The sequence below is a fragment of the Dromiciops gliroides genome, chromosome 6 (assembly GCF_019393635.1).
Source record: "Dromiciops gliroides isolate mDroGli1 chromosome 6, mDroGli1.pri, whole genome shotgun sequence".
NCBI classification, from domain to species: Eukaryota; Metazoa; Chordata; class Mammalia; order Microbiotheria; family Microbiotheriidae; genus Dromiciops; species Dromiciops gliroides.
Genome location: NC_057866.1, coordinates 51,408,309 through 51,552,487, shown reverse-complemented (window position 1 = coordinate 51,552,487; position 144,179 = coordinate 51,408,309). Strand labels below are relative to the sequence as shown.

Below are 144,179 nucleotides of genomic sequence, written 5' to 3'. Positions count from 1 at the left end.
ACAACAATGAGGGACAAGTTTACAGATGAAGAGGTAGATGAGCTTTATAGAGAACCTCCAGGGCAGGGACTGTCTTTTGCCTTTCTTTGTATCCTCAGAACTTAGCACAGTGCCTGACACATAGTAAGAGCTTCATAAATGCTTATTGACTGACTGATTCCATGAATCTACTGAATCCATAGTTATCTTTTTCTGATCCTTGTAACATTTATATTAAATGTAATCATAAATAAGGTACAGGCATGAACAAGTTTCAGACTTGTCAATGAAAGTCAACCAACCACAGGAACTAGCTAAACTAGAACTGAGCCCAGAGAAACAGAGAAATCTAAGTCGGTCATTTCTAAGCAGAAGTGGGTGGGGACAGTGTAGGCCAATGTGTATCCCCTCTTCCCAGTGTCCTTTCATGGACCATTCGATTAACATTAATTAATGGGTAGAAAGAGCTATCTATTCAGATTTTCTTCTCCAGCCACATAACTCTCCATTGTAGGAAGTTTTGTGTAGGAAGAAATGCCAGTACTGGTATCCATAGGCTTCTGTAGAGTATTGACTTGGTGTGCTGCCCCCCACCCAGGGGAGTACTCCCCTTGGTTCTTGCCCTGAGGGAAAGGTCAATGGGAATGATCCCCCAGGGTGTGTCAGCATACTTGGCTCACTTTCTTCGTTTATAATGTGTTCTAATTAGACAGATACATAGGAGAGTTACACAGGGCAAATGCTGGAAGGAACTGAATCCTGTTCTTGGCTTGCTTCCAACTCCCTATCTCAATCCTGTTCTTTTCATGGTCATAATATTCTAACTCTTTGGAGGCAAGGGCCATATTTCTTCTTCCTTGTTCCTTGATCTAATTCACCTGAAGCTCTGTACACAGCAGGCCCTCAATAAATATAGTTGACTACTATGAACTTCAGTAATTTTTCTTCCTTAACTTTTAAGGGCTGGATCAGTAGATCTGGGAATCATCACCATGAAATGATAATTAATTCCATGGGGACTGATGAGATCACCAAATGAAGTAGTACAGAGGGAGAAGGAAAGAGGACCCAGGACAGAGTAATTTTATCATTTGGCTTTATAAATGTAAGGAGTCATTCAGTCAATAAATATTTATTAAGTGCCTACTATGTGCCAGGCACTGTGCTATGAGTATATAAAGAAAAGCATACTAGATGAGGACTCATGAGTGATAGTACTGGAATCCCTGACCTCTTGGGGTTACCCTAGAACCCTCATGGGAAAGAGCAGTCAACAGGTTTCTGGAGACTTGATCTGCAGGTCAAAGTTAGGACTGGGATGGGGGCAGCTAGGTGGTGCAGTGGATAGAGTACTGGCCCTGGAGTCAGGAGGACCTGATTTCAAATCCGGCCTCAGACAATTAACACTTACTAGCTGTGTAACCCTGGGCAAGTCACTTAACCCCAATTGTCTCACCAAAAAAAAATATTAAGACTGGGAGAGTACCTACAGTACTTTTAGATTATCATACTTTTTAGGAAGATTATAATTTCATTTAGCCTAAGTAACACTTTGAGCCTTCTGTCCAGTGCTCCTACTTTTACTTTCTGAATCCAAGAAGTTTCAACTCTCCTCTACTTAACAGTCTTTCAAATATTCAAAGATACAGTAGATATCCTGACCCCTCTAAGAAGTGATGTGCTGGTAAATATTTAACTGCTGGCTTTCCAGAAAAAAGATATAGTATGTTCAACACACTTAAAAAATTTAATTTGTATTATCAACATTTTCTCCATCAATTCCTCAAGTTTAGGCATGTTTGCCAATTTCCAAGGTTAAAATGCCTACACTGAAAATTGAATAATTGTCTCCCTTGAGCCAGTTTGAACCGGCTTCCATCACACTCTTGCTTCTAAGTCTTCTCTTCTCCAGTATAAAATTCTCTAGTTTCTTCAATGACTCTTCATATCACATGGCCACTGATACTTAAGGAGCTATCAGAGCTTTGTCAAGTAAAAACCTCTCTGGGTCTTAGCTCTTCAACTATAAAATGAAGGTATTTGATTACATGGCCTTTAAGGTTCTTTTTATATCAGATTCTTAATTAGTTTTGACTCCAACTAAACCACTAATGGGCCTATTCCCCAAAGAGACAAAATAAAGTGGAAAAGGAACTATCTATTTATCTATCTATCTACCTATTTATGTTCTTTTTATACAAGTCAAGGACCGGAAACTAAGGGTATCATGAGTAAATTTCAACAAAGGTAGAGGAGGGGCAGCTAGGTGGCGCAGTGGATAAAGCACCGGCCCTGGAGTCAGGAGTACCTGAGTTCAAATCCGGCCTCAGACACTTAACACTTACTAGCTGTGTGACCCTGGGCAAGTCACTTAACCCCAATTGCCTCACTAAAAAAAAAAAAAAAAACAAAGGTAGAGGAGGCCATGTTTTCTCCAAGCAAGATAATATTTTATTAATAGAATAAATAGAATAGACTTGCCAATAGAATAGGTCAATGGCTTGCCTCACTTTAGCTAAAGACCCCAAGATGAAGACTTAACTCATTTTTATGAGGTTAGAACAAAGAATGGAACAGGGTAGATGGGGAAATAACACAACTGGTTATAGGACTGGTGATATTATGGGAATGAGGACAACATGATTGCTTACACAGCTGAGGCATGGGGAACAATATGATTCATTGGAAGTTGGGAATGAAGGGCTAGAAACAACCTGCTCCTTTTCTCCTGTGACTAAGAAATATTTCTAATTTAAGTCCACCTGCAGGGTTAAAGATAGTGGGCCGGACTACTTTGGTTAGCAAACCAGACATTCTTGAAGGATAGCTTGGTAGTGGACAGATACTTGGCCAGATTCCCTGGTTTTCACCTACATGCCTCAAGGATAGTGGATTTCCTTGAGGCAACAAAGAATAGTGATTAGCAGGAGAGCTGCATTTCTAAATTTAACTCATTATAATCCAGCTGAATTTCTGCACTAAGTTTAGAGACCAAGAACCACAATTTAGGTTAGTTGTAGGACAAAAACAATTAACTGTAAATAGGATCAATAAAAATCAATTTAATCTTCTCAGGCGGTATCAATCAGTTGGTGAAAGTCAAAGTAAAATTATGGCATATGCATCTAGTAAATGATGAAATGGACAGTTTCAGAGAAATTAAGAAGATGAAATAAGCCAGGTGAAATAAGCACAAGCAGAACAATTTATATAGCATTATAAAGAAAAAGCCATTTGAAAGACCCCAGAAATATGATCAGAACAATATCTAATCATAATTCTAGAGGACTGATGATGAACCTTGCTACCCATCTTTTGACAGGGAGGTCAAAGAGGGGAGCGGGAATAAGTATTTTTTTAGTGACTACTATGCGCAAGTCACTGTGCATTTACAAATATTATCTCATAAACTCTCACAACAACCTTGCAAGGTAGGCACTGTTATGCTCATTTTATAGTTGGGCAAATGGAAGCAGAGGTGACAGACTCCAGATGCAGAATGAGACTTTTGTGAATATTCTTCGTTTGTTTGTTTGACTATGTATATTTGCAATAAGGATTTTACTTTTTCTCAGTTTGGAAGAACAAAAGGGGATGGGAATAAGGTAGCAAAAAAAGATAGAAGGTCATTGAGGCATTCTTCTTCTTTTTCAATGCAGATATCCTTGAGTGTGATTTTATTATGGAGTAGAAAAGCAATCTGTATGCAATAGGAACCTGCAGTTTTACATAGGATCCTATTTGTATCCTCTATTATATCAATACAAATTCCCATTCCTTTAGGGTCTGTTAAGTTCAGAATAAGCATTCATTTCCTTTTAAAATCTGCATATTGTTATTTTTATTATTTATTTCTGACATTCCTTTCTTTTTAAATTTTGAGTTCCAAATTCTCTCTATCCCTCCCCCACCCACTAAGAAGACAAGCAAAATTAGATCAATTGAATGTAAAACCATGCAAAAAATATTTCCATATTGGCCACATGGAGGGAAAAAAGTACAAAAATAAAGTGAGAAAATTATACTTCCATTTGCACTCAGAGTTCATCAGAGTTCTCTCTCTGGAGGTAGATAGCATTTTGTTTTTATCATCAGTGTTTTGGAGTTGTCTTGGATCTCTGTATTGATCAGAGTAGCCAAGTCTTTCATGGTTGATCATCATTACAGAATTTCTGTTTTTGTACACAATGATTTCTCAGTTCTTCACTTTGTATCAATTCACTTTTTATTTTTATTTTTGGAGATCATTCCAACATAATTAGCTCACACTCACTCCTTTTGCCTATGTAAACTCCTAACTGCCCTAATAATGATCAAATTCTTAGGAACTACATGTATCATCTTTACATATAAGAGTGTAACTTTATTGAGTCTCTTATGATTACTCTTTCATGTTTACTTCTTTATGCTTCTCTTGAGTTTTCTATTTGAATGTCAGATTTGCTATTCAGCTCTGGTCTTTTTTTAAATCAGGAATGCTTGAGAGTCCTCTATTTCATTAAACATTAATTTTCCCCCTGAAGGATTATACTCAGTTTTCCTGGGGTAGGTGATTCTTGGTTGTAATTCTATCACCTTTGTCTTCTGGAATATCATATTCCAAGTCTCAAATCCTTTAGTGTGAAAGCAACTAAATCTTATGTGATCCTGACAGTGGTTCCACAATATTTGACTTGTTTCTTTCTGGTTGCTTGCAGTACTTTCTGCTTGACCTGGGAGCTCTGGAATATAGCTATGTTAAAGGCTAAAATTCTAGCTAGTCTGTCTAAAATATCTAATGAGTGGTCGCCAATAAATTATAAGCTTTAGCAAGAGTTAGACTTTAAGCATTTATTAAGGAGAATAAAAATTTGGTAAAGAGAGAGAGAAAGGCCTACATTCATCTATCTATTAAAGGGAGAGCATGTTTCTAGCTCCCTTCTCCACCAGAGACCCCAGGAAAAAAGCCCCAGTCAGAGCGCCAGGCTCTTCCTTCTTCCCCCCACCAGCAAACATCACTTCCTGATGCCAAAGAAAAGACTCCTGGTCTTGCCCTCAAAGACCTTCACTTCACGGTGAAGCTTTTCTATAGTAAGTCTCCAGTAGGTGGCTTCATTCCAATCATTACAGTTATAATATTCCTGGGAGTTTTCATTTTGAGGTTTTTTTCAGAAGATGATCAGCAGATTCTTTTAATTTCTATTTTACCCTATGCTTCTAGAATATCAGGGTAGTTTTCTTTGATAATTTTTTGAAATATGATATTTAGGCTCTTTTTTTTATCATGGCTTTCAGGTAATGCAATAATTCTTAAATTATCTCTCCTAGATCTCTTTTCTAGGTGAGTTGTTTTTCTGATGAGATATTTCACCTTTTCTTATATATATTTTTTTCATTCTTTTGACTTTGTTTTATTGCTTCTTGATGTCTTATGGAATCATTAGCTTTCACTTGCACAGTTTTAGTTTTTAAGGAATTATTTTCTTCAATGAGTTTTTGTACCTCTTTTTCCATTTGGTCAATTCTACTTTTTTTTTTTTTTTTAGTGAGGCAATTGGGGTTAAGTGACTTGCCCAGGGTCACACAGCTAGTAAGTGTTAAGTGTCTGAGGCCGGATTTGAACCCAGGTACTACTGACTCCAGGGCCAGTGCTCTATCCACTGTGCCACCTAGTTGTCCCCAATTCTACTTTTTAAGGAGTTATTTTCTTCAGTGAATTTTTGTACCTCTTTTAACATTAGGCCAATTTTGTTTTTTAAGGTGTTATTTTTCTTTAGTATTTTTGTGCCTCTTTTACTAAGTTGTTAATTCTATATTTTATAATTGTCTTGGATCACTCTCATTTATTTTCTCAATTTTTTCTCTACTACTCTTAGATCTGTCTTTAACTCTTCCAGGAATTCTTGTTGGGTTTGGGTCCAATTATCATTTTTCTTTGAAACTTTACTTGTAGTTGTTTTTACATTGTTGTCTTCTGAGTTTATGTCTTGGTCTTCCCTGCCACCAAATTAACTTTATGGTCATTTTTTTTGGTGATAGATTTTTATGGTAGCAGGTCCTGGACCTGAGACCCAGCACTGCATATGAGCAATAGAGTTGCCAATCAGTGTCAGCTGCACCCAGTGCCAAAATAGAGTCCCCTGTAATCTCTTTCTGGCCCCCTTACCATTTCTATGCTGAAAGTTCTCAAAGCTGCTGCTATTATTGTACCCACCTCTACGATCCACTGCTGGTACTCCTGCCATGCTCTAGGTTGACTCCCACCCCAATGTCATAGACCTTTCCTGCCAACCTCCTAAGTTGTCTTGGGCTGGGAAAATGTTTCACCCTCATCTTTTATTGGCTTTGCTGTTCCAAAATTTTATTTGAGGAGTTTATTTAAAGTTGTTTGGAGGGGAATATTGTAAGAGATCAGCTGGGTTGCTGTCTATGCTCTGCCATTTTGGCTCTACCTTCAGAATAAGTATTTTATGAAATTAGCTTCTTGTTCTGGAATTATTTATAATAAACATATTGTAACAAAGACACTTTGAAATGCTTGAGGGGGGTATTTATTCTAGTGTATAAAAGGGGGAAGCTATCTTTACTTGGTGGATGGGTCACTGGAGGGCAGGCTATAGTTGCTATTAGTTTGTGCTCCATCTGTGAGTTGGTGATTTCATCAGATCTGAGTTTTAGGAAGATTAAATTGACAGCTGAGTGGAAGATGGAATAGAATGGGGAGAGACTTGAGTCAGGCAAACCAACCAGCAAGTCATTGTGATGGAATGAGCTGATAAACACTGTGAGAGAGGAGAAAAGGAGGCATATAATAGATATGTTACAAAAGTAGAAAAGATTAGACATGAAGACTTATAGGATATAGATGGGATAAGAATAAGAATTTGAGGATGACACCTAGAATGCAAGATTTGGTGATTGAGAGGATAGCAATTCCCTTGGAGGTAACAGGGAAGCCCTAAAGAAACAGAGAAATCCAGGAGTTCTCACTCATGACCATATTGAAATCTATCCATGGTGGCTAGCCTTCCTCCCTGCCTGCCAGACTGTGAGGCAGGAAAGAGGCATAGGAAGGTGAACATGAGGAGGTCAGGACGAGATATATGGGTGATGGTGACAATGGAGAAAGGAAATTGAGCAAGAAGGTTTATAGTCACCTTTGTCACGTGGAGGGGCTGGGAGCAGAACTGACCATGGAGCCAATGAGATGTCCAATCCTAGTTCACAACACCTTCTCTTCCCATCCATCCCTAGAACAGTGTAGCTGTTTTCTATTCACTGTACAATCACTCATTTTCTATGTCCCTTCTGACTTGGTGGGGGAAGAGGTGCTAGAGGAAAGAAAACCTTGTGTCTTCTCTTGGTAGCAGTTAAAGCAGTTGCCATATGGAAACTGTATTTCTTTAATTATTTATTTTTATGCTATTTGAAACTGTTAATAATATCTAGTCCAGGCTGCATGGAGTCAAAAGCAATGGAGAAAAAGTATTTCCTATTTTTAATTCTGTAGCATGAATACATATATGTGTGTATGTTCACATGATACCTTTGGATCTTTCCCTTTTGAACCAATAGGAACAGAGAGACTGATGTGAAAGATGAGCCCAAAATATTCATGTATGAAGTTCCCTCAAGCTTCCTTGGCACTGAGGCTGCTGCTTAGTAGCTGTTTATTGAGGTTTTTTAAGCATGCACATCTCTACAGAGTCCTTCTTTCTGGTGGATTCCCCTGTTCCCACTTAAGATACACCCCCCACACATACACACTGGGAGGAGGGCTTTAGACACAGAATTCAAAGTTTTTGTAATATTTTTGGAAAGTCACGTTTTACAGTTGATGAAAATATGCTAGAATTTACCTTAGTTGAATCACTCCTAGGCACCAAAGATTAGTTCAATTAGACACAAGGAAGAACTTCTTGACTTTAATTAGTGATGATTATGCCAGGGAAAAGCAACTAAGAGAGATATAGAATCTTCAAGCCTGAAAAGCTTTAAGAAATAATCAACAAAAACTGTATTTAGCATCTACCATGTGCAAAGCACTGTGAGATTTTGGTAATACAAAGATTTAAAAAATGTCAATTTCAAGGACTATATGTTCTATTAAGGGAAAATTACATTTACACAAATAAAGACAAGTTAGGATGAGAGCAGAAGTGTGCTAGAGCTAGTCTGTACTTAGTACAGGAGAGCTCATTGTTAAATTTTCAGTGTGAGCACATACCTTGGAAAAGGCTAAATGCTACAAATTAGGGCAAGGTTTATTATTGATTATCTGGGTTTGAGAAAGTGATGGAGAAATGTAACTAATTCAGATTAAACTTAAAAGTATGTTATTTATATATCTCCCCCCCCCAAAAAAAAAGCTTGCTGTTAAACATTTGCCACATCCCTGAATGAGAGCAAACAGATCTAGTCAAAGTGCTCCAGGAAGATTTAAGGCAACTACTATGTTCCAGGCATTATGTTATGTTCTTTCTTTTGGAGAGTTATAGGCCTCTGATGCAGGTGTTATTATTATCCCCATTTTACAGTTGAGAAAATTAAAACAGAGGTTAGAGGTCAGGGTCACACAGTAATTATAGGATGCTGGATTTGAATTCAAGTCTTCTAAGCCCAGTGTTCTACCTAGATGCCCATAAAGAGAGGATCTTCATGAAGGAGATGTCATCTGAGTTGAATCTTGAAGGAAAAGAAAGATTCTGAAAAACTGTGATGAGGAGGAAGCATGCACAAACACACATATATACACATATTAAGGAAAGGGCCAATAGACAGGGGGCAATGACATGTTGGGTTATAGATTCAGAAGTAATGCAGTTTACCTGGAGTAGATAATGTATGAAGGGAAGTAATGTGAAAATTGGAAAGGTAAGTTTAAAGTAGATTGTCAAATGTGAAGTGAAGTTTGTATATATGTTTGTTATAGGCAACAAGGAATCACCAAAAGTTTATGGGCTTGCAAATTAAGAAGACTATTTTGGGATCTGGGTGGAGGGATGAATTGGAGATGGGAGTAACTTGAGGAAGAGAAACCAGTCAGAAGTTACTGAAAAAGTTCAGACAAGAATTCATGAGAATCTGAATTAGAACAAGGAGTGGAGTGGAAAGAAAGTACCTATTCGAGACATGTTCCAGAGGTAGAATAGTTTGGGAATCGTAGATTTAGGAAAAGAAGGTGATAAGTTCAGTTTTGAAAGTGTTATGTCTGAGGTGCAGGCAGGTCATCTAGGTGATGATGTTCATGAAAAAGATGGAGATATGGAACTCGAATTCAGGAGATGGGGAATTGATAGAGAAATTTTGAAGCTATCTCCCTACAACTGACAATTGAGTTGGAAGAACATGGGAGAACATGGAAACCTTGGAGAAATATAAGCACTTAAAAGGTAAGAGGAGGAAGATGAACTAGAAGAGGTCAAGAAAGCATGGTTCAATTGTACACAGTATCAATAACATTATGTGTTGATCAACTGGGATAGACTTGATTCTTCTCAGCAATACAACGGTACAAGATAGTTCCAAAGGACTCATGATGGAAAATGCTCTCCAAATCCAGAAAAAAGAACTGTGGAATCTGGATGCAGATTGAAGCATACTATTTCTATTGTTTTTGTTATTTTTTTTGAGGTTTTTCCTTTTTTGCTCTGATTCTTCTTGCACAGCAAGACTAATGCAGAAATGTGTTTATTGTGATTATACATATATAACCTATATCAGTTTACTTGCTGTCTTGGGGAAGAGGGAGGGAGAAAAAATTTGAAACTAGAAATCTTATAAAAACAAATGTTGAAAACTAAAAAAAGGCATGGTTCAGTATCTAGCAATGCCATGGAAGAGACTAAGAAAGAGTTCCTAGGAGGAAACATCTCTCACTGTCAATTCCTTCAGAAAGGTTAAGATGAGGATTGAGAAACATCATCATATTTAGAAATTGGAGAAGCCAAAAAAACTTCAGTTTTAGAGCCCATCTGAGTGACATAAGGCTCATCTGCTCCACCCTGGTACCTCCACTCTCTTTTTGGAATTAGAAGATCATTGAGTTTGAGCTGGAAGGGATGAATATTCAATTACTAGAAATTTCCATGTCTCCAAAATGAACAGTAGGAAGCAATCATCATTCCACTCACTAGCAATCCCTTGCCTGTGACACAAGAGGTAGAAAACAAATTAGATGGGTCTGCTAGCAACCCCCTATCAAAGATGTATTCAACTGGAACAAAATATTAACAGATTGGTGAAGATGTAGAGAGATTTCGGGGTATAGAGCAAAGGAAATGAGGGAACTTGCTATTAATGGCTTCAATCATCTCAGGAAAGCTGGATGCACATCATCTGCTGAGAAAAGGGGAATAAAGATAGAGTTTGGAGGTGTAAGGAGAGAGGAGGAAGTTTGGAATTGTTGCTATAAGGAGTATGACAGGGAGTCAGAGACAAAGAAAAGGATTGCTGAGCAGAGATAAGGGCCTAGTTGAGATAAAACTGTAAGAATTTGTAGGTCCAAGTGCATATATTTTATGACTTCTCTTGTTCAGCAGCAGCAGAGAAAATAGAAGCAGAGGAGGCACATGGTAGGGATGACCCGACGGCTGAGAATTAGCAGGGCTCAAACAATAGAAAGATGATGGGCATGACATTATCAAATATTAGAATCTTGGGGTTGGAAAAGACCTCAGAGGTCATCTAATACAACTGGTACCTGAATAAAAATCTATTGTTCTCCATATTTGGCAAATGATCAATAATAGCCAAACTTAAAAGATCTTTAGTGGTGTGTGTGTGTGTGTGTGAGAGAGAGAGAGAGAGAGAGAGAGAGAGAGAGAGAGAGAGAGAGAGAGAGAATGACTACCTGCAGGGTCAGCCCATTGTACTTTGAGACAATTGACCTAAGCCTAAATTTGTCTCTTCCTAACTTTTCACTTATTGTCTCTAGTTCTGACATCTGGAGTCAAGATGAAGGGAAGAGAAGAAACATTCACATAGCCTATTTTTTTTTTTACAAAGATCACAATTTATCTTCACAGCAAAGCAGGGAGGAAGGTGTTATTATCCCCATTTTACAGTTAAGGAAACTGAGGTAAACAAATGACTTGTCCATTTTCATATAGTTAATAAGTGTCTGAGGACAGATTTGAATCCAAGTCTTCCTGATTCTTGGACTAGCACTCTATCTAGTGAGCCACCAGCTGCCATTTCTCTTCCATTTGCTGCCCCTTCAGAAACTTGAACACAACTATCATACTACCTCTGTACTCTCTCCCTTGCCCTAGGAGCACTGTAAATGCTTATTCTTTCCCCTTCCACTAGCCCTGCAACCATTTTTCTCTCCAGATTTAACATGCTATTTCCCTCAGCCTCATCTTCTAGTAGTTTTCTAAGATCTTTTTTGTGTCTTGACTCCAAGAAGCTATCTCTCTTACCTATGTGTCATCTGAAAATTTGGTAAGCAAGGCATAGTATGTGCTTTCATTCAAATAATCTTCTCAAATATTTTAAAATATTAGTCCAGGGCCAAGCCTAGATGCCTGCAACATTTAACTTCCGTCCAACATGACATAATGAACATTTGAGTCTACTTATTGAAACAATTCTGAACTCATCTCACTGTACCATTATTAACTCACTTTTCTTCATTCACAAGAATAGCATGAGAGGGACAGAGCCAAGATGGCAGAGAAAAGGCAGGGACCCTCCCGAACTCTCCCAACTCCTCTCCAAATAATAACTAAATAATACTAAAAACAAATTCTGGAGTGGCAGAACCAACAAAAAGACAGGGTGAAACAATTTTTCTGCTGCAGACATCTTTGAAAGTCAGCAGGCAAAGTATGTCATACTTGAGTGAGAGTGGAACACAATCCAGTGTAGGGCTCAGGCTGCATCCCAGCAAATCAGTAGCAGGCCTTGGAGGTGAGCATCAGTGGCTTTTGGAGCTCTCAGGACAAAGATGGTAAAGAGGTAGGACAACTGGTCAGAAGGAAATTATAGGGGTGCCTTTGCTGGCACTAGGTGCATTGCCCACATGAAAATCCAGGTTCCTGTGCCCGATGGTAGTCCCAGGGTAGCACACCATGGCTTATAGCTTCAGAGAAGAGAGGAACCCTGGTCACAGTTTCAGGGTAGAAAAAAGTGCTTGTGGTCACTCACAGACCACAGCATAGGCCAGGAGAACAGTGACCATACATCTTCTTAGACAATACCACCTTGGAAGAACCAAAAACTTACAGGCCTCCAGAATTATCTCTGAGAGCAAGAGCAAGAAAGGCCTGAAACTTGGAACAATGCCCCCTTCACCCCGGAGCAGAGCCCCACTTTTATATAGATTTAAAATTCAAGAAATAGGCAAGAAATATGAATAAATGAAAAAAAACCTGACCATAGGAAGCTACAATGATGACAAGGAAGATCACAACACACTCAGAAGATGATAATAGTCAAAACTGCTATATCCAAAGGCTCAAAGCAAAATATGAATCAATATCAGTTACCAAAAAGAATTTCCTGGAAGGCCTCCAAAAGGACTATAAAAACCAAATGAGAAGTAGGGGGAAATGAGTCAATAGCTTGGTAATGGAGGCACACAAAATACTGAAGAAAACAGCACCTTAAATAACAGAATAGGCCAAATGGGCACAAAAATGCACTGAAGGGAAGAATTCTTAAAAAGCAGAATTGGGCACATGATAAAAAAAAGTGTAAAAATTCACTGAAGAAAAGGACTCCTTAAAAAGTAGAATTGGCTAAATGCAAAAGGATGGTATAAAACCTCACTGAAGAAAATAATTCCTTAAAAATTAGAATTGGGCAAGTGGAAGCTGACTCCATGAGACATCAAAAAACAATAAAACAAAAAGCAAAAGAATAAAAAAATAGAAGAAAAGGTGAAATATCTCATTGGAAAAAAAAAACAACTAACTTGGAAAACAAGTTAGCCATGATCAAAAAAAAAAAAAGATCCCAGACATCTTATTTCAAGAAATTATCAAGGAAAACTCTCTTGATATTCTAGAACCAGAGGGCAAAATAGAATTGAAAGATTCCACTTATTACCTTTTAAAAAAAGATCCCAAAATGCATACTCCCAGGAATATTATAGCCAAATTCCAGAGCTCCCAGGTCAAGGAGAAAATACTGCAAGTAGTCAGGAAAAAATAAGTAAAATATTGTGGAACCATAGTCAGGATTACACCAGATTTAGTAGCTTCTACATTAAAGTATTAGAGGGCTTTGACTATAATATTCCAGAAGGCAAAGGAGATAGGATTACAACCAAGAATCACCTATGTACCAAAACTGTTCATAATCCTTCAGGGGGAAAAGTGTATATTCAATGAAATAGAGGACTTTTAAGCATTACAGATTTAAAAAACAAAAGCACAGCTGAGCAGAAAACATGACTTTCAAATACAAGACTCAAGGGGAGCACAAAAAGGGAAACAGGGAAGAGAAATCATAATTCAATAAGGTTAAACTCTTTACATTCCTACATGGTTAGATGATGCTTGTAACACCCAAGAACTTTTTTTTTTTTTGTAATTAGGGCAGTTACTAGAAGTATATATAGACAGAGGGAATGGGCATGAGTTGAATATGATGGGATGATTATCTAAAAAATAAAGTGAAGGGGTGAGAAAGAGGAATGCACTGGGAGAAGGGGAAAAGGAAAGGTAGAATGGGGTAAATGATCTCACATAAAAGGTGTGAAAGAGTTTTTACAGTGGAGGGGAATGTATCAGAGGTGGTGGAGAGCATTTAAACCTTACTTTCATCAGAATTGTCTCAAAGAGGGAATAACATACACACTCAATTGGGTAAAGAAATGTATCTTATCCAACAGGAAAGTAGGAAGGGAAGGGGATAAGAGAAAAGGAAGGGGCTAATAGAAAGGAGGGCAGATTGGGGGAGATGTTAGTCAGAAGCAAAATATTTTTGAGGAGGGACAGTGAAAGGAAAGAGAGTAGGATAAATGAAGTGAAAAATAGGATGAAGGGAAATACACAGTAATCATAACTGTGAAAAAAATTTTGATGTAAGTTTCTCTGATAAAGGACAAGTTTCTCAAATATATAGAGAATTTATTCAAATTTTAAAAATAAGAACTATTCTCTAATCGATAAATGGTTAAAGATATGAACAGGTGGTTTTCATACAGAGTAATCAGAACTATCTATAATCATTTGGAAAATGTTCTAAATCACTCTTGATTAAGGAAATTCAAATGAAAACAACTTTGAGCTACAGCCTCACATTGTCACATTGACTAATATTACAGAAGAAGAAAATGACAAATGTTGGAGGGGATGTGGGAAAATTAAGACATTATTTGCATTGTCAATGGAGTTGTGAACTGATTCAATCATTTTGGAGAGCAAGTTGGAACTATGCCGAAAGGGTTATAAAACTGCATACCTTTTGATCCAGCAGTACTGCTATTTGATCTGTATCCCCAAAAGATAAAAAATAACAAAAAAATTATAAGGACCTATATGTATACAAATATTTACAGAAACTTTTAGTGATGGCAAAGCATTGGAAATTGATAGGAAGCCCATCAATTGCAAAATGGCTAAATAAATTGTGGTATGTGATTGTGATGGAATACTATTGTACTATGAGAAATGATGAGAAGAATGCTTTCAGAAAAACCTGGAAAGCCTTACATGAACTGATGCAAAGTGAAAAGAGCAGTACAATTATCAATTGTGAATGACTTAGCTATTCCCAGCAATACAATGATCCAAGACAATTACAAAGGACTGATGATGAAAAATGTTATCCTCTTCCAGAGAAATAACCAATGGAGTGTGAATGTAGATCAAAATGTACTTTTTTTGTTTTTGTTTTTGTTTTTGTTTTTGTTTTTGTTTTTGCAGGGCAATGGGGGTTAAGTGACTTGCCCGGGGTCACACAGCTAGTAAGTGTCAAGTGTCTGAGGCCGGATTTGAACTCAGGTACTTCTGAATTCAGGGCCGGTGCTTTATCCACTGCGCCACTTAGCTACCCTGCTGTTGCCTTTATTGTGTCTATTCTTTCCCTCCTTTTAGGTGAAGATGATTTGAGATGCCTACGAACTTGTGAGCTTTGAAAGGTCAAATGAAAATGCTGATAGATATCTAGGATTTGGAGAGCTTATCCACGGTTTGCTGGAAGCAGGATGGTGAGAAGTCAAGTTCTGTTTTGCCTGGTTCAATCCTGTGGTACCAGAGATGCAGATTCATTCACCTGTTGGCTATGCCATTTTTGGAATTAAATCTGCTAGGGTGGATATTACCTACCTACTATACACTACTTCACCTGGTAGGGTGGAATCGTGTTGTCTGAGGGTGCTCTCCCCAGAGGCTGAGGTTCTACAGGGGAGAATAAGCTCCCAAGTATTGCAACCTTTTTATTCTATCTTTGAAGTAGGTGTCCCATTTAAAAGTTAATTTATTTTAGTTCGTTAAATGAAACTAGGTTCCTCTAATCACTGGTGGTTAACCTTGGGAGGAATACAGCAGTATGGGAGCTCAAGCCAATAAAATTAAAGAGACGCCTGAACCCCTAATTAGGGTATCATAGAACTCTGAGTCGAGAAAAACAGCTGGCCTTGCTCTGGGAGAGGGAGTCCAGAGTGTTCACTATAGTATCAAATGCCTTGCTTGACATGTCTACCTATATGTCCCCATGGCACCTCAAATTCAATGTACTCAATTTGGAACCTCTATTTCTCCTTAAAGCCTATCTTTTCTCCAAATTTCCCTATTTTGGTTGAGGGTCCTACTATCTTTGCTGTCATCCAGGTTCATAACCTCGAGTTATCCTGAACCTTCATATTCCTGTATCTAACTAGTTTCCAAGTCTTATTGGTTCTATCTCCTATCCATTCTCTTCTCCTCCATACTACTTCAGGAACTTGGCCCTTCTCACCTGGACTAGTGCAACAGCTTCCTCCTTGGCTTCTCTATTTAGTCTCTTATTTCCAATTCATCTTCCACGTTACTTGCCAAAAATGCCATGACTAAAGCACTTATATGACTAGATCAGTTCTTTACTTAAAAATATTCAATACCTCATCATTGTCTCTAGGATAAAATGCAAATTCCTCAGCCTGACATTTAAAGCCAATCTGGGTCCAATCCAGCTTTTCACTTATTTCACTTGACTTTTTGTTCACTCTTTGTACACGGACATACTCTTTTTTCCAGACAAATGAGACTCTTTACTTATCCTGAAACTCACTAATCCACTGTGGTCTCTGTGATTTCCTGGAAAGCACTCCTTCCTTACATCTCCCAATCTTAAGCTTCACTTCTTAGCTTTTGTGGGCTAAGCTCAAGAGCCCCCTCCATGGGGAAGCCTGTCCAAATCCCTCTAGTTAGTGTTTTCTCTATCTCTCCTCCTATTATATTGTATTTACTTATCTATTTACTTCAGGGCTTCGAAATAATTTTTTTGTGGGCATGTGTGTGTCCTGGACCCCTTAGGCAGTTCAGTGAGGCCTATGGACTCGTTCTCAGAATGATGTCTCTAAAGAATTGAAGGAAATGAAAAACTTCAGTTAGAGGTTAGCAAAAATAAAAATGTCATTTTTTTTTCTAATTCAAGTTCATGGATCCTTTGAAATCTCTCCACAGCTCCCCTGAAAGTCTATGAGCTCCAGGTTAAGAACCCTTGGTATACATATTCTATCATGTGATAGAATAGAAACTCCTTGAGACCACGCATTGTTTTTTAATTCTTTATTTGTTCCTTCAATGATTAAGACTCAATGTTTAGTGCCTTGCACGTGGTAGATACTTTATTTGTTGAATGAATATTTCTTCTTATTCCCCCAACTCTCCCTCCCTACCCCCCCATTCCTAGACTCCATTTTTTTACATGTATCTACCTTCTTAATATACAATGCTACTCAGCCCCGTTTACCTGTTCTAATCCTTTTAATAAAATACTACCTTTTCCAGAGTTGCATTCCAGTCATCATAGACATGTCTGTAAGTCAACAATGTATTTGTTTTGCATGACTTCATTGTTCCCTTATAAAATGGCTGCTGAACTTTAGGAGTTCTTGTGGTTCAATCCAGTTTTATACTTCTAATTTTATGACTCTATGGTTTTATTCTCCTCGAGTAAATTATTCTAATACCTTTCATGAAGAACCCGTGGTTTACCAAAGAAACTAGGTCAACTACAGATTGTTTTTTAACGATGAAATTTTGCAACATTTTGTAATGATGTTGTTCGTAGCTTTCAATTCCAATCTGCATACTGCTCTCTAACCTAAAGAATTAAAGATCTGGAATTGCAGAAAATACAATACTTCCCAGTTTATTTCTCTACAAAGTCATAACAGTGTATATACTGGCAACCTTTTATTGAAAGGTGTGGCTTAATGCCTTGGATTCCCATAATAGGTTATTTATTTGTATGTACAAATGGGAGTTGGCTACTTCCAAGACTTCAGAGGAATTCTAGTTTTGGCCTTTGAAACAAAACACTGTCAAAACTTGTCAGGTAAAACACAATGGAAAAAATCATAATGTACAGCTTATAATTTGAAATGTTGCAATGTAGGAATACTGTCTGAAGGTGAGCGGTTAATCTTGAGAGCCCTTTTGAGTCAAGTTGTGCTCAGCATATAAATATAGGTAGCCTTGAAATAACTGGCTTTTTTTTCTAGTGGGGCAATGAGGTTTAAGTGACTTGCCCAGGGTCACACAGCTAGGTAAGTGTCAGGTGTCTGACACTGGCTTCTAGTTAGCCACGGGAATGACTCTTTAAAAAACCCAGTCCCTAGGATGTTTGGTAAAAGCAGATCCCTCCTTTTATTTCATAATGATACAAAATATATAACAGCTTGCCACTAAAGAAATATTTACAAATATTTTTCTTCCTCCTCAGTACATCTGACATAAGTAACAAATGACATGCCATCACCAACACATTATGGATGAGAAAAAGCAGATTCAGAAGTTCAATGTTCTCATGACAAATAATCTTTGGTAGAGTGGGGGATTTGGTTGAACTACCCCAAGATGGTGTTGGATAGAGAGCTGGGCTTAGAACCCAAAGACTTCAATTCTCCCTCAGGTAAGCTGTGTGGTCCCAGGAGAGTTACCAGGCCTGAGAGGCCAGGCAGCTCTTCAGTCCCCATCAGCTATCATCATGCCCCTGCCCTGGGTGCCTTCTCCTCCCCTCCAACCCCCTTCAGCTTCCTCCATTAGATCTAAGCTCCTAGAGGGGAGGGACTGTCTTTTTATCCCCAGCAGTTTAGCACAGTGCCTCGCACAGAGAATGAGCTTCATAAATGTTTGTTTTCTTGACTTTGCTCAGCTTTTGTTTTTTCATCTGTAAGACAGAAAAAATAATGGTACCTCCCTCATAAGATTGTTGGGACAGTGGGTAGCATAGCAGGTAAGAGGGTAGGGCCCTGGAGTCAGGCAGACCTGAATTCAAGTCCGGTTTCAGACACTTCCTAGCTGTGTGACCCTGGGCAAGTCACTTCACCTTGTTTGCCTCAGTTTCCTCATCTGTAAAATGAGCTGGAGAAGGAAATGGCAAAACACTCAAGAATCTCTGTGGAGGAAACCCCAAATAGGGTCACCAAGAGTTGGACACTACTGAACAATGACAAAAGACTGTAACAAGGATGAAAAGAGTTAATATAGTTAATATAGTTAATATATGTTTTGCAAACTATAAAGTTCTATATGTTAGGTATTATTTGCAAAATTATGATAAATTCTCAACAGTTCTTTTAAGTGAGCATTCATCATCATAACAATAATAATAATAATAATAGTAATGAGAGCTAGCATTTATATAGCACTTCTGTGCCAGGCACTGTGATAAGGGCTTTGTAAATATTATTTACATTAACAAATAATAGAAGCTAAAATATGTATTAAGCTTACTATATAGTATGTGCCAGGCAATGTGCTAAACACTGAAATACAACTACACAAAGAAAAAGTTAATTCTTCCCCTAAAACTGTTCATATTCTAATAAGCAAAGACAAGTAAACAGAAAACTGGAAGTAGAGGGGAGGAGGGATATGGGAGCAGAGGTAGATGTTGGGTAGGAGGTGGTAAAGTCTGGAGAACAAGGTGTGGAATGAGGAAAAAAGGGTGAACTGCGGAGGCAATTCATGAAATGGTAGTCCTTGTTAGGGTCTCATCAATCATAAGAGAAGCCTGCAAGGTAGAACTTTATTCTATTAATAGTAGGGATTATACCTATGATTTCACTGGGATAAGGATGGTCCAGAGGAGGGAAGTCTTTTATCTATGGAGGTAGGCATCTGTAATTCTGTCTTAAAGAACTGTCTAGACTGAGCACTGAGAAGTTAAGTGACATACCCAGGGTCACACATGTAGTAAGTGGCAGAGATGGGACATGAAGCCAGGGCTTCCTTCCCAGCTCTGAAGACAGCTCTGTCTCCACTAGGCTAAGATGCCTCTCTTTTAGGGTCCTGTTGTGCCTACTATTATTCCTAGGCAGTCACCCATCCCAAGGTCTGACCCTGCTTAGCTTCAGAGATCAATAGGGAGTTAGATACGTAATAATATCTGCATTTAAAACTCATTCTATTCCTTGCTTCCCATTTAAGAATTGTAGATTCTAGAGAACCAAAACTATAAGAATATATACTATTTTTATGTGTTTATTTATTCCGTCATATTTTCTCTGTAACTCTCTCCATTTTTACTGAAAACTCTTTAGGACAAGATATGTTTTATTTGGCATTTTAAAAAACCCATACAGTACTACTTTATTTACAATATGCACTTATAACACCCATTACTCCAACTTCATGTCAAACGTGTATCAAGCTCTCATGGTATTAGCTAACCTATGGGAAGCAGAAGGAGCTAAGTCTTTATCAAATACCTATTGTTTTTTTCTTCTAAAACTTGATTTAAAATTTTTAAAAATTCAATTTTATTTTCAGTTCTGAATTCTTTCCCTTCCTCCTGCCCTTCCCTCCACTGAGAAAGCAAGGATATCAAAACCTGTTATAAGTATGTAGACTTCAAGCAAAACAAATCCTCACATTAGCTGTGTTCCCTGCCCCCTCCCCCCCAGAAAAAAAAAAGAGAAGAAAATGTTTCATTCTGTTCTCAGACTCCATCAAATCTCTATCTGGTGGTGGATACAAGTATTTCATTGAGTCCTTTAGAATTGTGTTTGGTCATTTTATTGATCAGAATTCCTAAGTCTTGATTATCTTGGCAATATTGTTATTCCACCAATTGTTCTCCTGGTTCTGCACACTTCACTCTATCAGTTAATACATGTATTCCTAGCTTTTTTCTGAACCTGCTCTTTTCATCATTTCTTAAATGTATCAGTATTCCACCACATTCCTGTACCATTACTTGTCTTGCTATTCCCTGATTGATGTGTACCCTCTCAGTTTCCATATTTTTTTGGCCACCATGAAAATCTACTAATATTTGTATATATGGGTTCTTTTTTCTTTCTTACAGACTTAACTGAATTCAAAAGGTATGGACAGTTTAATATTTTTTGGTGTATAATCATGTCAAATTACTTTTCAAAATGGTTAGACCAGTTCACAGCTCAAAGCATTAAAATACTGGCTTTCCTCCAGCCCCTCCAGCATTTGTCATTTTCCTTTTTTTTTTTTTTTTGTCAATTTAGCTAATCTGATGGGTGGGAGGTGGTACCTTAGAATTGTTTTAATTTTCATGACTCCAATATTATTGATTTGGAATATTTTTCATATGACTACCTTTTTTTTTTTTTTTTTTTTGGTGAGGCAATTGGGGTTAAGTGACTTGCCCAGGGTCCCACAGCTAGTAAGTGTCAAGTGTCTGAGGCCGGATTTGAAGTCAGGTCCTCCTGAATCCAGGGCTGGTGCGCTATCCACTGTGCCACCTAGCTGCCCCTCATATAACCATTGATAGTTTTTATTTCTTCCTCTAAAAAACTGTTTGTTCATATCCTTTGACCATTTATTGATTTGGGAATGGCTCTTCTTAAATGTGACTCAGTTCCCCAGAACTTGTTCTTGATATTGACTGACCTGCTAACTCCACTGATTAATATTCTTGAAATGGAAGTGAGCCAGAATTATCAAAAGCAGTAGAGCATAAATTCTGGAAAGTTTTACCATGTGGGAAAGTCTTCAAGTAAGGTCCTAAGGATAGGGCAAGAGAGACTTCATCTGTTTTCCAAGGACTAGCTTAGTTAAATACTGAGAGGCTTATCACCAGAGTAGGTTGGCCACTTTCCCGATAAATTCATTGGCAATGGTAACCAAAGCCAAATTGAATTAAAAAAGAAATCCATGCTCACTATAACTTCCTCTAAATTAATCTCTCCTGCTCCACTATCTTTGCCAGTCCCTTCCTCCTCCCTTGGACAGATGTTCCTAAGATACTAGGGAGTGATGGACGTGGAAAGCAAGCTGCAGCAGGTGATTAGCCTGGAGGGGGTGGGGGAACTGACTTTCCCTGGCGACAGCACCAATCTTGGCTCGCTCCATCCCTTACACCATGGCTTCTTAAACTTTTTCCACTCGAGACCCCTTTTCGCCAGAGAAATTTTTTACACGACTCCGACTATATAGGTATATAAATAGGCATACGTGACCTTTTACGGTTGCCAAATTTCTCGCGACCCCCACATTCAGTTCCACGATCCCACGTAGGGTCGCGACCCACAGTTTAAGAGACTTTGCCTTCCACTACGTTTGCTATGTGCATCTCAAGTTGGTTGCCAGGCGTACTCTGGAAACCCCCCAGGGGGCGGGGTCTCTAGTGCCTCCACCCCCGGCAGGAGAACATAAGCATCTTGGGGACAGGGTCGGTCTCCGCGCCCCTCGCTCTGTCCTTTTCTCTCTCCCTCCGTCTCGTGCACAGGTGACATTTCAGGTGTGCTCAATTGAACTGCCAGCGCGCACAGGAGCCCGCGGGCAGGGAGGTGGCAGCTGGCCAAGTGGCCAGCCAGGGCCCGTGGGGGTGGTTGGGAGTGTGGGGGGGTCCCCCATTTCGAACCTCCCACGCTCTGGCTCCAGGCTGGCCGTTCCCCAGCAGTTCACAATGATGCCCTGGGCCCCACGTAGGCATTGCCATGGCACCGTGCACACAATGGTGCCCCGCAGCCCACACTCCTCCAAAGTCCCGGTCCAGGGAAGGCCTCGGGCGCCGCCCCGGGGGTATCCTAGTCTTTCGACACCGCCTCCGAAGCCGGGCTCCTCAGCAAGGCCGCAGGGTGGCGGGGGCCCACGGGCCGGGAGGGGCCCCGGCCAATAGCCAGGGCCCGGGTGGGCCCCCAAGCGGTTGGAGGCCGAGACCGTGGGGCACACACCCATTGGCTAGGCAAGCCCCCCGTGGGTCCCGACCCGGGATAAGCCCCCCTGCAGTCCCGCTAGCGAGGCCCCGATTGGCCGCCCGAACCAGTCCCCTCCACCCCCTCCCTTTCTCACCCCCTCCTAACCTGATGGAAACGGGTTGGGGAGGAGGGAGGAAGGAGGAGGAAGAGCGGTCCTGGAGCTAAGGGCTACCGCGCACCAATCAGATCGAGCCGTGGGAACGAGGCGTTCTGCTAGCCAATAGCATTCTGCGGTCCGGGTCGGTGCCGGCTGACGCGAGGCTGGGCTGTAGCCAATGGGAGCGCCGCTGCCTGTCCGCTCTTCAGCAGCCGGTCGGGGGCGGTGGGAAGGGGAGTGAAGAGAGCACGGCGGCGGCGGCCGAAGGAAGCATCGCTGGACTGGGGAGGGGGTGATCGCGGCCTGGTCCCCCCCGGATTTCGGTGAGAGGATGGGAAGGGTCGGGCCGGGGGGACAGCGGCAATGGGAGTGGGAGAAGAGCCCGCCTTCCTCCTCGCATCAGTCCGGGCCCGGCGGCCGGGAAGCCAGGCTGGCTGCGAGGCCCGGCCCCAGGTCGGCCGGGCGGGCGGGGGTCGTGGCTCCGGGGCTTCCCCGGCTTCTCTCTTCGCCCCGGGCCCGGGTGCCGCGAAGCGTCTCTCGGAGTTGCCGCCTCCGAGAGACCCCGAGGGAGGGAAGGGCGAGGCCGGGGAGGGGCCTGGTCGCCCGCGGCCGCGCGCCGGGGAGTAGGGAGAGGGAGGGAGCCCGTACCGTGCCTTGGGGCAGGGTGGTGGAAGGAGAACGGGGCGGGGGCCGAGGGACCGGGCCCTGCCCGGGACCGATGCTCCCGCTGCCTTCCACCGACCGAATCCTCCCCGAGTGTGTGCCCCGGGGCTGGGAGCGCGCAGGTTGTTGGGGGGCAGGGGGGCGGGGGGAGCCGAAGAGGAAGAGGAGGAGGAGGAGGGCTCCTGCCGGAGCCAATGGGACCGCTGCGGGACTGGGGAAGTGAGGGGGCTGGGAGCTCGGGAAGGGGGTCTGCAGGCGGGTGCTCGATAGGCCGGGCTGGGGAGAGGGCGCCTGCTTGAAGGGTGGGGTGGGGTTTGGTGGGAAGAAAGTGTACCTGTTACTGGAAGGAAGTGAGGTAGGAGGGTGGAGATCCCAACAAGAGCAGGTAGTTAGAGATAGTGGCTTGTGCCAGACGGAGCTAAGAGAGGTGGGCATCTGTGGATGGGGAAATTGGTGACCACGTATTGAGGGACCTTTTGTGCGCTCCAAACTTTATCCATCTCGGCCGCTCTGAGGGCTGAGATTCTGTAAACTCCTTAAGGGACTGGGCTGGCACCAAGCACAGTGCGTATTACACCAAAGAGGACCGAGTAGATAGATGCTTGAGTTGAATTGAAAAGCCCTCCTTACAACCCTCTTCCTTCACTTGCTTTTCTTGTCAGTTCAGAAAACAAAACAGAACAACATTTTTATCAAAATCAACAGCAAGATTGGTACTCCATTTTATGAGATAACAGTGAGGAGTCTTCTGAATAACTCATACTTTTTTAATAAAAAGATTTACTATTTGTTGCATCAGGAATGTTAATATTGCAAGAGACTACAACCCCTTGTTAAAGTAGAAAAGCTTCCTTGACTAAGCGATATTATACATGCATCTGTGTGATATATTTGCATGTGTATATATAAACACGCATGTATATACACATATGAATATATTTACATATATATGTACACATACACATGAAAGTGACTGAGAAAGGGTTAAGATGATATATACTTAGGTGTAGATTATGCAGTAAAAAATAAGTAAAATCTCATTTAAAAACTTGACCAGACAATTGAATTGTTTAATTGTTGTGGAACTAATTAAAAAAATACATTGTTTAAAAAGTCACATCCCTGTCTTACAGGGTTCTCATTATAGTGAAGTGACATAAAAAGAATTTTAACCTAGTGTCACAAATATACTTTCCTTTTTCTCTTCCAGGTTTCTTTTTTGTATTGTGTTCTTTACTTGATTCTCACTTGTGACATTACTGTTATCTGAACTGGAACCAAAGAAATTAATTTGTTTTACTGAATGATTAATCTTCACTCTCTTGTTTTGTAAACAGATTAGTACAACCCTGTTATATTCTGGCCTATCAATTAACATGGAAATAGATTTACTTTACAAAACACTTTTTTGAGTGTGATGCTTTACACTGACTCTGGGGACATTTTACTATAGTGCAAACAGAATAAATAAGTTCTGAGAAATCTTGAAGTAAAAAATAAAGAGTGGTTTATAAAGAACTATGATATAGTGGAAAGAGCATTGGATCTGAAGTCAGAGGACCTAGATTCAAATCTCAGCTTTGCTACTTAGTACTGACTGATTATTCTGTCTTGTCAGTTTCTTCCATAAAAAGAGGGATTAGGACTAGTTGACCTCTAATGTCACTTCCAACTCTAAACCTATGACCTTTTGATAATCAAGGAATGCCTACAGGGTGAATTTTGAGGTATATTTTGGTGACATATGCATTATCAAAAGAGACTGGGAGGGTATTCCAAGGGTGATAGGAGAGGAAAATGCCACATGCAAGGCACGGAATTGTGTGGGAACAGAAAAAAATGAGGTTAACATTAGAATGAGAAATTGCTGAAGACCAACACAGGGAGTCTTTGGAGCACAGGAAGAAGTTGAAAACGGTATATGAGTAAGATAACTAGCTTCACATAGTTGAGGAAAACCAGCTATGTGAATGAATATTGAACTTAAATGATAAGTAACTAAGGGCTGGGATACTAACTAGGGGGCTACCTACTTAAAAGATGATAACTTAGACTGAATTTGGTTATGAGGCAAAGGCAAAAAGCACATTCAGAAACATTTGAATCTAGGACACCTAGAGGTTGTTGGTGTCATTGGTGTTGGTGAAATCAAGAGGGTGTTGATAAGCATACTTTTCAGGTGTTGATGTCATGTTGACAGTTTGGACTTATGGGACCATAGAAAATATTACAGATGTAGGTATAGTTGTCATCTTCACAAAGATATAGAAACTGTGGTATTGGTGAGAGAAACAGGAAGTGAATACTTAGGCTGAGTATGTAAGAATTCATATCTGGTAAACAGAAGATCCAGTGAGAGAAATCAAGGAAGCAAAATACTGGGGGAGCAAAGGGTGAGAATTCTGAGGAGGAATTAATCAGCAGGTTAGATCAAAGCTGATCAGTCCCAGAAGTTTGAAAAGTGAAGACGGGCAATCTGATTTAGACAAGAAGAGATCACTGTAATATGAGGGAGCTGGATGGTCAAGCTTTCACAATTAACAGTGAGAAGCAGCGTCTCATTGGTAGATTGTTTGATTGCTGGCTTTCTGGTTAGGGAGACCTGGGCTTGAATCTTTCCTTACTAGCTGTGAAACCATGGATGTACTAATTTGCCTTCTCTGGGTCTCAGTTTCCCTATCTATAAAATGGGGATAATACTACAAGTAGGGCAAATCTCACAGGATTTCTTTGAATGTTCTCCTTTCTTCTTTTCATCCCTCTTGCATCTGATTCTTGATTCTGTAGATTTGCATTGGGAGCACTTGTTAATTTTGGAATATTGAAATTCATAAAGCTACGTTTATGTGTTTGGTCAACTGGAATCCTCAATAATTTTGCCCTACCCCTGAATTTTAAGAGAAAAAGATGACCTCCCCCAAAACCCCCCCCCAAACCCCCCCCCAAAACTAAAAAACCCAAACAAACCTCCAAACCCTTGATGTTAAGGATTTATTCACTAAAGAAACTTTTAAGGGTGTGGCTGTTATATATGCGAAGTACACATTGAGCCCATTGTCCTATACCAGGAATGGAGAACCTCTGTCAGTTGGCTAGATATGACCTTCACCTTAATTTCATTTTAATTCCACAATTCTCCTGTCCATATTGTGAGGTCCTCAAGCACAGTCTTTACCACTGTTTTTTTCATGCTTACCATAGCAGATGCTTAATCAATATTTGATCGTTTAATTTAGCTGTGAGACCAATACCAATCTGTAAAGGTAAAAACAGCACATGGTTATATTCCAGATGGGAAAATGTATCTGTATGTGTATGAGTTGTGATTGTAGAATAGTAAGTTATGTCTCTGTGTGTCACCTAAAGGTCTCTCTGATGCTTTTTTGTTTTACAGGTAGCTATGCCCTACCTTTGTCATATTTTCTTCCCATCTCCCTATTTTCTGTTCCAAGGTATAATTATAAAATTAAAGCATACATTTATTATTGAACTTGTTACAGACTCATATTGTTAATTTGGGGGGGGGCGTGGGGCAATGAGGGTTAAGTGACTTGCCCAAGGTCACACAGCTAGTAAGTGTCAAGTGTCTGATGCAGAATTTGAACTAAGGCCCTCCTGAATCCAGGGCCAGTGCTTTATCCACTGCGCCACCTAGCAGCCCCTCATAATGTTAATTTAAAAAGTTGAGTGCAATGCTTTGTTTTTCATTCTTAAAAGATGTTATTTTTTACTTAGGTGACCCTGGATTTTTATCCTGTGTGGTTCACTTCAATAGGAGAAAAGTTTCTATACACTAGTCCTTCACTTGCAGAAAGAGGGGAGAAGGAAAGGTATTTGGAGGACTGTTAGAGGATAAGGACAGTATACAGATGGTATTTATAACTATGACTTTGGAAGCAGGGCAAAATCTTTTAATCATCAAGTACTAAATAATGCTCAGCATATTATATTTTGGCAAGAAATCTCAGATTTGAAACACAAAGGGTTTTCTACTTTTTCTTGTTAATAAGAGAATTCATTGAACTAGTATAACCTATATGCTGAGCTTTCTGGTTGTCTAGTTTTGTGTGTTAGACAAGGAAGTAATGCTTATATTAAACTAAGCGACTTGGAAATGAATGTCAACAATATCTTCAAAGACATGTATTTCATTTATTCAGTCAGTAAATACTTATTGATCTATCATGTCTAGCACTATCAAGCACTATTTCTGTATATAGGAAGATACAAAAGAAAAGTAAGATGGCCCCTGTCTTCTAAGAACCTACAATATGTTTGGCGAGATGACATACAGGATTATAGATTTAGATATATAGGATTACAGATTTAGATGATAGATTAGAGATTTAGATCTCAGAGCTCACGTAATCCAACCTCCACAATTTACAGATGAAGATAAAGACCTGGTGAAGCAACTTGCGTTTGGTTACATAAGTAGTAAGTGGCTGAGATGGTTGGTATTTGACCATCAGACACAGAACTTATTCTACTCCTTCATACATATTGGAACAGAGGTTAAGGCACAATTCAAAACCATATGTAATAAAGTACACGAATGAGCCTTGGTCTACAGATGAAATCTTATAGGACTTGAACTGTATCCTGAAAGGTGGGTAATAATAGTAGCTCCTATTTAAAATGTAGGGCTTTACACTCAGTACATTTATTAAGCACCTACTATATGCCAGGCACTGTGTTAAGTGCTAAGGGTACAAAAAGAGGCAAAAGACCTGCCCTTGAGGAGCTCACAATTGACTTATATTCTCTCACTTTATCCTTATAATTTTTTGAGTTAGGGACTGTTATTTGCTCCCTTTTCTCTATTGCTCCAATGGGGATAACTGAAAGAGAAAAGTTAAATGACAACCAATTAGTGTGTGATTTTTTTTTTTTTTTACTCCAAATCCAGTATTTTAGGATTTCTATAGAGAGAAGGAAGAGGGAAAGACATTTATTTGGTAGTTTAAAAAAAAAAAAGGTGGTGGTGAGAGTACTTAAAGGTAGGAGAAGAATGGAACAAAATCATAGAATTTGTAATCACACGATTATTTATTTATTTTGGTCCAGAGCTGTGACTTCATCAGTTTCAAAATTCCCAGTGTAGAGACTAACTCTCCTGATGCTGTCGGGCAGCTTATTTGGAACTTGTCAAGGGTTGTCTGGGAGTCAAAGATGTTAAGTGACTTATTCATAGTCACATAGCTAATATGTATCAGTGGTAGGACTTAAGCCCACGGTTTCCTCACTCAAAGGTTAACCTACCATGCCAGCTTGCCTCTCTCTGGTATTGTAGGATCATAAATTTAGAGCCTAAATCTTACTGTAGACATTTCCCATCAGAAATCTTTGACCCTGTGTGAAATATTGCCTAAGTAGTAACAAAGATGTTCTTGGCCTAGTATAAGGTTCGCTTTCATATAAACACTTTTTTAAAGGTGTTTTTAATTACTCTACTACAGATTGTGTCCCTTGAATTTGTGCCTTTTTACAGTATGAATGAATTGGTAGATTATGAACTTTATAGGCCTCAAAAGACTGACACTACAAATGTCTGTAAGTTCATCCTAACTCTAATGATCTCCTCTTATGCTATCAGTTGCTAGTTTTAAGTGATGTGTGTCTAATATGCCTTTGATATTAAAATAGAAATTATTTTTCATTTCTTTTCTCAAAACATTTTTAGAATCATTTTAGAATCAGTGTTAAAACTGGACAGGATCTACGAAATTTGAGGAGGCCTCAAGTAGGGAAATGATTTGTCCAAAGTCATATAATTTAGTCATAAAACTAAGGCCAAAGGCCAGGTCTTCTGCCTCCCCAGGCCAGCACTTCTGCTGCAATACATGGGCTTTTATTTTTGTCTGACAAACTTGATGTTACTGCTGAAGTTTGTGGCTTTTGTGATAGCCTCAGGCATACCAGAAATGTTGGTGTAACAGTAACAAGGGAAATTGTGTTGCATTTAAAGAATTTACTCTGATTTTTATCTAGTTTTGGAGAGGTCTGAAAAAATGTGTATGTGGTATATAGCTTAGCAAAAGCGAGAATTCCTGCCATGTTTTTAGTATAGTACTTAGCTTTTATAAACAAGTTTAATAATTATTAACATAGAGATGATTCAGAAATTAGGAACTATGTTTGTTACGTGTAAGTTTAACTGATCAAAAGTAGTTCTAATCCAGAAATATTAGTCAAACACCTGTTGTGTACAGGTATGCTCTCTGGGGATGGGGTTATAAAGTTAGATCTGACATGGAGCCTTCCTTCGAAGGAACTTTCACTCTAATGGGGAGATGTGCACAAATAACATTGCTGTGAGAGAGGGAAAGAAATGCAAAGAAAAGGTTCAGGCAGAGTGCTATGAGAAGTTTAAGGAGGGTTAGTTGTGGCTGTCTTGCTTTACTTTTAATTTCATTGTTACATATAGGGATTATAGTTTTATTGAACATCTAGAATTAGATATAAAATTGGAGATTCAGTTCAACAAACATTTATTGAATACCTGTTTTCTGTGCACAGTTCTGTGCTGGGACCTTGGAGGGGAGGCAGAGCACTGCCCTTGCCCTCCTGACATTTATAGACTAGAAGGGGTACACAGCAATACCCAAATAGCCATGATACAAAAATAGAATGTAATAAATTCACAAAAAAAGTGTAAAGTGCTATTTGATATCCAAGCAAGGCTGTGGGAGCTCCTAGTGAGGGTGTCAGAAGTGAATGTTTTGGCAGCTGCTTTCACTGAATTAATAGAATAGACTATGGGACCCAACAGCTTTTTTTCCATTTACCATTTTCTATAATTTAACGATAGAACAGATACAAAATTTCATTTTTTTCAGAGAACAGAAAAAGATAATTTCTGCCCGAATTGATTGCTTTAGTTGAGAGTTTTTTTATCCCTGGATTTTGAGATTGTTTAGTTGTTCTTCCTCATAAGAAATTAGATGCTAAGATGCATTCTAGAAGAAATTCCAACAGGTTTCAATAGTCTTTAGACAACATTGATGATCAAAGATGATCAGAGATTTAAGGGGATCTTGTGAACATCTTCAGGGTATTCTGTGGGCTGGTCCAGAATATTAGTCATCTCACATTGTGTGGCTTAATAGAATCAGGACAATAGTAACATGCAATGACTACAGTAATGTAACTGAAAACATAATAAAAAGCATTATGAGTTAAATATAATGATCAGTCTTGGTTCCAGAGAGCACTGATGAAACATATTTCCTCCTCTTAGTATAGAGGTCTTGGACTAGAGGTAGAGAATGTTGCATATGGTGTCTCTTTATTTTTGTTTTACTGATCAGCTTTACTGATAGCTCGATGGTGCAATGGTTAGAGTATTGGGCCTGAAGTCAGGAAGACCTCAGTTCAAATTTGACCTCACACTTAATAGCTTTGTAATCTTGGACAAATCACTTAATCTCTCTTTGCCTCGGTTTCCTCACCTGTAAATTGGGAATCGTTATAGCACTTTCCTCAGAGGCTTGGTGTGAAAATCAAATGCAATAATATTTGTAAAGCACTTGGCATAGAGCCTTGAACATAGTAGGAGCCATATTAATAGTGTTATTATTATTAGAAAAGGTTCTCTTTTTGGAAAGGGTGTATATTGAGGAAGTGATCATGGTGTAAGAATAATTTTTAAAGAAAAAAAGCTTAAACAATTTTTGTGCTATTTAATTGATTCTATGAAATATAACTATAACTATGATAATAACTTGGCATAGATAAGAACCCTACAAAATACTTTTATTTTGCAGTGACAAATGAGAGCTGGTCAGTGAGAAGTTTTACTTAGCTGTAGTGATTCAGAGATTGACCATCAGTGTAACCCACTGTTGTATCGTCCAAAGGTATAACCTTTTATATCCTGAAAAAGCTGCTTATTTTCCATTACCACCATATTTAATTCTATGGAGTGACAGTCTAATTGATAGAAAATGAATCAGTTCAACAAACATTTGTTCAATGCCTGCTTTGTGTAAGGTGAATCATAATTTTTTAAAACTAGGAGAGAGAAACCTTAGAGATAATCTAGTTCGACCCCCAAATTGTATCTATCTATTTTATGTATCAGGTCCTAATTTTTGATCGGTGTCAGAGGGAGGGGGAGGTTTCTCACAAATCTCTGTGACTTATTTTGTCTAAACCCAAGGACTACTGTGGGAACCTCAGAATTCGATTCATATCTCTAACAGATCTCAATTTCTTTGTAAGTGCTCAGGTTATTTTGACATGTATATAAAAGTCTTGGTGTGCTGGTAAATGTTTAACCTCGGGCTCTATGGATTTAAAAAAAAGTATGCAGGACACACTTTTAAGTTTAGTCTGTATTATTAACCTTTCTTCTATTGCTTTCTTAAGTCTAAGCTATGCCAAAACAAACAAAAAATAACCCCCAAAACCTCCAAGCCCTGGAGTCATAGAGCATTTGCAGATTTCAGATGTGGAAATGCTTACACTGACTAAGAGCTCAAGAGTTGGTTTGGTGTTGGCTCCAGCCTAAAAGGACCTGGTTGTTTTTCAGTTTACCTGGTTGGTTCACTGCTGGCTTAACTTAATTTCCCTTTGGAAATTCACACATGATATAGCCTATTGGCCTTTCTGCAGGCCTGAGGGAGGCTGGGCATCTTAGAATAACAGAATCTGAGACATGGAAGGAACATCAGCAGACAGCTATTTTGACCCATATACTAAAGGAGTCCCATTAGACTATGACCTGACATGGTTTACCAACCTTTGCTTGATGATCTTCGGTGAGGGAGAATGTATTAACCTCCAAGGCAGCCCATTAGTTTTTTGGACAGCTCTAATTATTAGGAAAGGAAAGCTAGATGGTGCCGTGGGTAGAATGCTCATCCTCTAGTCAGGAGAACTCAAGTTTTTTTTTTTTCCTCTTTAATCATTTCTCTTTAGTCATTGAATGCATTTAATGAATGGAATTGAAAAGTGTCGTATACTAAACTCCTCAGACAACAAAAGGCATCTATAAACAGCCATAAAATATCCCCTGATACCTCTGTCAGAGAAGGAATTCTAAGCAGTGTAGCCTGTGGATCTGCACCAGGATAGTTTGACTTTCATTCTTATGTTATATTCTAGGAACCCCACACATGTCTTTGTAGTTATAAGCTATTTTGTTGACATTATCTAATTTAATCCTCAGAGCATCCCCATGGGTTAAATAATCTAAGTATTACCATTTCTATTTTATAAATGAAGAAACTTGGGCTTCAAAAAGATAAGTGACTTAAATCAGGAGGACCCAAGTTGAAATTCAGCCTTAGACAGTTACTAGCTGTGTGACCCTGGTCAAGTCACTTAACCCTGCTTGTCTCAGTTTCCTCATCTATAAAATGAGCTGGAAAAAGAAATGGCAAACTACTCTATTATCTTTGTCAAGAAAACTCCAAATGAGGTGATAGTCAGACACAACTGGACAACAATCTTTAGGAAGTTTTTTTCCTGACATCAAACCTAAATTAACCTTTTGCAGCTGCTTCTCATTGCCTCTGGTCCTGTCCTCCGGCCAATTTTTCCAAATGATAACCCTTCAAATACTTGACAGCTAATATGTGACTTCCAAGTGTTCTCCAGACTGGACATTCTCATAGGATCTTCATATGACATGGACTCAGGGCCTTTCACCATCCTGGTTGCCCTCCTCTAGTCACTGGCTCAGTTATCCATGTCCTCCTTAGACTGTGATACTCTGAACTGAACACAATACTTTCCATGAGATCTAATGAGGGCAGGAGACAGTGGGGAGTATCATTTCCCTGGTCCTGAAAGCTTTGCCTTTCTTAATGTATCCCAAGAGTTCATTAGCTTTTTTGGCTGTCATAGCATGCTGCTGGCTCATGTTGAGCTTACAGTTCACTGAAACTGTCAGACATTTTTCAAAACAACTATCCTCTAATAAGACTTTCCCTAAAAAGTTGTCTTTGTGAAGTTGATTATTTCTATATCTAAGTAGTAAGACTACATTTATCCCTATTAAATTTCATCTCATTAGATTCCCAACCTTTTAACCTATTAAGATCTTTTTGGGTCCTATCTCCATCATCAAGTGTTAGCTGTTTTTCTTCTAGCCTTGTTAGCTACAAATCTGATGAGCATGCCCTTTATATTGCTTTTTTTTTCTTTCCTGTTGCCTGTTCTCCTAGAGACTCCAGATCCTTTCCCATCCTTTCATCAAGGCTGACTTGTTTTGTTGGTGTCTCAATTCAGCACCGACTCATAGATAGCCATGCTGCCCAGGAGAGGCCTCATAGATGTGCCTCTCTCTGAGTGTGTGTGGTTGCTTCTCTTGTTTTGTCTCTGTGTCTTTTAAAAAGCCAAACCCAAAGACTTGACTCAGTTGTGGGGACTGACATATCTGAGATACTAACTGGGTGATGCTGCTGCTTTAGTGGAGCTATGATTTTCAGTACCCGAGGTTAAAAGGTCTGTTGCTGGGGGCACTGGGAACTAGGACACCCTTGTCTGGGAGACAGAAAGGAAAAGGGCTTGTCTCCATTGGTGCAGACCTGTTCTGTATAGATGAGGAAGTAAGCCCAGAGAGATTAAATAGCTTGCTTAGAGTCAGGATTTTGGGACAGTTGGGGTTGAGACACGCTTCTGTTTCTGCTCATGGGGTAAGATTACCTTTCTGCCTCTTGACATTTTGGAAAGGGGGAAGATTGACTGCAAAAGTGGAACACTGGTTTGTAGGACCATAGATGTAGATTTAGAAGGAACCTTAAGTCCCTCTGGTCCACCCTTCCCTTTACAGAGAAAGAAATTCAGGCCTGGGGAGGTAAGTGCCCAAGGCCACATATGTAAGAGTCAGAAGTGAGATTTGAGCCAGGGGCCAGAATCAGTGCTCATTTCACTGAGCCAGGAAGTGAGTCTGGATGCTGAGAGTGCTAGAAGGTAGAAAGCAAGGCAGTGATTGGAGGATATGTGAAGTGACTGTGAGAAAGGACAGTGGCCAAAACCATGGTGGCATGACATTTGCCTTGGCTCTCCTTCCCCAATAGGATCACTGTCATGCGTAAGGGGCCTGTGCTTGGCTACAGGATTTATGTTGTGGTTGCCAGGATCACATACAACACATTACAGTATGGATCAAGTGATGACGAGAGCTCTAAAAGCAGATTCAATATAATATGCCTTACTCGAATTGTGGAAAAAGTTCTTTTCAGAAAAGGGAAAGGTTGGGAGAGGGAGAGACTGACTATAAGTAATTTAGTACATGTCAGTAGTTAACAAGGCCTGATAATATTCTTCCAACGCTTAGATCCATTGTTTAGGAGCTTTTTAGTCATTCTTTTTCTTTGGATAAAAAGAAATAAGTCATGGAGTCTTAAGTAGCTCTTGTGTGTGAGATTGCATTATTATTTGCTATGCCATATTTTCCCATACATTTCCCTTTACAGTTAACTTCCTCGTATATACTGCTCTTCCTGTTGTACTAACTCCCCTCCTCAACTAACCATTGCTCTTGAGGTAAGTGTTTCAGGAGCTTTATGTCAGTTGGTTTTTCTGTAGATAGAAAAGTACAGGAATTCAGCCACAGTAGTTAGTTTGTGAAATTACTTAGTGATGTGGGGAGAGAGTTCCTGTGTGGATGAAATTATGGATTGCTTTCAAGTGATTCTTCAAGATATTTTCCTAATGCTTTTTAAATGCTCATTCTGAATATAATTAAAATGCTATTTACACAAAATGGAATGTTTGCATGTTAGGTCAGTCTTGAGGGGTTAAAATTTATTTACTTTTAAACTTTTTTTTCTTTTTAAAAGTTTTATTCATTTTTATATTTTTTGCCACAGGCATTTTGCAAAATAGGATGCTTCCTTTGGGTTTTCCCTTAACAAAGAAAAGCATTTAAGCAAAATCAGCTTGGCAATACTACTTAGTCTGCTGGTGTGTGAGGCACTCCATACCTTCCTAGTCAGAGTCTCTCTGTGTTACATCATAGAGGATTGAAATGTGTTTCTTCATATATTTTCCAGGATCAAATTTGGTCACTGAATTAGATTGAGTTTAGCTTCCTGAACTGTAGTTTTTTGGTTCATATTATTGTATAGGTACATATTGTTTTCTTGGTTTAGCTCTTCCCTTGTTTCTTTGAATTCCTTGTGATCATTTCTTATCTTCTTTCTCATTCCATTCATGTATCAATTTTTGTAGCAATTCCCAACTCATTGGGCAACTACTTTTTTTCCCCTGCTAAAAAACTGCTTCTAAGAAATATTTCATGTTTTCAGGGCTTTTATTTCTGTCTTTGATGTCCTTGAAGTATATGCTCAGTAGTGGGATTGTTAAGGCAAAGGATATGTACAGTTTAATGATTTTTCTTATACAATTCCAAATTGTGTTCAGTTAATTTACACTTATCCTGTTTTTAGTGTATGAGACTTCCCACTACTCCTTCTTTGTTGACTATTTCCATCTTTTAATTCCATTCATAGCTGTTAAAGTTGTATTCCTAAAATAGTGAATCTAACTATGTTACCACATTACTCAACTCAATAATCACTACGATGGCTCTCTTTGATCCATTTTGTTGTTGTTGAGTCATTTTTCAGTCATGTCCTACTCTTCATGACTCCATTTGGGGTTTTCTTGGCAAAGCTGGAGTGGTTTTCCATTTCTTTTTATTTTTTTAGTTCATTTTACAGATGAGGAAACTGAGGCAAGCAGAGTTAAGTGACTTACCTAGGGTCACACAGCTAGTAATAGAATTGTCTGAGGCTGGATTTGAACTCAGGAAGAAAAGTTTTCCTGACTCCAGGTCTGGCACTGCTGTACTTAGCTGCTCTTTGATCTTCAGGGTCACACATATGCCTATGTGGCATTTAAAGCCCTTCCCCACTTGTCTTCAATGCTGTCTTTCCTGATTAAGTTTACATTCCTTCTCTTCACATAATCAGCAGTTTAGGCAGACCGCCTTTGGTGCTTTTTGTCACACACTGTCCTTTTGTCACACAGTCCCATTGTGCAGACTGTCATCCTTTGTACCTGGAATGCAATTCCTTCCTCACTTTTGCTGAGTTCTTAGAAGTCCTAGTTTTCTTCAAAATGTAGCACTAGTGCCATCTTCTGTGGTAGATCTTGCTTGATTCATCCAACTGCTAGGGCCCCTTCGATAACCTGGTGGTTTTTAAAATATATATTGTTTGTATATATGCTTTTATATTCACGTATAGTCGTCACTGACAAAGTGCAGGTAACTGTTTCACTAGCATCTAACATAGTGCCTTTTAGCTCAATAAAATGTTGATTAAGTATTATCTTTGCTTATTTCATAGGTATAATTTGTATTTCTCCATTATAGAATTGAAGTACTTTTCTGTGTAGTTGTTGATAGTTTATATTTCTTTTTTATAAAAGAAGATTATATCATTTGGCCACTTATCTACAGTGACTCTTGATTTTTTTTTGCATTTGTATCAATTCTCTATATGTCTTCAACATCAGACTTTTATCAGATATTTGACAGAAAGCTTCCCCCTCACCATATGACTGTTTCTCTTATTCTAGCTACATTGATTTTATTAGTGCAAAAAAATGTTGATTTTATTTAAATTGACTATTTTTATCTTTTAAATCCTCTATCCCGGTTTTCCTTAACAGTTCTTTCTTAAGTCATTCTTGTCAAAGGTACCTCTTATTCTTAGAGTTAATTTAAAAGGAACTATAGTTTTCAAAGTTCTCTAATTCCTCCCTTCTTCCCCCCTTACCTCCTATTCTTCTTGTCCTTAGAGTGGATGAATTAATTTTTTCCACTTTATTTTAGATGTAAAATAATCAGAGAAGGAAACCTGTGCAAGTAAAAATATGTGCTGCAGAAAGGGTCAAAGAAAATAATGTTGAAATTTTGCATCTTTCCCTAGTGCCTTAGACAGTGTGTTTTAACACATGCATGTTCAAATTATTTTAGTATTATAGATAATCAATTCAGCTGTTTCATACCTTAGAGACTTACTGGGCAAATAAGTCATTTAAGCACTCTATGCCTTAATTTCTCATCTGTGAAATGAAGATAATGAAGGCACTTTCCGAGAATTGTTGTGAAGATCAAATGAATACGTGTGTGTGTGTGTGTGTATATATATGTATATGTATATGTATATGTATATGTATATGTATATGTATATGTATATGTATATGTATATGTATGACTATGAATGTATGTGTGTGTATACACACATATATATATATAAACACTTTGGAATACTGTAAAGCACTATTTAAATGTTAGTTATTATTTTATTATTTATAATTGTATATTATGTATATTATTTTTAGTATTTTAAACATTTTATCAATTTTTCTCTATAGTACTTGGTTATTTCCTTTTGAGCTGCAAAGATGTTTTGGTAGGATCAAGGTAAATAGAAGCAAATTCACCTTATATAGTTTCATTGATGTTATCAGTTTCTGTTTGCGTAACTTCAATTGCAATCTTGATGTTTATTATTACTATAACAATAGATTATGTAGAAATTTTTGACGACATTGATTGTACATATGTAGTATTTATTTAGGATAAAATTAAGTGGAAACCATTTCACTTCAAATTGTATTGGTAAATATTCTCATAGGAGTGTTGGGACTATCTCTTAGACTGAGGATAGAATTATCTGCTTTGAAACCATAGTCTGATAAAAGGTTAATAAGAAATGATAATATTTCTCATAGAATTTATGGATTTTAAGCCATGGGCACATAATTTACTGTTGACTGTAGATTACTTAGAAGAGATAGTGTTAAAGTTTTGATTTTTAAAAATATGACCCCTTTTCTTACTGTTACTGAAAGTTTTTGATGTAGGAATATGAATTCAATGAATAGTTAGAGTCTACTCTTTGCCTTATATTTTAAAAAATTTAAAGCCTTTAAAAAAAATACCAATGTCATTTTCTGTTCTGTTCCTTCCCTCAACCCCTTCCTTGTAACAAAGAAAAATCAGTAAGCAAAAGCAGCTTCTGACAGCAACATCCTGTAGTCATTTCCTATTCATACTCCACTCCCTAGGAGGGGAAAAGTTTTCATCGTCTATCCTGTGGAATCAACCTTATTATCGTTTTTTTTATTAATAGAGAAAATTTATTTACTAACGTTTTGCAGTCTCCATGAAAGTTCTAAATGGAAATAATACTTGAATACTAAGCCTGCAAAGCACAAATTTATACCAGGTTTTGCCAAGCTAGAAAGGTTTTAGGTTATAGGCCAGGGGACGGAGTATATCTGCCATCTGAGGACCAGCCTTTCTTTTTTTTTTTTTTTCTTCTTTTTTTTGTGAGGCAATTGGGGTTAAGTGACTTGCCCAGGGTCACACAGCTATTAAGTGTCAAGTGTCTGAGGCCAGATTTGAACTCAGGTCCTCCTGAATCCAGGGCTGGTGCTCTATCCACTGCGCCACCTAGCTGCCCCTAGGACCAGCCTTTCTAAGAGGAGATGCTTATTGCTAAAACATTCACCAGTAAGTGATGAAGTGTAGTGTGGTAGTAGAGTACACATTTGTCATGTGTTTCAGTTTCTAGCATCTTCAGCTAAATTAGAGACAGTGTGGTAAAGGAGAAAGAATGTTGAATTTGGACTCAGACCGGGGGGCAAATCTTGAGTTTGTTACTTACCTAGCTTTGTGACACTTAACCTTGTCTTTTTCTGTAAAATTGAAGGAGTTGGACTAGATAACATTTAAGATTCTTTTCAGTTCTAAGATCCTAAGAATTTTTTTGACCATAGTAACTCATGAAACAGATAAAAATACAAAATAACCCTTTGTCCTCTTTGTTGCACCCAGTGTTGCAGTGCTTCCACAGTATCTGGGCCAGAGTGACATAAAAGAATCAGATTGGTATCACACAGTACCTCGATGGTCTCTAACCATTTGTTTAAACTGTTGACACTCGAAATATGAGGACTTTATCCAGTGACCAAGCTGATCTATGGAGAGGACTGAACTACATTCATATTGGATATTCTTCTTATAAATAAAATCAAGACATTTTAAAAGTTGCAAATAAATGGGAAGGTGACTGAAAAACTTTTCTCAAAGAGGTTAGTTAAAGAATTGGAACATTTAGTTGCATCATGTATCCAAGTACTACAAAAAAACATTTCATAAGGTACAGGTCATCCTCTCTTGCAATTTTCTTAGTAGAAAACAGACCTGAAGATGGTTGCATTTTTTGGTGCCAACATCTGTTGTAGAGAGTAAAGCAGTAGAGAAATTCTGTGAACAAGTTGTTAAGATCTAGGTCAGCTTATGTCTTGAACACATGCCTTGAATACTAGGTGACTTCAGTGTGAAGGTTGGCACAGGAGAAGACAACTGAAAACTGGAAAGTATGACTGAGGGCCAAAGTCTTGTAGGCTACCCAGTAGTCCCATTCTTATATATCATGATACATTCTTGAAACTGAGAGCCAGAAGGTAGTGGATAGGGTGAGCACTAAACATTTAAAAAACCTGGAATTGACTATATCTTAATAGATAGGAAATTACTTATTACCAATATGGGAGTCTTTAAAGAATCTGCTGTTTAGTTATAGCAAAGGGTTTCTTGACTTTTTTTGCGTATGACCTTTGGCATTCTGGTGAAGCCTGTGGACCTTCTTTCAGAACAATGTTTTTAAATGCATAAAACTAAGGAAACTAACAAAAGAAGCCAATCATATTGAAATATAGTTATCAAAATATTTTTTAAAAAGTTTACGCACCCCAGGCTAAGCATTCTTGGGTCTTTAAAATGCAAGTTCCTTGCCAGTAGGGATTGTTTCAGTTTTTGTATTTGTGATTTCAACACCAAGCACAGAGCAGCCTGACTCTTAAATGTTTTCTAACTAATTGTTAACTGTAAGGTTAAAACCCTAACCAAATTAATGATGAGAAGAATATATGCCATGTACTATCAGAGCTGCTCTAAACTGACCCATATAACAAAATTAACTTTGGAAAAAATAGGCAATCATAACATTTAGAGCTAGAAATGGACTTTAGAAATAAGGTCCAGCAGCATTATCTTGGGCGTGATTAAACTCTGATGTAGAAAAGGGAAGAGAAACCCTTAATTAAGACCGTACAGGTAGCAAGCAACAAAGGACTTGAACCCAGATCCTCTGAATCCAAATCCATTATTTTTATTAACCCTGTGATAAAGGTGAAGACATTGACTCAGCTTATCGCCATTTCTTAGTGAAGTTTAACTGAAGGGAAGTGGTCCTCACAACAAGGCTTCCAAAAGAATCCCCCAAATGACCTCTAGTCAGTAAATATTTACTCCTTTTGCAAAGTGAAGAGATGGTCCATCCAAGGGTAACAGAGATGCTTCATTTGTTGGGAAAACATTGCACATTTCATTTAATTAAATGTTTATTAGGCAGCCTTCTTTTCGCGGCACTGTACTAGTTTCTGGAGATGTAACAAATAAAAAGCCGACAGCCTTTGCCTGTAAGAAGCTTACATTTTATTAGGGTAGGTACAGAAATAAATATAGTAAGAGTTGGGTGTGATTGGGGCAAAGGAGAATTCCAAAGTGCTTTGGGAAAATTTAAAGGGAGAGAAAAAGACTTTTTAATTTGGGGATGGGAGAAGGGGGAACTTAGGGAAGGCTTTCATAGAAAATCTAATCCCTGAGCTCTGTCTTGAGGACGAGAGGGATTTTGAAAGTATTCCAGACATGGGGAGGCTCTGCATAGAGGTATAGATAGGATGCTAATTTGGAGGGGCACCTAGTGCAGTTTGGCTAAAGTGAAACAGGGGAGTAATGACTTAAAAGGCCAGATCCAGGTTGTGAAGGCCTTTATATATCAGATTAAGAAGTTTATTTGAAGGAGAATGATAGATTATGAGTAGCATCATTTCCCAAACATTAGAAAACAGTGCATCAACCTCGGAGCCTTCCTTGGCTGTTCCTTCAGTCCAACTACATAGTCAGTTGCCAAGGTCTTGTGCTTTTACCTCTATGATATCTCTCACAACTGTAGCCTTCTTTCCACCAACCTAATCTGTCGTAATTCCTCTCACCCAGAGTGTTGCAATAACCTTCTGATTAGTCTCCTTGCTCCAAGTGTCACCCCTTTCCAATTTGTCCTCCACATGACTGCCAAATTTATATTTCTGAAGCATAGGTCTGTCCGTGTCCTTCTCTTTCCCAGAATGCTCTAGTGGTTTCCTATTGCCTCTAGGACTACTTATTTGTCCTTATAAGAAATTCAAAATCTAGTGTCAGTCTATCCCTAGGCTTATTGTACATTAGCCTCTCAGGAACTCCATCTTCCAGTCAAATTGACTTACTTGTTCTTCCCTGTACAAAGCTTCCCATCTCTGGTTTCCATGCTTTTACACAAGTGGTTACCATGGTATGAAATAAACTCACTCCCTTCTCATTTCTGCTGCTGAGGATCCCAAGCTTCCTCTAAGACTCTTCTCAAGTGCCACCTCCTATATAGATCTAATATGATAAATCTAGTTGCTAGTGTGTGTCCCACATTCTTCACACCACCCTCTTTCCCCAGTTACTTTTATATTGTATGCTTTTTTTCCCTTTCTTGAGAAGGCAGGGAGTATTTTATATTTATCTTTATATCCCTAGCACTTAGCTTAATGCCCAGTATATAATAGGTGCTTAATAAATGATTATTGAATTGAATACCAGCCACTTAATGAATGAAAGATCATTTTGCTAAGAGTTCAGAAGCTGCATATCCTGAGAATATTTATGGAGAAAGTGTGGAAGATGGTAAACGCTAAAAGAAAAAGATGGGAGAAACAGAACCAGTATGGGTGGTATTAGATGTCTATTTGAGAGCCCTTCCAACTTTGAAAAATTTGTGATAATGCTATTGAGTATTCTTCTTAGCAATGACATAGACTCCACCGTCTTGGTACTAAAAATGTAACTGCAGGAAATGGTAATGGATCTTAAGAAGATGAAATTGGGAACATTAGCTAGATCTTGGCAAAACATAAAATAAATCTTTGCTCCTCGTCACCCAGTTTTAGGCATTCAGGGTTCTATTTTTAATTACTTCCTGAAGAGAATATTTTTCTGAAAGAATGGAAAAGGTAATCATGGGGAGATTACTGCTATTTTTTTAAAAAGTGACTGAGATATCAGTGATTACTAATTCATTTTTTTTTTCCTTGAGCTTTAGAATTTTACCAGGTGAGGCATAGTTTTTACAAGGATAAACAGGATTAAGAAACAGTCACATTAACTATGCGATCACTCTGTGCCCTGATCTTAGGCCATGCAATAGGATGTGACAACTGGGAGATGTCCATGGTATCATTCAAAACAACATTCTAGAGTTAAGTGACTCACTGGTCCGTTCTCTTCTCTCAGCTGTGAATTTTATATCCCAGTGAAAGGCATGGAATTTCCTAGGCTGTGGAGTAGGAGTGAACACCTGATTTAATAGCCATATCCTTCTCATGTCAATCCTATGCAAAATGTTCTACAAAAGGGAATAGGAACGTGGGATGTATGGATTATGGAAGGAGAGATTATATGAAATTAGATAACATAGGAAGTAGCTATAGTGTACTTAGAAGATCAGCTATAGGGAGAACTAAAAATTTGTGGGAGACAAAGTCCAAGAAAGAAGCCAGCAACAACCCCAAATACTTATGGCCTCAGATGTCCATGTGGAAATGCACAAAGTATAGGGAACAAGCAAGATGACCTTAAATATCCTAATCCAAGGAAGTAAATTTTAGACTAGTCATGGGACTCATGACCAGAATAGGTTTCTGGAGGAACACTTCTTATTCCACAGGAAAGGGTAGAGTTTATTTTTTTAAAGTGTGTATGGAACCGCATTGTATTACTCATAAGAAGATCCAAGAATTACCCTGGGGAAATGTGATAGACAGCACCTGGATAACAGTAGAGGCAGAAACAAGTCATTTTGTTATTGGAGTTAACTAGAGAACGCCTAGACAAAGTGAAGACATAGATGAGAGGTTTGAGGAACATCATCCCCGGCATAGAGGTCTGGTAAAATAGTAGTGATGGAGGGCTTAAATTTTCTGAATGTCTCTCAGAGTTTTTCCTTTGTCATAAAAGCAGGGCAGCTAAGTTAATTTCTTGGCTTACCTAAGATATGGTAGTATAACTCTTTCCAGGGTATAGGAACCAACTAGAAAGATTGCTGTTCCAGACTCCATTCCAGTGAACAAGGAAGGAATGATAGGAAACTTGTGGGGATGGGACCGTTCTCTTTTCGAATTTATGATGGAGAGGAAAGGTGTAGGTATAGTGTGAGGTACTCCATGTTTTTCGAGAGCAGATTTCAGAGGGTTTAGAGGAAAAAATAGACTCCCATGTAATAAAATTTTACATAGGAGGTCAGCCTAGATATGGGAAACCCTTAAAAAATTAAATTCTAAAGACATGAAACAATTCTAATGAAGGAAGAAATGGTGAAATTGTCTTAAGAGACTGATGTGGATACCCTAAGAAGTTGTGAGCCAACTCATGTTTTGAAAAACAAATAAACATGAAAATCCTTGCATTAAGATTATTTAATAAAGGCCCCTCATATCTAAGACAGATGAGGAGTTGATTCAAATTTATAAGAACAAGAACTATTATTTCCTGGTAAGTTAAATGGCCAAAAGATATGAATGGGCAGTTTTCAAAGGAAAAAAAAAAATCTCATCAACAGCTATAAAATGCGGAACTCTGAGAATTCACTTCACAACCATCAGATTGGCAAAGATGACAAAAAAGGAAAATGTTGTTGGAAGAAAATAATAGTCACATAAATTAATTGTTAGTGAAACTGTGGATTATCTGGCCATTTTGGAGTGACTTTGAGGTATCCCTCCAAAGTCACTAAACTCCTATGTATCCTTTCACTCAGTTATAACACTTCTAAGCTTATACACTCAATAGATCAAAGGAAGAAGAGGGCTCTCTGGAATTCCAGCAACTCTCTGGAAATTAAGTGGATGCCCATCAAAGAGGATTTGGTAAACAAACTATTTTACGTTTAATGGAATATTATTGTGCCATAAGAAACAATGAAAGGGATCATTTCAAAGACACATGCGAAGATTTGTATGAACTGATGTAGAGTGAAGTGAGCAGAATCAGGTGAACAGTGTATAGAGACTTAACAATTTAGAAATTGACTTAAGAATTCTGGTCAATGCAATGTCTAACCTCAGTTCTGATTCCAAAGTACCTGTGATGATGGATGCTACCCACTTCCTGACAGAGAAGTGATAGATTCAAGATTCAAAATAAGCTGTACAGTTTTGGACATGGTCAGTGTAGGAATTTGTTTTGCTTGACTGTGAATATTATAAGACTTTTCTTTTGGGGGAGGTTAGGAGGGAGATAGGGGGTGGGTTAGATATAGAATGGCTTAAAAAAAAGAGACCGAGTGAAACATTTTTAAAAAATGCACAGAGTAGCAGGCCAGAAATAATTATAGCAAAGCAAGATAGCTTTGAAAATTGAATTCATCATATTTATTTATTTATTTTATTTTTTTTTTGAAGAGTTGAAGCCAGGATGCTCCTTTATTTCAGCATCCCAACAGCTGGGGAAGGGGGGAGAAAGTAAACTGGCATGTAAATGTTAACACTGACCTGCCAGCTGTGGGAGTTGGAGGGGAAGGGGAGGGAGGGAGTGGGAGGATGGTCAATATTAAGCACACCATGTTGCTGGAGATGCTAGGAGTCCGACTGGCCTCCGAACAAGTTCAGCACAAAATGAAATACAAGAGGAAAGAAACAAGTTACCCAGTGTCTTTCTTCAATGATACACAGATTTCTTATTAAGTAGAAAAAGAGTTTCGTCTGTTGAGGCAAATATTGTGCTTTTAAATTGCAGTTTCAGCTGGTTTCCAGAATTCATCATATTTAAATAGAAAATCAAACTGTACACCATTGTCAAAGTTTCACGTACAGTTCTCTTCTTTTATGCTTTGTATATGGAAATGTTAGTTTTATTTGGTATTTGTAAAGTTCAGAATAAAACAATTAAAAAAAAAGAAAATGACATGTAAAGAGATGGATATTAGTGCAGAGGATGGAAATGGAAACAAAAACATGGCATAGTCCTATAACAGTATTATCAAGAGTGCTAAAGCTCAGAATGAGCTGAGGAGGATGGGAAAGTTGAACAAACAAACAAACGAAAAAGGGGTATTTGTGTTTCTTGTCATACAAAGGGATAGGAGACAATTAAGGAAGGGAACAGACACTTGTTTGGGGGTAGGTGACACAATGATAATTGAATGAGAGAAGATGCAACTATTCCTTTCTTTTCTTCTGTTTTCTCCTCTAAGGAAAATAATCTTTGGATTGGAAAGAACAGAACCAAATTGACTCTTAAGAAATCAATACCCAAGATAGGTAGTGAGATGGCTGCCCTTGATGAAGTCAGGTCCCCAAGGCCAGATAACTACGTTCTAGGGTATTGAAACCACCAACAGAAGTGATTGTTGAGCCACTGTCAGCGATCTTTGAAAGATCATAGACAATGGGAGAAGTACCACAGGTTTGGGACATTTACTATTTCTACTTTTTTAAAAAAGGGAAGAGTAGAGTTTGTAAGCTTATAAGGTTAGTGAGATTTACTTTAATACTGACCAATTAAAAAATTAAATTAAAAATTTTTTTTGATAACCTTTTTTTTTTTTTTTTTGGCGGGGCAATGAGGGTTAAGTAACTTGTATAGGGTCACATAGCTAGTAAGTGTCAAGTGTCTGAGTCCGAATTTGAACTCAGGTCTTCCTGAATACAGGGCTGGTGCTTTATTCACTGTGCCACCTAGCTGCCCCTTTTGCTAACTTTTTAACAGTATACCAGAAATTTTCCTAGTACCCCTCCTCCCTTTCCTGGAATCCATCTCATATAACACTTTTTTTTTTTTTTTTTGGTGAGGCAATTGGGGTTGGATTTGAACTCAGGTCCTCCTGTATCCAGGGCCAGTGCTCTATCCACTGCGCCACCTAGCTGCCCCAACAAATAATTTTTAAGGAAAAAAAAAAAGAAGGAAAAATCAGCAAAATTGATCAATTCATCAAAAAAGGTATGAATACATGTATATATTTCACACCCATGGATTTCTCATCTTTGGAAAAGAATGAGGTTGGTGGTCATCTTTGGGACCGTGCTTGTTTTTTGTAATTTTGCAGCATTTTTGAAAAATTTTTTTTTTGTTATTTCCATTTAAATTGTTGTAGTAATTGAGTATATTTTAAAATTGGATCTGTTTATTTCAGTTTGCATCAGATCATGTAATTCTTTCCCTGGTTCTCAGAATTGGTCATATTCCTCCTTTCTTACAGCATGGGAATATTCCATTGCATTCATTTCCACAGTTTGTTTATCAGTTCTAGTCTATGGGCATTTGCTTTATTTATTCATGGCCACCACACAAAGTGCTGCTATAAATGTTTTGATGGATTTTATTATTTAATTTCCATTTGAGCCTGTGTCTCTTGTTTGTGGTCCTAGAACTGATTACTGTTTTTATTATATTAGAGTTTGTAAAGGTTGTATTTGGTAATTTTGATCTTTTTGAATTTATTTATACTATGTGCTCTTATACATGATCAGTTTTTGCAAAAGTTCCATATAATACTGAGAAATACATGTATTCTTGAGCAGTCCCATTTAGAAGATGACATAAATAAGTATTTTAGCTCTTGTATTTCCAACAATTTGTTCAGTTTTACATTTTCCTTTTTGTTTACCCTTGTATTAGATTGGTCAGAAATTTAATGAGTGATTGTAAACGCTTGGATTACTGTATATGTTTTCTTGTAATTCAGTTAATTTTTCCTTAATCTGTTTAGATGCTAAAGGTAAATGCCAAGAGCATCATGGAGCATATTGATAGTGACTTTTTTTGTCTATGGTTCCTTTTAGTATAATGTAATTTCCTTGGTGTCTCTGTTGTAAGTTGTTTTTGCTTTATCTGATAGCATGATTATAACTTCTGCTTTTTTTTATATTCATTTGGTGCATCTGTATTTTGTTCTTGTCTTTAATCTTTATTCTGTGAACACCTTTGCTTTTTAGGTGTGTTTCTTTTTTTTTTTTATGAGATATTTTATTTTTTCCGTTACATGTAAAGATAGTTCTCAACTTTTGTTTATACATGCTTTACAATTTCAGATTTTTCTCCCTCCCTCCCCTCCCTCCCCTAGACAGCAGGTAATCTGATATAGGTTATATCTATATATCTCTATACATAGACATATAGATATATATATATACACATAATAACATTAATCCTATTTCTGCATTAATCCTGTTACAAGAGAAAGAATCAGAGCAGTGATGCAAAACCTCAAAATAGAAAAAAAAAAACAACAGCACCCAAAACAAAAGAAATAATATGGTTCAATCAGCATCTATACTCCACAGTTCTTTCTTTCTTTTTTTTTCTTGGATTTGGAGATCCTCTTCTATCATGAGTTCCCTGGAACTCTTCTGTACCATTGCATTGGTGAGAAGAATATAGTCCATCACAGTAGGTCAACACTCATTGTTGATGATACTGTGTACAATGTTCTCCTGGTTCTGCTCATCTCACTCATCATCAGCTCACGTAAGAGGGTGTGTTTCTTGTAGGCAACATATTGTGGAGTTTTGCTGTCTCATCCAATCTTTCTTTATTTTTTGAATTGTTTAATTCACTCATCTTTAAAGTTATGAGTTAGATATAAGTTATTCTTTCTTTTTTATTTAGAATTTTTATTTTTCCAAATTACATGTAAAAACAAATTTTAACATCAGTTTTAAAAAACTTTGTTTTCTAAATTTTCTTCCTCCCTCCCACCCCCAGGCCCCCAAAGAACTCAAGCAATTCAATATAAGTTATGCATGAGTAGTCGTGCAAAACATTTCCACATTAGCCAGGTTGTGAAAGAAAACAGACAAAAACAAAACTTCAGATAAAGGAACTAACAAAAAATTATGCTTCAATCTGTATTCAGATACCCTCAGTTCTTTCTCTGGAGATGGATTGCATTTTTCATAAGTCCTTCAGAGTTGTTTTGGATCATTGCATTGCTGAAAAACAGATCATCTTACAATATTGCTGTTATTTTGTATACAGTACATTTCACTCTGTATCAGCTCACGTAGGTCTTTCCAGGTTTTTCTGATAGCATCCTGCTCATCATTTTTTTTTATAGTAAACTACATTTATATAGTACTTTAAAGAGAGATTTCCTTACACTAAACCCATGAGGTTGATTATTGCAACAACAGTAATAGATAACATTTATATAGTACCTTATACCTGACAAAGAATTTTCTTTACAATAGCCCAGCAAAATAAGTACCGTACATTTTGCCATCATCATCATCAAGCATCATCCATCAATCCTTGTCATTAACCTCAATCACCATTGTCAATCAATCCTTCTTTTAATCATCAATCAGTCCCCATCAATCATTTGTCATCTTTATCCAGTCATCATCAATCCATCCATCAGTCATCAGCATCGTCTCCTCATCATCCTCATCTTACATTACTCTTGCCTCTGCTTCAATTTTTTTCACAGTTCCTATTAACTGTGTTTCCCTCCATCCTATTCCCTCTATTTTCTATCTTCTTTCATCCTTTCCTTCCTCAAAAGTGTTTTGCTTCTGACTGCCCCCTCCCCCAATCTGCCCTCCCTTCTTTTACCCCTCCTCCCTTATCCCTTTCCTCTCCTACTTTCCTGCAGGGTTAGATAGATTACCCAATTGAGTGTGTATGTTATTCCCTCTTTGAGCCAATTCTGATGTGAGTAAGGCTGGCTCGCTCCCCTGCTCCTCCCCCATCTTCCCTTCCACTCCAAAAACTTTTTCTTGCGTCTTTTATGTGAGATACTTTACTCCATTCCATCTCTCCCCTTTCCTTTCTCCTAGTGCATTCCTTTCTCACCCCTCAAATCCATTCCTTTAAAGATATCATTCCTTCACTCAAGATGGAAAATGCTCTCCAAATCCAGAAAAAAAAGAACTGTGGAATCTAGATGCACATCGAACCATACTATTTCTATTGTTTTTTGTTGTTGTCTTTCTTTTTTGAGGTTTTTCCTTTTTGCTCAGATTCTTCTCTCATAACATGACTAATGCAGAAATATGTTTAATGTGATTGTACATATATAACCTATTTCAGATTACTTGTTGTCTTGGGGAGGGAGAAAAATTTGAAATTAGAAATCTTATAAAAACAAGTGTTGAAAACTATCTCTAAATGTAACTGGAAAATAATAAAATATTTATATGTAAATAAAAGATATCATTCCTTCATACCTAACTCACACCTGTGCCCCCTGTCCAAACACACTCCATATACCTGCCCTTATAATGAGAAAGTTCCCATGAGCCACAAGTATCATCCTCTCATGCAGAAATGCCTCCCTTTCTCTCTCTGGTATGTCTCTATATTGATATCCCAGAATTTGACCTATAAATGGGACTTTCCTTTGTGTGCACTGGTTGTATTTAGTGTCTTTATGTTTGTCTTGTCTTATTTGCATTTTGTAAGTCAGGCTAACTTTTTCCTGGAGCCTAGTCAGCCAAAAACAATTGTCTTCGGGGGAAAAAAAAGTTTCTTTATATCTTTTAACTCTGGCCAAGTTAGAAGGCAGACAAGAGACAAAAACAGATAAGAGAGGATCTTCTGTTCCCTGTTTATAGAAATTTATGGCATCATAAACTAATTCAAGACTAAATTTATGACATAATTTCTCTGCTGTAAATTTCCAAAATGTGGTTTGAATGTTTTTATAAATGCTAAAATGTTTTAGTGAGTTTTGAGGTAACTCTTCTAGAGAATTTGTTTTAAGGACAAATGAGAATGGGACTGAAAGTTACAGAGAAACAACACTTGGATCTTTTATCAATCTTTGCCTAGAAAGTGAAAGATTTATTGTTTTACTGTAGGGGGAAGGCAATTTCACTGATTAGAGAAAAGCTACTTTGAAAATAGTATCAATGAAACTTCAAAATAAAGAAAAAAATAGATAGTTTGAATTGCTGTGGTACTTAATAAGAACTGCCTATTATTAACTTCTGGTTTATGAAAAAGGGAAAAGTTTGTATAAATTAGAGAACTAAAAAGTAAATAAATTTTATTAGAATATCTAATTAGATACTTGGGAATTTTACAAATTAAAGTTAAGTACAAATCAGTTTAGAAAGAAATTTTCAATTTAATCTGTTTTGAAATTAGAAATTTGGCTGTAAATTACATTAGACTTCCCAATTCAAGTATGGTTATTAGTTGGAGTAGATTTCACATGACTTGTCAAGGAGAAGATTAAGTGCCTACTCATTTTTTTTTGGGGGGGGGGGTGAGGCAATTGGGGTTAAGTGACTTGCCCAGGGTCACACAGCTAGTAAGTGTTAAGTGTCTGAGGCCGGATTTGAACTCAGGTCCTCCTGAATCCAGGGCCAGTGCTCTATCCACTGCGCCACCTAGCTGCCCCCTACTCATTTTTATAATAAATTATGTAGAAATGCTATGTGGGATTTGGGGTTAGATCTACTCAAACCATGTGAATGATCAACTCTGCTTTTGTTCATCAGTCCCTGCCAGAAATTAAGTGGTATATCCATGTTTTGTGTCCTAAATGGTATGAGAAGGGAATATGTGAACTTAAGAGCATGGCCATAGATTTATATGAGAGAACAAAGGAAGAGTAAAATCTGAACTGACATCTCCACCCTGCTGCACAGATGGGTTATGTCCCTAAGAGGTCTTCCTATCCCTTGAGACCCATCCCTCTCGACTATACTATAGTCTAGACTATAACTCTGTAAGACTCAACTACAGTCCCACTTCCCCTAGCTACTCTGCACCCTAAAACTGAGAAAGGAAAGTCGGTTTGGGTTAAATTTAGAGCCAGTTTGCAATTTGAATGAGAAGTACTGGGAGTACATGGCCCTCAGGAAAATTGAGATTTTGATTTTGTGATTGTAAATCCAGATTTGATGTGATGAAAGTTTGTCCTGAAACTAAATTATAACATAGTTTGAAATTAAGGCACAATGCCAAAAGAGCATGGATAGGTTTTAATCAAGTAACTTCATCTCTTTTTGCCTCAGTTCACTAATGTGTAAAGGGAATAAGAATAGCACCCACTTTTCAGGGTTGTTTTGAGAATCACATATTAAGTGCTTAACTCAAGTCTTGGCCTAGGGTAAGCACTATATAAATGTTAATTATTGTTGTTTTCTTTAATTGAATGCAATTGCTTCATGCTGGATAACTTTGTATTGGGTTTTAAATGTGATTAGTATAAAATACTAAAGGTGATAAAATAAGCTAATTTGGAAATGCATTCCAGTGAATAGACTGGTAATAAGCTAAATTCATGATATTATGAATAGTATCGTGTTTCTATATTTTCTTGTATTGTGAATTCTGGGAAATCACTGTATAATAAATGCTGTTAAGAGGATGTTAAAATTGTGATGTATAAAATTTAATGTGTGGGCACCTATTTCTGTCCCAAGTGTAGGGAAAATTAGAGTTTTTAATATAGTTGTTACTTATAAATTAGAAACTTTAGCACCAGTTTTAGGGCATTAAGTATTTATTAAAATATATTAAATATTAGTAAAGAGAGAACACGTGGAGTTGAGAAAGTTCAGAAGCCCTACCTAGCACAAGGTGCTGCCTCCACCTCCAAGTCTCAGGCCAAAAAATGGAAGTTCCTGTGCCTGTGAGAGTAGAAGCTACCTGCAGGTCCAGAAGAAAGGCAGGCGGTCCCTATACACTGCTCCAGGCTAATTGGCTGGTAGCATTCAAGTCCATTGATTGACATGACTTGAAGGTGGTCTTAAGTTAGTTAACTTCCTTTAGTTAGTTAGGAAGGTTGATCTACATTTCTTTTGAAATTCTCCAGACTCTGGGCAGGCCCTACAAAACCAGCCAGAGTTCCTCTCTCTCTGTGTGTGTGTGTGTGTGTGTGTGTGTGTGTGTGTGTGTGTGTGTGTGTGTGTGTGTAGGGGGGGGTCTGAGTCCCCCAAACCCCATTATTTTCTCAAAAAATTTGTCATCGGACAATTTGATTCCTTTTTTTTTTTCTTTCTTTTTTTTGGTGAGGCAATTGGGGTTAAGTGACTTGCCCAGGGTCACACAGCTAGTAAGTGTTAAGTGTCTGAGGCCGCATTTGAACTCAGGTCCTCCTGAATCCAGGGCCAGTTAGTTCTTTATCCACTGCATCACCTAGCTGCCCCAATTTAATTCCTTTTGATTTTAATACTATGAAATTATTAAATTCCTAGAGACTATTGTCATAATGTTAAAAACTACCAAGTATTTAATTAGGCATGTTTTAAAAGGGAAGAATGATTACTATGTAAGGGAAAAAGGAGAAGGAAACAGCTTTGTAAAATCCTATTTGTAAACTTGGCTTGGTTCCTTTGGATCATCTGCTTGGGCAAGGTCACAAAATCTTATTAGCTCTGTGAAGGAACCTGTGAATTGGTTTACTCTTTCACTCTTTGTAAAAGGAGGGGATGGGGATTTACAAGCTTACTTATATAAAATGAGTTTTATTTAAGATTGTTTCATTATCACATATGAAAATTATGATATTGTACCTGTTAAGAAATAATGTATTAGTTACAGTTTGAGCCAACTTAATCTCACCAAATTTGTTTTAAGATTTTTTCTTTAAGGGGTTAATATACAATACCTTAAGAGATAAATATCTATTAGTCTGGAAGTTTATAGTACTTAGCAAACGTTTTGTGTCCACCCCCACCCCCTTCCCCATTTCTGGATTTTGAGTGCACACTATCCTACACACACACACACACACACACACACACACACACACACACACACACATAATTTCTATGTGGAGTTCCAGGATGTAATTGTTTTCTTAATTTCTAAGAATCGATTTTTACACTACAATGACTTTAAAACTCACCCCCCCCCCCCAAAAAAAAAAAGGATATTGAGTGATTTTTTTTTTGAAAATCCTGGTAAACTTTTATTGCTAACTAACTTGTTACATCAACTTGAGTATAACAATAACTATATCTAGTCCTAAGCTATGATTAGTGAAACTTTGCTATTTGAGGTGAAATCTCATGGGACTGTAATCTGATACTGTTCTGAGTTTTGAATTCAGGTATCTGCATGATCATTAAGTCAAGTAATCCACCATTTGAGGGAAGTTCCACTAGGGATAATCCAGCCTGAGAACTACTACAGGTGGATGTCTGTGCCTGGGAAAGGTTGAGGGGATGGACTAAGTCAGGATCCTCTTGAATTGGTTTCCCCATTGTATTATTTCCTTTCCTAACATGAATGTTTTCCATCTGGTTAATCCTGAGCCTGGCTATGATAACCTGTGAATGATGTGGAATTTGCTGCATGATTGATTGTTCCAAATAGTAAATATGACTCTTACCTGAAGTCAAACAGAACTAGGATACTTTATCCATATACACATATATATATATACATATATATATATATGTATATATATATATGTTGAGTCTTTCTGTGCCCATAGGCATATGCCTGGAGGACAAGTTTGATGTTGTTATAACCATATCTCTCTTCCTTTTATAGCAAATTTCTCTAACCAGGGCAGGTAATTTCTTCAATGTGATGAATTTTGTTGTTGCAATACTCCAGCACCTATGAGTTACAATACAAGGAGGAAACAAGTGTGAAAGAGCTTACTATTTTCAATCTGAATTGGTAGGCAATTTCATATCCTAAGTAACTAAGTAAATTAGTTTTGGGACTTCTTAATAGTTATATTTTTGTGTATAAGATTAGGTCTTTGAAATATTTTATTTTTTCAGTATGATATGGGGATGTCATTCTCCCAAGGGCGGAATTAAGACAAAGATGTAAAAATTCTTTAATTAAATGAAGTAGTAAATTTATGCATATGATTGGCTTCCAAATATTTCTATTCAGAAATACAAGCCTTTGTAGCAAGTTCTCAAAATTAGATTGAGGGTTTTACATTGAAAAATTGCATTAACCAGAAGGTTGCACTAAATTATATTTAGTCCAAGTCACTTGCAGAGATTCAGTACAAGAATCAGTACAGTTCTCTGCAAGCCACTTGGATCCAGATCTTCAAGGAAGAGCCACCTTCAAAGTTGTCCTGAGAATGAGACTTATTCCAGAATGTCTGAAAGAAGATGTTTCCAGGGACCCGATGACTACATAGATGATAAATTGTTGACTAAAGTGGATATTGGGAGTGGGTTACTAAACTACAAGGAAATTTGGTATTAGTTAATAGTTGTGATTTATTATTGTATTACTTTGACTGTTTGTTGAATTTTCTTGGTTACCTTGGTGATCTGTAAATGTCCCCTTTAAAATTAGTCCATGGTTTTAGATATTCTTACTATAGCCAGTACTTTGATTAATCAGTCTTCTTAATCTTACATTAACCAATCAAGAGAAATTGTTACTATCCTCCATAAAATTCAAGTTAGAGCAGAGACACAACTGCCCATTCCAGGTAAACTCTGGTGGAATCCCTCCTCTTTGTTCATTTGGCTGCAGGGAAACTCCCTGTTATCTACCCTTGGCAAATGGACCCTTATTGCCCTTTTCCGGAAGCACTTTTGGGATTCTTTTTCTATTGGCATTTTGTTTTCTGTGTTCAGAAGTTCTGGATGGTTTTCTTGTATTATTTCTTGCATTATGGTGTTTAGGTTTTTTGACTTGCATTCTTCTGGGAGATCTGTGATCTTTAAATTGAGTCTAAGAATCCTATCTTTCAGGTAAAATGTTTTCCTTGTATATTGTTGTTGTTCAGACGTGTTTGACTCTTTATGTCCCTGTGGACCATACTATCCATGGAATTTTCTTGGAATGGTTTGCCATTTCCTTCTCCAGTGGTCACACAGCTAATAATGTCTGAGTCTGGGTTTGAACTTGGTCTTTCACTGAGCCCATCTAGCCTCCTTGTATAAAGATTATTTTTCGGTTGCTTTTAAACGTTGTTGCTTTGGTGTTCTCAATAATTTGTTCTCTCTTTTGTGTCTATAGAGAGTTTTACACCTGAGGATTCAAGTTTTTCTATTCTGCCAGTGTTTTCTGCTGGGCAGGCCATAGGGAAAGATATACGTATGTCTCTGAAATCATCCAGGAATATCTTAAATTATTTCCATGTTCTCTTGGGAATCCAGTGGATTCTCTATGTTGGTTCAATTTCTTTGCCTTGCAATATAAATTCAGACATGTTTGGGCTTGTTTAGATGAACTGGAGACCATATTTCTTTCTGCTTTCATGTACTCCCTATTGATTTATCTGCTTATGCTCAAGCTTTTTAACTTAATTTTCTAACTACTGAGAGCTCTTTGGTTATTCTGTCTTTTTTCCTTATAGTCCCGTCACTGCTCTCTGATTCTTTTCTCTTGGTTGATGGTCAGTGGGTGGGGCTTCAAAGGTGTCTCAGCTTCTTCCCAGGGAGATGACACTTGACTTTGCTGTGCTTCTGCCACCCCTACAGGTAGTGGGGGAAGGTAGGAAGGTAGGTAGAGTTTCTTTATGCTGTTTGTTGTTACAGAATAGTGGAGTGAAATACAGGGGGAGCACTTAGAGCACTTTGGGGTTAATTTTTCAGGTAGTTAACACCTTATATTTTTTAGTGTTTTGGCCTGTGGAGATTGCTGCAGTTCTTTCACCTTTTGGGCATAATTCTTATTTTGGTGAGTTTTTAGAATCTAGGAGGATCAGAGAAAATGTCTAATTCTTTATTTTCTTGGGCATATGACAAGAATTAAGGAACATCTAGAAAAGGAAGCAATAATCAGTGTCTCATCATGACTTTATAATGAAGAGGGTTTAATATTAGCATAATTTCCTTTTTTAAACCTTATTATTTTTTTTTTTTGGTGGGGCAATGGGGTTAAGTGACTTGCCCAGGGTCACACAGCTAGTAAGTGTCAAGTGTCTGAGGTCAGATTTGAACTCAGGTACTCCTGAATCCAGGGCCGGTGCTTTATCCACTGCGCCACCTAGCTGTCCCTTAAACCTTATTTCTGAAGCAGTAGAATAGGGGAATGTTGTAGGCATAGTTTAACTAGATTTTAGGAAAATATTTGGCAAAATCTCAATCTATTCTTCTGGACAACATGAAGAGATGTAAGCTAAACAATGATAGAAAGCATTTATTAAACTCCTATCTATGCTATAGTCACTGTTCTAGGTGTTGGGGATACAAATTTAATGAAGGAACCAATCTTAAAGACATATATAGGTATATACAGAATAGCCTATAAAGAGAATAAAAGTAGTTACATATAAGTAAGTTTTTGGATGGATGGGCAGGAGAATACTCAGTTGGGGGGATCAGGAAAGGGTTCATGGTAAAAGGGCTGGATGCTTCAGGGTGAGTCTTAGAAGAGAGGTAGTTTTTGAGACTGAGGTGAAGGAGTGTATACCAGTCATCAGGAATGGCCAATGCAAAACACCAGAGATGGAGATGGAGTGCAGTATGTGAGGAATAAGGAAAAGGACAGTTGGGCTGGAAAGGGGTCAGTGAAATTGGAAAGTTAGTTTTGAACCAAGTTGCCAGGGCCTTTCAAAGCTAAGGAAAAGAATATTATTAGTTCTAGAAAAAAACATAAAGAGCTATTGGAGCTTACTTTGTAGGGAGTGACACAATCAGATCTCCATCTCAGGAAAATCACTACTTTGGCAACAGTGTCTAGATTGGCCTGGTATGGGAAGAGAACCAAGTCAGCATTTAGGAGGCTATTTCATAATAAATTGGGTGAGGTATTGAGGACCTGAACTAAGCTGGTACTTGTGAGCAGGTCTTGGATAAGAAGGAATTGTGGAGTTAGAGATTACAAGATTTGACAACTGATTTGATATGTGTGCTGAAGAAATGTGAGTAGAAGATAATGCCAAGGTTACAAATCTTGTCAATACAAGAATGGGAAGTTTGGAAGAGGGTTGAGTTTGAGTGGAAAGATAATAAGATCTGTTTTGGACACTTTTGGTTGGAAGCATTGTTGGGATATCCTGTTAAAAATGTCCACTAAGCATTTGGGGTTGTAGGACTGAAGCTCAGGGGAGAGACTGGGACTGGTTATATAGCTCTCTGAGTTATCTGCATAGAGATGATAATTAAATTCATGGGAGCTGATTAGGTAACCAAGAGAATTAGGTTGATTTTAAACTGTTTGGCGGGACCCAAAGAGTAGTTATTTATGTTTTGGTGTCAGCTTGGAAAGACCTGCTTATGGCTCTGTATTGTATAACACTTTTATCAGTGACTTGGATTAATATAAGAATCAGTAAATCAGCAAACATTTATATTATATAAACACCTGCTAAGCTACTGTGTGCTAGACACTGTGCTAGATGATGGGAATACAATGCCAAAAGAAAAAAAAAAGCAGCCCCTACCCTGAGGAGCTTACTTTTGTAGGGAAAGACCATGTATACATATAAAGTATATAAAAAAATCTGTCCAAGGTAATTTGGGTGGGTGGAAGAGAGGGATTAACTTTTGGGGAGGTAGCATTTGAGTAAAGTTTTAAAGGAAACTACTAGTGATTCTGTGAAACAGAAGTAAGATAGATGTGTATTTAAGGCATAGAGCTAGCCTTTGCACAGGCACAAAGATGGAGATGGAATGTCATGTGTGAGGAACAACAAGAAGGTAAGTGTGGCTTGACTGGAGAATGCCTTAAGGGGAGTAATATGTAACAAGGCAAGAAAAGCAGGTTGGAGCCAGATGGCAAAGAGCTCTAAATGCCAAATACAGGAGTTTGTATTTCATCTTTGAGATAATGTAGAGTCACTGGAGTTTAATGATATGGCCAGAATTGTGCTTTAGGAATGTTACTTTGGGAGTTGTTTAGAGGCTCCATTACAGAAGTGAAACAAAGGAGACCAATTAGAATGCCATTGAATTGACACAGAGGTAACTTATTGGCTGTATGGAGTGAGAGTGAGTGAGAAGGCCACTCTTTTTAGTGACTAGAAGGATGATGATCGTTTTTTTTTTTTTTGCGAAGCAGTGAGGGTTAAGTGACTTGCCCAGGGTCACACAGCTAAGTGTCTGAGGTCAGATTTGAACTCAGGTCCTCCTGAATCGCGGGCTGGTGCTTTATCCAGTGCGCCACCTAGCTGTCCCCAGGATGATGATACTTTAGGAGAAGACATGTTTATCAAATTTCAGTCAGATTATGCATCTCCTTTTCCATTTGGCCAAATGAATTTTTTAAGGAATTGTTTTCTTCAGTCAATCTTTGTATTTCCTTTTCCAAGCTGCTGATTCTTTTCTTCATAATTTTCTTGTGTTGCTTTCATTTCTCTCCCCATTTTTTCTTCTACCTCTCTCAATTGATTTTTTAAATCCTTTTTGAGCTCTTCCAAAAAGGCTTTTTGGTCTTGAGACCAATTCGTCTTCCCTCTTGAGGCTTCACATGTAGGCAATTTGAGAGTATTGTCCTCTTCTGAGTTTGTGTTCGGCTCTTCCCTGTCAACACAGAAGAACATTGAGAAATGGTGAGAGCGCTTTTTTGTTTCTTGCTCATATTGCAGCTTATTATTTTTTTTAAGTTGAGGTCTACTCCTTGGGCACCAGGGTCACTGTTTCAAGCTTATTGTGCTGGGAGTTAGGGGCTGTGTTGCTGGCTTTCTACTCTGAGGCCTCTGTGGCTTGCAGATTTCTCACTGCCCTGGGCTTGCTCTCTGTGCTCTCCTGGCGAGTGCTGGGATGGTCAGGTGTGGTCGGCCCATCCTTTGGGTGGCCCCCTAGCTGGAAGCCTGCGTTCTTAGCTGGTGCTAGTGGATCTCACCACTGACCTGCTGCGCCACTAGCCTGCTGAACCAGGATCAAGGGGCCTCAGTTGCTTTCTGCTGACTTGCCCTGACCCCCTCCTTGCTGAAGTGCTCTGCGCTTTCCCCCTGCCAGAGTGAGACCGATCTTTCCTGAAGTCTTTTAAATTATCTCCATTTGGAAGATTGTATCCCTCTGTCTTTTTGTAGGTACTGTAGTTTCAGAATCTGTTTAGAGGCTTGATTTAATGTTGTTTTTAAGGGAAACTTGGGAGAGCTCAGGCAGCTTACTGGCTTCTCTCTACCATCTTGGCTCCGCCTCCATGCTTATCAAATTTGCTGTTAACACAAATCTGAAAGGGATAGCTCACACATTATGACACAGTCAGGATCCAAAATTATCTTGACTGGCTTAAAATGTTAGATTGAGTTGAATAATCCTAAAATGAACAGCTGGTAAAATGATATCTGAGATTTGAGGTTTTGAACCATGCATTAAAATATAGAGTTGGCTTGGGATAGATTTTATCTAGCAAGTAGTAGTAAAAATGTATTTACTTGGAGTCTTGCAGATATAATCAAAAGGACTTTAAGTTGCAAATGAAGGGGGAAGGAGAAATTATATAATGTAGCTTAGTGAATACATAAAGAGTATGATATAGGAGGAACAACAGTAATTGAGACATGACATTCACAGGAAAGAAAATCTGAAAAAATAGTGACATTTATGGCCTCAAATGTTTATATACAAATGTACAAAATATACAACATGCAAAAAGAGCTAGTTTCCTAATAAAAGGTGTCAAATCTCATAATGCTTGATAGATTTCACTGAGAGCTGCTGGGATGACTAAATTATAGCTCTGAATGTATATGCCTTCTTCAGTTAACATTGTACGTTAAAAAGATATACTTCCATATATGCCAAATCTTAATAGCAGCAATTTTTGTAGTAGCAGAGAATTGTTAACAAAGTAGATGCTCATAAATGGGAGAATGGCTAAGGGAGTTATAGTACATGGACGTAACAAAATTAGCTGTACTGTTAGAAATAATGAAGATGGTGAATAGAGAGAAGAATGGGAAGATTTATGAACTAATACTAAGTCTAGGCGCAAAGAAAAGATAGGAGAATACACAGTCTTCCTGTCTTAAAAGTGAAGGATTATAGGAGTGGAGGGATCACTGTGTATAATAATGGATTTGCTTAATGTGTTAGTTTTGCCAAAGAATTTTTTTCCCTTTATAAAATTGTTATAAGGGATGACTTCAGGAGCAGGAAGAGGAAGGATGTTTTAGGAAATACAGGTGAGGTACAGATAGCACTTTAAACAGATATCAATTAAAACAAACAAGCAAAACATATACTTAACATGAGGAAATCCAGGAGTAGTTAGAGCAGGGAAACAGGGTTCAGGGCATTTTAGTGAAGGTTCATGGAGGCAGAAACAAAAGCAGTTTGGTCATTGGTAAAAACTCCATTCCCCATGGATATAAAAAGGTCAGGAAATAGATCAGAAGCCTGTTACAGAAGTATGGGTGCTTATGAGAGATTTCAGTTACCTGGACAAATACTGGCATATTTCCTCTCTTTGTAAAAAGCAGAACTTAAATTTCTTGATAGCATTAATGATTATTTCATCATTTAAAAGGTAGAGAGGCCAATGGGGAGGAGATTCTATTTGGCAATCTGATTCTTTTCAACAGGGAGGTACTACTAATGGAAGTGGGAAATGATGCTTCTAGGGGAGCGAATACCCCCTTTTAGTTTGGACAAGGCAAAATATCAAAACATGAAGCCTGCATTCACAAAGGAAGGAGGAGGGAACAGATTTCGAAAACTTTGAACACCAGACAGGATGACTCTTGATATGATAAAGAGCCACAACAATTTATTGAATAGACAGGAACAAAGGTAGATCTGTGCTTTAGGAAGAGAGAAGTAAAATATATATGTATGTATATGAAAGATAATATGAACTTAACCAGGAAAAAAGTGTTAATCTTGGCTCTATTAGCTAAGGATGTGAGACTTCAAAGAAGGTATAGAATTGCTCCTCAGTGTGTATGGGATGACAATAACCAGTGAGAGAGAACTATGCTATGCCTATTTTTCTTCTATTTTCTATAATCTTTGGTTTGAAAAAGACAACAGAAGTAACTAATTGAGAGTTCATAGACTTATGGGGACTTCAGAGTGAGAGGACCTGGCTTCTATCACTTCTATGTGCAAATCATTTAATCTTTGTAGGCCCCAATTTCTTCAACTGCAAACTTAGGACTAGATGGCCTTTGAAAGTTCTTCATTTCTAAATCTCTGATCCTCAGATGTAGCCCAACCGTGTCATTTTGCAGACTAGGAAGGCGACAGCCACATACTAGCAATAAGTAGCAGAATTAGGGTTTGAGCTAGGTACTTGGACTTCAAATTTAGCTCAACCCAAAGTATATAGGGAATTAGTATGAGTAGCTGCAGCCCTTGATTAATTAAATCACCAGCTCAAATGCCCTGTGTCAGGGTATTGAAAGAACTGACTAATTGGGAATCTTCAAAAGGTTATAAAGAATGGGAGATATGGTACAGGAGACTGCCAGATGTTTCAATTTTCAAAAAATGGAAGGGAGTCGAATCTGCTGACTAGAGGTCAAGGGAGCATGATGTCGATTTTTGGCAAAATTCTTCTACTCTGAAAGGATGGCTAGTCAGCATGTAGAAAAAGAAGCTATAACTATTGACTTTATACTGAATGGCTCATGCAAAACTAATCTTACTTCCTTTTTGGTCAGGCAGTTAAATCAAAATCACTTATTTTATATGCCTGGTACTATGCTAAGCACTAGGGATACAAAGGAAGGCAAAAACAGTCCTTCTTCTCAAGGAACATAAATCCTCACAGGAAAGACAAGCAGATTACTAGATACATTCAGGATATCTAAAGTAAAGCTGTAACCTGATATGGGCTTGTGTAACTGAATGTGGGAATCATGAAAAAGTTGGCAAGAGTAAAAGGTTTTGTATACCTGTTTTATAGACCTCTAGACCTCTAGACCCAGGGTCACATCAAAATTTCTTGGGCAAAAAGGGGTTGTGAGTGGAAAAAGTTTAAGAAGCCCTGATCTAAAGAATAGATGGAAGATAATCTGAGAGGGGAAGATACTATCAGGAGACTAGCAAAGGTCACCTATAAAAGGTGGGATTTATGCTGAATCTTGAAGGAAGTATTATTATCTGACGGTGTTGCTGACTTGATATATTAGAGAAATGCTATATAGTTCAATTAGATCTTAGCAAAGTATTTGGCAGTGCTATCCTATTCTTGCAGAAAAATAAAGTAGTGTAAGCTAGATCATAATAGATGTAGATGGCTTTGGAATTAGTTGCCCATCACACCCAATGAGTGTTAATAATTCAGTGGAGGTTGCTGTTCTTGGTTGGCCCTGTGCTCTTTTATTTATTTATTTTAACAGTTTTTTTCCCCATTTATTTATTTATTTTTTGAGGGGCATTGAGGGTTGAATGACTTGCCCAGGGTCACACAGCTAGTAAGTGTCAAGTGTCTGAGGCTGGATTTGAATTCAGGTCCTCCTGAATCCAGGGCCAGTGCTTTATCCACTGCACCACCTAGCTTTCCCCTGCGCTCTTTTAATATTCTGTATATCTGTGTTTTAGATAAAGATACAGATGACATCCTTATTGTATTTGAAAGTGTTATTTGTCCTTCATTCTTGAAGAGAATGACATGACATTGGGGTGATGTCATAACTTTCACTGAATTGGATTTAAGTGAGGGAGATTGTGCAAAGTCACCAACCTCACTCTCTCCTCCAGAGCCATCTGGGTCCAGTGGCAAGATATGTACATCAGGACGACTGGAGATGGCCCTGGATTTTTTTTTTTTAATGGCAATTGGGTTAAGTCCCTTGCCTAGGGTCACACAGCTAGTAAGTGTCTGAGGTGAAATTTGAACTCAGGTCCTCCCAACACCAGGGCCAGTGCTCTAATCTACTGTGCCACCTAGCTGAAAGTGACATAAAACTTGGAAGCATTATGTAACTACTATGTAAAATGATAGATGCTGGATCCAAAATGATCTTCACAGAGTTTACATTTGAGTTTAGAAGCAAATGGGGAACCCCTGGAAGCTTACTGAGGAGGGGAGTGACATCAGATCTGCTTTTAAGGAACATCACGGGCAGCAAAATATAGGATGGACTGGAGAAAGGGAGAGCCTTGTGGCAGAGAGTCTGGGAGTTTTAATGCACTGAAAGCTCATTACAGGTCAACAGTTTGATATCTCATTTGAAAAACAAAACCTAATATGGTCCTACACAATATTCAGCTAGGCAAAGTTTGCAGGAATGAACAGATGATAGCTCCATTGTACTGTGTTCTAACCAGACTGGGTCGTTGTATTGTGGTCAGTTCTAGACAGTGTTTTCAAAAGATTGTCAATTAATTAGAATGTCTGGAGAATGGTGACCAGGCCATAAGAGAAATGGTGGAAGGGATTATAGATATTTAACCCGGAGAAGAGATTGTTTAGGGGCACCCGCTAGTTGTCTTTGTGATTTTGAAGGGCTGTCATCTGGAAAAAAGGTTGTTTTGCTTGGCTCCAGAGAGCAGAATTACAAGCAGAGGATGGAAGCTGCTTAGAGGCAGATTGAGTTTCAGTATAAGGAAAAACTGTCCTACAGTTAGAACCGTCCCAAATAAAATGGGCTGCCTTGGGAGCCACATGCATAAGAACTTATCATGTATTGTCTGTTGATAAAAGCATTCCCTTGGGAAAACAAAATATCACTTTAAGAACTGTCTTGTCTTACTTAAAATTATACAAGATTCTGTAATAGATTTGACCAAAGATAAGTTTGTTCAAATGGCCATTAAATAATGACATCAAGCAAGATTCAGCACACTTAAGTTGTTTGCAGAAACTGTGGAGGACACGGTATATGGTATCTAAATAGATGAGGGACTCCCAGTCAATAATGGTGTTCTTTTCATGGGTCACAGACAGTGCACTCTTTGCATGAAGCCCTGGGATGCTGCAGTGATTCCACATGACATTCATGGTCATTTGCAAAAGAACGGCCTAGTCAGCTACATTGGAGAAATAAAGTGAGCAAATCCATGGTATCTAGATTACTGCCTTTATTTGGGTAGGCAGTTCATTATTAGTCCATATTCATTCACACACACACACACACACATACATGGACTACCTATCTATGTTTTGAACAGGTGTCGATTGTCTGTGGAGGATTTATTGAAAGAAATGGATAAAAAATTATGTAAGATGAGGAAGTATGCATGGAAAGATTGAAATTTGTGTAGATGAAGGAAGTTTTCAAATCATGATGAGATCAGAGATCACTGAAGTAACATTTTGCAAATAACTTTTTAAAAAATCCCCACAATACTGTTTCCAAGTCACACTATTTTCTCATGCTTTAAGAATTTTCATTTTGATGCACTTTAGGGTAAAGAGAGAAAATACAGCACTCAGAAATGGATAGTTTAGGGAAAAAATCCAGTTGAATTGTGGAAATACTGCACCACTGTTTAAAAAGTTATTTTTGCCTGTGGCTTGGAAATCAATACATCTCCTTCTGCAAACAGATGGAACTCATTTATAAACTCAGTAACTAGTCTAATTTCTGGAATTGTTTAGTGTTTTTTTTTTTCCTTAGTCCCTTTTAGTTATTTCCTGTTTGTTTTATTTTTTGGTGTTTTCTAAGCCCCATTATTCTCTGCATTTAGAAGGATGATTCGTTTCAAGTAGACTAAATTCTAGGCTCTACTGTTCATGGAATTTTAGTTTTTAACACATTTAAAGAACCCTTATCTAGACCTTTTGTTTTGTATCACATTAATTTCTGAATATATTACTCCTTTACCCAGTGAATAATGACTTGAAACAAAGATTTAAAAAGAAGGGGAGGGCAGTTCATTAAAATTATCATATAGAACATAGTTTATAGTATATACTATATTCTACACCCATAGTCCCTTACCTCTGCAGTTAAGGGAGGGAGATTAATTTTCTCTACTCTAGAAAGTGTTTTTCTAGAAACAATAGCACACTAACATTCCCTGGAAAACTTATTTTTTCCTAACATTTGGAGCAGACTTTGAATTTTTATGGTGACTTTTACATATGATTGTATAATAATCTTTCTTCTGTCTTGAGTTTGTGGAGTTAGGTACTTAGAAATAACAATTTTTCCATAATACTGCAACTATAAAGTGATGTACACAATGGTGCTATAGTGATAGGACAGAGTTAAGGAACTTTTTTATTACCAGGGGTAACCTAAGCATTGGGAAAAATAGATTCCAATGAGTAAAATATTGTTACAACAGTGTCTGTGTAGGCAAACAAAGTGGGTATTATGTGCTCCTCAATGGATGCTTACAACAGCTTTGTATACTAGGACCGTTTATTGAGAGAAGAAATGTTAGCTAAGATGGCATAGCTGTTCTCTGTCCTTTTTTAGATTTTTAAAAAATGCTTCATCAGCCTTAGTTTTGAAACAGGAAGAAGGAAACGGTGTGAAGTCTTAGAATAGGAGTACTTTTCTCAAGTGTACTTCTGAGCTTTTTGGTCTTTGGTTGCTGTTTGAATACCTAATCTTAATACTGCCCTTGTCAAGGGAGATTTAACTTGATATGTAGTTTATTAAAAATTTAATTTGGGGGCAGCTAGGTGGCGCAGTGGATAGAGCACCGGCCCTGGAGTCAGGAGGACCTGAGTTCAAATCCGACCTCAGACACTTAATACTTACTAGCCGTGTGACCCTGGGCAAGTCACTTAACCCCAATTGCCTCACTAAAAAAAAAAATTAATTTGGTTTTGAAATTAAAAAGTTAAAAATCTTATACTTTGACATCTTTTTAGAGTTAAACTCTCCATTTGTTGAGTAATGATTCTTTGTTTTATTGAATCCTTTGAGTGACATGAATATTAATAACTGTGAGGATGGAACTGGATTGTATTTGGATGTAAGGCTAGTTATCTTTGTTAACCTCGTCTGAATGAAAAGTGGATAGGTGAAAGTGGTGGCAGATTTTGCCCTCTTTTAGATAATTGGAGCTTTAATTGTGTTTAGAAGATCTTTAGAAGTGCAATTACTTTAATTTTTCCGTAGATAATGTAGATAATTCCTGATAACCAACAGATTACAACCCATCCATGTCCTCTCATCCTGTATTCTCTTAATACTGTGTAGATACAGCACCTTGGCTGTCTAATTTTTGACCTTATTAAAGAAAGCAAACTGCCTGTTTCTTTTAAAGTTATGATCTAGTGTAACAATAGATTTTCTTTTTCAGAGCAAAATAGGATACAAAATAAAAGTACTGAAGGTTTCCAGACAGGATGACCCCTTCTTAGCCTGACCCTTATTTTCACACTGATTTTACTAGTTAGTTGATATTTCTCATGTTAAAGATGATTCTACCTTCAAAGGAATCAGTAAAACAAAGAATCATTGCTGTTCTAACTTAAAAAAAGAGAACTTCAAAGAATAAGGTTTTGAACTTTATTTATACAAGATGTAACACACATAGTTCTATGAAGGCAAGGATGGTTTTTACTCTTCCTCTTTATATTACCTAGCTTGTCCTTTAAGAAGCATTTTAAAAATATATTATCTCATTTAAATCTTTTTTTTCCCCTAAGGCAATTGGGGTTAAGTGACTTGCCCAGGGTCACACAGCTAGTAAGTATCAAGAATCTGAGGTCAGATTTGAACTCAGGTCCTCCTGAATCCAGGGCTGGTGCTCTATCCACTGTGCCACCTAGCTGCCCCCTCATTTAAATCTTAACCACAGTGTTGAAGAAGGCAGAACAGGCATTACTTTACCCATTTTATGAATGAAAAAACCACTCTGAGCCTAAGTAAGTGATTTGGAATTGTTTTTGGAGGAAGAAATGGGATTCTCATTCTTCGGGTCACATTAATAACTATGAGATACCATACTATAGACCATTTGGAAGATGTTAAGAATAATTGCCTTAGTGCCCTTATAGAATTGTCTTATAAAAAGCACCCAGATTATTACCAGGAAGGATTGTATCTTGGGGGCTGTATTTCCTAATACCTGTCTTTATACTCTGCTCATATAGCTCACTCTTCAAATAGCTCATTCAAAGCTTTATACTGGATAAATTTTTGGTGCGAGGAATTTTAATGGTTTTAATGTATCAATGGGAAAAATACCTTGTTGGAAGTCAGACATGGTGGTACATGCCTGTGTGTCCCTGCTATTGGAGAGGCTGAGGCTGGTTGGGAGCTCTGAGCTGTAGTGAGTACCCTCACTAAGTGAGCACCAAAATGTTGAGCTCTCTGAGAGGTGATGGCCATCAGGCTGCCCAAGGAGAGGTGACCTGGACCAGACCAGTTAAAGCTTCTGTGCTGGTTTGTATTGGGAATGGGACCCGTGAGTGGCCATTATGCTCAACCCAAATAAGAGGGGACCCAGTCTCCTACTACCTCCCAACTCCCCGTTGGTAATGCAGAACTTTGCTATAACTGTCAGAACAAATGCTTTTTTGTGACCCATAAATAATAAGCACAATAGGATCTTAATTCTCAATATCTTTTAGTCTATTGTGAAATGATAGAGATATGGTCTGTTTTTGAATATTATTTGCACATCTCCTTTCCCCCTATCAATACCCCCATCCAGAATGACCTAAATGTTATGTATTGATGACTGTTAGAAAGATTTGCTATAACTTGGAGAGTATCATGGAGGTTGGTAGTTTTTGAGGTTTTCTCCGTTGCCTTTGGTGGGGGGAGGGTGGTATTAATAAGATCCAGTGTTTTTGCCACACCTTTACTCTCTTCCTCTTCTTTTGATTGCACGTATATTGGTTTTTCCTTGCTCTCACAGTTGTGTTGTCGCAAGCATGCCTCTTCTTATATACACTTGGTCAAGTCTAGCTGCTTTTCCCATTTTTGTTCCTTTTGGGCCATTTCTGCTTTTTGTATAGGGGAATAGAGAGGTGTATGGTGAGTGTGGGAAGAATATAACATAGGACTAACCAGTGCAGAACTGTGAGAGTAACCCTTGTGATATTGGTGTTTTCTCATTTTGCAGATGAGAAAACAGGCTTATTGAGATTGTGATTTCCCTAATGAAGGTTCACATATTTAATAAAACTGTGGAGTCTTAGACTTGATATGGAGCTTCTGATTATGCTGGCTCTCATTCTTGGATAAATGCATTTTTCCCCATCTATTGCTTACTTCTTTCTGGTCCAAGATAGTGCTTCTTAGATTGCTCCAGTCCAGAGGATCTCCTAGACCATTTACTTCTTCATTTATTACCATTTGTTATTGCACAACAAACAAACTCCAAACATAATTCTCTAAACCTTTCGCATTTTTCTGTGGAAGGTAAGAGAGGTCTCAGGAGAATGCCTTGGGTTAGAGCTAAAGTTTTTTAGTACAAATTTGGGAAAGGAAGTGGAGGAAAAGACTGAAAGAGAATAGAGAACAGCATGTTAGATATAGAGACAGGATTAGGGTTAGGCAGGCAGCTACTAAAAGAAGAATATTTCTAAATATAATGATTTAGAAATTGCATATATTTTAAGGCCCCAAAATATCCACTGGAAGGACTCATTGGTATTTATTTTGTGATGAGTTAGGATGCTCGCGTTAACCAGGATCGCTCAAAGCCTTTCTTTAGAAGGCCGTATAACACACCGGGTTGACAATTTACAAATTATGTTTTTGTTTCTTTTTTTTATCTTCTTAAAAATTCATTATATGTTAGACCTCTTAGATCTGAAGAGATACTTTTCCTCTGACATTTCTTTTTTATATTATAAGTTTATATTATTCTGCCTTTTGGATCTGTTAAAAATTATACGTGGGAGAGCTGCACTCTTCAAACTTTTCCTAGGGAAAGCCTGAGGCTCCCTTTAATTCTCTTTCCTTCAAACATTATCCCTTTATCTAAAAAGGAGCGTTTCACCGTAGTGCCTCAGTATTTGTTGTTAATTTGTTCCATTCATTCACTCAAAACTACATTAAGGGTAAATTCCTGGACAGGGTGAAGAACAGTAAGAGCCCGTTTCTCCTGTGGACAGCTACATCAACAGTCCTTTCACTCTCCACCTTCCTCCAAGAGCATCAGCAGAAGGATGAATACTGAAGTAATTTTTCCCATAAGAAGTAATATAAATGGAAATAATCCATTTCTGAACCCCAGAATTTTCACATTTTACTTGGCAATTTATAAATTGATGAGGTTTTTTCTTTTCATTTTTTTATTTATTAAAAAATAAAAAAACCTCAACTTTTAAAAAATGGATTGTTTGATTTCCCTAGTCCCCAAATTCCCTCTCTCTGTCCTGTCCCCCTCCCCCCACCCCCACAGCCCTAGCCATGATGACTATTCATCATGCGATATGTAGGGGGACCTCAAACCAGATTTAATATAGACAATTCTTTCTGTCAGGGACATGGGGATGGGGTGGGATTGTGTATAGAGGAGAGGCTGCTGCTGCACTGTCTGAAATAAAGAGCTCCTAAGGGCGAAAGGAGGGAATAATTATATTCCTGGGATTTGGTGTGATCGGGAATTTTCCCCTTTTGGGAAAAAGTACATGGCAAAATATGTGGGGTTGTGTACTGAGCACAAGCTACTGTGAGACTAACATGTTGGATTGGGGTGGAGTCTTGACTCATACAGGTTTTAGCAAGTGTAGGAGTGCTGAGCAAACATTGAGTGCTGAAGCATTTTTTTCCTTGTTGAATACCAAATACCAACAAGAGGTACTTGGGAAACAGGTGATCTTAACTGTTGTTTTTATTCATGCTGAGTGATCTCAGCAGTAGAGTCACACAAAGTCTATTTTTATGTCTTAGCCCTTCTTTTCTGCTGGCTCTACTTGCATATGATCTTTAAACAAAACAAAACTAATGCAAATGAATTACCTTAGAACTCTTAATTACCAAATAAGTCGTCCAGATTTCTACACTGTCAGAGTTCCACTTAATTTATGCCTTAAAGTTTTCTTCAAAACCTTTACGATTGGTTTATTTTACTCGATGAGTAAAAACAATAAGAATATTGTATTGAAGAATGGCACTCAATTACAAATAGAAGTGTTAGAGTCTAGATGGAGTGACGGAGTATTCCAGCTTCCTTTTCCTTTCCTATCCTTGATCTCCTTGATATATCTATGTACACATCTACATCTATACCTACACCTATACCTACTTCTAGCTAAGAGTTGTATTACTGGGTTAAAAGGTATATACAGTTTAGTGATTTTTAAATATATATGTATACACACACACACATATATATATGAAATTCTAAATTATTTTCTAGACTGGTTAAATAATTGATAGTCCCATCAATAGTGTATTCATATGTCAGCCCTCTCCAAGCCTATAATTGCCCCTTTCTTCTTTTTTTTTAGCTTCTGCCAATCTGAGGGCTGTGAGGTGGAACTTCATAGTTATTTTAATTTGCACTTCTCTTATTGATTGGGAGCATGTTTTTCTTATGGTTGTTGATAACTTATCAATCAGTAAATAAATATTTATTAAGCACCTGCTATGTGCCAGAAGACAGGTCCTGCCCTCAAAGAACTCACAATATGATGAGGGAGACAACAAGCAAACAATTATGAACAAACAGGATATTTGCAAGATAAATAGGAAGCGATTTAAAGAAGGAAGGCAAGAGAATTTAGAGGAATTAGGAAAGTTTCTGGGCAAATGGGATGAAGATGGGATTTTAGTGTGAACTTAAAGGAGGCCAGGGAAGCCACTAGGTGAATATGAGGAGGGAGAGCATTTCAGGCCTGGGGAACATCCCGGGAAAATGCCTGGAGCCAAGAGATGAAGGATTTATTGGTCATGGGCCAGTGAGGAAGCCAGGGTCACTAGATGGGAGAGAATCTCCTGGGAAATGAGTCCTAAGAAGACTGGAAAGGTCTAGGAGGAGACCTAATGATGAAGGACTGTGAATGCCAAACAGAGGATTTGGCGATTGATCCTGATAGGGAGCCACTGGAGTGTGGTGAGTAGGAAGGTTAACATGGTCGGGTGCTACACTTTAGAAAAATCACTGGTGGCTTAGTGGGTAGATGGGAGTGGGGAGAGACTTGTGTTTCATCAGTTGAGATTGCCTGTTCATTGCCAGATCTAATGACCTTTTCTTAAACCTCATCCTTAACCAAAGCCTTTGACACCGTCTTTCACTCTCTTTTATGTACAGGATGGATTGGAGAAGAGAGGAGTTGGATGCAGGAAGGACAATATTGGTTGAGGCTATTGTAGTAGACCATATGAGGAGTGATGAGAGCTTGAACTGTGGTAGCCACTATGAGTAGAAAGAAGAGGATGTATGTGAGAGATTTGGGGGAGATAGAAATGACAAGGCTTGGCCGTTGATTGGATAAAGAGCATGAGGGAAAATGGAAGAATCGAAGGTGACTCCTGGACTTCAAAGCTGGGTGGCTGAAAGAAGGTGGTGTCCTTGACACAATAGGTAAGTTAGGAGAAATGGGCAGGGTTAGGGGAAAGAGTTCAATTCTGGATATAATAGAGTTTGAGATGCTATCCATTAGGTAGCTGGAGATGCAGGAGCTTAGGAGACACTGTTATTGAAAGGTTCCTGAATAGGGTATTTAGTTTAACTACTAGTGAAATGAGTTAGGAACACCTGTGGTCTGTAGCCACATCCTCACCCACATAGAAAGACTCATATTTTCTTACACTGTAGTTGTACATGATACTCTATACATTCCACCTTGTATTAGGGTTATTTTCATGTTTTTTTTATCCCTTGTGCGAGATTAGGGTGTCTGAACCTTGTTTGGGTCACGGATCCCTTTGGCAAACATGGTCTGAGAATAGTGGCAATCATTTTTCTGGGCTTAAACAGGGTAGGTAGGTGTTACTGAGTTTAGGGGTACTAAGGGATGAAAATAAGTAGGCCTAGGAATATGATTTTGCTCTAAGTTCAGAAATAGCTGGGAAGCCTCATACATCATGGTAGATGCATCTGTCTTCATGCAATTTACCAATACCTTCCTGGCCAATTTAGCTGCCATTGGCTACTGAGTGATTGTTTTGTACCCCTGTGTGCCTTGGTGTATTGTTTGGAGATTTTGGAGAGTTCGATGCAGCAGTTTTTCTTCTTTCTTATGTTTGAGGTTACAGTACTTGTACCTGCTGTGGAAGGGGGTTACAAGTGCCAAAAGAGATCTGATCTTAGGTCATATTAACTTTTCAGTTAATAGAGGAAAATGGTCACCTTGTATCAAAGTACTGATTTTTTTTTTCTTTTTCAAGCAAACTTTTAAAAACTTCGTTATCAAATGTGCCTGCTTGCGATAGGGTATTAAATAAGAACCTTTATCATATATTGTAATATTCCTGTCATAAGATCGCAGATGAAGAGCTTTTTTAAAAAAACAAAACAGTGGAGACACTGAAGCCCTTAGAGATCAAATGACTTTGCTTAATACCACACACAGTTAGTAAAGTGTTAGAGCTTCTTGTATTTGTGACTTGGGTTGGTTTGTGTTTATTTGGCCTGCCTCCTGACTTTTACCCACTGGGTTTATGGCTTTTTGCTTTAACTCCTTACAACTACTTGTATAGTGAGCACTAAGTTATGATTTGAGATTGACTTAGTAACACTAAAATAGATTCCATGTTTTAAGTTTTATATGACTTGATGTCTGTTGGCTAACTCCCTCTTCTTAAATATTTTCCATCCCGTTAGTCATTGCATATCTTAAGGGTTCAAAATGTGAAGCTAAAATTATCTCTTGAAAATGAGGGTCAAGATTTTGTAGTTCAATGCTTTAATTAGGCTTTTAGTCAGTAATTTTGAGCAGGTTGTTAAATAGTGGAGCAGATTATAACTGCTTCTGCTTAGGTGAGAGGACTATTTTAAATGATCACTTTTTCTTATATTAAAATAATTGGGTTTATCATAATCAGGGATGAAAGATATTAAAAATTTCCCTCTTGTATTTCTTCTGTGGCAGGTTAACATGATCTTGGCCTTAATAGTTGTAGTAAAAAATTGTCTAGTTACTGTATGTTCAAGTTGCCTTTCTAGTCTAAACCTGTATTAAGAGAGTCTCGTAAAAACCACTGCCCTGGGGGATGTGAGCCAAGAGGAATCAAACTGAGAATTAAGAGGTGGGTGGAGTAGGCAGTTAGACTAGGGAAAGATATCAGCTATTCGTTGGCTCTGGCACCTCTCTCCCAGCTCTGCCAGTTACCAAAGAACCAAGGGAATCCCAGAAAGAGAAATTTAATAGGATGTCAGCCGAGGCGTAATTGGAATGAGAAATGCACTCTAGTCAGAGCTGGGATGTGGCACTGTGGACAAAGCTTGAAGTTGTGCCTCTGGTGTTCCTGCCCACAAGAGATTTTTCACCTTTGCTATAACTTGTAATATGACTATAACACTGTGAGAAAATACATGCAAAGCAGACCTTCCTGGAACTCCAGATATGTGCTTGTAGAAATAAAAATCAAAATGGCCTTTGTGCCCTGCATCTTGGTTGCCACCTAGGCAGCTGGCTGTCTCTAATCCAGGCACTGGGGAAACCTTGACTGTAGGAGCATGTGGTAAAAAGATAATGTAGACTAGGTCTTGTAGTTCAGGGAACATATAGGCCTCAAAAAGAAAATACAGTGAGGAGAGATTGTGACAGAAAGTAGGAAAGCCACAATTTCACATTGCATCTAATTTGATTTTCCTTCAGATAAAGCATCCAGGTCAGGGATGAGCTCTAAGGTTTAAATATATTAATTAAGTAAGGTATCCAGAAAGATGAAAGGGAGGTGGCTTTGTCAGTAGTGGCCTGAAGATCTGAAGCCTAGGGGATACTAGATTAAGAAGGATCTTTCTCATCCAGAAGGAGCTCCTGGACATGGAGCTGAAGTTGAGGAAGTAGTGTCACTTAACTGAATCTAGAAACCTAGAGTTTGATGTAGTGTCTTGCCCAAGCACGATGGGGCTAGCCACATTAGAAGACAAGACCTGAAACAAAGATTTTGTTCAGTCTTGTAAGAGAAGGATGACTAAGAAAGATTAAGGCCTTTTTTCTCTTTACTTTATCAGGATTCTCAGAACTTCTATATACTTGTAAACTTTCAATTTCTTGTAGTACTTAGTAACCAAACCTTTGAAAGTATTTAGAAAATGAGTTGTAGTCCCATTTCTGTCCTCCCTCTCCCCCCAACCCAACAGATTAGGAGAGAAGGAGAAAGTATGTATCCTCTCTGGTTATCTTAGTAAGGACTCAAGGTCAAGCAGAGTAGTGGTAGTAGGAAGTGGCCAGTAAAGGTAGACTGGGGAAGAGACAAACTAGCAGGTCGAGACCAAGACTGGAACAGAAGGAAAAAATGCCCCTGTGGTGCTGTCTTCTGTTTTGAAGATATTTTTTAATACTCTTAATTTCAGTGATAGTTTACAAAAAAGCTGGAGAGCTCTGGTTATGCCATATTGCTGATTTGATAACTGCTTTAGTAATCCAGTAATAGAGTTTTTAGTGCAGTGGAAAGAGAGAAAGAGTCTGAATCTTGGCTTTGCTGATTTCTACCTGTATGATTTAGAGCAAGTCATTTGAATCTTTCTGGGCCTTACTTTTTTCATCTATAAATTAGGAAATTGTACTAGATAACTTTGAAAGGTCACTTGTAGCTTTAGATCTATGAACTTATTCCCACAATTGTTTGACCCCCGCAGATATCTGGTTAAAAGTAAACCCAGAAGCCACCAAAATCTTCATAAGCCTCCAACTGAGAGCTACAAGAAAGAAGACTCATTTTGCTTGTAGCTGTTAAGAGTGCAGGCTGACCGTAATAGAGTTTAGCGGTGATATTTTAATGTGATGACAAAGTGATTAAACTTCGACTATCAAAATGTGTTGTGGTAGTTTCCATTTAGAACCAGAAATCAAAGTATAGAAATAGGGTTGAAGTTGAAAAGGAATCAGATTAATACTAAGAGGGAAAATAAGACCATGTTTTGAGTGATACTGGAAGGTTTTGATAAAGGCCTTAAAGGAGGAGGGTGGAAGAAAATCTGAAGATTATTCTTTGAGTAAGGGAAAGGTGGGAGGGACATAGCTATAGTCAGTCCTCAACTTTGGAGGGTGTGTGTATGTGTGTGTGTGTGTGTGTGTGTGTGTGTGTGTGTGTGTTTTAACACTTCTAGAAAACAGGAAAAAAGTCAAAAATACAAATGTTTTATGGAAAATAGGGGGTTAGATTTCTCTGACCACCAAAAAACTTATATGTTCTGGTTGACAGTGGCCAAGGACATTTTGGGCATGTAGTTTATCTAACACCTTTATTTTCTCACTAAGCCACATCATTGACTTTAAACACTTGGGCTTAGTGTCGAAAAGATTTGGTCTGTGCTTTGAAGGCTTAATTGCAACACAAAACTTGAGTTTTAAAGTCAGACATTGAAAATATGCAATAAATATATGGGGAGTTCCTTACAATGGTAGGGTAAATAAGACCAGTGAAGTGTTACTAGCTGCTCCATAGACTTGTGCACATCATGCTCCTTGCTCTCGCGCTGTCTCTCTCTCTCTCTCTCTCTCTCTCTCTCTCTCTCTCTCTCTCTCTCTCTCTCTCTCTCTTGCTCTCTTGTGCAGAGCCACAAATGTCAAAAGTGAAAATGTGGTTACTAATAAAATCAAGGGAATGCCTGAAGTTGCCAAAGTTAAACTGGTAAATGTTGACGATTGGCTGTATATCCCCTGCGTTTTGGAAAAAAAGAATAATCTTTTCATTGAAACTTGTAGGTGTGAACCTTCTTGTTTGCTCTTCTCAAAGAGGACCATGACATCAGGAGGTGATGTCACGACTTGCATTGAATTAGATTTAAGTGAGGGAGAGTTGTGCAAAGTCACCAGCCTCATTCTCTTCTCCAAAGCCATTTGATCCCAGTGGCAAGATATACATCAGGATGACTGGAGATGGCCATAGATGTGCGAGGCAGTCACGGTTAAGTGACTTGCCCAGCCTCACACAGCTAGTGAATGTCAAGTGTCTGAGGCTGGATTTGAACTCAGATCCTCCTGACTCTGGGGCTAGTGTTCTATCCACTGCACCACCTAGGTGTGAACCTGTGGTCAGAGACTATATAAGCCAATATGGGTCATGAACAAATTCATGAACAAATGTGTCGGCAAATTCTAAAAAAATGAACTTCTGACTATACAATTTTAATTCCAATAAGAAAGAAAAGAAGACATCTGAAGAAACAGACCTCTGAAATATTAAGTGTCTGAAACAGTCCTTGCCTTTAAAGATCTTGGAGGGGATGGGAGGACGTAATATAAACAAATAAATACAAAGTATAGACAAAGTACTTTTTTTTTTTAATTATAAAAGTATTTTATTATTTTCCAGTTACATGTAGAGATAGTTTTCAACATTTGTTTTTATAAGATTTCTATTTTCAAATTTTTTCTCCCTTCCTCCCCTCCCCAAGACAGCAAGTAATCTGATATAGGTTATATATGTACAGTCACATTAAACATATTTCTGCATTAGTGTTGCCGTGAAAGAAGAATCAGAGCAAAAAGTAAAAACCTCCAAAAAGAAAAACAACAGCACCAAAAACAAAAGAAATAGTATGGTTCAATCTGCATCTAGATTCCATAGTTCTTTTTTTCTAGATTTGTAGAGCATTTTCCATCATGAGTCCTTTGGAACTATCTTGTTCCATTGTATTGCTGAGAAGAATCAAGTCTATCACAGTTGATCAACACATAATGTTGATGATACTGTGTACAATGTTCTCCTGGTTCTGCTCATCTCACTCAGCATCAGTTCATGCAAGTCCTTCCAGGTTTCTCTGAAATCTGCCTGCTCATTGTTTTTTACGGCACAATAGTATTCCATTACATTCATATACCACACCTTGTTCAGCCATTCCCCAATTGATGGGCAACCCCTCAATTTCCAATTTCTTGCCACCACAAAAAGAGCAGCTATAAATATTTTTGTACATGTGGATCCTTTTCCCTTTTTTATGATCTCTTTGTGAAAAAGACCTAATAATGGTATTGCTGGGTCAAAGGGTGTGCACAGCTTTATAGCCCTTTGGGTATAATTCCAAATTGCTCTCCAGAATGGTTGGATCAGTTTACAGCTTCACCAGCAATGCATTAGTGTTTCAGTTTTTCCACAGCTTCTCCAACATTTATTATTTTCCTTTTTTGTCATATTAGCCAATCTGATAGGTGTCAGGTGGTACCTCAGAGTTGTTTTAATTTGCATTTCTCTAATCAATAGTGATTTAGAGTATTTTTACATATGGCAATAGATAGCTTTGATTTCTTTTTCAGAAAACTGCCTGTTCATATCCAACAAAGTACTTAAAAAAAAATAAACATTTTTATTTAAAGTTTTGAGTTCCACATTCTATCCCTCCTTCCCTCCCTTTACTTCTCCCTCCCTGAGGCAGTAAGCAATCTGATAAAGGTGTGCATTTAATTAAAACATTACCATATTAGTCATTTTGTATAAGAAAACTTGAATAAAAGAAAGTGAAAAATAGCATGCTTCAGTCTGTGTTCAATCAATATCAGTACTTTTAAAAAAAAAAGTAAAATAATTAAACATTTTTATTTATAGTCTTGGGTTCCAATTTTTATCCCTCCTCTCCCTCCCCTCTTCCCTTCCTGAGGTGGTAATCAGATATAGGTTATACATGTGCAATTATGTAAAACATTACCAATCATATATGGGTTATACATGTATGATTATGTAAAACATTACCATATTTGTCATTTTGTACAAGAAAACTTGACTAAAAAATATGAAAGCGAAAAATAGCATGCTTCAGTCTGTTGGCAAAGTACTTTCAAAAAGGAAAGAGTACTGGGGCAGCTAGGTGGTGCAGTGGATAAAGCACCGGACCTGTATTTAGGAGATCCTGAGTTCAAATCTGGCCTCAGGCACTTGACACTTATTAGCTGTGTGACCCTGGGCAAGTCACTTAACCCTCATTGCCCCACCCCCACCCCCCCCCCAAAAAAAAAAGAAAAAGGAAAGAGTACTATTAACTTGAGGGGGTCAGGAAAAAGCCTCATCTAGGAGATAGCACATGAATTGGAAGGAAACTAGGAATTGTGTGATGCCCAGGTGGAGTAGACTTGGTGAGGGAAGGGTGGAGGAGCAAATACTTCAGCATAGGCCTGGTAGCCAGAAATGGAACATTGTGTTTGTGGGGAATTAGATCAATTTGACTGGAACAGAAATTATGGAAAAACTTTAAAAAGGAGTTAAGAACCAGATTGTAGAGGGTTTTATCGTTTGTTTGTTTTGCAGGACAGTGAGGGTTAAGTGACTTGCCCAGCTAGTGTCAAGTGTCTGAGGCCAGACCTGAATCCAGAGTCGGTGCTTTATCCACTGTACCACATAGCTTGCCCTATAGAGGGGTTTTAAAGTGGGTTTTTCTCCCGTGTAGGCTTTATGGAACTGCTGAAGATTTTTTGAATGGGGGATGACTGGTCGTATTTGTGTGTAAGGAATATCAGCTTGGTAGCAAGGATTGATTGAATAGGGAAGAGAGAGGAGGCAGTTACAACAGTAGTTCATACAAGGGGTAATAAGTGCATGAATCAGGGTATAGACTGTGTGAAGCGATAGAAAGGATAGGATTTGAGAGGTGTTAGAGAAAATTTACAAGACTTGGAAGCTGATTGGATATTGGGGTTGAGCAAGAGGGAAGCATCAAGGATAATTCCAAGGCTGTGAAACTGGATGTTACGGTGGTACTATCAACAGAAATAGGGAAATATTGAGGAAGGGCTAGGTTTTATGGGAAATAAAATTACTTTCATAGTGCACATGTTGGATTTGAGGTGCTTAGCTGACAAGTTCAGGAAAGAGATTAAATCTGGATTTTTTAAAAAGGTGATTTCCTTAATATAGGAAACCCATTCTCCCAATGCAGATATATAATTAGAATGGCATCTCTGTAATTTAGTCTTACTGCCTATGGCAGAAAGAGGTTGCATGACTTATTCAGGGTCGTACAGCCAAGCCATTTTGTATCAGAAGCAGTTCTTGAGCCCAGGTGTTCCTTTCTGGTTCTATCCTATACACTGGTCCGCCTCTACATTAAGGCTGACTATATGGATACAATATATATGAAGAACAAAACCACAAACCTATAAGACTAGAGTTTGGAAAGGTTAGTGAGCTGAGGCTTGGGAAAAGGCTAAGGACAACAAAAAGGGTTTTCTTTTTGAGCTGTGTTCAAAATAAGGATCATACCGTTCAAACTGGAAAGGGAACAACAACAAGCACTCTAAAAAGGGAATCCAGTGAAACTGAAGATGAGCGAGGAGAGAAGAGCATCTGGGCCCCTCTAAGTGACTCTTTGAGCAGCAGATATTGCTGTTGGTCATTTTAACCAAAGTCAGGCCTGAGAAATCCGTCACCAGGAAGAAAAGAGGTACCTACCAGAGTATGAAACGTGAACAGACGTGCTGCCTTCGTAATTGAAGAGTAAACTCTGAAAGCCACAGAGCTGCGTGCTCAGTACCGGTTCTTGACATCATTCTCCAGTATTTTATCAGATGGCTCAATGTACATGAAGGCAATACTGTTGTAAGGATCAGTAATAATTGATCGGTCCCCGGGCCTGACTTACCAGGGGCACAGATCAGAGTCCCAGAAGTCGGGCAGATGTGGATGGGCTGCTGAGGGACTCCCAAGTTGTGAGATTTCCCATCCATCTGAGCATAATAGTGCTCTATAGACTTCAGAATGTCTTGATGCATGTGATTTCATTTTTTCCTCTTGACACTTTTGTGAATTAGGCAGGACAGATAACTTATTTTCCAGAGGATAGAATCACAGAATGTCGGAGCCAGAGGAAATCACAGAATTCATTTTGTTGACTTCCCACCTCTCCCCACCCTATTTTAGAGTTGAGGAAATCGGGGGTCAGTTAAAGGAATTTGCTTCAAGGTAACAGGACTAGTGAGAATAGGAGCTGGAATTAGTACCTTGTTCTTGAAAACTCTTAGTATGATTTTTTTTTTTACCATCTGCATTGTTTCCTGTTTCTAACTCAGAGCCAAAAATAGGTTAACCGAGAAAGAGCAAATCATTATTTCCTTTTTGAACATAGTGCAAACCTATTTGGTTGTTAAAGTAGAAGGATTCCATATTGTGTAGAAGTCACAGATGAACGCAACTAGGTTAGATTATTTCTCGGGGATTTATTTGAGAAAGATTTTTTTTTTTGTGGGGCTATGAGGGTTTGCCCAGGGCCACACAGCTAGTAAGTGTCAAGTGTCTGAGGCTAGATTTGAACTCAGGTCCTCCTGAATCCAAGACCAGTGCTTTATCCACTGTGCCCTAGCTGCCCCCATTTTCTCAGGGATTTAAATCAGGCTTTAGCCTGATTTAAGATGATGAAATTGATACTGCTATGCTTCAGCAGAGTTAAAAAAAAATCTTATTTGAATTGTTCTTTCTACTATTCCCCATTGCAACCCATTCATGCCTTCTAATCTTGTGCAATTCTTGGCCATATCTTGGCATGGCTCCCATATAGATGATTTGCCTAACATGTTAGAAGCCTTGGTCTGGCTCTGCGATTTTAGAGGTAACAGTCAACTTTCACACTTTCCAACTCTCAATCACATCTTGCTCTCTTTATAAGACTTCCTTTTCATATGTTTTTGATAATGTCTTTTACACTCTTGTGGAAATAAACATTTGGAATAAGGTGCAACCTATTCATGCCTGCTGCTCACCTTTCTCAGTGCCTTTTGGATCACCTATACTTTTGAGCTTTTTGAAATCAGGGTGGTAGTTTTTAGATTTTTATCTCTAAGAATGGTTAACTGTAGTTAAGCAAATGGTGCCAAGTCCCAGGTGTTTTTCATCTTCATCTTTTCCTATATCAAAAAAGTCCTACCAAAGTTCCAAAATCACCACAAAAATCTACAAAAGATCCTGATATTTGGAGGAGTAAACTTTAGGTGAATGTATGACCACTCTTTATTTTCTGAGGAACACAGTATTTTTCATTTGTGGATTCACCACAGAAAAATTCCTAGAAGATGAAACTGATTTCTAATGAATTAAACCTTTTTTTTCCTTTGTTTTATAAAATTTTAATCTTATTTTATTGATGTCTTGGTTTGTATAGCACTTTTTTTTTTTTAAATTTTGTGGGGCAATGGGGGTTAAGTGACTTGCCCAAAGTCACACAGCTAGTGTCAAGTGTCTGAGGTCGGATTTGAACTCAGGTACTCCTGAATCCAGAGCTGGTGCTTTATCCACTGCGCCATCTAGCTGCCCCTATATAGCACTTTTATGTCCATATATATCTTTCCTTCTCTATTACCCAGTGAGCATTCTTTGGCAACAAAGAATAAAAAAGAAAAAGGGCAAAAAGCAGTTCAGTAAAACCAAACAACCCATGAATGGAGTCTGACAATGCTGAATGCCACACTTGTCCTTCATCTCTGCAGAGAATGGAGGCCTGTCCATTTCTCATCTCTTAATTGAGGTGGATTCATCATTATAGACACAGGGTTAAGTTTTTTCTCTTTTCATTACTATAATCATGTAAATTATTTTCCTGTTTCTGCTTCCTTTTTTATTAGTTCATTTAAGCTTTCCAGTGTTTCTTTGAATTTCTTCATATTCATTGATTTTTAACAAAGCAGTAATATTCCATTACAATCACATGCACTTCAAGTAATTTAATTATTTCACACTAGATGGGCTTTATTTCTCATTCTTTTCTACTATAAGTGCTACTCCGAATATTTTGGTGTAATATGGCACCTCTCTGTTTTTTACTTTTTTGGTTTATATTCTTAGAAGTGGGCCCTCTGGATCAAAGGATGTTGATGTGTTAGTCTTTTTTTTTTTTTAAGTACAATTGATTTATAGAATGGTTGTCTTTCTACAGCCTCTCCAGCATAGACTATTTCCTTCATTTGTCCTCTTTGCCAGTTTTCTGGGTAAAACGTCAGAATTGGTTTTATTTGTATTCCTCTTATTAGTGATTTGGAACAGTGTTGAAACATGTAGTCAGTAGTTTGATCATTTGAGAACAGATTGTTTGTATCTTTTGACCACTTACTCATTGAGAATCTCTCTTGGTTTTCATATATTGATGATTGTTACGTGTATATCTTAGTCATCAGAAAGTTACAAGGCACAGTCTCTCCTCAGCATCCCACCCTGCTCCCCAACCCAGTCAGTAGCTTTTTTTTTTCTTATCTTAGCTGTATTGATTTTGTTTGTGCAAAAACTTTCAATTTCATATATTTAATTTGTAGGTACCTTCTGTACCTTGATTTGTTTAGAATTATCTCTCAGTCATAGTTTGTCAATATTTATTCCTTTAGTTTCTTTTTTTGTTATTGCTAATATTAGCATTTCTAGAACAATGTCAAATGAGATAGCACTCTTGCTTTACTACTATATTGATTGAAACAGCTTCTAGTGGTTTTTTGTTTGTTTGTTTGTTTTAGATATGTACTTTTTTTGGTCACACTTAGGAGAAACCCTTTTTTGCCTATGATTTTCAAGGGTTTTTTGCACAGATGAGCATTGTAGTTGAGTGTACTTTACTTCAAATGTTGTTGTTGTTTGTCCTTCATCCTTGAAGAAGGCCAAAATGGCATCATGATGTTGGGGTCAGTGTTGTATTTGAATTTGTATTTGAAGTGTTGTATTTTAGAAACATGGTACTTGGGAGTTCAAATCCCAATTCTGCAGCTTACCATGTGACCTTGGGCAAATCATTTAACCATCCTTGGCTTCAGTTTTCTCATTTGTAAGATAAAGGAATTTGCCTATAAATGGTGTCTGTATTCCCTGTCTGCTCTACATTTCAGATCCTATGGTATAATAATATTGTTAGATTTTAATACATATACATAATTATATTGTATTATATTTAATACATACACATAATTATATTGCATTCTCTCATATAAATCTATCATTGGCATGGTTTTTAAGTTTTGGATTATATTACTATAATCTTTTTGACAGGATTTTATTTTAAATTATTTAATCGATATTCATTAATAATAACTGCTTTCTGGTTCTTTTTTTCCATGTTTTATTTATTACAGCAATATTTGTCACATAAAAGTTATTTCTTAGTGTTTTCTCAGTTAGAAAAAATAATTGTAGTATAGATAGAATTGGTTTTTAAAAAAATATTTAATACAACTTATCTAAACACATAACTTGACCTGGAATTTTAAATAATTATTTAGAAAGCAAATTTTTATAGTTTCTGTGATATCACAGATATCAAAAATAGGTAAAACAATGAAAACATTTGAATCCCTTTAGTGTTCATAATAATTGGATTTGGCCTGCAACTAAAGAATTTCATCCTCATGGAAAGGAGGCTTGGAGCTCTTTGGAAAACTCTCTAAAGTCTTATTTTTAAAAATATCCTTTGTAAACATGAAAAGAAAATTGTTGGGGCAGCTAGGTGGCACAGTGGATAGAGCACCGGCCCTGGATTCAGAAGTACCTGAGTTCAAATCTGGCCTCAGACACTTAACACTTACTAGCTGTGTGACCCTGGGCAAGTCACTTAACCCCAATTGCCCCGCAAAAAAAAAAAAAAAAATTTAAAAAATTGTTAAGGAACTTCTGTATGCAAGGTACTTGAAGAGAAACTGTTTATATAGTCCTTGCCCTTGTGGAGTCTAAAGACTGGCAGGGTATTATTGATAAACTGGAGAAGACATGAAGACAACGCTAGACAGTAAAAGTGTGTCAGGATAGTAAAGACCCTCAGGATCTTAGCATCATAGAGAGGCAGTTAGAAGAGACTGAGAATTTGGAATTTACCTAGGCCAACTGCCTCATTTCCACTTGAAGAAATTTTTGCCCCAGTAGGGCAAGTGAGTTGTTTAAGTGTTTGGCAGAAGCAACTTTGGATCTAGGTCTTCAGACTCCCAATCCAGCTGTCTTCCACTGCTGTTAGGCTTCCCTTCTGAGGATCTGAAGGATCTGAGAATGTTTTAGTCTAATGAATAGGAGACTTAAGGGAGATGTGATACTTGTCAATAAACATTTACTTAGCACCGACTATGTGTCTTCAAGTTTTCGAAGTTTATTATGAAGAAGAGAAATGAACATTTTTCTGCTTGGCTTCAGAAGGCAGGTGGAAAGTTGAGAGGGAGGTTTTAACACTATAGAAAGAAAAAAGTTCTAAACAATTAAAATTGCCCCAGGAGGTAGAGGGTTTTTTTCATTCCAAGTCTTAAGTCCTGATGGCTCCTTACTGGTGGTGCAAGTAAAGAAAGTTCCTTCCACCTCTCAATTCTTTGACTCTAGGACCCCTTCCACATTACCACCCTGAGCTATACAAGGTTCTTTGGTTTTGTTTGAACATTAAGTTTTTGTTATTGGACAAATTCTGAGTAATAAAATCATTTTACTTGAGTAAAATACTGAGTAATAAGATCATATGTGCTTTATTTTCCCTAGGGACAGAATGGTTTCAATTCCAGAATACTATGAAGGAAAAAATGTCCTACTCACAGGCGCCACTGGCTTCCTGGGGAAGGTGCTTCTCGAAAAGCTACTTCGGTCTTGTCCTAAGGTGAATTCAGTATACGTGCTAGTGAGGCAGAAAGCTGGCCAGACCCCGCAGGAGCGAGTGGAGGAGGTGATTAGTGGCAAGGTAAGTTCAGAAAATGACCAAAGACACAGCCCATAAGATGTTTCTTTGTATATTGGAGAAAGACTTGATGCATCTTGCCAGAACCCTTTGAAACCTTTTAGTATGCACTGTGTGTGTGATACTACTAAACTATTGAAAGTGTTCTGAGAAGCAGAAAAGTTATTAATCACTATTGTGAATACTTTTTGTAAATTCAATTTCTAAGCACTGAAGATAATTATTTTAAAAGATGAGCATTTTTTTGATGTATAAGATTTAAGTATTTTGAAGAATAACAAAACATTATAATACGTCTTTGGAGCACCTACTCTATACATAATAAGCATTGTTAGTGACTGTATATTCCCTTTGTTTGGAAGTATGTTGCACTTTTAAAAAAATAAAGGTCATTGATACCAGTTCCTTGTGTTGTCAGTTACTCTTTGAAAGTGTATAGTAATGCCTTAATTTTCAAGCTGTCAGTTTTCTGGCATCTCTACCTTGGGGAACATTGAAAAACTAGAAAGTACAAAAAAAATTAAGCTACTATGAGCAGTATTAAATATTCAAGAAATCCAACAAGGTTTAGAGAAGACAAAAAGTGAAGGGTCAGTCAACAAATCTGAAGAAAGGAGTTATCATTGGTGAGAGGTGTTAAAGTCTCACTAGTTCCTAAACTGAGAAGTCTCAGAAAGAAAAGAAATAGGAGACAAGAAAATACACAAAAGAAATAAAAAGACAGAGGGAAGGGAATGGAAAACAATAGAATTGGCAAGATTTAACTCAATGGAGGGTAAGTGATGGGGATGGTTTGGACAAACAAAGCCACTGAACAGTGGTAAGGAGAGAGGACACAAAACTTATGTTGGAGGGGATAAACATTGATAGAATAACAAGTAGTCTGGGGTCATTTATGTAGTTTGTAATGATGGTGCTTTTAGTAAGAAAAAGGTTGCTTTACGTTTACTATACTCTTTGTTAAGATATTTTTGAAGAATTTTAGGTTAAAAAAAGTTTCAGCTCTAATGAATTAAGTTTCAGTTATGTAGGAAGAATCTTTATATCCAGAGCATGTGTATCCCTTCAGAGCACATGTGTCCCTATGGATGATGGAATTTAAAGTCTTCTCATTCTTTTAGGCACTTAGAGGGCCGTTGTTTAGAGTGCCACAGAGGTCTATAGAAAGTTCTTTATCCCATCCCCCTGTACTTTTGCTCTTCAGCATTGTCTCCGTGTACATAGTTTTAGTGATAGTTTATGTTTATCTTTTGGTTGTGCTTGATTCACTGCACATGACTTCATTAAATAGGAAGTGTTTTGAAACAGAAAATGCTTATTCTTCCTTTAATTAGACCCCCTGTCATCTGAAATATGAAATAACATTGTACTCATTTTAAAAAAATACCACTTTTTGATGAGAAAAGATTAAATGTGTAATTGTCTTCATTATTTTGTCATTTTCTAAGACATTTTAACCTCAATTCTCAGATTTAAAAATCAACTTATAGAATACATTTTCAAAGTTTTATTGATTAATCTATTTTAGTCAGTTCTATATTTACAAAAGTTACTGCCCTTGAACTTTTATATTCCCCTTCCTCCTTTAATCACATTCTTTAAAAATTATGGCATATTTCATAGGGTTGCTGGAAAGGCTACTTTGAGGAAAGTATTTTGTAAACTAACATGCTATGTAAATGTGAACTTTTATTATTACTTTTTTAATCTGATGGTCTCCAGAGTACTTCCTGTTTAGCCACACCAATTTCTTTAGATGCCTTTCTCTTTTCTGCCTTGTTGTTTTTTTCTTTGTTGTGTAGTCTGTTACACTTTTAGAGATTCATAAATGTTTTGAGTTTAGCTCCAAGTTACTAGTTTCACAGAATATATTTTCATATTATACTCTAACATACTTAGGTCTAGTGCTTTTTTCCTTGGCTTTTATAACCTCTAGGTTAACGGGGTCATTTTTCCCTAAGGTTCCAATTACTTCGATGTTATTAGTTGGGTCTTTCTTGGTCAGAGTTAAATTCAGAATAGAGCTTTTCTGGTCTTGCTGAGAGGGAAATTCTTCACTTGCTGACAATTGTAGTAGTAGGTGTTCTACTTTTATCAGATTGAGTCTTATAGCAGATGTCTGAGTACCTTGAAGTCCTTTTTCCCTACTAAAGATTAATCTCTTCGCTAGTTAATACAAAGAAAGAATTGTCCATATCTTTCATTTGAATTTGTTACATACAAACGTAATACTAGGACTTCCTTTATTTCCTCTTATTATTCTTTGCAGATTATCCCTATCATACATAGAATCCTGGGTTAGTTCTCCACCTAAAAGCATAGAAGCTCCTTGAAAACAATGTCTTTTTGTATATTTGTATCATGAGTACTTTGCACATTGTATAGGCTTAAGAAATGGTTGTTATATGAATTACAAGGTGTCAAAATACCTGGGTTTAGCTCCTTCATTTATTGTAAATTAGAAATTTACATTAGTTCTCTGGATCTTAATTTTATTATCTGCAAAACAAGAGGGTTGAAGTAGATCCTTTTCTACCTCAAATTCTGTAATTCTTTTTCTCTTCTGAGATTTTAGTGCCTCAAATGTAGGAACTGGGCAATCTTGTACTAACCATGTCCCAACTATTCAGTGGTTATGTGACCTTGGGCACATTAATTAATGCCTCTCTATATCTGTTTTCCCTGTCAGTAGGTTGGGGTGATAGCGGTAGTGATGGTGTGGAGTTAGACTAGAAGATTTCTAAGGTCCCTTCCAGCTCTTCTATTTTGAGTTCTGGAGGAGGAAAATATGGTATAGTTAGAGTATTGGTCATCAAAGGCTTCACCGAGGAGGTAGGCGTATGGGTTGGTAGGAACTGATTAGGTATGGAAGAACATTTCACTTAGAAAGGAACTAGTGTTAGGAAGTAGTATTGGGCTGCCAGAGTAATACACAGGTGGTGTTTAAGAAAAAAAGAGAGGAATATGTCATTGTGAAACAGAGTGGCAGCTTTATGGTGGGGAGGAGTAGAAGTAATGCTGATGAAGTAGTAGAATGCAGAGGGCCTTGAATATTAGGAAGTAGATTTGGGACGTTATCTTGTGGACTGTGGGAAGGCATTAAAATCTTTTGAGCAAATGAGCAGACAGTATGAAAGCAGTATTTTAAGATTAGTTTGGAGGTAGTGTGCAGAATGAATTGGTGGGCTGTTAGCAAAGAGACTAGGAGAGGCTTTTAAGAGGTGAGAAAGAGGAATGAATTAAAGATGATTTCTTAATTTTGAGTCTGTGATGTCAGCAGGAAGAATGATGGCTGAAATAGGTGAGGTTCAATTTTAGTGCTAAAGCATTAGTCAATAAGCATTTTATTAAGTTCCTACTCTGTGCTAAGCACTATGCTGCTGAGCATTGGAGATTAAAAAGAGGCACAAAGACAGTCCTGCATTCAATGAGTTCGCGATTTAAAGGAGGAGACAAAAAGCAAACACATTTACAAACAAGCCATGCATAGGAAATAATTAACAGAGAGAAGGCACTAGAATCAAGGTTAGGAATGGCTTCCTGTAGAGGATGGGGTTTTAGTTAGGACTTAAAGGAAGCCAGGAAGCAAAGATGAGGACAGCGTTGCAAACATGGGGGCCATGTCACCAGAGAAAATGCCCAGAGCCAAAAAATGGAGTGTCTTGTTTGTGGAACAGCCAGGAAGCCGGTGTCGCTGGATTGAAGAGGATGTGTTTGGGAGGAAGATGAAAGAAAGCTAGATGAGTGTGCTTGTTGGGCCTAGATTATGAAGGGGTTTTCCATGTTCAACAGGGTTTTGTACTTCATCATGGAAGGAAGTGATAGGAAGCTACTGGAATTATTTTGGGGGGAGTGGGAGTGACATGATCAGACCTGAGCTTTTGGCAACCAAATGGAGGATGGATTGGAGTGGAGAAAGACTTAAGGCAGACTTAATTGCAGGAGTCTAGACATGAGGTGATGAGGGCAGAATAGTGGCAGTGTCAGAGGAAAGAAGGGAGCTTGTTCTAGAGATGTTACAAAGGTGAAATTGATAGTCCTTGGCAAGAGAGTATATATGAGAGGTGAGAGATAGTGAGGAGGCAAGGATGATTGTAAGACTGGGAATTGTGCCTTTAAAAGTAGACAAATTTGGAGAGAGGGTAGGTTTAGGGGGAAAGAAAATGAGTTCCATTATGAGGGTTAAGTGACTTGCCCAGGGTCACACAGCTAGTAAGTATCAAGTGTCTGAGGCCGGATTTGAACTCAGGTCCTCCTGAATCCGGGGCCGGTTCTCTATCCACTGTGCCACCTAGCTGCCCTGGATATGTTTAGTTTTAATATTTCTACTTGGACTTCCAGTTTGAGATGTCTGAAAGGTAGTGAGATGAAATGTCATCAGAGAAGTTAGTTTAGGATCGGTAAAATGGACTTGAGAGGTTATTCTAGTTCACTCTTGTCCTTTTACAGATGAAGAAACCAATGCCAGAGAAAATAAGTGTTTTTCCCAGGGATGGGATGATCATCACTCATTGCCACTTTTATTTAGAAAGAATTTTGCTTTCATTGATTGAAAATAGAAGGATACTGGGGGTTTGCACCTTATAATTTTGCCCCCTATTTTCAACTCACTTATTACGAATTCTGTCCAGAGCTGGGAGATTTAGCCCTTGGGCAGTAGTTTGGTGACCCTTCCTAATAGCTTAAAACTGTACTAATACACTTTGGGACACCTTGTATTTTGTCAAATTATTCTAGGATAGTTTGAATTTTTTGATAAAGAGGTAGGATCATTTTAAGTCACAAACAAATAACAGCATGTTGAGATGTTTTCCTTCCTCAACTGTCTTAACTACCGGATGTGCCTCATCTTAATATTTATAACCTGGTAAAACAAAGATACAACCTTGTTCTGCAAATGAAAGGTTGACCTCTAGGTTTGGTACTAAATTTAGACTTTAGATTTCCTGCTTAAAATGTTACCCTTCCAACTGCTTATTCTCTTGGTTTTCCTATTTTTGTTGAGGGAGTTGTATGCTTAGAACGCTTATGGGCATTTTTGCTTTTAAGGGAGCAAGAGAAAAGTAGGTATTAAACAGTGTTCTTTCCTCCTTTTTGATATTTAATCTTTGACTTTCAATTTCATTTCTTGTAAGTCAGTACTACTCAAAATTTCCTAATTATATCATAAAATCTTTGGAGGCTCTATTTCTTGGATCTGCAAAGAATTCTTAAGATATGACATTTTGTAGTCCTGTCTTTTTTTTTTTTTCTTTTCTAGCTTTTTGACAGACTGAGAGATGAAAATCCACAATTTAGACAAAAAATCATAGCAATCAGCAGTGAACTCACTCAACCGAAACTGGCCCTTAGTGAAGAAGACAAAGAGATCATCATTGATTCTACTAATATCATATTCCACTGTGCAGCTACTGTCAGATTTAACGAAAATTTAAGGTAAGTCTAGTTATTTGTATGAATTCTTTATTTTGGCAGTTTCTTTGAAAACCATTTGCTAGCGGTTAAAAGATGAATTTTGTTGAGCATAGCCTACTTTTTTTTTAGTCAAAGTATGTTGAAATTATATGAAATGCTTGGCCGGATGCTGTGTGTGGTTTTGAATGTCCTGATGTTTTCAAAATAATTTCCTTCTTTTTTTTCCCCTTTTTTTTTCAGTTTAAAGATGCTGAAAAACTGTATTTTACCAAAAAACAGTCATTGCTGTTAAAATGAGGGAGATGGAAGGGAAGCTGTGGAGAAGTTGGTGGAAAAATTTAGGATTGTAGCTTCTGTTCTTTTGACAACGCTATTCATTTTCTCTCTCGTAGCAAGCTTCTTATTCCTTCTGATAGTCCCCTTTGTCCTCATACTGTCAGTTCTTCACTGCATTCCCCTCTTCCTTTGCAGATTATTGTTGGGGCATTTTATCTTTCTACTCCACTTATCTATGAAGACTAAGGTCAATAGTATAGGCTACACATTTCCCACAATCACCTTTTAAAGCAGTGCCTCCTTGATTTTAATCAGAAGGCTTCTTCAGGAAAAGTAGCACTTGCTTTTGGCTGGGGTTGGAGGGTGGATTAGGTTTAAAAAATACCCAATATTATTAGAAGTCTAATTAGTATAGATTTTTTAAAAAATGACATATAATGATGCCTCTTCCGAAGATGGCAGGGGGAAAAGCCTACCTTGTTAAAATGTTACTTCAACACTTTGCCAGTGAATTTTCAAAATGACAAACTCCAGTCTCTGTAGAGTCCCAAGTTCAACATCCTTTCTCCTATGCCATGATGCATCTAAACAAAGCAGACATTTCTGCACCAAGAATTTGCAGGAGATGATAAACTAGTTGCAGTCACATATGATACCCTTTATTTTTAAAGGCTTACTTGTTTTTTTGTTTTTATAAAGTAGTTGTTTCAACCATTTTGTAACTAGGTCAGATCTTGTTATATTGCATATTGTTACCACAAAGCTTCCACACAACAGAGAAAACCCTGGCCAATGGCCAGTAATAGTAGTGCCTTGATCTCTGGTCAGATTTTCTATTGTGAATTCAGTACTAAACATCTGTTTGGCATAATACTCTGGCAAGTCGAAATTTAAGGACACTGATGAAAATCCAAAAATACCATTACTGATAAGGTCAAAAAGTTTACTTCGGGGCAGCTAGGTGGCACAATGGATAGAGCACTGGCCCCGGATTCAGGAGAACCTGAGTTCAAGTCCGGCCTCAGACACTTAACGCTTACTAGCTGTGTGACCCTGGGCAAGTCACTTAACCCCAATTGCCTCACCAAAAAAAAAAAAAAAAGTTGATTTCATCCCTGGATTTCTCATACATTTTTCACATTGGAACTACCTTCCATCCCAGTAAGCCACTTCCTCTCTGCTGACTCCTTCTAGAACAATCTCCATTTTAAAGAAAATGTCAAGGCCAATCGTGTCTTTATTCCTTTCCAGGATCTACTCCTGACTTTTTGGACTGTCTGTACAGTGTTGCTGCCTGAGTGTTCCACCCTCTCCTTTTTCAGTTTCCTTGTATGTGCTTTCTTCCCCCATTAGAATGTAAACTTCTTGAGGGCTGAGGCTGTCTTTCTGTTTGGATTTATATTTATACCACTTATCACAGTGCTTGGCACATAGTAAGCAGTTAAGAAATGCTTGTTGACTTTGCTTTCTAGTAGGTACATTAACTTTGTCAAAGTAATCTCTCCTGGAAGGCGAGAAGTACACATGGGAAAAGTGCACTTCTGAGGAAGAAATCCCTGCTTTTGTTATTGCTGATTCTTTTTTCTTTCCTATTTTTTATGGTAGGGCCATATGTTTACAAGTTACTTAGAGTTCCCATTTGATCCCTGAAATTCTGGTAAGATTCAAATGTTAGCCCCATTTTATAGATAAAGATATTGTGGTTTGTAAGAGGCGAAGCGAATTGCCAGAGGTCACATAATCAGTCAGTGGCAGAGCAAGGATTCAAACCCATATGTTCTATTCTGAATCCGTTATCCTTTTAACAGTGTACAAAGGATGGGGAAAAGACAGTTTTCCTCTCCTTGTGGAAAGTGAGGGACACCTTAGTCATTTCAGTGAAATTCTGTACTTTCTTTATGAATATTCATCACATTGGTGTCTGGCTTTTAGCTCCAGGGGCAGTGGCTGCCATTGTGCTCTGCCGGAGAGCTGGGCACTGGCACACTGCCCTATATTATGAAACGTGATGAAATCTACTGAAGTTATTGGATGATAACTAGAACTTAATATCAGTAAATCAGTCAGTAAGCACTTATTAAGAGCTTGCTCTTTGCCAAACTTTGGGGCTACGAATACAAAGGATGAAAAATTTCTGCTCTCAGGGAGTTGACATTTTAACACGGGAGATGTCATATACCTGTATAAAAACAAATAGAAAATAGTTAACTCTAAGGTGGTTTAGGGAGAAATGCTAGATAGATATAACATAATACAATGTTGTAGAGTTAGGAAAATTGCTGTATTGGTGGTATTTGCTCATTTCCTCCTTTTTAATGATATACCTTTGGCATGCTCCCTTCTTTTTAGTTACTTTATGCATACTCTTAAACTGTGTCTCCCCCACACGTACCTCCTTTGTATATACTTTGCCCAGTTCATTTGTTCCTTTTGTCTTTATTTGCTTTAGTGTAATTTCTACTTCCACTTCCATCACATTGGGAAATGGGATGTTAAAATCTAAATATCATCACTCCATTATGACTGGAAAAAAAGACTTTTCTATAAATTTTTATAGAATCTTTTCCATTTTCCATCTGTTGTTTTCCTTCCATTTTATTCCTTAAACAACCAGTTTGTTGCAAATATAACAACCAAAACTTTTATAACAACCAGAACTAAAAAGACTCTTACTTTTGTTAAAAATTTGCTATCCCAGGGGGCAGCCAGGTGGTGTAGTGGATAAAGCACTGGCCTTGGATTCAGGAGGACTTGAGATCAAATCCAGCCTCAGACACTTGACACTTAACTAGCTGTGTGACCCTGGGCAAGTCACTTAACCCTTATTGCTCTGAAAAAAAATAATTCGCTATCCCAGTCTTATGGTTACCATTTTTAATCAAACTCAATTTAGTGAAGGTATTTAATTTCATGTGCTAGCCAGTGATGATGTTTTATCTATTATTTTACATTTTACAAATTACATTTATGCCCACATTATTCTCAAATATTTATTATATGAATTGATCTTTGAATAGAAACCTACTTAATACAAGCCTAGTTTTATTTCAAAATTTTTGCTTTCTGATATAACTATATATTTAAAAATTTTTATCTTAATAGTAACCATTATCAAAAACATTCATATAAGGTAAAAATTATTTACATGGAGTTACAGGCACCAAAGAATTTTAAATTTGTTAAAAATCTGTATTAAGTTTATAAAATAAAAAAGTCCTATTTTCTTCTCTTCTTATCATCCTTTTGTTTTCCACCCATCTCTTGTTTTGTTGTAGTTGTCATCTACATAATGTTTTGATTCTCCTTCACTACTTCATAATATCTTTTTATATTTTCTTTTTCATAATTGTAATTTATTATACAATAGTATGCCAGTCCATAAATATATTAGAACCTGTTCATCTCTTCCTCATTTGATGGACATACTGGTTGTTCCCACATATCTACGTAGTTGCAAAATCTTGTAATTTCTTTCACCACAACATCTTTTGCATAGGTGTTCCCCTCTCTATACTCACATAGCCTCCACCCTAAAATACACCCTCATCACATCTTGTCTGGACTTTTGTAGTAGACTTCTCCCTGCCTGAAGTCTTTATTCTGCTCATGGCTGTGAAAGTGAAAGGCAGCATGGAATAGCAGGCAGAGTACTGAGCTTAGAGTTAGGAAGATTGGAGTCCTAGGCACTTATTAGTTGTGTGACGCTGAGCAGGTTGTTTAATCTCTCTACCTCAGTTTCCTCATCTGTAAAATAAATGAGTTAAACTTGAAGGCTTCTAAGGCCCCTTCCACTTTTAAATATTTAATCTTCATATTTTTCTAAAGCATTTTAGTTCTGGTTATGTCACCCCATCCCTACCTTAATAAATTCAGTTGGCTCCTTCATGCTGCTATAATCACATATATAGTCCTTTGGTATTGAAAACTCTGCTTAAGCTTGTCTCTTCCTGATTTTTCCAGTCTTCTGAATCACTGTTCCTCATGCATGACACCTTTATCTGCCATCTCTGTGCCTCCCTTTTATATTTTTCTCTCTCTCCCAACCTGTAATTTCCAGTAAGACTTAACTCACCACCTCCTCCAGGAGATCTCTTCCTGTTCCCCCAGCTGCTAGTTTTCTACCCTTTATCTTTTAAGTCCTCATTTATATATATTGACTCCACCATTAGAATGTAGCTTGTAGATAAGCTTGAGGTTGAGGATAATTTTGCTTTTTCTTTGAATCCCTAGCACTTAGCACAGTGCCTGGCATTTAGTAATTTCTCACCCTTTTTTGGGGGGAAGAGGAACAGGGCAATGAGGGTTAAGTGACTTGCCCAGGGTCACACAGCTAGTAAGTGTCAGGTGTCTGAGGCCAGATTTGAACTCAAGTCCTCCTGAATCCAGGGCCAGTGCTTTATCCACTGTGCCACCTAGCTGCCCCTCATTTAGTATTTTCTCAATAAATGCCTGCTAATTGATTGATTTATCAATACACCTACTATGAAAATTTTTATATGAATTATACTAAGTACATTCTGCATTGATCAGAATTTCAAAGTCACTGGGTCATAGACTTCTAGCTGAAGCCGACTCTCATTTTATACATGAGTTATCTCTCTCAGACCCAGAAGGGTTAAGCAACTTGCCCAAGGTCAAATTGACAGTAAGAGGCAGAACTATCACTTAAACTTAAGGCCTTTAATTTTTTTCCACTGCTTTCTCCGTGCTGGTGGCAAACGTGTAATATTTTTAGAGGGTGATTTGGAAGCACAGTACAGAGTACAGGTTATAGAAATAATATTCTTTTATCCAGGAATTCTCTTGTGGGGACTATACCCTGAAAGTTTGGGATATTTTTGAAGAGTTTTTTCTTCCAAGATGTTTATAGCTGTATTTATAATTGCAAAAAACCCAAGACTTAGAAACAAATGAAATGTCCACTAGGAAGGAATAATCAGCAGCTAGGTGGTGCAGTGGAAAAGAGTACTGAGCCTGGAATCAGGAAGACTCATTTTCCCATGTTCAAATATGGCCTCAAATACTTACTAGCTGTGTGACCTTGGACATGTCACTTCACCGTTTGCCTCAGTTTCTTCATCAGTAAGATGAGTTGGAAAAGGAAATGGCAAACCATTTCATTATCTTTGCCAAGAAAACCCCAGATGGGGTCGCAGAGAGTTGGACATCACTGAACAACAACAAAAAAAGGGGGTGATCAAAAACATTCTGCTACATTAATGTAATGGAATATTATCATGTATTTAAGATTGACAAACTTGAAGCACATAAGGAATATTGAAAAACCTTTATGAATTAACAAAGGAAAAAACAAAGAATGGAGTTTATACTCTGACCATAAAAGATAGATGGAAAGGAATGTCCTGATAGAAACTTAAAGAAAATTAAATATAAGTTATAAGATTTTGTGGGATGAATTTAATTATTGCAAAATAGTTACAAAGTAATCTAACTTATTCATTATAAATTTGTTTCTATGTCATTTAATGTTTTATGTTTTAACATACATATACACATAACTATCTGTCTGTCCATCCACCCACATAACACATTTCTATTTTTTAAAGTAGGGTCAGATTCTTTGGGTGTCAAAGCAAATAATATAATCTTCCAATTATGGCTAGATATTTACTGTGTGCTTTTCTTTACAGAGATGCAGTTCAACTCAATGTGATTGCTACTCGACAGCTTATTCTCCTTGCACAGCAAATGAAGAATCTGGAAGTGTTCATGCATGTATCAACAGCTTATGCATACTGCAATCGAAAGCATATTGATGAAGTTGTCTATCCCCCTCCTGTTGACCCCAAGAAACTAATTGATTCTCTAGAGTATGTCTTTTTTTTAAATTATTAAACTCTGCAGTTATGCAGAGATTAAAAAAATACACATATGTGCTTTTTTTTCCAAGTCATTTTAAAATCCCTTCTTTCTTCCCCTCCCATACCAAGTGTTGTGGCCACATTAAAAAAAAAAATTGTGAGCATCTGTCTCTCAGCACCATTCGTGCTGATGTTCCTGTACTTTCCATAAATGATTCATTGTGTGGGAGTGGCAGCATGGTAAAAAGGAAGGAACATTGGGTTTGGAGCCTGAGATCTCTGTCTGAATTTAGTGTCTATTTAATACCTTAATGACTTTAGGCAGGTCACTTGATCACCTCCAGGCCTCTTGTGTTTATCTGTAAAAGGTGTGGCTTGGACTTGACCTCCACAAGCCCTTTCAGTCTTCGACCTTGTGGTTTATGCCTGGTAGTTTGCAAGTGAAGGTGGGAATGAACATGGAAGGAAAATCCCTATCCACTCCACTCTTGATAACAGACACTAAGTGTTTTCCTGAAGTTGAAGATGGAGGTAGTAACAAGTAGGTGAGGACTGTTCTTTTAATAAGTAATCAGTACTCTTATTAGCTAATTTTGACTTGGTTGGAGTATTCCCGATCCTTTAAAGTGTAGTGTTTATCAGAGAATGTGGAGCCTGTCGTTTTCTTTGGCCCATCAAACTTGAGTGGAGAGTGTTAGTTTCTTTTTAAAAATTGACTTGCTATCCCACTTCCCAAGCAGCTGTTCTGAACCTTTTCCTTTTATGATCCACTCCATCTCATCATAGTATATAACCCCACCTTCTGCTTTATGGAGAATATTAAGGACCTCTGAGTTACTTTTTAACCCTAGCTCATGACAAACTTTTATGCGGGATGTAGGCTATAGCTTAAAATAAAATAATAAAATAAAGCTACAATTTTTTTTTATGAACTCATTAATTGTGTGGCCTTGGGCAAAAGTCCCTTCATACGTTCACTGAGCTTCAGGTTTCTCAATTGTAAAATGATGGACCAGAGCAACTGTGTCATACTTAAAAGGAAAAAGATCCCTGTGGGCCCCATGTTGTCTTAGGAAACCACAAATTAACATTATCTTTGTTGTATTTTTGTTCATTTTGTTAAACATTTTCCAATTATATTTTTATCTGGTTCCCTAGTTTGATATCTCTGGATTGTGTGACTTCCAATGTCCCTCCCTTCTGGTTCAAAATCTGTGATTCTGCACATATAATAAAAGAATATTATTCATTCTACAAAAGGATTCCTTTAACAATATATTTTAAATATTCTGTGTTGCATATAATTTTTTGAGGTACACTTACATCTGTGTTTCTTGGTATTTTGACTCATAATTTCTTCCAAATAAGGCAGAAAAGTTCCCTTAGATAAAATAAACTATGAAAAAACTGAGATATGTTTTTTGGTGAAAGAATTGATTTCCTAATGTGTGCAAGGCTCATAGTGCCATCTATTCATATAACATTACAAAGCTGACCTGTATTCTCATGGCAAAAGTTACTAATTTCATTTCTTCTTGCTGACCTTAGAATGAAAGGTGCATAATTATTTACAGTTAATTTCTGCTTGTTTACAGAATTACTTGTTTTAAGAACTTCTTAGGTTCCTAGCATTTGCAGGTCAGTCTATTGACAGCAGTGAAACCTGCTGTGCCCTACCTTAAGGTTGACTCTTGCATTCCAACATAATATATATACACATGTACTTACACATATACATGTATAAAACACACATTAAGAGCATGTTGCAAATTTATGCTCTCCTTGCTAGATCTTTGTTAAGTTTTTGTTGAGGGTTTTTTTTTTCTTTTTTGAGGGGGGGTGGGATGAGAGGGAAGTAGGCAAAAAACCTAAATTATTTTTCCTGACCAAAGGGAAACCAGTTGATTCAAATCATTGATCATTCATGTTATGTTCGAGGAACTGTTTAAAAACTCTCTTTAAAATAAAAAATTTAGAAACGAAATCCTCTTTTGTGATTGCTTTGATTCTTAGGTGGATGGATGATGGACTAGTAAATGATATCACTCCCAAACTTATAGGAGACAGACCGAATACTTACATATATACAAAAGCCTTGGCTGAATATGTTGTACAGCAAGAAGGGGCAAAACTCAATGTGGCAATTGTAAGGCCGTCAATTGTTGGTGCCAGTTGGAAGGAGCCTTTCCCAGTAAGTCACATCTAAACTATAGAGTGCTGATATATCTACACATATTGTCAAATGTTACATCTGAGAAAGTGAGGTATAGACTAAAATTTGGCAAAACTATGAATTGTAGTATTTCTTACTAATTACCCAGTTATTAAAATGGTACTTGATGAACATGGTTCCTTATACATAAATGACTTTTGTTTTTAGGTGGTTTTAGGAAATACCTGTACTAATGTTATAATGCTGGATAATATATAGAAGTTAAAGTATTAGAAATGTGTAGATTAGCAGTATTGAAATCTTCTCTTTCACTGATAATGAGGATTGAGGGGTATGAAGTCATTGCGTTCTATTCAAATAAGACTTGGTCAAGCCAGTTTTCTCCATGTTTGATATGAAATTCTAAAGGACAAAATTTTTATAAAGTCTAATTAAAAATGTGTGTGTATATACACACATATGTATGCACACATACACATACACATACACATACACATATACACATACATATACATATATATCTCATCATAGCCTTCAGTCATCGCTTATTGGGATCCCAGTATAAAAGGAAAAAAAAGAGGTGAAGGTCAGAGTATTTAGAGGTCTCACCCTTCCACCTATCACCTAGTCAGTCCCCTCCTTCCTTTCTCCTTTGGTCACAACATTAGAAGACAAGAACAGTTGTGAGGATTGACATATAAACAAATTTTAGGTGTGAATATAATTTATGTTTAATGAATTTCTTATCCACCTGAAAATACCTGAAGCAAAGTAAACCCAGGAAGTTGAGTATAGGCAGAAACTTGGTCTTTTGTTGGGACAGTGATGATTACTTGTTTCTTCTTATATGTTTCTTCCTAGCAACTTATTTTAAATAGGAAGATTTCCTTTTCCTCCCACCCTTCTACTCAGTGGACTGCAACTATGAATTTCTGTAAGAGCATTACAATTGTTATGAGTTAAGTTGTGTTTTCGCCAAAGCTTATGGAGAAGCTGCCACTGTTCTTAATCAATCCTAGTAAAAAACTAGCCTTGCTGGGTAGGGGTGGCACATAGAGTCAACAAGCACAAAATTTTCCTCCCGTTAGCCCCCTTGTGAGTAGTAAATCTATTTGCATAAAAGTATTTTGGGGGGATGCAGATTTCAAAGAAAGAACCCGTAGTTTCAGTTTCTTTCTTCCTCTTTTTTGTAGTTTCAATTTTTAAAATGTTTATATTTCATTTGATAACAGGGATGGATCGATAACTTCAATGGACCGAGTGGTCTCTTTATTGCTGTGAGTAAACCTCTCAATTTAAATAGTTTTTTCCTTTCTTAAATAATTTGAGTTTCAATGTCTTAAGCATTATGCTTGTTTTTATTTCTTCAAAGGCAGGGAAAGGAATTCTTCGAACGATGCGTGCCTCCAACAACGCCCTCGCTGATCTTGTTCCTGTAGATGTAGTCGTCAACACAAGTCTCGCAGCAGCGTGGTATTCTGGAGTTAATAGGTATGTGAGGTGACAGTGTGGGCTTATTAAGGTATTATTGGAAATTGTAGTGAGTGGGGGAATAACTTAGAGATGTGAAATTTAACTCTAAAATAAGAAAGTGGATTAAGATTTTTTTTTTTCTGAAAGACTGCTATACTTTTTTTGGAATTTTTTTTGGGGGGGTGGCAGGGTGATGATGTTTAAGTGACTTGCCCAGGGTCACAAAGCCAGTAAGTGTCAAGTATCTGAGGCTGGATTTGAACTCAGGTCCTCCTGAATTCAGGATCAGTGCTTTATGCATTGCGCCACCTAGCTGCCCCCAAGACTGCTATACTTTTTAGAATTTCTGTGATTGTACATAAAACGTGGGGTGGAGGCAGAAGATGGATATTTAAGATTAGTTGAAATTCATTCCAAAATAATTGCATATTGATATTTGCTACTGTGGTTCTAGAGATGTTTTACTTTGGGTGAACCTTTCTGACAGCCATTTACTTTACTCCATACCTCCCCCAGTGATTTTTTTTAGTAGGAAGCATGGCCTAGTGGATAGAAAGCAGTTCTGGGAGCCAGGAATTCCTAGGTTCAAGGCTGGCTGCTGATGCATGCTACCTCTGTGGTCTTAGGCAAATCCCATAACACCTCAGTGCTCTCAGGAAACTTGTCTTAGAATATAGGTGCTGACCAGCTTTGGTAGCTCCTTTATATAGGAATCCCGATACTAAGTAAAGTACATGTCTGATATCTATTCCTAGTCCTACTTTATTACCAAAGGGACAAAGCATTAGGTGATTATTTGCATATATTATTTTGGGCAAAGGAGAACCCAGGATATGATTTGCCCCAAATTGGGCCTCTGAAAATTTGTCAAGAGCAAACACAGAGAATAGATATTAAAACACTCTTCCTTATTTTCCTTAGCTTTTTGGCTCATTTTTGGTTTCTAGAATGGTTAATCCTGATACAAGAGGAAAAATTATGCAAAGGGAAAAAGATGTATATGTAGTGAATAGAGTTGTTCTGACCAGTATTGTTTGATAATTCTGTCATTAATACATGATAGCCAAGCCTGACAATTATAAAATCCCACTCTAATGTCATTTAACTGTCATTTATAACAGCATTACTCTGGAACTGTTTTGCACAGTTGATTAACAATAGGTGGGTTATGTCTATAGTTTCTTTTTTTTAATTTTAATTTAAAAAAATTTTTTTAATTTAAATTTTTTTAAGTGACTTGCCCAGGGTCTCACAGCTAGTAAGTGTTAAGTGTCTGAAGCCAGATTTGAACTCAGGTACTCCTGACTCCAGGGCCGGTGCTCTATCCACTGCACCACCTAGCTGCCCCTATGTCTGTAGTTTCTATTGAGGAATTTTGGGGGCATTGAAATACATGAGTAATTAAAAGTACTTCAGCTAACAAATGTCCATTAGCTCATTAAGAATAACTGTGCACTATAATTGTCTACAAGGGACATAGATTTTTCTCATACTTAGTTAAAGGTTTTCTGTACAGGGTGGGCATGGCAGTTTCTGTTTGGTATTTACTCTGATATTTGACTTTACAGACCAAGAAACATCATGGTGTATAACTGCACGACTGGCAGCACTAATCCTTTCCACTGGGGTGAAGTTGGTACGGTGTTTTCTTTTCCCTTCTGCTTTCTATAAATCTTAGAACAAATCTTAATGTTACTGAGTAAAGTAGTTTTTAGTGGTTGTTTTCAAGATCATGTGTTAGACTATTGTAATGCTTGAGGATTTAAGGCTATTCACTTAGAACTTATTTTCATTATTATTGCAAACTTAGTTGTCATACCTCCCAGCACTACAGCAAAGGCCTTAGGATTGCATTCTTGCTGTATATTTCCCATCTACCATTTTTGGCCTTTCTTCCTAGCTTGTCCTTTGCCCTCCCACAATGGCTCCACCCCTCTTGTGGGAAGTAATGCTTCTTTCTTTTTGCCTGGGACTACAAGCTGTACTTTGTCTGTGGCAAAATGGAGTAGGTTCAGTGGGCATTGCTCCCAGCTTTGAAAGCTGGAGACAGTATAATGGGAGATGCTCCATGAAGTCGATCTAGAATGGCAACAGATGAAGGAAGCTTGGGAAGTGGGATGATGCCTAAATTTCTGCTAGCATCTTGTGACACTTTTACCATACCATAGCAAACCTTCAGTCAAATTTGGATTGTTATAGTAGAAATAATAGTAAAATTAGTACTGTAGAGACTTGGGTCCTTGTCATAGCCTTGCCACACCAAACCTTTGTGACCTTGGGCAGGTTGCTCAGCTTTTCTCTGTATTAATTTCCTCAACTGCAAATTGATGAAAGAGTTGGATAAGGTATTCTATAGACATATGTGGCATTGAATGGATTTTAAATTAGTGTACCTTAACTAAAGACAACTTAAGTTCAACCAGGTTCTGGTTTTATTTGGTGAGTTTTAATTTAAAATGCTATTTATGTTATGAATGTCAAGGTCAAATTCTACCTTGAATTGATTAATTTTTTTTCAAATAAACACTTTAATTTAAAATTGTATATTACTGTATTTTCCAAGTTTTCCTCATTGGCTTTCTTAACTTATACTACAGTTTTGATGAAAACTACTTAAATTTTCAAGTAAGGTAGACATTTTGCTATTTAAGCTCAGTTAGTGTTTATTTATAAAATTTTAAAATTTTGGAATAGATACTAGGTTACTTTTTAATTGGTTGTATGTACTCCAAATAAAGTACTAATATCTTCAGGTAATAATAAGAAGATTTGATATGTATATTGAGATTTCATTAAGATATTTGGAAGTAAAACATAAAGTAATATTGGGTAACTTTAATTTTTATGTATATGACTTAGGTAATTTAATTAAAAGTATTTGCAAGAAAAAGATCATGATTTTCCTTTTCTTTTTGAAGTAAGTACAGTAATAAGAAACTGGAAAGAGGAACAGAAAGAAAGAAGCTATGGTGAGAGGTACAACATAGAAAGTGACCTTATACGTGGCCTTGGTAAAGAAATCAGAGAAATGCCAGAATGAGATTTTAGTTCTTGATATGTTGAAAATTAATAAGAGGTAGTTCTCAAATCATTTGAGTTGAGTGGGCATATGCCCTTTTTTTAGCTACTCTATAAAGTTTTGTTTTTAAAATGGATGCAGTAATTTAATTCTGACATCTATAGTAAAAAGTATTGTACCTTATAAAAATGTAATGGTTTTCAAAAGTTCATTACATGGTTATTACCAAAGCTGTTACACAACTTTTCTTCCTCAGAATACCATGTAATTTCTACTTTCAAGAGGAATCCTCTCGAACAGGCCTTCAGACGGCCCAATGTAAATCTAACCTCCAATCACCTTTTATATCATTACTGGATTGCTGTGAGCCATAAGGCCCCAGCATTCCTGTATGATATCTACCTCAGGATTACTGGAAGAAGCCCAAGGTAATGGTGACTAGCTCTGTCTTATCTGTTCCTCTGACTGTGAAACCCATGCTGACACTAAAACAAATATTAACTGTATTTTTGTTCATGCTTATGATTAAGGCTTAATGGTCTTTGTGAATGAGAAGACTTGAATTCAAGACTTTTGCCTTAAATGAAGAGGTGATCTTGTAAGCTACCCACTCCATTCAGCCCTTCTGGTGACTAATTTACATGATGTCTTGAATTCAAGATCTCACTTTAGGCTTTTCTTGGAACAACAACATTCAAAAATGCTTTGACGCTTATTTTTCCTACAGGAGATTATCTAAATCATTTCTTCAAGATGAATCCTTTAAACCAAGTGTTCAGGCGCCCCAATATTAAGTTTTATTCCAACAACCTATTGCTTCATTATTGGAAGGGTGTCAGACACACAGTACCTGCCTTATTGCTCGATCTTGCACTCAGGTTGACAGGTCAGAAGCCGTGGTAAGAAGAATAGTGCTAAGTACACTTGGTATTGGTGAGGTGGTGGAAGCTTGCTGGAGAGACGACAAGTCGCTGGCATGGCCTTTACCTGTAGTACTACTAACCTAATTTGTCACAATCACAATCAGGGTGCCAGGACATTTCTTAGGGATTTATTTAGCCTGTTGGGACACCGCTTCTGGTTCTCACATCTTTGGGCTATTGACGCTGCAATGTTCCATTTAAAAAAAAAAAAGAAAGAAAGAAATGCCCAGCACCAAGGTTGTCATTGTTATTATAAGCTGAAAATTAATCCCCTCCTCTCAGCATCCTGAAAATTTGAGTGTAGGTTTTTATTGAGGGTTAAGGGTAAAAGATCTTCCTCCCTCTAGTGTTTAGTACTTTTTCCTAGAGAATGATTTATTTCAAATATTTCTGCTTCCCCTTCAGCTTATAATATGATAATTATTATATTTGACTAATTTTCTAGATTGAGAAATGGAGATTTTAAAAAGCAAAATAAGACTTAAATTTTCTATTTTATTTTGATTGTTTTAGACATTCCTTCTCTCCCTCCCCAAATTAAAACCCCTCAGATTTAAATAGAGCTTTCTTATGACCTTTAGTACATAAATGGAGTGAAGCTTATTTGGAACATTTTTTTAGCTAATTGTTATTTTGGTGGAGCATTTTGATTGAAAATACAGGGTTTGAGTGTTTTTAAGGAAAATGCTGATTGTAGAATGTAGTTCTGATACTTAAAAATCAGCTCGCAGGAGTTGAGAACTATTTGTCATTTTAATTAGTATAAGATGAAACCATTTTGTGATTTTCTTTTGACTTCATTTATCTCTGAGGTTCCTCTTCCATATTCCTGTAGTTCCCTATGTCAAACAAAAAATCCATTAGAATGGCCAAAACTTAATTGTTGGAGGGAGAAATAGTTTTTAAATTTCTAGTTTTCTATGTTCTCCAGAGAGATTTGCATATGATATCAATTGGAGAATACTTTTTGTGGATAATTAGATTGTTCAGATCTTAGGAAAGAATATTAAAAATAAAAAGAATAAACATCACATTTATTAGTTTCTCACATTTGAAAGGCTAAAGGAAGTGGAAATGAGCATGTTATAACATATAATATGTGTGTGTTTATGTATACCTTACATATAGTAGACACTCATGAAGTATTTATTGAAATGAATAATTGTTGAAGTCCGTTAACGACAAGTAAAAACCTCAGTGTACTTCACTACAAACTGGCGTTTAGCTGCTGCTAAAGGCGTATGTTAATCTTGAAAGCATTGAAATTCAGGCAACAATATTAAATTAAAAAAGACATTAAAAATGAAATTTAGAGCTGTCCTTTTCATCATTTAACAAATCTCTATTGAGTGCTTACCGTATGTGCATTTCCTTAAATGGGATTGCAGATTCAAACATAGTACAGCCCCTGTCCTGAAGAAGCTTGGGGTCTTGTTGGGAAGGTGACTCGTTTAAAGGGTGATACGCGGGAGGAGAAGGCCGAAGAGGGACTGGTGCAGATGGTGAGGACCATAGGAATTCAGCAGGGGGCTAAGCTGGCTGGGAAAGGCTCTGTGATGGAAACAGGAATTTCCCTGGGCCACAAAGGAGCTGGAGAGAGAAGAATTCTTGTATGGTGCTCCTCCACAGGGAGCACAGCCCTCACAGCACAGAAGGCCACTTTCTGGAGTGGGTGGCTTTGCTTTGGCTAATGAGGGGGGGCACTAAAGTTTGAAAGGGGAAGTCAGAACATGCAAGTCATCAAGGGCCTTGAGGAGTTTGTATTGTTTCCTTTAGGCGTTGGGGAACCACTTAAAACATTTGAGCCAGAGGAATGACATGATGTAAGCAGGGCTTTAAAGTATTCCTTGACTCTTAATATAGTGGACCGAGAGTTGTACTGGGAACCAGGAAGACCCAATACAAATCCATCCGTTGCCATTTCTTAGCCATGCAGACATGGACGAGTCACTTAATATTTTTGAGCTTCTGTTTCCTCATGTGCAAAATTGAGAAATTAATGGCACCTACCTCACAAAGGTTGTGTGACTTAAGTGAGACAGCTTTTATGAAACACTTTTCAGACTTTAAAACACTGTGTAAGTGCCACTGTTTTAGTTAATGTGACAAAATCTTAGAGTCAATAAAAATTTATTAAGTGCCTACTATGTGCCACGTACTGTGATGAATAGTGGGAATACAAATACTGAAAAGATAATTCCTGACTTCAAGGAGCTTACAGTCTAATGGGGGAAGACAACACATAAAAGAGAACTGAAGGATGAGGGGGAGGTACTCAGTGGAGGGTATGTGGGAGAAGTCAAAGAAATTGAAAAGGAATGCAGCTGGATGGGAAAAGAGGAATGTCTGAGGTGATGACGGAATCTTAGAATTGCAGGGAGCCTCAGAAGCCATTGGATCCAGCCTGGTGCTGAATTAGAATCTTCTCTGCAACATCCCAAGTAGTTATTCAGCCTCTACCTAAAAACATCTAGTGAATAGTAGCCTACTCTGTTCCAAGGCACCCGAGATTCTGCTTTTGGACAGCTCTTTTAGGAAATTTTTTTCTTATGTTTATATGAAATATACCTCTGCAGCTTTACTCTTTGTTCCTGGTTCTGCCCTCTGGGATACCAGGGTATGAGGCAATAGGACTAGGTGACTTCTGAGATCCATTCAAGCTCTATATCTATGATCCTGTGATGATCTTTTCTCTCAGTCTAGTTCCACAGGGGAAAAAAAGGAATGTAGGCATGACACAATTTGTGAACATACAAGAAACTCTTCTTGATGAATGCATGCTAGCTTTTAGTGATGACCATTTTATTTTGTCAGTCTCTTTTACTAATATATTTCAGAATTTTGCCAGAAGTTAAAATTCTTCTCAGTAGCTTGAGGTTTCAAGACCCTCTTCCTCTTTCTTAATTAGAAGGTCAGGTGATTCTCCCATTTTTAGTTTTATAGGACCATTCTCCCTTCACATGATCTTCAGACAATATTGACAGTAGTTCAGTAGATGCCAATACTTTCAGGATGTAGGGCTACAGCGTTTTGCCCAATTAGATTGTCAGCTTCTTGAGAACAGGGGTTTTAGCTTCTTTTTCTATTTGTAACCCCAGTGCTTGGCACATAGTAATCTCTCTGTAAAGGCTTTTTTCTTTTTCATTCATGCCATTAGGCTGCCCTTGTGAATTCAGCTCATTGAATGTAGCTAGGTGCTCCCTTACCATCTCCTTGCTTATCTTAAACTCACTGTTAAATCCTATTTTTATTCCATCCTTCTATTTATTTATTCATTTCATTCATTCATCCATCCATCCATTTGTTTACCTGTCTGTCTATTTATTTGTTTGTTTAAAACTTTCCCCAAGTTACATGTATAAACAAATTTTCACATCAATTTTTACAAATTCTCTTCCTCCCTCCTCCTCTCGCCCCCCTTAAGAACTCAAGCAATTCAATGTAAGTTATACATGCAGAACATTTCCACATTAGTCAGGTTGTGAAAGAAAACAGACAAAAAAACCTTTTATTCCATCCTTCTCATTCTGAAGATCATTCTCCTGCATTAATGTCTTGCCTGTCTGAAGGTTAAATTTACAAAAAGCTCGGCACTCTTAAATGTAAGTAATAAACCTAAATCTAAAGAGCAGAGGGTCTCTCTGAGCACTTGAAGTTGTTGTTATAGAGCCCTAGAAGTAAAGGAATTTCCTTTTTATCTGTAGGAGATAGTCTTTGGCTGTCACCCACAGAGCTAGTGATACTGTTTAACACCATACAAAATACTATATTTGTTGTGTTATATAACAGTATAGTCAATGGTCTTCATATTGGCCCAGGTTCATCCATTAAGAAGTGGTTAAGTTATGTTGAGCATCCTCTTTTAAGAGTCAGGGTAATTAAGGTTGGGATAGTTAAGTGAATCATAAATCCTGGACTTCAAATTATAATACCTGGGTTTAATTCCTGGCTGCCCATTACTAGCTGTATGTATATAAATTCTCTGAACCTCTGTTTTCTTATCTATAAGATGAAGGAGCTGGATTCCATGATCTTGAAGATCCCTCCCAGCACCAAAATTCTGTACAATTAGAAAGATTTTCACTGGAAATTAAATAAATAGTTAAAGTACTGGAAATGGTAGAGTACTTGGTAAATGTAAGTTTTCTGGAAAACCCACTTTGGAATACCTCATTTTCCAACTTTACTAGACCACAAAACATCATACTTCAGTTTTCTTTACCTTTGATCGGTTCAAATAAGAGATAAACTACTTTAGTATAGTTTAAGATGAAAATTTGAGTTGAATGAGTCTTGTATTGTTAGCTAAGCAGCTAAAGAACTGACAATCATTAAGTTGCCATTGTGAGCACTCTCTCATTAAAGAAATTATATTGTAATTAAACTAATCTACCACCCTGGGAGAATTTCTGGAATAAAACCTGCAGTACAGACTTTCAGGGTAGCATGTACTAGAATCTCAACCCCGCATAGTACATAGGTAAAATAAACTTGTTCTTTTGCACAAGAGGGAAAAGATGTGTCTGTATGTGTGGTAGACATAGAGGCTTTTCTTTTCGTAGTTATAAGCAGGGAAGAGGAAGTAATTGACAGTTGCCAGTGACTATCAGAAGACTGCATGAAGGTACCTTTTTTCTTCCATTTTGTATTGTAACAGCCTGGCATAGAGGGTAGAGAACAAGTGGTGGGGTCAGGAAAATCTATGTCAGACCCAGACTGACTGAGCCTGGGCAAGTCAGTGCTCCCAGAAAGTCTAAGACTTGTAAGTTGGAGGGAGAATATTTTATGATCTGCTTCCGATTAGAAATGAAATCAGTGGTCCCACACGTGGGCACATACACACATGCATACATAGATACACATACATCTACATACATGCACACACATCTACAGACATGCATACACATACACATCTACATATATGCATACACGTGCATACACACATACATATACACATATGCATACATGCATACACATACATCTACATATATACACACACACATATAAAACCAAAGCAAACTGACCATCAGAAACCCTTGAGTAAACTTGCCTATCTTTGGCACACTTTTTGATATGCTTTGTATTGATCAAAGTTGACATGATGGTTTTCCACTTTCTGATCTAAGATGTAAAACTAAGATGAGCTAATATATAAAAAAAAATTCTGATAGTTGGAGAAATAGACAACTACTGAGACAAGGCTTGCAATGAAAAAAGTTAAAGACTGAGGACAGCGCAATATCCAGAGTTTAGGGACTCAGCAAGCAATAAGTTTTATGCCTCCTTTGTGTCGGGCACAGGGCAGGTTCTGGGAATACCAAGACCAAAAGGGCCTTATAAGACTCAGTTTCTCACCCATGTCATTTGTAGCCTAGTAGAGAGCTTTGACATATGAACAAATCATTGTAGTGGCCAGGAAATAGGGAAAAATTCACTACAGAGGTGCAGACAGGCGTCTGTGTCTAGTCTAAGAAAAGAAAGGGCATATTGGTACTTGAGGGCCAAAGAGTTTAGAAGTATTTGGATGCAGCTTTAAAAGATAGGGTGTAGAAATCCAGCAGGTACACGAGGTGGGAGCCTGAGAAGTAGCTCAGGCATGGAGAACACCATGGCCAAAGACACAGAGACTTGCCCAGGGTTACACAGCTAGTAAGTGTCTGAGGTGAGATTTGAACTCAGGTCCTCCCAACTTCAGCACCAGTGCTTTATGTACTGGGCCACCTACCTGCCCTGGATCACAGAATACCTGGAAAGGTAGTAAGGGACCAGGTTATGAAGGGCTTTAAAAACCAAACATGGGATTTTATATTTGATCCTCAAGGCAATGGTGGTGGTGATGGGGGGGGGGATTTGAGTTTATTAAATGGATGAGACTGTGTGTGTGTGTGTGTGTGTGTGTGTGTGTGTGTGTGTGTGTGTGTGTGAGAGAGAGAGAGAGAGAGAGAGTGACCTGGTCAGACCTGTGTTTTAGGAAGAGCACCTTGATAACCAAGTGTAAGATGAACTAGATTGGGGAAAAACTTGAGGCAGGGAGGCCAACCAGAAGAACATTGCAGTAGTTCAGGTGCCATGTCAGAAGAAAGAGGGGTGGGTTGTGGGGTAATATTAGAGATGATGTGAAGATAGAATTGACAGGACTTAGCAACTAATTGGGTGTGAGAGGGTGGCGAGAGAGGGAGGATAATACTTAGGTTGTAATCCTGGGTGACTCAGAAGATGGTGGTCGTGCCCTTGATGGTAATAGGGAGCTTAGGAAGAGGGGAGAGTTAGTAGGGAATGATGATGTGTTCTGTTTTGAATGTGTTGAGTGGGACATAGAGTAATGCAAGATGAGAGGTTGGGAGAGAGGCTTGCACTAGATAAAGCTCTGAGAATCATCTGCATAGAATTAACAATTGAATCCATGGGAGCTGATGAAACCACCAAACAATGTAGTATTCAGGGAGAAGACTAGAGGACCTAGGATAAAGCCTAGAAGGAAGGAGACACTGCTTGTAAACATCCTTCTAGAGGAGCTTATCCACTAAAGGGAGAAGAGACTGGCTGATGAATAGAAAAATGGTGAAAAGTAGAAACCACAGTTATTTTACATCTTGGTGGATCGGTTTCCCTGTTGGCCTAGTCGCAGAAAGTGTCCAACCCCTTCTGAAGAAAAAACAACACACTAACTATGCATGGACACAGTAAGATGGGTGGTCTCATCTCCTGTTATAACTACTACTTGCTATCCCTGGATAAAAGATCCTATAGTTTTGTCTGGAAGGATTTCTTCCACTCTTAAGTATTTAATGATTTCCCTTTGTTTCCTGTCCTTGAACAGAGAATGTTTTCTTATAATAAATTATGCCATTTGCATGCCAGATATTCCCCTTTTCTCCCTTGACTGATGAGCCCTTCCTTCGCCTATAAAATGCTTTACTTCTCCTAAGTTGCTGCAAAATGTTGCTGATTGGCTGTGTACTTATTGTAAATAATCCTAAAAGGTTATAAAAGTTAAGTCTGTACAGAAAGCTGAATCTCCTTTCAGAAGGATATCAGTCTTCCTAGCCATGCTAATAAATCTATTTACTTTCTATTTGGCTTCATATCTGCAACCAATAGACATCAGATCTCCCCTGATAGGTAGACCTCTTAAAAGAAGAGGTCAAGGGAATTTCCCAACACTAATGGGAATGAATGTTCTTTGAGGTTCTTTGGGATGGGGGAGATATCAGGATTATAAGTAGGCAGCCAGGAAGCATCCAATAGATTGAAGATTAGTGAGAGTGGGAAAGTATAGAAGACAAGATAGAAGGGTGGTTGTTCCTTTATTAGGAGTGGGAGGAGGAGATAATAGGGGAAGACATCTGAGTGATGTGATATGAGTAAGAATAGAAAATGGCATATGGAGAACCAGACAAGAATTGAACAAAAACTATTGGATTTGGTAATGAATTCACTGGTGGGGTGACTTTTGAAAGGTCAGTTTTATTAGAGTGGTAGGAATAGAAACCATACTTTAAGAGGTTAAGAAGAGGTGATGAGGAAGTGGACAGTGGTTATATTTGTCATATTGATCACTGATGTAAGCTTTTAGAGGAGACAGGAGTGGATGGGACCAAAAGCACCCTTGTAAGAATTAGCCATATTGAGGAATAGTAGGGAGTGTCCACATTAGGAAGATGTGTCCTAAGGACATTTACTTGAAGTATTTAGTGAACAAAGGAAAAGCTTGAATTTCTAATCATTACCAATTTTGAATGGAAGCCAAATAGCATTTTTGTGCTCTAGTTTGTTCTGGTTTTGTAATTCCATTGCTGTAGGTAACTCACAATAAGGGAACTCCATCCACCAATACATAACACCAACTCTGCAATTTGAAAGTCTTAAGAGAGGTTAAATGACTTGCCCAAGGTCACATAACCACAATCCTCTATCTACTGTACCAGTGGTTTCCAGATTTTTTTCCTGTGCTGGGATTGGAGGATCTTCCCAACAGCACCTGTGCAGCTGTTGTAGATGCTGAGGTCCAGGTTAGAGTATAATTATTCCGTGAGGAAAATGCTTGGTTGGTTCAGAAGTTTGAAGGTTGGGAATTTGTACAGTGACATTAGGGGATGGAGTAGGGGTGTGTTGTGTTGTAATGGCTAGGTGTGTTTGTGTTGAATACTGACCCCATATCAAGTCACAGCTCTCTCTTCTGCTCATACCACATCCTGAACTAAGTAGGTCATTGTACAAGTCCATGCTACCTCTGCATCAACTGAATACTTGTCATAATTGTATAAAAATTAACTCAAGGCACATGGTCAATGATGTTTTTTTTCTTTCATAATTCTCTGTGTTCAGATTTTATTAATCAGTATTATACAGGACAGGGGGTGTATAGCGTCAGTATGGCACCTTTTCACAAACCTAATTAGTCAGACTTTGAAAATGTTTCTTAGTGATACGATCAATTCAGTTTTTTAATATTCTTTTCTTATCCAAACTTGGGTCTTGATCCTTCCATTGATGCTTTTTAAGATGAGGGCCGAATTTGTCACATGATTATAATTGAACACTCAAATAGCCTGTGTATTATTAGAACACAAACAAACAAAATACCCCTTCATCTCAGGTGTTTAACCTAAGACAGGTAGGGTAGATAGATATGTATATTCTCATTCAGTCATCCTCATGATCACAAGAAACTCAGGATTTTTCTTTCATTTGTACCATAATCTTAGCTGTCTCAGGCTGTTGAGGGGTCTTGGTATTAGAGGGTGAATATTAGAGATGGATCAGTGTACAAGATGCCCACTATCTCCTTTTCAGGGGTGTTTGAAGTAATCATACTAGTGAAAGGACTATCGGATTCCACCTTGAGCATCTTGGTATCCTCCCACAGTACCTTGTACATAGTAGGTTCTCAGTTAAGAATTATTGAATGAGTAAAGGAATGATTTCCATGTAAACTTAACAATTGAATTATCAAGAAGGGACAACTGTTTAATATCATTTACCAAGAGTATATGGAGAAGTGTTGATAAACATTTCAAGACAGTTGCTACTATTTAGAAGTTTTCAGTTCTTTTCTTTATGATGTTTTTTGGGTAAACATCATATTGAATGGTTTTCAAAATTTTTATTGTTCATATTGTGATGATATTGGGCATCTGGAACAACCCATTTCCATTCTGATAGGTCTTTTCTTCAGCCTTTTTTCTTTCGAATTTCATTTGGTTACTTTGGAAGAAAATATTCTAAATGTATCACATACCTTAGCCTAAATGGAACAACTTTTTCTTCATTTTTTTTCTGGTCCTAAATGGAAAAATGGAGGAATTTTTATGTATGAAAGAGTGCAGAAATGGAAGACTTAATTGTTCTGATGAAACACGATGACCTTGATTTTTAGAACTCATACTTGAATGAGTTTCATCAGTGTTTCAAGTTCTGTTTCTAGGACTGTCTTTTTAAAGATATTGATTTTTCATATAACATTTCTGCTTTGAAGTTATTTCAGTTTTAATTTACAACAATGGCAATATTATGAATACTTTTTAAAGATGAAATTCAGGTTTTTTTGGGGAGTATTTTTCCAAAAATCTTCATGCCAAGATCTTCTGAGAGAGAACTTTTTCCCTTTTCTTCCTATTTGAAATATTTTAAAAATGTAATTTATTCTTACTTCAATTTATTATAGATAGAATTAATAAAGATTGTATACATGTGGTTTGCAGTGTGTTATAATTGAGATTAGTGAGAAAATTAATATTTGTTAAAAAAGAGGGAACTAGACTTGATGATCCAGTTCTTTGGGGCTTGGGTGGTTATTGAACTCAATTACAGAAGAATAAGATGTGGGAGAAATTGTGATTTTTCTGCTTTTCTGATTCAGAAAATTATACATGAGGGATCATTTATCATGGCACATTTAAGAGATCAAAAATGGCTCAAATTTATTTTTAGAGGATCATTGTGCTCAATATTATTTATTTAAGTAGCAAATGAATATTTCCAGGGGCAAATGAATATTTCTGCATATTTTTTCCAATCAAATAGTTTGGGTTGTTGCAAATGTCATGACTATAAAGAACCTTTATTGGTGTTTTGATTTCACATAAAATCCTAAGTGGATGCAGCTGAGCTAAATTGCAGTTTAAAAGCAAGACATTTGTTTTGCTGATTTATTGTTTCCATTTTTACAGTAAGTTTGACTTCAGATTGTCTTTGAAGCTCATTCATTTTATATAACCCCAATCTGGATGCTGTACCATATTTCTTACTAGCCACTTCAGATTTCCTTTTTTCTTTTTGTATTCAACCCATGATGCAGAAATGTTCTTACTTCCTACACCATACGAATTATGCACCAAATCTTACTGTTAATGTATATGTGTTTGAGGGGAGATGCTGCATATATTTGGGTAATGGTAGGACTTTTATGATCTATGCAAGGTATAAATTTGTAATCTTTCTTCAAACATAGGATGATGAAAACAATAACTCGTTTGCACAAAGCTATGGTGTTTCTAGAATACTTCACAAGTAATTCTTGGGTTTGGAACACGGACAATGTCAATATGTTGATGAACCAGCTAAACCCTGAAGACAAAAAGGCAAGTTTTTTCTCTTTTATATTAGAAACAAGAATCATGCTCTCAGAATCATGTATTATATAAATGCTACTATATTTACTTTGGGGGGGGGCGGCAATGAGGGTTAAGTGACTTGACCAGAGTCACACAGCGAGTAAGTGTCAAGTGTCTGAGGCCAGATTTGAACTCAGGTACTACTGAATCCAGGGCTGGTGCCTTATCCACTGCGCCACCTAGCTGCCCTATATTTACTATTATGCAGTATTACTGTGATTATATTTGATTGATCTAAAATAAAATATTTAGAATTCTGGGTAGGAATGGAAATTAAAATTTTGGGATTTCCTTAGGGTTTTCTTTGATGCTTGATGTCACTTTTGTATCAAGACTTAGTGATTTCTAAAAATGCTTTGTGTCCCGGATTTTATCATCATAACAAATTGCTTTTCACATCTTTTTGCCTTTCCTTACTTAAGTTTTCTACTATTTTTAAAACTAGCAATGCATAAAGGGAGTTAGGAGAAATAATAGGTAACAGACAATTCCATTGAAACCAGTAGCATCTTATCAAGGGACCTTCTCAAACACAATAATAGAAATACCTTTTCTCTATCATGATCTAAAATTTGGTGCTTCAAGATACGGTTTCAGAAAGCTGAAACTATCCATTTTTGATGGCTGTCTTTCTGTATATCTCTGATTTAACAAAGAGCATCCTGAACAAATCTAACCTTTTCTTAATGATACCTGGTCTTAGGCGCTACAGTCCAGCCATATTGACCTCCTTTCTGTTCCTCACACACATGTGCCTTTTTACTTCCTGTCCCCAGGCATGGAATACTCTCCCTCCTCTCCTCTGTCTCTTAGAGGTCCTGACTTCAAAATACAAATCAAATATCATCTTCTGCTAGAGGCATTTCCTTATCTTCCCAGTTCTTGGTGCCTTACCTTCTAGGGGAACCTTGTGTCTACTTTGTAGGTATCATGTATATGTCTGTATATGGACAGTTGTCTCTCCCTGTGGTATGTACGCAGAGAAGGGATTGTTTTCTGTTTTTCTTTAGTATCCCCCATTGCTTTGCATGGTTCCTGGCAAATCATGAGTATTTAGTAAGTGATCGATCATTTTATTGTGCTTTGGAGGTATTCCCAGGAAGCCCCCGTTTTTAAAAAACGTACTAAATGTCACTTTGGTTTGTTTGGCTTTTTGTCACTTCATAAAAGTAGAATGAAAGATGTGTAGTTGCATGAGATTCTGGATAGTCTAATATCATTGCTTTTCTCCAGAAATTAATGAATTAAAGGCTGGGCCTCTTTCTTCTAGTAGGACACTTAACTTCTAGAAAAATTTCACAATTAATTTTAGTCATTTTATTTATCAATAGCAGTTAAAATTCTCTTTTTTCTGTATTGTTAACATTATGCCATTTAAAACTCCTTAACTTCTACATTTTTATCTCTCACTTGGATTTTTTGTTAATGGGGTGGGAAAGCAATATCCCTTACCATTTTAAGAATTTGTTCTAATAGATATGGATTTTAATTTACTCCAAAACTACTTCATATTCAGAAGACAATTTGGAAAATTCCATCCCAGGCCATGTTTGTCTCCTTTTTCGTGTTCCTTTTATGGTGCTTTTTCAAGGCCATACAACGACCATTTGTAGTGCTTTGTAATATATGTAATATTTGGCTTTTGCTGGCATTCTAGGCAAAAACAAAGTTGAAAATTGATTCTTTGGATTTAACCCGAGATGCAGAAATATTTAGGATTAATAAATTTCAAAGTTTTACCTAGTGAATTCATGAAAGTCCTTCATATTTCACATTCTGGTCCATATGTTGAATCATTGAAGTAAGGTTGACTAGTAGGAAAATGGTGGAATTCTTTTGCCTGTCATCAACAGTACCCTCCTCCATGAAAGTTCTGTGCTGTCTTATCTTGGCGTAGAAGTGATCTTGGATTCTAGAAGGCCATTCTAGCAGAGTACATATTCTTTCAGGTTCTATCATGCTAGAAAGGCCTTGAATATGGGCCCAGGTAACAAGTCTACTCTCCTTTCTGCGGATCAGTCTAGTAAATCACAAAGAATCACACCAGTAGGCTGACCTCCCTTACTATGCAAAACTTTTTTGTCTATAACAACCTAGGAAATGTGGAAAAATTAATAAATGGCTTCATTCTTTTATGGGCAGAAGCAGGGATGATGACAGTGGTAGGAAAGGGGGGAGAAGGTGCTAAGGTAACACAGTTTTTACATGGTTAAAATTTTAAAAATTTTACTGTTGAATGGTTCTCTAACGTAAGTTTTTAACCAATGACCAATGAGTGGATATAGTACTGGAGGATCTGAGTCATAAATCTTGACATTTCTTTCTGTAAACAAAAGATGCAGTAACAAGGAGGTTACACAACCACTTGGAATAAATGGTTCATAGGTATGCAAAGAAAGCAGGTAGAATGGTGGGTGTTCTCTGCCCTAAAGCCACAAGAAATAATTACTCCATGGGGAATAGGATTGTATATAAGTATTTACGGAAAGACAATATTTTTAGCTTACATAACAACATTAGTAACTGAGGACAGAGGAGTAGAGAATTCTGTGAAGAACATGATCATACCCTCAATATCAATCAGTGTACACTCTGATTTTTGGTGACTTTAGCGTAAAAGTGGGAAGAGGTAAGGGTGGGGGGGAAATATATGGGAAAAGGCAATACAAAGTACATAGTAAAAAAAACTTGTAGATTGTTTTGAAGCCTCATGCCTCTTTATCATGAATACTATTTTGAAAAAAAGAATTGGTAGACAGTCAACATGATGCTTACCAAACAGCATCACAAAGGATTAAAGTGACATTTTAACAGATAGAAAAAGACTTCATATATATATATATATATATATATATATGAGAGTTACCTTTGAATCACCAATCTGTCATAATGAGAAAAAGACTTGATGGGCAATAAAGATTTTATATGTATAATACACACATATAAAACAATCTTAATTGTACACTCAATTATATAACATATTCTATATGATGTTATGTGATATAACATCATATAGAATATATGAAGTATTATATGTATTTCATGTGTATAATCTTAATTGTATATTCAACTCAGAAGAGGAGAGGGACGCCACAACTTTTTCACCAAAATATCTATCATCTACATAATCAACTTCATCCAAGATTATTTGGAATTTCTAACAAAAAATATCCATAATCATCGACTCTCAGATAATAAGTGTGCTCACCAAAGGTGTTCATTACCGTGATGCCGGAGATCCAACAGAGTCCAGGTTAGGGAGAGATTCTTTGTGAATCCTGAGGTTCTGTTTATAGACCAAGTGTTGACTGCAATAAGCCCCAAGACATTGCCAAGCCTCCTGGAAGAAATCTGTCATCACCAAAAGCAGTTTGTTCTGTTCTTCTACCCAGGAAAACCCAAATAGATGAACATATACACGCTAATTCTGCTGATTATTTTTGTTATGCAGGTCATAAATTCTGCTCTTTGTTCTCATCAAATGTCTCTCAAGATTCTAATCTCTCTCAACCTATTGTGGAACATTCTGTGGTTCCATGCTCTCTTGGGAATCCACAGGGTGCTGTGATTCAGGGTGTTGGTTCAGTTTCCTTTGTCTTATTTGTTTAGAGACATTTGCAGTCTTTTATATGCAGGACTTTGAAGTCCTCTTCTAATGTCCGTGTTTTTCCTGTTGACTTACATGCTTATGCTCTTGGTTTTCAATGGAATTTTCTTCCTCTTTAGTGGCTTTAGTTTTTTTTTTTTTCCTTGTAAGGCCCTCTTTGTTCACTTTTTGACTCCTCCTTTGATGGTGGATTTCCCCTTGGGATAGACTTTAACACTGCCTCAGCCTCCCATGTTAGGGAATTAATTCATTTTTCACCAGTCTTAGTCTCTGCCCCAAGTAACTTCTGTAGAGATAGGACTGGACCCAGCTGGATCATAGGCCCCTTTCTCTCAAGCCTGGTATAAATTCTCACCCTAGCTTTCTGCTCCAGTTCCCACTATTCTTTAGCTTTCTGAACAGGTTGAATCAGTATTTGCCACTTTTTGCAGGCTTGGGGGAAGAGTGGAGTAAGTGATGCAGGCAGAATTTCTTTTGCCTTTGGGTTCCCAAGCTAGGGGACCCCTTCCCAAAGCAGAAGGAAAGCATGTTCCTCTATGGTCCCCTTCCCCTCTTTCTCTTCCCCTGTATCTGTTTTCCTCCTATCCCTCTCCCTTATCCACAATTGACTGGACAGAGTTGAGGTCTGCTACTTGTTTCAACAGAGTATTGGAGGAAAGGTTGCCAAGGCCTGTTGATTTCACCTTTGCAACGTCTCTCCCCCTTCTCTCCTCTGGCACTGCCACCACTGGGGCAAGCCCTCAACACCTCACTACTGGGTGAGACTATTGCAATAGCCCACTGGTGGGTCTGTCTGCTTTGTTTCTCCCCACTCCATTTGACCAGCAAAGTCATTTTCGAAAGTACAGGTCTAATCATACGCATATCCCCTATTCCTTTTACTCAGTAAACTCCATTGGCTTCCTGCTGCTCCCAGGATCAAATACAAAATGCTCTGCTTGATATTCAAAGCCCTTCACAACTTAGCCCCTTCCTGCCTTTCTAGTCTCCCTATACCTTACTCCTTGACTTGCACTTTACCATCCAGTGACACTGGCCTCCTGGCTGTTCAAGAATAAGACACTCCATCTCTTGGCTCAAGGCATGTTTGTTGTCTGTCCCACAATGTCTGGAATGCTCTCCCTGCTCATCTCTACCTACTGACTTCCTTGCTAAAATCCTATTTCCTAACTCTTCTTAATTCCAGTGCCTTCCCTCTGTTAATTATTTCCTATTTATCCTATATATAGTTTGCTTTGTATAGTTTGTATAGTTTGCTTTGTTTGCTTGTTGTCTCCCCCATTAGATTGTGAGCTCCTTGAGGGTAGGGACTGTCATTTGCCTCTTTTTGTATCTCTAGTGCTTAGCATAATGACTGGCCCATAGTAGGTGCTTAAGAAATGTTTATTGATTGATTAATTGAAAGGTGAGGTGCCAGCAGAGACTGTGGTAAGAAGATCCCAAAGCAAAAGGTAGGGATTGGTTTGTGTTCCCTGCCAGGGCATGGGGGGTTGGTGGGGATGGGGTGCTGAGTGAGAATTTTAGGGATTAGCGTTCTCTGCTATGATGTTATAAAGCTGTAAACCTGATTGGGCTTCTTGCTTACTTGTCTTATGGAAATCTCTTTAATTCCTTTACTTTTGACACATAATTCCTGCTTAAAGGTTTTTGGGGAGTGGGTGGAGACTGGCAAAAATATTGAGTCTTTCCTTTTGTTGATCATATGACCTGGAAGTCCCAGGCTTTCTTTTCAGTACACATGTTTTACCAGAGTTGCTGTATGTCAGCGAGGCTTGTAACAATACCGTTGTGTCTGGTGAATGTAAAGGTAAGGATCCCCCAGAGGGTAGTAGAATGGTAAATTGGAGCAGGCTGCCTGTGACCAACACAGAATTCCATAAAACAGAAGTAGCAGATACCATAATAGGATTGTATAACAGGAAGAGAAGACAGGTTGGCCGTATTGTAAGGGTGAAGGTAGTAAACAAAGCTGCAGAAATCCACTGTCACCCTTAGGATGCTAGAAGAAAATGAGGAAGACCCGGTGTGTTGTTTGGACCCCTGGAGTGAACTTTTGGGAGGACAGTTGAAGTTGTACAGGATAGATAGTCCAAGTGGGCCTAGATGAGTGGGGATTGGCCTCAATGGAGGAAGCTATGATGGATAAGATCACACAGATCAGTTTGAGTATCTGAGGAAAACTAAGCAGCCTACTCAGAGGGAGCTTTCTGTCCAGCAAGAGAGTGAACCTATGTTAGCTAAGTTATTTGTTGCTGGGTTTCTCTTAGAAATTGATTATTAATAATTATTTTCTTATATTTTACTGATCTCACATAAGCCTCTAGTTCTTAAGCGTTCTTTCACTTGCACAAAAATGTAATGCAAGGAATCAGAAAGTATTCCTTAGTCTATTCAGGCCATAGCTTGTACTCTGTTAGTAATAAATATGTGATGCTTTGGGAAGTTTAAGACAGCAAATTACCAAAACCCCTTACAACCGTACTTTCAAGAATTGTAAACTTGTTTTCTGCTCTTTTTGTTCATACATGGAAAGGAGACGGGTATTTGATAGGCAGTTGCTAGGGTTGGATTTGTCAAGTATCATCATTAGATATAAGGTTACTGTGTTCAGGAAAAAGTTCTCTGGAAAAGCCACTAAGTCTTTGCAAATAGTTGGATTTTGCTTTTGTTTTGATTGGCGTTATTAACCCTTTTAATGCTAACTAAGTCTTGCTCACAAGAGATGCATAGTTCAGGGACAGCTAGGTGGTGCAGTGGATAGAGCACCTGCCCTGGATTCAGGAGTACCTGAGTTCAAATCTGGCCTCAGACACTTAACACTTACTAGCTGTGTGACCCTGGGCAATTCACTTGACCCCAATTGACTCACCAAAACACCCCCCAAAAAACCCCAAAAAACCTTTTACTTTTTCATTTAACCAGATAATTTTGTAGGGCTAAAGATAGGATTATCCTCTTTTAAAAATCAAAGCTTTGTACACATTTGAGTCCTTTGTAGAATACAGTAAAATTTAACAGCTTTATTTGAGGTGCAATCTATAAAGACTTTGACCAACTATTTTGAGCTCCATTACCATATAATAAGAATGCATCAATATTGTACTAATTTAAAAAAATTTCTGCTCATATTTTAAAAAATTCTTTAAAATGGTTTTAAGATTCCCATTTTTACCACTTCCAATGTTTGTTTTGAGACCATCATCCAGGCTGGAAGTGTAGTAGACACTCACGGACCTAAGCCCAATACTGATGAAGGCCAGTTGGGGCCTTTTTAGGCTTTTATACAAGGGCTCACCATAGTGCTGTTCAACTTAGTATATAGCTCACAACTCCTGAACTCATTCTTTCTCCCCCTGTATCTTATTGATGCATGAATGAGACTCTAGATTGTAAAAGACTTGAGTGAAGCCCAATCTCTACTTGGTCCAATCAGATTGGAAAGGCTTGTGACACATTGTGTCATCCCAGGACCAGCCTGTATCTGAATTCAGAGAGGCTTATTAACCGTAGGGGTTGGACACCATTTGACAAATTCTCTTTGGTCACAGCAACTCATGAGGACCATCTACTGAGATCACAGGTTCATAGTTATAGACTTGAGGGGACTTCTGGGGCCACTTGCTTCATTTAAAAAATGCAGTAGTTTTTGGTGAGGAGGAACCAGTGTGGGAGCAGAGGGAGAACAGAAGGGCCCCTTTTAGTCATTCGGACACCGGCTTGGTGGTGAGAGATTTCACGTGGGCTGCTAAGAAAGGAAATTGATTTCTTTCTCTCTGGCTATACCGAATTAGATCTAAGCTAGGATTTCCATGCTATAAGGAGTCTGTTCTCAATCTCTCTCTTCCCTAATTTATAATATATATTTTAATAAATCTTTGGGTTTTTGTAAAAAAAAAAATGCAATAACACTGATGATGAAATCACAGACTATTTGAAGTATATAGTCTTGTTACTACATTTCTCTCACCAATGCCTTTTATTAGAAGAACTTTGGAATTTGTGTAGGGGCAGCTAAGTGGCGCAGTGGATAGAGCACCGGCCCTGGATTCAGGAGGACCTGAGTTCAAATCCGGCCTCAGACACTTAACACTTACTAGCTGTGTGACCCTGGGCAAGTCGCTTAACCCCAATTGCCTCACTAAAAAAAAAAAAAAAAAAAAGGAATTTGTGTGTTAGGAATGTGTTACTAAGGTATGGCTAGGTATTCTGTGGCAGAGTTAAAATAATCTACTGCTGAGTTAACATAATATTAGCAGAGACTGATTTATTCAGTATATAATAGGGAGCAGACTCACTGGCCCCTACATTATCAGTATGGCTTCTGGTTCATATGCATTTTGATGTCTTCATTCTGTATTTATCCCAGGATTTGAATCCTATTCCCTCTGTCAGTGTTTCCATTCCTCTGTTTCCATTTCTGCTGCATTCTCTCTTTCCTTTGATATTTTTCTTAATTCTCTTATTTTTCCCATGTTTCTTAATTTTGGTACCAGCAACCTTTATAGCTAATGACAGTGTTTATACTGGGTAGTGAATGAGCCACCCAAACATGATTAAATTCTTTGATTTTTGAATCCTCAGCTCTTATTGTTAATACTTGGAAGCTTTTCCCTTTATTTCTGGGTTTATAGCTGTCTTGGGGATTATAGAGTAGTAGATAACCTATGTTCTAGGTAAATGGGGTGTTTTCTTTATTCCTATGTCATAGGGATTGGCTTATTTGCTTATAAATTCTCTACAATGAATAATGTGAGACAAATGCCTTCTCTGTTCCCTTCCCATGTAAGAATCACCTACAGTAGTGCCTAACTATATACTGAGGAGAGCTCCCTTCTTTTCCCAACTTTATTGATTCTTGCTCTCAGGTGGTAGTCACCCTTCAACTTCCTTCACCTCTGCTTGCTTTACCTAAGCAAGCTCCTCATTCACCTACCAAAATCAAAGCACTTTCCCCACTTTTATGATTCACTACATCGAAACTAGGTATCAGTTCTTTCTTTTTCAGCTCAAGTATTAATTTTTGCAAAATTTAAGTACAGTGTTAAAAAAAGAAAAGAATGATTTAAGGAGGTCATTATAATTGAATTGACCTTTTGAAAAGTGAGATTTTTTTTTTCTGTTGAAATGTAGTCTGGTTTTCTTTTTAAGTTGCATCAAGGGGATGCAAGGGATTAAGTTTTGTGTTTTCTTTTTTAAATAAAAATTTTTTTTCTTTCAATTAAAATCTACACTCCTTTCCACTTCCCTGCCCACTGAGAAAAGAAAAACAATACCCTTATAACAATGTATGCCAAGTCAAATTCCTACATTGGTCATGTCCATTATTCACTTCTTCTCCACTTGGTGATCTAACCGTTCTATGTGGAATTTAGAAAAGAAAGAAATTTCCCAGTCTGGCCTCAATCTTAGATTTCCTGATCTGGACTCAGGACATTTTCTAGATCTTTGTGGAGGAGACCTCAACTGTACTACTTCCTCCTCCTATTCGCCCATCTTGGCCAGATTGCAAATGATTAAATTCAAGAAACATTTACTGAGCAATTACTATGTACAAAATACTGTACCTTAAATCCAAAGACAAAAAGCAACATAGTTCAGGCATCTAGAGATATGACTGGAGCCAGCCAGAAGGAGGACACTTTTGTGTGTGTGTGTGTTTGTGTGTCGGGGCTGGGGGGAGGAGGGAAGGGGAAGAGGTAACAGTAGTTAGTATTAGGAGATAAAAAGAGAAAGCTATATTTGTTCAAATGGGATTTTACTTCTATTTCTAATAAGATTTACCCCATTTTGTAGACTTTCTCTGCTACTAAGTTGATGTAGGGAGGAAGGAAGGTCTATTTGTGGTCATAAGGATATGATCATTGGCATGAATTTTGTTTCTGTTTCTGTTGTAATTATTTAGAAAGTGAAGTTTTTTCTTTTGGTTCTCTTCTGATTAAAATGATTCTTATAAGACAAACTAATAGTCAAAACATTGCTTTATGCAGACATTTAATATAGATGTACGGCAGTTGCACTGGGCAGAATATATAGAAAACTACTGCATGGGAACTAAGAAATATGTATTGAATGAAGAAATGTCGGGTCTCCCTGCAGCACGGAAACACCTGAACAAGTAAGTTTGCATGGAGTTGTTGTTATATTATCCTGCCTATGTTATTTTGTATAATCTCTTATGAGGCTGTTAAGAACATCAGATATTGTGTCAACCTTTGTCTTGGACTGAATGCAGTCTGTGTATATCCAAAATGAAAGTTTAATGATCCAGAAGGAAATATGCCATATAATTCTACTGGAATGTTATAGATATGTAGATTACCTCTAATTTAAGAAAAAAAATGCCAATTTTCCTCATTGATTTTTTAATTTGTTCCTTACATGCATTTTGGTGAATTATAAAAATTACAATTTGTCTCATCTCTGTTATTAATCTTCAGTGGATTTCATTGATTTCAGCGTTGGTACAAATCACATCCCAACCACACATTCTTAACCCTGTATGACTATACATATCTTTCTATAAATACAGGTCTATTCAAGCATTTTAAGGGCATTTTTCTAGGTCTCTTATAATTGTGTGGATACCAAGAAATACAGACTGTCCAGTTATGGAAAAAACATAGACAAAGGAAACATATCAAAAAGTGAATTTAATTTTTGCATGTCCTTCATGGGGGTAGGGAGATGGTTGGAGAAGGATGCAACAATACAACATTCAGAAGATATTTTGTCTCAAGTGCTGAAGTAATTTTATTGTATATATTTCACAGTGTATGTGTTAGCAAATCATACTTTTTAGAAGTACCTTTTGACTTGACAAGAGATAAAAGTAATGGATCCCACTCTTGCCTTTGGAAGTATTAATTAACAGGTAGATAGAAGAAATGGATAATAAGTTTGCAAAGAAAATCCAAAGGCAAGATATAGAAATGATGGGGAATTTATGTGACTCAGCATATGCTGTGTTAAGTTGTAGCTAATTTCATCCATTAGAAGGCAGTAGAAAAATTGGGTGTGTGTGTGGGCGGGGGGGTACTCCTAGTCAATACCTAAATCTGATCAAAAAGAATGACCTGGGTGGTAAAGTAGAAGTGAAAGGAGCCATAGGAGAAAGTTGCTGTTAACATTGACTTCTTAATATTCTGGGAGAAATGGGTTAGCTGTATATCCTGTACATTAGAAGAATGTTCTTTTAAAAGTTTAGAAACAAACTAAATGTGAACTCTTGATTTCCTTGAAATTAAATTCTGCCTGAGGTGGGATAGGCTGTTTTCACTAACAAAGTTTTGGCAATCATGAAGAAGGAAGAAGAAAGTGGAGGAACTACCTAAAGAGTCCAGTGTAGTATCACAGGACATTTCCTTCAAAAAGACCATAACAGAATATGGAAACAGGACTCCATAAATCAAACTACAAAAAGGTGGCAAGAATAGTGTTAGACAGGTAAGCTCAGAGTGAGGTAAAGTTTGTAAGCAGTATTAAGGATAAAAAGAAGCTTTTGGGGCAAGAAAAAAGGAAGGTGAAACAAGTTGATTTCTGGGGGACAAATGAGATATTATTAACAAATGTACTTTCATAAGACATGTCTTAAAAAGGACATTAATAGCTATGAACTACTCAACTGCTATTTTTTTCTTCCTTTTCTATCAAGTAAAATGAATAGAATTTTGACTGTTGGTTTATAAGCCAAATACTGATTTCAGTTATCTGCTATGTTTGAGACTTGTAAGAGCCAGTTTTTTATTTCTTTTTTTCTGTCTTCTAGGTTGAGGAACATACGTTATGGTTTCAATACTATCCTTGTGATTCTGATTTGGCGTATTTTTATTGCAAGATCACAAATGGCAAGAAACATCTGGTACTTTGTGGTTAGTTTGTGTTATAAGTTTCTGTCCTACTTTAGAGCATCCAGCACTATGAGATACTGAAGAAAAGAATTTAGCATTAGGACATCTATGCATATGGTGGTCTTAACTGCACAAAACCTGTAAAATGTACTTAAGTTATCTCACTTTTTTGTCAAGACATTAAACCATCTTAGATCTGGAGTGTGGAATAAGTGACAGTACATTTTATGTAACATTTAAATGTGTTTACTCACAGAAACCTAGAAAATAAACGGTTGGATGTCAGCTCAAACCAATATTAGCCAATTCTATGATAACCACACAATCAAGGCTTCACATTTTTACCCTGGAGGGTGTTTTGGGGATGGGGGAACAAGGAGGGAGAAAGGTGGGAAAAAATTAGGACCACTGACCAATATAACTGTGCAACCCTGGAAACACATCAATTGAAATCTATGCCTTAACATAGTGAATTTCTCATTGTAATTTTAACCTGAATGGGAACATTCATTTGGACATAAATATTGGCTTGTTTTAACGAAATCTTTTATTTTTCTTTTCCATGAGAATGTTTTAGTCCTATATAAAATCTTGTCTAAAGCATGGCACACATTTATTCTTTAAGTTATTGAAAATTCTCAAACATGAATGTGGTGGTATAATTTTTTTTAACATTTTTTTCAATTGTTAAAGGATTTGATTCAATTAGTTTACTTAATTTTATTGTTGAAAGACAAGTTAGCCATATGTTCTATTTGACCTACAGGATTTGATGGGTTTCAAAATTCATATTTTTTGATGTATTTTTGAAGGGAAATTAAAAACCAACAACACGGCAGAGTAGTTAAGATATTAAAAGGAATAGAAATACCAGCTGCTAAGTTTTTCCATTTATGGACGATCGTGAAATCAGTCTAGTAGGAATCTCTTGAACTTTTGAAGCCTAAAGATTTCTTTAGGCCCTTATCCATGTCTTTTGTTCACCCCTTTTATAAAATTGTCTTCATAGAATTTTAAGACATATCCTTTCTTTCCAACAAAAACTGAATGTGCATTATGAAAGAATGTATTTGAGCAGTGATGCCATCTACCAGAATACAGATGTGTGTAAGCACATACTACTTTTCTAACTTGCAAGCTGAATTCCTTCAAGAAAAAACAATAATGCTTCAAAGAATAATGTGTATTAAATCCAAATAAAGGAGTTTATTAACATACCATGTTTAATAGCAAACTGTTGACTGAATTTGGAGATACTGTCTATTTTCTGTGCATGTGGTTTTAGCTTTAGGAAGAAAAACATTTATAGAAACTTCTAGGGATAAGAAAGAGTTGAAGTATATTTTAATGACGTTATGGTTTCTCTTTAAATCTCAGTAGAATGCTATATTATACTCTTTTAACATAACTTTCATTTAACAAATTGTTCAGCATAACACTGTGTTCAGATTAAAAAGATCACGTTGTACTGTATTGAAATCATCAGCAATGAATCTTTGACAATATTTAAAGAGGTCAATTCACAACACAAAAGAATTACATAAAAATCAAAACCTTGGTATTTTCTTTGTCCGTTTCAAAGCAATGTCTGAAAAGCTTATTTTGTTACTGTTGTGAAAAGCTAACTGTAAAGGAAAACACCTTCTTTCATGTAGGTGTATAATCTTGAGATGAAAAAATGCTTCCATGTTGAAGCCAAACATTCTGTAGTAAAAACTGTAAATATCCTTTTAAATGATACTCTCTCTATATATACATATATATATAAATATGTGTGTATATACACATATACATACAATGTATACATGTGTGTATATATGTGTGTATATGTGTATGTATGTGTGTGTGTATATACATATATATGTGTGTATATATATATATATATGTATATATTCATTCTTTGAAATGCTACTTGCTTTCTGGTCCAGGACCATGCCTTTTCAAGGTGTGAGAGACCTAAATAGCGTCTAAAATGGAATAAATGATGGTTCCTGTGGTTTTAACTGTTCCACTTAATTAATATTCCTACTGTATACATTAAACCACCTCCCTGAATGTATTCTGATTATATGGAAAATATGCTAATATGGGTATGATTTACGGTTTCTGCAAAATATACCTAGAATCCTGAAGTCTATCTTTGTATTTTGTATGTGAACTTGGAGGGAGATGCAGCTGCTCCATAACTGTGGAGTGGAGCAGGGATATGCACGTTGTATGTGTATGTACATATGTATGTACGGACGGATGTTCAGCTGTTTCATTGTTCCCGTTGTGACCATAACTTTTAAAAGTATGTCTACTTCTGAATTCCTCTGATTGTAAGTCTGGGAGGTGCTGAAGCCCCTGCACTCACTTTCTCTGTCAAAAATTCTGCTTTTAAAGGAAGGCTGTTAAATAAATTAACTGTGAATCAGTGCATCATTGTGGAGCATAAAGATCCTTCATCTTTGCCCTGAATGTGACTTTTCATTCTGAAGGGAAGACAGATCCTCTGAGAGAGAGTTTTAAAGCCCCTCTGTGGGTTGTGGATTTCTGTCCTATTATAGGTTACTTTCTCCCTTGACTTGACCTCTTTGTGGCTTCTTCCATCAGTAAAATTAGCATATAGTTTCATTCCACGTGAGCCAGTCGCTAAAATTGTTTTTCAAGGCCATTTTTTTTTTCATTCTGGGGTCCCTATAACATTGTTTTGGAGTCACGCATTTTAAATGTCATTTTGATGATAATGAATTAATTTTAATACAGCCAACATTCATATTCCTCATAATTAAAAAAAACAAAAAGCACAGCAAAACCTCTTAAAGTAGGAGTGGTATTATGAAATTAATAGTCATTGAGTTTGTAATGATAGAGCTTTGGGATGGGGGGTGGGGGCAAAGTATTTTTCCCAACACAGTGATTTTATACCCTTCCTTTTCTGTTCGCCTGTTGTAGGGATAGTTACCTAGAATAAAGATGTAACTCAATACTCTTTTATAAGACTTAAATAGAAGCGTTATTGAGTGCCTTTTGTTTGTAAACCAAAAAAAAGATTAATAAACAAATCCCTGTATTATTTGTTATAGTATTTATTGCATTTTTGCTTCTTGTACAACTTAGGAGATCATGGGACGGATTTATTGGAAATTCCTCATGTACCTTCAGCCTCCTATAAGTATATGCACTTCTTTATCTTTTAAATCCAAGGTTATCTGGTTTGCCTATTTTCTTTGAGAACACTTCACAGTGAATTAAAGGCCAGCCTATTTCCTTTGAAGGGCTCCATCATCCTTTCAATGTTTATAAACTGAGCTCTCTTTGACGGTTTTTCTCCCCCTGCTTCAATAGCCAGTCACTTCATCCCTGTTTGCCTTGGTTTTCTCATCTGCAAAATGAGCTGGAGAAGGAAATGGCAAACCACTCCAGTGTCTTTGCCAAGAAAACCCCAAATGGGGTCATGAAGAGTCGGATACAACGGAAATGACTGAACAACAACAGAAACAATACCAGCAGCGTCCACTTGTCCACTCACATGACCACTACCCTCGTTGAAGCTCATCACAAGGGAAGATGCACCATCTTCCTACCTGCTCTCATTGCTTCCAGTCTTTCTTCCCCTCTTCTAATCCACCACCCATATAGCCATAGAAACAATTTTACAGGGTTACAGGTCTGGCATAACATTCTCCCACTTAAAATCTTTAATGCCTCCTTTTGCCTCTAGGATAAAATGAAAACTCCTTAGTCTCTGTTTTAAAAATCCTATTATTTTGGCTTCCCTGCCTTCTTTTAATTTTTTTTCCAATTAACAAGCATTTATTTTCTTTCAATTTCTACCCTCTTCTGCCCCTTTCTCCTCCCCCCACCAACCGCCCCCCCCCCAAAAAAAACACACAAAAAAGTGGAACACAAATGCATAGTCAAGCAAAACAAATTCCCACATTGGCCCGTGTGTGAATTTATGTAGTCCAATTCATCATTAGTCCTCTGGAGTTATTGTTGTTTATTATGGTGATCAAAGTTCTGAAATAGATTTTTAAAAAATTGTCCATTTTTACAATGCTTGTACTTCTGCTTTTCCTTATACATAGCTCCTTTTCCTCTTCAATTTCTGGATCTTAGCTTGGTATTTAAGACCCTTTACAATCCAGCTCCTGTATTTCTAGACTTACTTCACATGATTCTCCTTAATGTTCACTGTTTTAGCCAAACTGGCCTGAATTCAGCTTTCCTGCTGCCACATCTTTGTATCTGCACAGACTGTCCCCAGAGCCTGGAATGAATTCCCTTCTCCTCCCCTTTGCCTCTTAAGCACAGCCTGTAACCCAGAACCTCAGTCTCTCCCAGTAGCTGATGTTCTTTCCTTCCTGTTACTTTTTATGTATTTAACTTTATACATGTTCTTTGCTGCTCTCTGCCCTAGTAGAGTGAAAGGTATTCAAGGATTTTGATATTTGTTTTTTGTCTTTGTCTCACACATGCACATTGTATGTCCTTAACTACCTATTCACTGAATAAGTGAATGCCCTTCAGACTTATATCACATTATAAAATCACTATTATGCCTTCCTGGCACTCTCATGCATTGGTAGATTTTATAAAGAGTCACTCACCAGAGATAACAATTCTTTGAGGTTTTTCCTTTATTTTTGTAGGAGTATAGGAAACTTTTTATCTTCCACAAGCATAAATGCCAATGGAAGACTTCACGGTTTTGGGAAACTTGAAGTTCATTTGCAATATTTTCTAGTGTTCTTAATTTCTCAGAGAATTACTCAAATAATTTCTTAGAGAATTGAATCCTTTAGTAGCTAAGATTATTTTTGGAGCCCTTTTGAGGGAAGAAGAGAATTAATGAGAGGGGTTAGTCTTGTACATTTGTACATATGTCCATAGGTACTGTCATCAAATGACAGTGTCTGCCAGCACCAGTTTGCGGAATTATGATCATGCCTTAAGTCTTGAATTTTGAACATTGCAAACATAAATTCTTGGTGTTTTTTTTGTTTGTTTTGTTTTGTTTTTTTTTGGTGGGGCAGTGGGGTTAAGTGACTTGCCCAGGGTCACACAGCAAGTGTCGAGTGTCTGAGGCAGGATTTGAACTCGGGATCTCCTGAATCCTGGGCTGGTGCTTTATCCACTGCGCCACCTAGCTGCCCCATGCAAATGTAAATTCTTAAAACCAGAGGTTAAATCCATATTAAAAACAGGTTTGAGTATTACTCTGCCATGTAATCTTGGTATTGAGTTTTACAGACCTTAAAACACTCACTGCTAGTGAGTTTTCATTTACCTTGAAAGTAACATACTTTGAAGGCTTATCTGCTTACCTTTGGGACTGGTCAAAAGAAAAGGTTTGGGGCCTATTCCAAAGAAGGAATTCATCATTTAATTACATGAACTTCATTGCAAAAAAAAATCTGACCTGGTATGTCAAAACTTTTCTTCATCCTTCCCCCCCCTGCCAAAAAAAAAGATTCCATCTCACCAAGAAAGATGGAGCACTTTCTTATTGAGTTAAGAAACTGCTTTTGAAGCATTTTAGTGGGGTACAAGGAATTCCTGTCCTCTCATTTTGTTAGCCATCTTGTAAGCCACCCCTCTAAGGTCTTAAAACAGATACCAAACTAAGTTGTTGGAATAGGACTGTTAAATGATAACTGGATGTTCATCATACTAAGAAGAAATAAACTACCATGAATTTTTACTGTGTTTTACCTTTTCCAAAGTTTATAGCCATAAAAGACATTTGTATAATGAGACCAAAGGGGAGAAAAGTGGTAGAACTAGTAAAAGTGCCACTGTGGTTAATGCCTAAAGAACAAGCCTTATCTGTGACTCAGCTCTGTTGGTTAGAGCATTGTTCTTCAAATGTTAGATTTGCTTCATTTATCATCAGTCTGTTTGTATTGTCTAAAGCTCTGCTTGGTTTCTGCAATTAGCTTCAAGGAGGGTGGTTTGAGATCCTTAGATAAGAGCAGTGGCTAATAAGGCCAGAGTTGTACTTTATGGTCTGGTGTCCTTGTATTCCAGGGACCACTGGCACCTTACAAAAATCCTACCTCTTTAAGAGATCATTTTAGTCACAGACTTTTGTGACTGTTCAGTTTGACAAGTACCTGTTAATGTGCAATCCAGTTTTTAGAGATAGTCATTAAATGGGATGCCAATGTGTTCTACTATTTAGAGTGCTGGAGGCAGGAAGACCCAGGTGCCACCCGGAGCATGTTGTCTAATCTCTCTTAAGTTGTCCTAGGCAAGTCTCAAGACCCTTTGAGAGTTCTCATTTGGGAGTTCTTGATAACAGTGAAAACACAGATCTGTCCCGTATCCTCTGCTTAAAATATTACATCCTCTCTTCCATATATCACCCTGGAACTGTTCATCATGACATTCAATTCTGGAAACATTGCAGCTATAAATTCTCTAGCTCCTACTTAATATATATATGTCAGACCAAAAGAGAAAGAAGTTTCATACATTTGTTTAGGACTGCAGGAAAAGGTGAATTCTCTACTTAAACATAAACCTATATGGGTTTTTTACATAGATTGATATGTCCCTGGTTATTGGTCTATATGTGATAATTGAACAGTGTGAATTATGCCATGATGACTGCATCTTGGCATAGTTAGAAGACAGCTAAGAGGACAAACCACGAATGTCCACAATAGAATGCTATTTAAGTCTGTTTAATAGAGTGCTGTCCAGTTAATTCCCAGCTGTCGACCTCCCATTTTGCAGATTAGTATTGTGAAGCTCAGATGAGGCAATGTCCTTATCTGTTCACATAGCTGGCCACTGCCCTCAGTCATGATTGTCGTCTACAGTATCCCCAGTATGTACTCGTCTAGCCTTCCCCTGAATATCTGCAGTCACAAGGACCTTTCTACCTACTACCCCAGTGCCATCCATTTAGGTAACAACAAAGATGTTCAATGTGATTTACCCTCGCCTGAATCCAAATGATAACAGAATTTCTCCCAATTTCAGCCACAATCCAACTCTTTCCAACTTCCGCATTTTCTTTCTAGCTATGCTCTAAATCCAAGTGGGAAGTTCAGTTCCTCTTCCATTTGAAACCTTTGTTCAACAATCATTTATTAAATGCCCATTTTGTACCATGTTCTGTGCTAGAGTCTTGTCAGAATACCAAGACCAAAGTGAAACACAGGGTCTCTCTTTTTAAGAGTAAGAATGCCTAAGGCAGCTAGGTGGCTCAGTGGATAAAGCACTGGCCCTGAATTCAGGAGGACCCAAGTTCAAATCCGGCCCCAAACACTTGACACTAACTACCTGTGTAACCCTGAGCAAGTCACTTAAATCTCTTTGCCCCCAAAAAAGAAAGAGTAAGGATTCCTGGTTTTTAATATTCCCTATAATACTAGCCATGTGCAATGACTTTTACAAAGATCCTTCCCGCGAGGTTTTAAGAAGTGCCTGAGAAGATGAATAATGGTGGCCATAACTAGTGGAAAGAGTTTTTGATTTTTACAAAATGTGGGTACACGACCTGTGTGAACTTGGACAAGTGACTTCACTGATCATAATTTCTTCCTCTCAGTGGAAGGGGCTGAGCTAGAGAACTCTTCAGCTTCCTTTTGTCTCTAAATTTGTGATCCTGTGGTACCACGCCAAGAATAAATTGGAAAAGAAAATAAATTGGGCAGGAGAGGCTATTCAATCTACAAATGATTTAGATTCCCAAATTGCAGAGATCACAGTCTTTAAGCATTTCTAGTTTGTTTTCTAGTCCTATCTCAACCTGCTTTATATTTTTGCCCACATTTTGTGCATTGCAGAGATAAATAAGAATTCAAGGCTTCTGCACCACAGGGTTGGGGGGGCGGGGTTGGGTGGAGGTGGGCTGGAGGTTCATTCCTTCTCAAAGTCACTTAAAGTGTGCTAAGTTTCTTTAGGAGTCTATACAAGACTTGCCCACATTCAAAACTCGGCATCTTTTACTACAGTCTAACTTCACTGAAAGGAAGTGGTGAGTGGCATTCCCCAACAAGAGCCTCAAGAAGTTAGGGACTTAAAGGTATATCCCATGTGAATGGGACCCAACTGGTGTTTCAGGGAAACACCATATATTCAGTTATTAAACTTAGAAAGCAAAGTAATATATGGAAACTAGCTGGGCCTCGAAAGATGTATGAATTATCCTTGGCAGCTGTTAGCACAGGCTCATAGATTTAGAACTAGAAGAGACCTTCAGAGGTTACTCAGTCCAACCCTTTAATTTTATAGATGAGGTAAGTGAGTTACAGAAGTTATTTTCCCAGGATCATACAACTAGTATGAGATAAAATTTGAACCCAGGTCTTCCAGACTCCTGATTCCAACTCATTCCACTCCAGCATACTGCCTCTCTAAGGCACATGTTTAATATCTAAGATCTCAAATTCATTAGAGGTAGCTAGATGGTACAGTGGAAAGAGCACTGAACTTGGAAAGACCCGAGTTCAAATCCTACCTCAGACACTGATGAGCTATGTGACCACTGCCAAGTCAATTTAACTTTTCATCCTTAGTTTCATTATATGTAAGATGGGGTTGATAGCACCCACCTCACAAGGTTGTTGAGGATCGAATGAGATAACTTGTAAAATGCCTTGTAAACCTTAAAAGGCTATATACATTTTAGCTATTGATTCCTTTTTTAAACCTTTTGTCACAGGTATCCGCAATACATGATTGAATACGGGGCAATGTGTTGCTGGGAGTACATTTTGGAACTTCTTCAACTCCCTATTCTTGTTAGAGGCTTCCAAACCCTATGTATCATTAACTGAGGCAAATACCTGGTGGGGAGTGAGGAATCCCATTTTTAGAGCTTCATCTAATCCCCTCATTACTTTACAGATGAACAAACAACTAGTGCAAAGTATTTCCAGACTTTGACTTAGACTGGCTCATTTCTCCACCTGAGATCCTTAAGGTTCTTTAGAGCCCCCCACCCACACCCACACAATGGTGACTAGGACCCTTCTCTCAGACCCTCTGAAAGTGTACAGAACCCTTCCTCATTCATCCTTTGCTCAGACTGGGTATCCCACATCAGCAGAGGGTCAGTGTACAGGCCTGTCTTTCAATATGGGGAGACAGTTCAAGCTACGTGAAAGGGCCCTGGGCTTGAAGTCAGAAGACCCAGGTTTAAGTCTTGGTGCCACCACTAGCTGTGTAACCATAGAGCTTATAACCAGTTCCTGGCACATGACAGGCACTATATAAATAAATGCTAGCTGCTATTACTATTATTATTTATTATTAACCATTCTCCAAGATGAGGATACTATGCTATCTTGTCCAAAAAAGATGTGAAAAAGTCGCTTTGTAGCAGCATAAAATAGTATAGAATTATGAGCTCTTTTCTCTGTTTTAAAAAGCGAATGAAAGGAAGCTAGCAAATAGCAACTGCACATCAGGAAATGGTCGTTAGAGGGAGCTCTTAGCTTTGTGAAGAGGTAGATTGCTGTTTCTGAGAAGGAACAAAAGTGAGTAAGGATCCCTAGCCAGGTCTGTGGTTGGCTTAGTGGGATCTACAGCAAATGAACTTTTGGGAAGGGGAAAAAGAACAGTATGAGAGGAAGATGCTCATAACTTGTCCAAAACAGTTCACACTTCTCCCTAAAATTTTCCCTTGTCCTAACTTCCTTGTTACTATCAAGGTTCACACCTTAGGTGTCATCCTTAATTCCTCACCCTCACCCCTTGTATCCTATGCATTGCCAAGTTATGTCATTTCTGTCTTTGAAATATTTCTTATATAAAGCACCGGCCCTGGATTCAGGAAAACTTGAGTTCAAATCCAGCCTCAGACACTTGACACTAGGTGTGTGACCCTGCACAAGTCACTTAACCCTCATTGCCCAGCAAAACAAACGAACAAAAGAAATATTTATGTCTACCCTTTTCCCCTGAAATTGACACCACCCTGGTTTATAGGCACTTATCGCCTCACACCTGGACTACTGAAGTAGTCTGCTGCTCCATTTCCCTGACTCCAAAGTTTCCTTCCTCCAGTCCACCTTTCACTCAACTCTCAGAGTGATCTTCCTCAAAATGCAGGTATGACCGTGCAGGTCTCACCCCCAGCCACCCCTATTCATCCCACTCCTGTCCCATTTGTTTAACTCCAATGGCTTTCTATTGCCTCTAGAATCAAATATAAAATCATCTGACTTGCAAAAGTCTCTACAGGCTGCCCCCTTCCTGCCTTTCTGGTCTTCTTATACTCTACCCCACCCCACCCCCAGCGGCACTGGCCTCCTTGATCCTCACACAAGACACTACATCGCCCGACTTTTGGCATTTTCAAGGGCTGACCTCCATGCCCTGAACTCCCTCCCTCACCTATAATCCCATCTTCTGTGAGAAGCCTTTCCCTCTTTTGATTATTTCCAGTTTATCCTGCATGTATCTTGTTTGTATAAAGTCGCTTGCATGTTGTCTTCCGCATTAAACTGTGGGCCCCTCGAGAGTAAGAAATACCTTTTACCTAACGTTGTACCCTTATGTTTAGCCAATATCTTGGTGAATAACTGGCACTTAATGAATGCTAGTTTACTGTGGACTTGTGGAGTTGCCATCTTCCTTGAAGTTTTTTCCCTGGGTAGCTTTCAGGGTATTTTCTCATGGTGGTCAGAATTTTTCTTATTTTGCTCATGAGGCTGGAGGGGTCAGTTCCAACACTGTACTTGGGTCAAACTTTACAACTGACTCGTGGGCAGTCCTGAGTATAGTGAGCCTTACCAGGTCCCTCTTTCAAGATATTCCAGGGCTATTCCCCGGGGGGGGGGGTCCCTCTCTTTACTAGGTTCTATGACCTCTCCCTTCTGTAGGTTAGCTATTACTCCTGGTATTGGGCTCTGGGGTTATTCCTGTCCTGCATTCTGACCAAAGACTTCAGGTAATACTCAGGCTCTTTTTTTTTAAAAAAAAAAATCTCTGTCCTTTCTCTTGAATTTTATTTAGCTGGAGCCACTGGTACCCAACCAGACTCCCACCTGACCAAACCAGAACTCCTTGAGGCTGATCTCCTAGGCTAAGCCTGGATTGGGGCCCAATTGGGACTGAAACAGCCAGAGGCTCTATTTCAGGGACTGCTGCACTGTAAATACCCCAAGGTTGCACCCTCTTGAGCCAGCCCAGGCAGCCAAGCATAAGTTTGGGGAAGGCAGAAGTCCAGGATTGGGTGGGGAAGGCCAAGTTGGTCTTGGCTGGACTGCCGGCAAGCTCAAGTAGGGAGTTCTCACTTCCCAAAAGGCCCCAGTGGCAACTGTCTGAGCTCTCCCTTCTGCCTTAGGTTTGTCTACCCCAATATCTCCACAGGGCTGTAAAACTCAGGGGTCCATCTTTGGATTCCTGGATTGGACAGAGGAGTCTAGAGATTTTCTCTGTGGCCTAGTAAAGTGTTTCATCTCTAGGTCAAATGCTTCAGGGAAGCTGGCATCCTTTGTGTCTTAGCATGATTCCTTCTTCACACAATTCCCAGGGTGCATCAGGCTAGTCTCAGAAAAGCAACTTTAAAAGATTTATGAACTCTCATCAATGCACTGACCAGTCAAGACTCCAGAAGATCTAGGAAGCATATTACCAATCTCCTGACATGGTAATAGCCATAATGTGCAGACACACGCATTTTTGGACACACTGTTCACTTTGCTTGACTATGCTTATTATGAAAGTTTTTTTTCTTTTTCTTATTCTTAATTTTTAAATTGGGGAGTGTAGAAGTTGGAAGGTTTAGCAATCACAACGCCAAAATAAAGAGAGCCATTGCAACATTTTTAAAAATACAAGCGAAGGGGCAGCTAGTTGTTGCAGTGGATTCAGGAGGACCTGAGTTCAAATCCAGCTTCAGACACTTGACACTTACTAGCTCTGTGACCCTGGGCAAGTCACTTAACCCTCATTGCCCCACAAAACAAACAAATAAAAACCCAATAAAATACAAGAGAACAAGTTCAGAAAGAAGCACAGACAAGCAGAGCAATTTTGAAATTTGTCTAGAATGTATCATTTCTTTTTTCTCTTTTTAAGCAAGCAGGATGAGAGATTTGTGATTTTCATTTATAGTCTTTTTATGTACTTTGCTGTTTGTGTGGAAATGCCTCTTTTTTTAAAGTTCAGAATCCAAAATAAAAATGAAAAGATCAAAATTTTCTAAATAGAGTTTTAGAGAAGTTTTGAACACTTTTGTTAAAGAATTATGTTTCAAGACCTTTTGGTTAGTTTGCAAGAATAGCTGAATGATTTCAAGGAAGATGGAAATGTATTAGCTAAACTTAAACAAAATTTTTTGCATCATTGGTGTTTAGGATTGAAAAATTAGCATGATTTAGCAAGCACAGCCAATGAATTCTACATTTATTCCATTTATATCTATAGTAATAGTAATTTTTTCATCTACAACAACTATTATAATCAAATGTGGAGATAAATTGAACTTAGATCTTCATATCTCTTACAACAAGATTTTTTAAAAATCCTTGAACAGGGACTTTTGCCTTTCATATTTGTATTCTTCATGCTTAGCACAGTGCTCAGCACATAACAGGGAAGTTGATAAAAGTTTGTTGACTGCATATCCAATGACATTGCTATCACTAAAAATGTTTTAAATATTTTTTTCCTTTTTAATATTATGAACTTGACACAAGCATGAAGAAACAAGAACATTTCCTAATACCAAAAAAAAGAGTACTGATATTTCCATTATGTACAACTTGGATTTTTAAAAAAATAGAATTCAGATTTAACATAGCAGTTTTAACCCTGCCCTCTTCTCTATGTTTACTTCTGAATTTTCTTGTCTTTTTTTCTGTGGATAAAATATCAATAATATATTTTTTCATTTTTTATTTTAAATTTAAATTAATTTAAATTTTTGGAGAAACATCTCCAAGTGCCAGTGATTTTCTCCGTTGCCAAATATAACAGCCTTTTCTTGATCCTCATCCTTTAACCTGCAGCCTTTAACACTGCCAGTCACTCTACATATTTGCATATTTGGATATGGAAGCCTTATAAAAACAAGGTCCTAGAAGAAGGGAGCATCCCAGATTGTGAGGAAGATCTGAGGTCTACTTTGTTAGAGGGGACCATGGACCCTTTAATAAAGTGTCATTGGCTCAGAGCTCTGCCTCAGTCTCTTTTATTTCAGGTTGGACAGTTTTAATTCCCATAACAAAATCTTAGATTATAAGAGAAATTGCTTTTCTAACATAGCTTATATAACTGCTTACCAAATTACTATAAGAAAATTTAGAAATATAACAATGCCTTAAACAATATTATGTATTTAAAATTTGAAACCCAATTAATTGCCAATCATGTGACTTTAATTTAGTTGAATGCACTTTCAAATTACAAATTACCTTACACAGAAAATCACTCATCTCATCAATATTGGTATTGTGTATTGAACGCATCTAAAACCCATAGAAAGTTATGGAGTATGAAGTAATTTTACATCTAATTCAAGAGATAAAATCAATTAACATTCATATAGCATCTGCCCTTTGCTAAGCACTGTGCCAAGCACTTTAGTCATGTGATCCTCCCAACAACCCCGGGGAGGTAGGTTCTATTATTATCCCCTTACAGAACAGTAAACTGAGGTAAACAGAACTTTCTTGGGACCATACAGCTAAAAATTTTCTTAATGTCAAATAACAAATATCTTTTCATGTTAGGTTGTAATTTACCATAATAATCCTGATAGCAGAGCACACACTCAAACCCCATTCTTATTTTCTTCAGGACAGATTTTTGACTTAAGTCAAATCAAATCTGGATTCATAATCACTAATGCTAACACTTTAATTTCCAAGGTCTAATACTCAGCACTTTAAAAGAAAAAATATTAATAATTTGTATATTGGTAACAATATACATAATAACAGTTCCCAGCACCACATAAATTTTTCCTGTAAAAGAACTGGGACTTCCTTAAAAGAACTAGGATCTCTTGCCTCTACTTTTGAGACTTATCTAATATATTGAGCTGCCCAGATAAAAAAGTATTACAACTTCCCATTCCCATCCTCCTGGGAATTTCAAGCTACATATATTAGGAAATACATATAAAGTTTTACGAAAGTTTAAAAGCACTCCTGTTAAGTATGCTAAGCTATGTGTTATAAGTTATTGCTTTTGGAATTTCTTTCCCATATGATTCTGGATGACTAATTTCTTTTCCCAAAGCAGATAGCTCTAAGAGGTTTCTGTCAAGGTGTGACCAGTTTTCCCTGGCAAAAATCTTTGAGAGTTTTCACAGGAATTACTCAAATAATTCTCAATTTGAACAGAACAAGGAAACATTTAAGATTTTATATAATAATCACATATCACAATAACTGATATCTTTACCATACCCAATCTTTATATGGTGTTAGATTTTTTTTTTTAAGTGAGGCAATTGGGGTTAAGTGACTTGCCCAGGGTAACACAGCCAGTAAGTGTTAAGTGTCTGAGGCCGCATTTGAACTCAGGTACTCCTGACTCCAGGGCTGGTGCTCTATCCACTGCGCCACCTAGCTACCCCACTATGGTGTTAGATTTAATAAGGCCTCCCTACAGATTTATCCTGAAAGGTGGATGAACACGATTAACAAGAGCTAAGCTGGTTATAGACTGATTTCTAAAAATCTTTTCCTATGCAATTTCTAGTTCTTAGAAGCCAGATCTGCATTTTAACCACCCAACAAGGTGGCTAGATCCTGAAATCTTAAAATATTGACACTCTAATTTAGTTGCTAATCTGCTGTTGACTAATTAATTTCTTTACATCAGTCTTAACAATTTAAATCCATGGGGGCAACTAGTTGGCACAGTGGATAGGGCACTGGCCCTGGATTCAGGAGGACTTGAGTTCAAATGTGACCTCAGACATTTAATACTTACTAGCTGTGTGACCCTGGGCAAGTCACTTAACCCCAATTGCCTCACCAAAAAAAAAAAAATTAAATCCATGACCCAAAAAAATTAAAGAAGAATCCACACTCTAACAATATTTCTAATACAATAAATGATCAAATTAATGTAAGGCATTATCTTTATACACATTACAAATCCCATAACTGGGGTAACTTGGCTTAAAACCACACAGCTAACAAGTTTCCTCATGTAGCATAATAATAATAAAAGACAAATTTCATGTAAATGAGACTAGAATTAATTTAATTTTACCTGGATCTATATTCCAAATGTTATCATACAGAACCTCAATTTATACATTTAATTATTTAGTATTCTATTTTATATGAGGGCTATTTATTCCAAGCATTTCATATTATGGGTTTAGCTCTTTTCCAACCATTCCACTACAATTTTTGTGTGTGTGTGTGTGTGAGGCAATTGGGTTTAAGGGTCAAGTGTCTGAGGCTGAATTTGAACTCAGATCCTCCTGAATCCAGTGCCAGTGCTCTATTCACTGTGCCACCTAGCTGCCCCAGAAAGATTTTTAAAATAGTAGTATATAACAGATTTTAACTGTAATAAATTCTATCACATTTAGGAAAACAGTTCTTATCAGATTCCTCCTTCCCCACCTATAACAGAAACTGGAACAGAAGCAGGTAGAACAAGAGGAGCTTAGATCATGTGGCAGTTTTCATTTTCTTCTTAGCCCTCTGTAACTTTTGTCTATTGGCTTTCAAATCAACCTACAAAATTTTCATTTTTAATGTTTCTACTTAAAACAAATTCAAACTTCCTCACACCTTCTCAATATGCTTAAACTATCTGAAGCTGGCACAAGGGAAACCCCGAGCAACTATTCAGGGACGGGAGGTACTGAGAGCATGTGACTTGCTACGGCCTACCTGCTGTGGGCAGGGTATGTCCCCCAACCTTTTCTACCTTCCATATTTTCCCTCAAACCTTTATTTCTCTTTCCAAATCTTTTAAACCCATTACTCAGACTACCTAATTTTCCTTTACATTTTTTTGTGTGTGTGAGGCAATTGGGGTCAAGTGACTTGCCTAGGGTCATACAGCTAGTGTCTGAAGCCGAATTTGAACTCAGGTCCTCCTGAATCCGGGGCCGGTGCTCTATCCACTGCGCCACCTAGCTGCCCCTTTACATTTTGACTGTATCCCAGCATGTACATACTATTATTAAACCAACATCTTACTAAAGCCTCACTTTCCCAAGTCATGGAGTTAATTTCAGCCTGTTCTCTAGGAAATAAAAATGCTCCAAATCCATCATTCTCCCAAAAGGAGATAGAAACTGTCCCAATATGGGAAGAAGTTTGTGGGACAAATCCTTATAAGAAATCCACTAAGATGTTTTTAGTGTTGGGGCCGCTAGGTGGCGCAGTGGAGAAAGCACCGGCCCTGGATTCAGGAGTTCCTGAGTTCAAATCCAGCCTCAGACACTTGACACTTACTAGCTGTGTGACCCTGGGCAAGTCACTTAACCCCCATTGCCCTGCCAAAAAAAAAAAAGATGTTTTTAGTGATTACAAAAACTTTTTAGGAGACATGCAGTAGTTTATGCTTCTGTTGAAACACAAGATTGGGATTCTGGCTACTCCCAAACCCCATTAACAGATTACAAAAGGACTTGACTACCTGTTTAATATAGTTTTCCAAATTAAAGATCATAGTCACCATCCTTGTTGTCCTGTTGCTCTTCAGCTTTTAGAATCAAGAGAGACTTTACGGTTAATAATTTGTAGATCAAGAGAGCTGTATTTCTCTCATAGCCTTTGCCTTTGTCAATGTGACTTATTAAAAACAGCTTTTACAATGTTAATATACATTTGAAACAGATCACTAAAAGCGTAAAAGTGATAATATTTAAGGCTATTATATAAAAGCCCCAATCAAAGTATCTTACAAGCCAAAAAAAAAATCACCCTTATTTTTGCAGTTTTAAACACATTGCCTTGATGTCAGATATATTGGGGGTGAGTATGGGGCAAAGACTCTAGATTTAATTTAAACCTAATCTACAAAATTTAGCTTTGGGATCAAATTAAACCTGCATCCATCTAACATTGGGGTAACAAACATTCTCAGCTTTCCCTTATCAGCCTTTGTTATATTTGCACTGCTTGGTCTAAATCTTATCAGTATAGAGCTGCTATGGCTGCCTTTTTTAGCCCCCTTACTTAAATTAATCTTAGAAATCTCATACAGACAGACACATATAATGTTTTATATAATGTGTATGTGTGTGTGTGTGTGTGTGTAAACATTCTCACTGGGGATCTAGCACTATAGTCTTTCCGATCCAAAGTCCCACTTTTGATTTCCTGATATGTCTTCATTAGTTGGAGGCATCTGAAAACACCCTGTGCCCCCCTTTCATGACCTGGGATTGATCTGTCATCCAGGGATATCTGCAATCTCAAATCTGCTTCACCATTGCACAAAGAAAGGCATTTGGCCATGGATTACCTTCCTCTAGCCCCAAGAGCTCTCCAGATCCCTAGCATGCAATGAACAATCTTTTTCTGTACCATCTTTGCACTCATATCCTTCCAGGGCCCTCTGGGAGTACTCCTCTTCTCATCCCCATCCCTTTAGGGTTTCTGGCCATGGGTCAACTTAATAGGGATGGGAGTGGGAATGGGGAGAGAGAAGAGACAAGGAATGAGGCAAATAGAACATAAACACAAAGATGAAAGTGTACTACAAGGGAAAGAGATGGGGAGAATAGGGACACAGTCATACAGTACTGACCACAGTATGATTCATCTTCTTAGCTTGTAAATTCCATTCTACTTTCTGAGGGATAAAAAGAGGTGTTACCATCATGTGCCTGTTATGAACTATCAGCTCCCCAAATTTTCCATGCTGGAGATCTCAGATTCATCTTTGACTTCTACCTTTCCTTGCCCTCCCACATACAACTCCACAGTTCCAGAATCTCAGAGTCAGAAGGGACCTTAGATCCCATGCACAAGAATCTCTTTGAGGTAGGAGCTCCAGTGAGTTTGTGGGGCTGTGGCATCTGCAGTGGCTACTTTGTCCACAGTGGCCCTTAGCTCAGACCTGGTTGGTGCTTTTCACTCTTGATGACTTTCACTATAAAAGGATTAGTCTGGATACAGGGGAAAGAACTCTTTTGCTGAGCTCCAACCATTTACAACTTTTTATTTGTTTGCTTATTGAATTATTGAATCGTCCACTTCTGAGATTATCTCTGTTATACATTTTAACCTGGTTTCACCTGGATATGAATGGAGGTAGGTGGTGGGAATATACAAAAAGGACAGGTTTGATTTACCCTTGGTCCCAACCTACCTAATGAAGCTGTAATTGGTGTATTTCTTTTTCCTCAGAAAAGAATATTTAGCTCTTCTGGGTTACAGAGAAGTGGAATTGTATAGAGTAGGGTCTGAGGCCCATGAAATTTCTTTTTTTAATTTAAATTATTTTTATTTAAAAATATTTATTTTATTCTGAACTTAAGAAATAAAACAAGCATTTCCTTAGCAAAATGCGGTAAAAAAAAGATTGAACCTGAAATTGC

General features: G+C 37.7%; 1 protein-coding gene across 2 annotated transcripts; it reads left to right on the top strand.

The window, feature by feature from the left end:
- The first annotated feature begins 22,556 nt into the window (after positions 1 to 22,556).
- FAR1 (fatty acyl-CoA reductase 1) lies at positions 22,557 to 128,125 on the top strand. 2 transcript variants are annotated; one of them, XM_043970797.1, is made up of 13 exons: positions 22,654 to 22,717; positions 71,070 to 71,342; positions 84,341 to 84,536; positions 89,794 to 89,969; positions 95,876 to 96,055; positions 98,060 to 98,237; positions 99,452 to 99,496; positions 99,592 to 99,710; positions 101,261 to 101,328; positions 102,968 to 103,139; positions 114,088 to 114,217; positions 123,845 to 123,972; positions 125,623 to 128,125. In XM_043970797.1, exons 3-13 carry the CDS (start codon positions 84,348 to 84,350, stop codon positions 125,783 to 125,785), a joined length of 1,548 nt encoding a protein of 515 aa, XP_043826732.1. In that variant the 5' UTR covers positions 22,654 to 22,717; positions 71,070 to 71,342; positions 84,341 to 84,347; the 3' UTR covers positions 125,786 to 128,125. The 2 variants fall into 2 exon arrangements, with proteins under 2 accessions (XP_043826733.1, XP_043826732.1); XM_043970798.1 differs by lacking the exon at positions 71,070 to 71,342 and having other exon boundaries at positions 22,557 to 22,717.
- The last annotated feature ends 16,054 nt before the right edge of the window (positions 128,126 to 144,179 follow it).

Excerpts from the sequence above, each read along its gene's own strand:
- FAR1 (XM_043970798.1), top strand. The coding sequence starts at position 84,348 with ATGGTTTCAATTCCAGAATACTATGAAGGAAAAAATGTCCTACTCACA. Across the intron at positions 98,238-99,451 it reads GTTGGAAGGAGCCTTTCCCA|GGATGGATCGATAACTTCAA; the intron begins GTAAGTCACATC and ends ATTTGATAACAG. Across the intron at positions 123,973-125,622 it reads GCACGGAAACACCTGAACAA|GTTGAGGAACATACGTTATG; the intron begins GTAAGTTTGCAT and ends TCTGTCTTCTAG.